Source organism: Bombina bombina, chromosome 8 (assembly GCF_027579735.1).
Source record: "Bombina bombina isolate aBomBom1 chromosome 8, aBomBom1.pri, whole genome shotgun sequence".
In the NCBI taxonomy this organism is placed as follows: domain Eukaryota; kingdom Metazoa; phylum Chordata; class Amphibia; order Anura; family Bombinatoridae; genus Bombina; species Bombina bombina.
The window spans coordinates 267,507,902-267,652,080 of NC_069506.1; the positions used below are offsets into that span (position 1 = coordinate 267,507,902).

The window sequence follows — 144,179 nt, forward strand, 5'->3', positions numbered from 1 at the left end:
TCAAAATCTGTCCCGTTAGGGATGTCTTAGGAATGTTTGAAAACCAGTGACTTAGTTCATTGTTTCTCAAACGCAGTCCTCAAGTACCCCCAACAGGCCATGTTTTCATTAATAGCGGAATCAGTGCAGGTGAAATAATCATCTTATGGGTGAGAGCAGGTTAGTAAGCAAGTTGTTACCGATCAGCTGATCACTTCACCTGTGCACTGGTTCAGTTATAGTGAAAACCTGTCCTGTTGGAGATACTTGAGGAATGCGGTTGAGAAGGCAATGCTGTATGATGCTGCTGAAAATATATAACGTGTAGCAAAACTGTAGCATTTTTATAAAGAAAAAAACAAATCCCAGAACAAAGGGGTCATGATCTAAAGATGAAGGGTAGTAGGTTTTGGAGTAACGTGCAAAAGCACTTTTTCACAATAAGCGTTGTTGGGATAAACGTCCTTTAAAAATGACAGGGATGAATGGAATGAGGGCATCACACAAACTAATTAAACTTTTATTATTAACAGGTATTTGTAGAGCGCCAACAAATTCCGCAGCGCTATAAACATAGTTGATATACAGGATAACATTTATAGGGATCAATTCGGTAGAGGGCTTACAATTTACGGAAATATGGATTTTATCTGTCATAAAAAATTGATTTTATGAGGATGCTGAATAGCTTTAAAGGGGTAGGAAAGTCAAACTTAAAGGGACAGTCTACATTCATAATAAATTTATATATTTAGAATTGTTGCCCTATATTAACTTATCTTACCTGAATGTCAGCATACTGCAAACAACGGTTTAATCAATATTTCCAAGAGATTCAATCAAGTAAAATGGTCCCTAAACTCCGCCTACCGCCATCTTCTTCATTCCCAGAAGTACATTTTTTATTTATTTTTTTAAATTAGTGCCCGCAAAATATGTGTGATGTCACCGCGTTGTGCCTTCACCTACTGCGCATGAGCAATGAATGTTGAAGACTACCGGAAGAGCTGTGGAGTGCTTTTAGTATTGCACCATTTCTCCCATACTAGTGTTCAGTATTAATGTTCCGGATTGTTCTATGCGATGACGTCACGATCGACAGAATGCACATGTGCTAAATGATTGGAACGCTGGATGTGGTTTATTTGCCATTTCATGGAACACTCAGGGAAGTGGCTTGAAGTGAGGTATGGTCAGGGCCGGCTCAACCATGCGACCAAGTGGGTCCAATGGACCCAGGCAGCACTTAAAGAGGGGCAGCACTTCAGTGACTGAGTCAGTCACTGTGTAACCCAGAACACTTCTGTCTTCATGGGAGAAATTGCAGGCTCCCAAAGACACTGTATCAGCTAGGGGCAACGTTTAAAGTAGGACAAGTGCATCTTTTCCATAACTTCCTCTCCACTTATTATGCAATTGTGCATAAGCATTGGTTGCATGCAGGTAGGCCTAGTAAGGTCAGCAGCCAGGCTAGTAGGTCGATATGCTAATCAGTAATGTTACTACTGGGGGGCGTCATTTCATTCTCAACCCAGGCAGCACAATATCTTGAGCCGGCCCTGGGTATGGTTGATGTCATTGATAGGCGGACGTTAGGGGCCATTTTAATTGTGGGACTGCCGATCTATGCGTCACACATTGAAAAACCAGAAAGTATTACTTGGGAGGAGTTGGAGAAGAAATTGTACGGTTTTTAAAAGTTCTATAAAATACAGGTAGATCTTTAAAAAAAACAAAAAAAAAAACTTAGCAACTATATTTATGGAGACACAATATGAGCCTAGCAATGTTCAAGAATAGTTAACTTTACATTCACTTTAAACTTGCATGATTCAGATAGAGCAGGTCATTTTAAGACACTTTTTAAATTCACTTCTATTTTCAAATGTGCTTTGTTCTCTTGGTATCCCTTGTTGAAAAAGAATACACACATATCCTACACTAGTGGGAGCTGCAACTGATTGGTGCCTGCACATATTTGTCTCTTGTGATTGACTAACTAGATGTGTTCATCTTGCTGCCAGTAGTATAATGCTGTTGCTGTCCTTCAGCTAAGGATAACAAGAAAACTAAGCAGATTTGATAACAGAAGTAAATTGGAAAGTTGTTTAAAATTGTATGTTCTATCCAAATAATGAAAGAAAACGTTGGGGTTTTCTGTCCCTTTAAAGGGACATAAAACCCATCATTTTTCTTTCCTGATTCAGATAGAGCATACAATTTTAAACAACTTTACAATTTACTTCTGTTATCAAATTTTCTTGTTATCCTTTGTTGAAAAGCAAGAAGGCAAGTTCAGGAGTGTGCACAAGTTTGCAGCACTATATGGTAGCATTAGCAAGAACACTAGATGGCAGCACTATTTCCTGTCATGTAGTCCTTCAGGCATGTGCACACTACCTATCTAGATTTCTCTTCAAAAAAGAATAACACAAGAATGAAGCAAATTGATTATAAAAGTAAATAGAGAATACAATTTAAGACAATAAAATTTTGGGTTTCACGTCCCTTTAAGCGGATAATTCCCTGCACTATTGAATAATTAGTACCCACACATGCATAACAAGCTGCTTTTTATTTTCATAATGATTCTAAATTAGTACATTAGTTTTATAAATGATTAAACTGTGTTGTACAACAAACTTTCTATGACAAGTGTAGTTTTAAAATATATTATTTTAGTGCTCAACATTATAAGGTTAAAAGGACAGTAAAGTCAAAACCAAAGTTTCATGATTCAGATAGAGCATTAAGTTTTAAACAGCTCTCAAATATATTTCTATTATCAAATTTTCTTTGTATCCTTTGTTGGAAAGAATAAAAAGGTAGGCTCAGGTGCAGAAATGCACTACTGGAGCTAGCTGATGATTGGTGGTTAGCTCCTTCAACAAAGGATACCAAAATAATGAAACAAATTTGATAATAGAAGTTCATTGGAAAGTTGTTTACAATTGTATGTTGTATCTAAATCATAAAAGAAAAATGTTGTGGAAGTATTTTAAGCTTTAAAGATTGGGGGGTAGTCTGACAGAGTTGCACCGGTGTACAAGAGAAGTCCTGAACTGGGAGGTGTTGATGATATAGAATGAGTGGCGCAAGTCAGACGCAGAGCAAGGGAGGCATATAGGAAGCATATAAAGATGAGGCAAAAGACACACTGGGTGTAGTATTGTGGAAGACTTTATAGTTGAGATTTAGAATTTGAACCTACCGGCTAATAAAGGCCAATGTAGGGAATGAGATAAAGGTTCAGCAGAGAAGGAACTGTCCGTGAGGTGCATAAGCTAGATGGTGGCATTGGTAGTAGATTGGAGTGGAGATAATATTTTAAGAGGTAACCAAATAGAATACTGCAATAGTCAGAAATTTTGTCTTAAGAAATGGGTACATTTTGGCAATGCTATGCAAGTGGAAGTGACAGGATATTGGGAGTGATTGGACTTGGGGGTTGAAGGTGAGGTCCAGGTTATGTACTTACTCCAAGGTAGTAGACATTAGATGCTGGTTTGATTGTGGAGTCGTCAACAATGATATAGATTACTGGTGTGGGTGGGTTCATACAAGGAGGAATCAGTAAAAGTTCAGCCTTGGACACACATTTTGAGAGAATGGAATGCCATCCAGGAAGAGATGTTCATGAGACAAACTGTGACAAAATTTTGATTGGAAGGGGATAAGTCGGAAGAGTATACTTACATTTTGGTGTCATCAGCATAGGGATATTATAAGAATCGAGACATGCTTAGGAGTTTCCCAAGTGAAGTAGTGTAGAAGGGAAAGAGCAGGGGGTCCATACCTGAGCATTAAGGGTCACCAACAGACAGTGAAAGCGGTGGAGAGGTGGTAAGAGAGTAAGAAATGTTGAAGCAGTTAGAACAATAAACATCACACATGTCAGGGTAACACAAGACAAAAAAGTGGAGGAGAACATTCACTATTCTTGGGTAATCCTTAGTAAAGAAATCAACAGAGACATACAGAAGCATTATCTGTTGGCTTTTGAAGTAAGCAAGTTATACAACTCTTTAGTGGGGTCCATTTTAGTAGATTGGTGTGGTCCAAAGCCAGATTGCAGAGAATGGACAGTAAGAAGAGAAGCTAGGTCAACGAGAAGTTTTTTCAACATAGGTTATAAGTAGTGAAAATTACAGTTTACAGAGCCCACTCCAACAACATAGGTAGTATTCTTTCTATATAGAGGGCAAGAACCCTCAATTGCCCAAAGAACACAATGCACCTATTTATTTGTATATAGTACTACATACACTACACAAACATTGTCCTATGAAAATTAAGTTTCCTGGCACATTGACTAATACACAAAGACCGCTGACAGAGCCAATAAGGATGGCATTGAGAGGGTAGGACTCTTCAAGGCTTCCTAAATCACACTGTATTCCTGAATTTCTTTGTGATAAAAACAAACATTGAAAGCTAATTCAAGAATGTCTGGGATATGCATAAGACCACCTTAAATATTAATTTAATGCATACTTCAGAAGGAAATAAGAGATTTGAGCCTTCTGTTCTCCAGACCTGTACTTTAGCTATGCACCCTTTGCAGGGATTAAATGCATAGTCTTAAAGGGTTGGTTGTGCTAAAATGACATGCTCTAATTATTTTGCACTAAATGGCCCTTTAATGGTATGTTTTTCTTTACAATTTTTTAAGGTTAAATTTTGCCATTAGGTACAACTCATCGCATGCAGTGCAGAGCCCAGGAACCCTGAACTGAGACTGGGCTCATATTTTTTCCATTGCTGAAGCACTGGTGTTGAATATTGATTATACAGACAAGGACACAGTGCTTACAAAATAACAATGTATTCTTACATGATCATTTTTTTTTTCTTGGTAGTGAGAGTCCACAAACTCATATTTTTACAAGTGGAAATTCAGCGCCTGGCCACCAGGAGGAGGCAGAGACACCCCTACCAGAGCATTCAAGTATCCCTCCCACTTCCTTTTTCCTCCCAGTAGTTCATATCAGAGTATAGGAAAAGCAAGTGAGATAAAAGGGGTAAGAAGTGCAAAATTGGAACTGCCACCCATTTATATTAAACGGGGTGGGTTTGTTGACTCTCACTACCAAGAAATCATTTTTTTTAGGTAAGGATAAATTTTGTTTTCTTTCTAATTGTAGTGAGAGTCCACAAAATCCTATTCTTACAAGTGGGAGACAATACCAAAGCTGTGGAGTCTACCAAAAAGGCAAGGCAGTTACATTAGGCACTTGACACCACAGACTGAAGGACTTTTCTGCCATAAGATGCCTCAGTAGAGGCAAACACATCAAATCTATACAATTTGGTGAAAGTATGTAAAGAAGACCAAGTGGCAGCCTTACAAATCTGTTCTACCAAAGCCTTGTGTCTGAAGGCCCAAAACGTAGATACTGAGCGAGTAGAATGAGCAGTGATACGGGCCGGAGGCTAGTGACCTGCTTCTATATAAGCCATTCGAATAAGATTCCTCAGCCAAGAAGTCAAGGAAGTAGCAGTGGCCTTCTGACCCTTGCACTTACCAGTAACAAGAACAAACAGACTTTGAGACTGTCGAAAATCCTTAGTAGCATGAAAGTAAAACTTTAATGCCCAGACCACATCCAAATTATGCAACAACTGTTCCTTAGAGGAAGAGGGATAAGGACACAAGGACGGTACCAAAATTTCCTGATTTAGGCAAGAAGCAAGGCTGAATTCTCAAAACCGCCTTATTTTGATGGAACACCAAATAAGGAGGATCACACTAAAGAGCTGACAACTCAGAATCCCTACGGGCAGAAGAGAGAGCCAGCAAAAAGAGTACTTTCCAAGAAACCAACTTTATATCCAAAGAATGCATCGGTTCAAAAGAAGCATACTGTAGAACCTTCAGAAGAAGATTAAGGCTCCATGGTGGAGCGATTGGTTTGAAAACTGGCCTGAATCTAACCAGGGCTTGAACAAAGGACTGAACATCAGGCAACCATGCCAACTTCTTATGTAACAGAAAAGATAGATCTGATATTTGACCCTTAATAGAACTAGACGAGAGACCCTCAAGTCCCTCCTGAAGAATACGCCAACTCTAACCTTGTGCCAGGAAAAACCACATTCTGCAAAGCACGAGAGATAAACTTTCTAAACCTTATGATAAATACGCCTGGTTACAGGTTTATGCTCCTGGATCAGAGTGTCAATCACAGACTTAGAGAAGCCTCTCCGAAACAAAATTAAAAGCTCAAGCTCCACGCAGTCAGCCACAGAGAAGCTAGGTTTTGATAAAAGAACAGACCCTACGTTAGCAGGTCCACTCTCAGAAGAAGATGCCATGGAGGCACAGACGTCATTAGAATGAGATCTGCATACCAAGTCCTGAGTGGCCATGCAGGAGCGATTACTATTACTGACACCCTCTCTTGTTTGTTACTCACTTTTACTCGAGAAAGCAGAACTATTGGAGGAAACAGATAAACCAGACTGTAATCGCAAGGGACCGCCAAGGCATCCACTACTTCCACCTGAGGATCCCTTGACGAGAACCGCATCTCGGAAGTTTGAAATTGAGCCAAGATGCCATAAGACAATCTGATTGAATAGCTCCTGATTTAGAAACCATTCGCCTGAGTGGAGAATTCTCCACTCCCGGAATGTGAATTGCGGAAATTATGCACTGGTAACTTTCCATCCAACTCAGAATACGAGACACCTCCTTCATTGCCAATGAACTGCGAGTGCTCTCTTGATGGTTGACATACACTACCGTTGTAATTTCCAACTGGATTTGCATAAAAGAAACAAAACCCAGTTGAGGCCATGCTAGTAGAGCATTGAAATGTTTATGGGTAGGGATGTCTCGTGGGGCGCCCACCCCCCCTAAACTCTCCTGGAGCCTGAAACTGCTCCCTAACCAAAGAGACTTGCGTCCTTAGTTATCACTTCCCAGGATGAGGGAAGGAAACTCATCCCTCAAGCTATCCACCAGGTCAGGGAATCCCTGGTAATAGGATCCAGCTGAATCACTTGAGACAAATCCGAATGATCCCCATTCCATTGTCTGAGCATGCACAACTGTAGAGGTCTCAGATGAATATAAGCATAGGGCATGGCATCTAATGCCGCCACCATTAGTCCCACTACCTCCATGCACTGAGCTACTGAAGGATGAAGTGAAGATTGCAGTTGATGACAAGCTGAATGGAGCTGGATCTTGTGCTGATCTGTAAGAAAAATCTACATAGATACAGAGTCTATGATCACTCCCAGGAATCTTACTCATGTTTAAGGAACAAGACAACTCTTTTCCAGATTTACTTTCCAGAGTAACCTCTCTGTGTGAGAGGCCGCTAACTGAAAAGATGGTGCTTGAACCAAGATATCATCCAAATACAGGGTCACATCGATGCCCTGCAGTCTAACAACCTCCAACAGAGCTCCTAGGACCTTTGTGAAAACTCTCGGAGCAATAGCCAGACTGAAAGGAAGGGCCAGAAACTGGAATTGCATGTTCCCTGCACTACTGCTTACACATATCGCAGCATAGAAAAAGCGCACTGAGGGGGGGGGGCGGAGCTAGCCAGCCAGGGAGATGGCCGCGGCTTGAGAGAGCTCCCGTGCCCAAGCTGGCTGAAAAGACATTAAATGCTAACTAGAGCAGAGACAAGCTGCGTGTCAGACTGGGGAACTATCACTGAACCGGTCCCGTTTACTTAGGAAGCAAGGACGACAGCTGACAAAGCTTACATGCGGCGTGCTGTTGCAGATGCGAGTGAGGCCCTGACATCAAGCGACCCGGCTGAAGTTTACAGCTCCCGTGCATGTCCAAAACCGCATCGCGACTCAGAGTCTCAGAACAGAGCGGAAGAGGAGGTAAGGAAAAATGCAGCCATAACACATCAAGGATAAGCCAATATACAAGGGGCCGGATCGATATTGTCCCACAGTAAGCTAAACTTTACGCAGATGATACCCACGTGGCTACAGAGTAAAACTCTAATCCGACAAGCAGGCTGATGCATGGTATGTTTCCACATAATGGGGGCTAAAAGTAAGTTCTGACTCAGTGCACATGCCGCAAATAAGAAAAGCAACACTTTTTATCATGAGAGTAAATCCGGGATCTTAACCTTCTGGCTCCAATGGATAAAACATAACGGCCAGCTTTATTAGCAGTATATCACCACAGACCCACACAAGACATAGAGAGGTGGAGGGAAAGTACAAATATAAAACCCATCCTGGTATTGATGGTCATGTGAACTGTATAAACTCCATTATAACTAAATTAGGTCACTGCTGACAATAAGGGCCTAGCTACAAACTAAAATAAAACTCTGCAACACTACGCATCTGCCTGCAAGCACTAGGTACTCTAATTGTGAGTCCTCAAACCAGGACTTAAATATGTCTCCTAAAAAAGACAAATAAAAAGGGAACCAGCCCTAAACAGAGAAACCACAAGACACCTTCAGGGAATATTTTTTTTACAACACTAGAAGCTAAAGCTGCCGCTATCAATGCTACGGAAGATCCAGACTCTGCGGCGGCCTCCTCTTCCTCTGAATCAGACACCAAAGTTTTGGCAGACACTATAACGATACCCAAAGCTCTGTTTGAATCATTGCCATCATAAAATAATTTTTCTACCCTAGTTTCTCAAGTAAAGCAATGCATTAAAGATGAAATCAGCGACCTTAAAAAGGAAATGGCGGACATTGGCCACAGAGTAGAAGCAGTGAAAAACACCCAGGATACCCACTCCTCAGCCATAGTGGAACTACATAATATCATTCATAAACAAAACTCCACGATTCAAGACTTAGAAGAGAAAATGGACGATGCAGAAAATAGAAGTAGAAGGCATAACATCAGGATCAGGGGAGTACCAGAAGCTATCCTAGCACCTGACTTGGAGCAATACCTACAAGATCTCTTTAACTTTCTTAAACAGACAGAGGTACCAACTAAAATCGACATAGACAGGGCCCATAGAGCCCTTCGCCCAAAGCCATCTGATATGCAACCTCCCAGGGATGTAATTGTCCGCATCATGAATTATCAAACCAAGAAAGAAATTATGAAGCTTCTTAGGGAAAAACAACCCATCAAGTATGAGAATGCTGACCTTCAACTATACGCAGATTTGTCGCAAAGAACCCTCATGAAAAGGAGAGAGCTTAAGCCTCTGACTACTCTTCTCCGGAAAATGAACATCCCATATAGATGGGGATTCCCCTTTCAGCTAATCATCATTTGGAGGGGAAGACGCCTTCTCTGCCCAAAGTATGTAAAGATTTAGAGATCCCGCCACCAGAAGTGGAAAAGAACCAAGATATTCATGAACATCAAGTACTGGGGACTAGTGGTGTCCATTTGCCCCAGAGGAAAGAATGGCAGCAGGTACAACAAAGGAAGACACGTAGAAACACACCGAGCAGCCAAGCCGCAGTGCCTGAGAAAGGGTGATCCGGGCCACCCAGGACGGTATCCTTAACTCACTTTTTTATTTTCCTTTTCAGGAGTTCCATATGGAGAATTTACCTATAAGATGTGTCCCACTATAAGATTTGTGGATTGTTCTCAATATTAATTAGTTGAATAGTCAAATACAGGATAAATCCCATATAACTATTATTGATGCTAAAGTTTACTAAATTAATATGTGAGTCTCAAGATTGGGGTACTGTTAAACCCCCTTTTACTATTTTTTTATGCTAGCAACTAGTTTAATATTTGACCATATATATATTCTCAGCCAGTTAGGAGAATTTTCTCTCCTTATTAGTGTTATACTGTTATTAATCCCTCCTTACGAGGGAGCAGGAAAAGGTTTGTTTTGTTTTTTTAATGTGTTTTCATGTGTTTTCAGGTATGTGAACTCAATATGTATAGCAGGGAGGTGCAGGTATATGGGAAGCTATGTAAAGGTTTATATCCTCTTCAACGACGAATAGGAGCAGTAACACTCAGCAGGAATTGGTTATCACACAAAACTCTAAGGGGTTAAACTGTCCTAGAAAACGCAGAATGGCCTTGCTAGAAACACATTTTAAATCTAAACACATTCCTAAGTTTTTCTCCTCACATTTCCCACAGCATTTTCACAGTTCCAATTCTGCTAAGAAAATCAATGGAGTTAGTATATTAATTCATAAATCCATTCCCTTTACTAAAACTCATGTGGAGCACGATAAGGAGGGGAGATTTCTGTGCCTCTCAGGGATTCTCTTTGGCAAACCTATCACTCTAGTCAACTTGTATGCCCCTAACAAGAACAAAAACAAATTTATCAATCATATCACTAACTCCATCATTGAACATACCAAAGGCCCTCTGGTAATAGCCGGTGACTTGAATGTACCTCTTAATCCCCTGATAGATTGCACTAATCCTGATACGAGAGTTAAAACTCCGCACCTGGAAAATATCTGGCAAAGCCTTAAATTGCTAGGGGTCCATGACACTTGGAGATACTTAAATACACACAAAAAATACTTTACCTTCTTCTCTAATCCCAATAAATGTTATTCTAGATTGGATTACATTTTTGTAGATCACTTAGTCTTATCATACTTAAAAGAAATAAACATAATTCACTCTACCTGGTCTGACCACTCCCTGGTTTCTTGTACAATTTCCTGGCCCTCAGCTCCCATTAGGGCCTTTCAGTGGAGGTTGGATGAGTCTCTTCTGAAGGGGAAGAAGCAGGTTAAAAAGTTGGCGAAACACATTCAATCATATTTCTTGATAAATGATACCCCTGATGTAAATATCACAACCTTGTGGGAAGCCCAAAAAAAAACCATTTGGGGGGAATTTCTCAAAATTAAGGCCCAATTAGCAAAACAAAGGAGGGAGGAACATGTTTCCCTAGCCACAGAAATTTCAAAACTGGACCTTCTCCACAAAAGCTCCCTAGGAGATGCCCAAATATTAGAAAACTTAAATTCTAAGCGAGATCAACTAAACAGGTTGCTTCAAATTATCACTCAAAAACAATTATTATCCTTTAACCAGATGTTCAACAGGGAAGGTAATAAATCTGGAAAGTGGTTAGGCTAGAGCCCTAAAAAAGAGGCAGTAGAACACTTACATTCACTCTGTCAAAAGAAGGGCAGGCAAACTTATTGAAGATACACACATAATAGCCGAAGAATTTAGAGCCTTCTATCAAAAATTGTATAACCTATTCCCGAAAAGGAACTCCCAGACACATTCCCAAAAATGTCAACATTACTTAGACCAGGTACAGATACCACAACTAACTTCAGAGCTTAAGGAAACCCTAGATCAGCCAATCTCTACCAGGGAGGTCTTGGATGCTATCAAACACTTAAAACTCAACAAAGCACCTGGCCCGGATGGCTTTACGGGCTTATATTATAAATCCTTTTCAAAATACCTTGCCCCCTACCTGACTACTCTCTTCAATTCTATATCAGACAACTTCCCTTTCCCAGACACAATGCTCGAAGCCCATATTACAGTACTAGAAAAACCAGGAAAAACCCAAGACACCCCAGCCAACTTCCAACCAATTTCCATGCTCAACACGGACCTGAAATTATACGCCAAAATCCTTGCCTCTCGAATAAATAAAATCCACCCTCAATTAATACACCAAGACCAGGCAGGCTTTGTGCCCGGTAGAGAGGCAAGGGATAACACTGTTGGAGACCCCAACCTCATCGATTATATCACTAAGACGACCACCCCAGCCATCTTTCTCTCAGCCGACGCCGAGAAGGCTTTTGACAGACTTGACAGGACTTACCTTGACATGACGCTCCAACGGTTCAACTTCCCCATCTCATTCATACGGAAAATACTGGCCTTTTATGCTAACCCAACGGCTCAGGTAAGGGTAAATGAATCCCTCTCAGATACCTTTGAAATCAGAAATGGGTCTAGACAGGGGTGCCTACTCTCCCCGCTACTATTTAACCTCTCCTTGGAACACCTTGCTATCAAGATTAGGGCTAATTCTCAAATTAAAGGTATAAGCATAGGAAATATGCTTCAAAAACTAGCTATTTTTGTGGATGACCTACTACTGACACAATGACAGAATTAACTCAATTTGGGGAGGTCTCCAATTTTTCAGTCAACATGTTAAAATCTTATTTTCTACCCGTTAATGTTTTCACAGCAGACACTAGAGGCCATCAAGACTCATTGTCCCCTTAAGGTTCAAACAAAACGCCTGAAATATTTGGGTATCTATTTGACACCTGATACACAAAACACACATAAACTCAACTATGGGGAACTGATTAATGAATTTCATTCATTAACCTCCTCTTGGCTACTAAAGAACATATCTTGGCTAGGCTGAATTCAAGCCACCAAGATGGTTCTGTTGCCTAAAGCTCTGTATCTATTACAGACCGTACCCATTCAAAACATCTCTAAGGAAATAGACATATTACAAAAGATTATGAATGATTACATCTGGCGACGTAGGCCCCCGCGTATTAATGAGTACACTATACAAGGTTCCAGCCAAGGGAGGCCTTGGGGTTCCCCACCTTAGCTCATATAAATTAGCTATCTCACTACAAAGGGTCATAGAGTGGTGCGAATTCAAAGGAGATAATTCCAAGGGGTGGGTGCAGATAGAAAGCTCCATAGCAGGTGCAAATAATCTGGGTAGTTGGTGTTGGAATTCCTCAGTACTTAAAAACCCGACCATCTCCCAACTCCCAATAACCAATGAGACCTGGAAAGACTGGTTGCTCACATTAAAATCTTACAAAAAAATCTCGACAAAATACTCCCCACTCACAAATATATTATTAAACCACGAGTTTCCTCCTGGCCTTAGAGAAGAGTCACGAGCAGGATCCACATTCCTCTCCTCGATTCCAATTTCTTCTGTCCTAAAAACAAAGCAGCAGATAGATGCTCTATCACTCCCATTCTTCTCCACCTTGGTTTAGATATCACCAAGTTAGACACTTTTCGCACAGATGCAAACGTGACTTCACACGACCTCTTACCCAGTTTGAGCAGGCATGCCTTCAGGGTCTGAAACCTCAGAAGTCAATTTATACTCTATATAAATTGGTTCTCGATAGCAGATTTCCACACCCTCCATCTTACACAAAAAGTTGGGATCGGGAAATGAATACAAATATAACACTTAAAGAGTGGAATAATAGGTTTAAAAAATTTATAAAATCCGCGCACTCTTTGGGTGCAAAAGAAACAAACATTAAAATATGCATGAGGTGGTACCTGACCCCTGCCAAAATTAAACATATATATATATATAAAAAAAGTGGAGATGTTGTGATCAGGTAGGCCACATGAGACACATTTGGTGGGATTGTGTACCCATCAATGATTTCTGGGAGAAGATTTTTATGGACATTAACTCAGTTTACACACTCAATTGAAATCAACTCCAGAGGTAATCCTACTTCAAAAATCACCTCAGATCTCGTGCAGGATCAGAAGGCAATTATTCCAAATTATGTTAAATGTAGTGAAACAAATAATACCCAGGTACTGGAAATCCACAAAGATACCATCCATTAGTGAGTGGAGATGATTAGTGGGCTCCGACTTAATTCTAGAAAGATTCCACTATCTCAAAGTTGAGGACATGCTGTTTCTTTGGGAGTCTTATAAGCACAGTAATATTTGATAGGAGAGGATTATAACAATGACGCCCGCAATATTCTACTAAATTCCCTCACATTACCAGTGCACTTTCCCCCAAGGGCCTTAAGGGAAAACGCATTATATCTCAGAGTACACATGGTTATTTTTGTTAAATTAAAATTGTTGTTATTGTTATTTATTTTGTATTTATGTTATGTTACCCATCTGAAGATGTTGTTGTGCCTTTTAATTAATTACACCAGCAATTGGCATAATTGTAGCTGAAGATTTGGTTCAAGAAGCAACGTGCCTACCATGTAGTCTGATATTTGAAGCATAGGCAACAAATCTTGCATGAACACTTAAAACCCGATAACGGGAAGGATTGCCTAGGACTCTTGCTCAAATGTGATGACTTGTCTCATAAGGACTGCCCTTTTTTTTTTTTTTTTGTTAAATGAGTTATGTTACTCTCTGGTCTAACATTGTAACCAAAAGTTGCTTTCAACGTATTGTATTGTCCCCTTGCTGGATTTTGTCATGTGATTTTGAAATAAAATAAAAAACAATATATATATATATATATATATATATAAAGGCGCTCTGAGACCCTTGATATAGTCACGCTCTGAACCACGCTGCAGTGAAGCTCTTCAAGTCACGCTATGAACAGCACTGTGAGACAGACTCGCAAAGAGTCAGATAGCAGTAATAATGTGTGTACCCACAGAGCCCCAAAGGAATAAAGGCACTAGCCATGATCCAGGGCTCTGACACGCACATACCGTATCCCCACAGTGACCCCCATGCTAGGTAACTGCCCAGGTAGAAGTATGAGTCTAATATAAATATAGCAAGTCACTGCGAATAGGCACTAATCATGTAGCAGTATTGGACATATGTATTACAGATATTAGGCAACTAGCCTGCATTAGTGGACGTTTGGAACTCACATCTACGTTGAGAACTCCAGCCATCCCAAGGTCATGTAAATAGAAAAATAAAAATAAAATTACCACTAACAAGTGTTAGTCCCCTGACCGGAATGGACAGAGCTAAGGGAGAAGAGACATCACTAGCATACAGGGGAGGCTAGGGAACTTAAAGTGATAGCTCCCAAAACTCTCTCTTCAAAGAACTATCCATTGGGGGTTAACTTGTTAAAATCCATAACATTGCATAACACTCCTATTCTCTACCTAGTTCCTAGACAAGGCAAAAAACAACTGGGAGGGAAGGGGGTGTGGGAGGGACACTTAAATGCTTTGGTAGGGTTGCCTTTGTCTCCTCCTGGTGACCATGTGCTGAATTCCCACTTGTAAGAATAGGATTTATTGAACTTTCACTACCATTAGAAAGAAATTTTACTTACTGTAACTTAGCTGCCTAATTATATTCCACAATCCCCTCACCACCAACATCTGTAGTGATCTTTTGTAACTATGCAGTGTAACACACTAATTTGTATCAGTCTCATTAGTGTAGGAAAATAGGGATGCTCTGAATAATAATAATTTCTATTCTTGCAGTAGCATATATTAAATATCTAGGCTAATCGAAGTGCACTCCTGTATTTTTTTTGTGCTTAGCGACCATGTGGGTGAGGTCTCATAAACTACAACAAAACTGTAAAGAAAATTATCAACGATTATCTCTCTGTGCTGATATTTTTACAATGATATGGCAGAGCAGCAATAGTTTGAGTTTTTCAAATTTGCATAACTTTTAAACAAAAAAAAACATAATTTATGCTTACCTGATAAATTCCTTTCTTCTGTTGTGTGATCAGTCCACGGGTCATCATTACTTCTGGGATATAACTCCTCCCCAACAGGAAATGCAAGAGGATTCACCCAGCAGAGCTGCATATAGCTCCTCCCCTCTACGTCAGTCCCAGTCATTCGACCAAGAAACAACGAGAAAGGAGTAACCAAGGGTGAAGTGGTGACTGGAGTATAATTTAAAAGATATTTACCTGCCTTAAAACAGGGCGGGCCGTGGACTGATCACACAACAGAAGAAAGGAATTTATCAGGTAAGCATAAATTATGTTTTCTTCTGTTATGTGTGATCAGTCCACGGGTCATCATTACTTCTGGGATACCAATACCAAAGCAAAAGTACACGGATGACGGGAGGGATAGGCAGGCTCATTATATAGAAGGAACCACTGCCTGAAGAACCTTTCTCCCAAAAATAGCCTCCGAAGAAGCAAAAGTGTCAAATTTGTAAAATTTGGAAAAAGTATGAAGCGAAGACCAAGTTGCAGCCTTGCAAATCTGTTCAACAGAGGCCTCATTCTTAAAGGCCCAAGTGGAAGCCACAGCTCTAGTGGAGTGAGCTGTAATTCTTTCAGGAGGCTGCTGTCCAGCAGTCTCATAGGCTAAACGTATTATGCTACGAAGCCAAAAAGAGAGAGAGGTAGCAGAAGCTTTTTGACCTCTCCTCTGTCCAGAGTAAACGACAAACAAGGAAGAAGTTTGGCGAAAATCTTTAGTTGCCTGCAAGTAGAACTTGAGGGCACGAACTACATCCAGATTGTGTAAAAGACGTTCCTTCTTTGAAGAAGGATTTGGACACAAGGATGGGACAACAATCTCTTGATTGATGTTCCTGTTAGTGACTACCTTAGGTAAGAACCCAGGTTTAGTACGCAGAACTACCTTGTCTGAGTGAAAAATCAGATAAGGGGAATCACAATGTAAGGCTGATAACTCAGAGACTCTTCGAGCCGAGGAAATAGCCATTAAAAACAGAACTTTCCAAGATAACATTTTTATATCAATGGAATGAAGGGGTTCAAACGGAACACCCTGTAAAACGTTAAGAACTAAGTTTAAACTCCATGGTGGAGCAACAGCTTTAAACACAGGCTTGATCCTAGCTAAAGCCTGACAAAAGGACTGGACGTCTGGATTTTCTGACAGACGTCTGTGTAACAAGATGGACAGAGCTGAAATCTGTCCCTTTAATGAACTAGCTGATAAACCCTTTTCTAAACCTTCTTGTAGAAAAGACAATATCCTAGCGATCCTAACCTTACTCCAGGAGTAACCTTTGGATTCGCACCAGTATAGGTATTTCCGCCATATTTTATGGTAAATCCTTCTGGTAACAGGCTTCCTAGCCTGAATCAGGGTATCAATAACCGACTCAGAAAAACCACGTTTTGATAAAATCAAGCGTTCAATTTCCAAGCAGTCAGCTTCAGAGAAGTTAGATTTTGATGTTTGAATGGACCCTGTATCAGAAGGTCCTGTCTTAGAGGTAGAGACCAAGGCGGACAGGATGACATGTCCACTAGGTCTGCATACCAAGTCCTGCGTGGCCAAGCAGGTGCTATTAGAATTACTGATGCTCTCTCCTGTTTGATTTTGGCAATCAATCGAGGAAGCAGCGGGAAGGGTGGAAACACATAAGCCATCCTGAAGTTCCAAGGTGCTGTCAAAGCATCTATCAGAACTGCTCCCGGATCCCTGGATCTGGACCCGTAGCGAGGAAGTTTGGCGTTCTGGCGAGACGCCATGAGATCTATCTCTGGTTTGCCCCAACGTCGAAGTATTTGGGCAAAGACCTCCGGATGAAGTTCCCACTCCCCCGGATGAAGAGTCTGGCGACTCAAGAAATCCGCCTCCCAGTTCTCCACTCCCGGGATGTGGATTGCTGACAGGTGGCAAGAGTGAGACTCTGCCCAGCGAATTATCTTTGATACTTCCATCATTGCTAGGGAGCTTCTTGTCCCTCCCTGATGGTTGATGTAAGCTACAGTCGTGATGTTGTCCGACTGAAACCTGATGAACCCCCGAGTTATTAACTGGGGCCAAGCCAGAAGGGCATTGAGAACTGCTCTCAATTCCAGAATGTTTATTGGAAGGAGACTCTCCTCCTGATTCCATAGTCCCTGAGCCTTCAGAGAATTCCAGACAGCGCCCCAACCTAGTAGGCTGGCGTCTGTTGTTACAATTGTCCAGTCTGGCCTGCTGAATGGCATTCCCCTGGACAGGTGTGGCCGATGAAGCCACCATAGAAGAGAATTTCTGGTCTCTTGATTCAGATTCAGAGTAGGGGACAAATCTGAGTAATCCCCATTCCACTGACTTAGCATGCATAATTGCAGCGGTCTGAGGTGTAGGCGTGCAAAAGGTACTATGTCCATTGCCGCTACCATTAAGCCGATCACCTCCATGCATTGAGCTACTGACGGGTGTTGAATGGAATGAAGGACGCGGCATGCATTTTGAAGTTTTGTTAACCTGTCTTCTGTCAGGTAAATCTTCATTTCTACAGAATCTATAAGAGTCCCCAAGAATGGAACTCTTGTGAGAGGAAAGAGAGAACTCTTCTTTTCGTTCACTTTCCATCCATGCGACCTTAGAAATGCCAGAACTAACTCTGTATGAGACTTGGCAGTTTGAAAGCTTGAAGCTTGTATTAGAATGTCGTCTAGGTACGGAGCTACCGAAATCCCTCGCGGTCTTAGTATCGCTAGAAGGGCACCCAGAACCTTTGTGAAGATTCTTGGAGCCGTAGCCAATCCGAATGGAAGAGCTACAAACTGGTAGTGCCTGTCTAAGAAGGCAAACCTTAGATACCGGTGATGATCTTTGTGGATCGGTATGTGAAGGTAAGCATCCTTTAAATCCACTGTGGTCATGTACTGACCCTCTTGGATCATGGGTAAGATTGTCCGAATAGTTTCCATTTTGAACGATGGAACTCTTAGGAATTTGTTTAGAGTCTTTAAATCTAAGATTGGCCTGAAAGTTCCCTCTTTTTTGGGAACCACAAACAGGTTTGAGTAGAACCCTTGTCCTTGTTCCGACCACGGAACCGGATGGATCACTCCCATTGTTAACAGATCTTGTACGCAGCGTAGAAACGCTTCTTTCTTTATCTGGTTTGTTGACAACCTTGACAGATGAAATCTCCCTCTTGGGGGAGATAATTTGAAGTCTAGAAGGTATCCCTGAGATATGATCTCTAGTGCCCAGGGATCCTGAACATCTCTTGCCCAGGCCTGGGCGAAGAGAGAGAGTCTGCCCCCTACTAGATCCGGTCCCGGATCGGGGGCTCTCGGTTCATGCTGTCTTTGGGGCAGCAGCAGGTTTCCTGGCCTGCTTGCTTTTGTTCCAGGACTGGTTAGGCTTCCAGCCTTGCCTGTAACGAGCAACAGCTCCTTCCTGTTTTGGTGCAGTGGAGGTTGATGCTGCTCCTGTTTTGAAATTCCGAAAGGGACGAAAATTAGACTGTCTAGCCTTAGCTTTGGCCTTGTCTTGAGGTAGGGCGTGGCCCTTACCTCCCGTAATGTCAGCGATAATTTCTTTCAAACCGGGCCCGAATAAGGACTGCCCCTTGAAAGGTATATTAAGTAATTTGGACTTAGAAGTAACATCAGCTGACCAGGATTTTAGCCACAGTGCCCTGCGTGCCTGTATGGCGAATCCTGAGTTCTTAGCCGTAAGTTTGGTTAAATGTACTACGGCCTCCGAAATGAAAGAATTAGCTAGTTTAAGGACTCTAAGCCTGTCCGTAATGTCGTCTAGCGTAGAGGAACTAAGGTTCTCTTCAAGCGACTCAATCCAAAATGCTGCCGCAGCCGTAATCGGCGCGATACATGCAAGGGGTTGTAATATAAAACCTTGTTGAACAAACATTTTCTTAAGGTAACCCTCTAATTTTTTATCCATTGGATCTGAGAAAGCACAGCTATCCTCCACCGGGATAGTGGTACGCTTAGCTAAAGTAGAAACTGCTCCCTCCACCTTGGGGACCGTTTGCCATAAGTCCCGAGTGGTGGCGTCTATTGGAAACATCTTTCTAAATATTGGAGGGGGTGAGAACGGCACACCGGGTCTATCCCACTCCTTAGTAACAATTTCAGTTAGTCTCTTAGGTATAGGAAAAACGTCAGTACTCGCCGGTACCGCAAAGTATTTATCCAACCTACACAGTTTCTCTGGTATTGCAACAGTGTTACAATCGTTGAGAGCTGCTAAGACCTCCCCTAGTAGTACACGGAGGTTCTCCAATTTAAATTTAAAATTTGAAATATCTGAGTCCAATCTGTTTGGATCAGAACCGTCACCCACAGAATGAAGCTCTCCGTCCTCATGCTCTGCGAGCTGTGACGCAGTATCAGACATGGCCCTAGCATTGTCAGCGCACTCTGTTCTCACCCCAGAGTGATCACGCTTGCCTCTTAGTTCAGGTAATTTAGACAAAACTTCAGTCATAACAGTAGCCATATCTTGTAATGTTATCTGTAATGGCCGCCCAGATGTACTAGGCGCCAAAATATCACGCACCTCCCGGGCGGGAGATGCAGGTACTGTCGCGTGAGGCGAGTTAGTCGGCATAACTCTCCCCTCGCTGTTTGGTGAAATTTGTTCACATTGTACAGATTGACTTTTATTTAAAGTAGCATCAATACAGTTAGTACATAAATTTCTATTGGGCTCCACCTTGGCATTGGAACAAATGACACAGATATCTTCCTCTGAGTCAGACATGTTTAACACACTAGCAAAAAACTTACAACTTGGTTATAATCTTTTTTAGCAAAAAACGTACTGTGCCTCAAAGAGGTACTAACGATTAAATGACAGTTGAAATAATGAACTGAAAAAACAGTTATTGCATCAAATTTTAAAACAACACAACTTTTAGCAAAGGTTTGTTCCCATTAGTAAAAAACAACACTAATTAAATTTGTACATAAGAAAACAAAACAACGTTTTTTATACACAGTCACTATAAGAATTCTCACAGCTCTGCTGAGAGAATTTACCTCCCTTCAAAGAAGTTTGAAGACCCCTGAGATCTGTCAGAGATGAACCGGATCATGCAGGAAATATAAAAGTAGCTGACTGGAATTTTTTGATGCGTAGCAAAGAGCGCCAAAAACGGCCCCTCCCTCTCCCACACAGCAGTGAAGAGAAACGAAACTGTCACAATTAAAGCAAAAAACTGCCAAGTGGAAAATAATGCCCAAACATTTATTCACACAGTACCTCAGCAATGTAAACGATTCTACATTCCAGCAAAAACGTTTAACATGAGAATAGTTATTAAAAGGATTAGTGACCTTTAACACAGTAGTTCCGGTGAAATACCATCCCCAGAATACTGAAGTGTATACATACATGTCATTTTAACGGTATGGCAGGCTTTTCTCATCAATTCCATTCAGAAAATAAAAACTGCCACATACCTCAATGCAGATTCATCTGCCCGCTGTCCCCTGATCTGAAGCCTTTACCTCCCTCAGATGGTCGAGAACAGCAATATGATCTTAACGACTCCGGTTAAAATCATAGTAAAAAATCTCTGTCAGATTCTTCCTCAAACTCTGCCAGAGAAGTAATAACACGCTCCGGTGCTATTTTAAAATAACAAACTTTTGATTGAAGTCATAAAAACTAAGTATAATCACCATAGTCCTCTCACACATCCTATCTAGTCGTTGGGTGCAAGAGAATGACTGGGACTGACGTAGAGGGGAGGAGCTATATGCAGCTCTGCTGGGTGAATCCTCTTGCATTTCCTGTTGGGGAGGAGTTATATCCCAGAAGTAATGATGACCCGTGGACTGATCACACATAACAGAAGAAATGTAGTTGTGCTGAAATATGGCAATTTAGTCAAGCTGTCAAAGTTATTTATTGTAGAAAAAATAAGTGCTGCTTTAGGGAAAATTCCATTGACTTATAAGACCATTGACCCTACACTTCTGTGTGGTTAACACCCACAAAGGTGTTAAACACACAGTAGAAGTGCTGTGCGGGACCCACAGACCACTGCTTTAAGAACTAAGTTAAAGGGACAGTCAACCATAGAATTGTTATTGTTTTAAAAGATAGATAATCCATTTATTACTCATTCCCCAGGTTTGCATAACCAACACAGTTATATTAATATACTTTTTATTACCTTTGTGATTACCTTGTATCTAGAAACCTTCTTGCAGCCCCCTGATCACATGACTGTGACTGTTTATTATCTATTGTCTTAAATTTAGCATTGTATTGTGCTAGATCTTAAATAACCCCCTGTGCCTGAACACAGTGTTATCTATATAGCCCACGTGTACTTTCTGTCTCTTTGTGTTGAAAAGAGATTTAAAAAGCATGTGATAAGAGGCAGCCCTCAAAGGCTTAGAAATTAGCATATGAGTCTGTCTAGGTTTAGTTTCAACTAAGAATACCAAGAGAAAAAGCAAATTTGATGATAAAAGTAAATTGGAAAGTCAATTAAAATTAAAAGTCCTATCTGAATAATGAAAGTTTAATTTATACTAGACTGTCCCTTTAAGCGGCTAGTGCTGCCGATTGTAGTGTAGGGTCGATAGTCTTAACATTACATGCTTTAATGAATTAGAGTATTTGATTTTGTTTTACTATTTGTGGACCTTTAAAGTCCATTTACAATAGGATGTGGCTATTAGGGAACTTTGAGGTAAAAGGTTTTCCTTGTTCACGTGATATTTTCTAGTCAGCTTTTTACAGATGTACTACATCACTTTCAAGTGATTCACCATTTGGCTTGCATGTCCTAGGCGTGTGCATTCATTTAATTCAGAAGGAAACAAATGCTGAAGAAGGAGACCGCAAGTGGCATTCAGCTATTTTCAGCTTGATTTCTTCTTGAAAAAGTGCAATACACTAATATGTGGTTTGGCTCAGATCTTAGTGTGTTGCACTTTCACAAAAATAAATCTTGTTCCCAAAACAGCTGCTTGGAGGCTGCCATCTTTGGCATTCGTTTCCTTCCAAAAGAAAGGAATGCACATGCTTAGCCTGTCCCTTCAATTCTCTAAAAAAGAACAGTCCCTGGATGTTCCAGAGAAATGAGTCCCATAGAAAGAAGTGAAGGTCTCTGGGATACAGAATCTCACAGGGGAGAGTGAAGTTAGCAGGTTAGCAACTGGTAGTGATATAAATTCTCAATTCACAGCAAATACAAATTAATCTAAAATGTTTTCACTACTAGTTTAGTAACATTACTATTCCGTAAGGTATATAAGTGAATTGTCAACTTTGAATAAACTTAACTAGCATACAGCTTCAGACATACCCCTGTCCTTCCCACATTTGTTGGTTCCTTTATGAGTTGTGGCACTCTAGTGAAGCAACTTAAGTCTGTCTTTTATTTAAAATGGCAGTTGTAATTTAATACATATTTATATATAATATATTAGTACTTCACCTTGCAGAGTAAAAAAACAAAACTTATTTGTTTAGTTTTTTCCCCCCTTTAAACAGTCTTTTGCTGAAACATATGTAATATGTATATAATATAATATAGATTATATTTGTTTTAATTTCTAGGGAAAAACAAGGAAATTAATTGACAAAAAAAGTTATGTTAAAGCCAGAGTTTAAGTTTTCCATTATATGTTCAAAAGCAAGGAAATTCCTAACTTAAACTGCCCCCACTACCCCCTTGGGGGCTTTGCATTATATCATCAATGACATTACACATGACATCATCAACATCACTAGCGATAATTTTATATATATATATATATATATATATATATATATATATATATATATGTGTGTGTGCATACAGTTAGTGCAAACATATAAAATATGTATATAAAAATAAAACACGCAGAGATAAAAGTACAGGTGATGCATTACTAGTCGCAGGACTCACAAGTCCAACTAGAGTGGCTGATTAGATGAGCAGCGGTTTCCACTGCTGAGGTTAAACACAAAGTAGTGCAGGGTCGATAGTTGTAAAATGACATTAGCTAATGAATTAGAGCATGTCATTGTTCAACTATTATGGACCTTTAAATACAAGGAGCAGATTATAATACCAAGGCAGCAGGCAGCCATCCTGAGAATCATTTTTCTCATTTGCCTATCAGCCCAATTATAGTCATAGCAACACTAGTAACTTATAGGATTTATTCATTTTCACAATATATTACAATAAGATCTCAAGACAAGACTGTCAGTGGAGACCCCGTGCTATATATATATATATATGTGAGTGTGCATATAAATATATATATATTCCCAAAGTAGTTGGCTCAGCTTTACAACATGTGGTAAACATTCATAATTCTTTAAAACTTCCGGAAATATTACCAAATTATAGCCAGATCTAGATGTATGCCAGTGAAGCAAATGTGTATGCGTGAGGGGTCACTACATCTATTGACATCCATATTGTTTAAGCAGATAAGTACTAAAAGCAAATACAGTTCTCCACAGATGCACTCACTGGTTGTTTTTTTTTGGGGGGGGGGGGTTGGATCTGGCTACTTTTCACATCTCATTGTGCACTGTAGAGGTCGGCTGACCTTCTCACCAGCTGTATGGACAGATCAGATGAGGGCAGATATGAGAAAGCTGCCTCCCGCTATTAACCACTTCCATGTTGGAATCTGTAAGTGCAGCTGCAAAATTGATCTCCGTTTTAAGAAACAGTTTTAAATTAGAGTTAAGATGTTTTTCGCTGTGTGTTTGCACTTTGTTGTTTGCGCTCGGATAGCCACTGCTGGATCCTGTCCTTAAGTTCAATGTTTGGTTTAATTTGATCCATGGTCAGAGGGCTACGATTGAATGGATCCGTCTGGTCACTGCAGGAAGAAAAGAGTTTAAAGGATCATTAAATACAATAGAATTGCTTAATTAATAAGTGTGTATTACAATGACAATGCAATAACACTTACTCTGAATTACAAATAAACAGTAGATTTTTTTCGGACAAATTAATTTTGTTTCCCATTTGCCAGCCCCTTGTATCATGTGACAGCCATTAGCCAATCACAGACAAGTATACATATACACTGTGACCTTGTGAACATGCTCAGTAGGAGCTGGTGCTTTAGAAAGTGTGTACAGGGGAGGAACTACCATTGGTGCAGCAGGTGCAGTCGCACCAGGGCCCAAGAGCTGGAGGGGGCCCATAACAGCCGATCTATACGTAGGTGTGTGCAGAATGTTTACAATCTTAATGCAGGGGAGCCTTTTATTAGTACAGGTTGTAGGTCCATCCTCTTATCTATCTGTCTGTACATCTATCCTCAAAATCATTATACAGAGCAGAAGGTATATTAATACTTTAGCTTTCCACTGAGTTACCATTGGGGGGCCCCCAAATAAATCTTGCACCAGGGCCCTCAGTTGAGTAGGTCCCCTACTGAGTGTGTATATAATGGAAGTCAAATGGAAAGTCTCTTAAAATTGCATGTTTTGCCTGAATCTTGAAAGTTTAATTCGGACTTTAGTACGCCTTTAAAAGACCCATGGACCGCTTACCCGGCATCAAAAATGACTTTAATAACATTAGTATTTGATTGCTAGGAATAAATTAAATATTTAATTACTTAGAATTAAAGAATCATAAGCTCTAAGATCGCAGACACAGCACAGAATTGATTTGAGTGATGTCATCTTTTTCTTAACTCTGCATAAAGAGCAACTGTTTTATAATGCAGTGATCTCTCTGCCCTCAAAGTGCTTACTTACTTGAATTTACAGATTGGGGGGAAAAAATACTTTTCATACACATACACAATGCTCTCTATGTCATTTCTGCTCTCTCTGTCTGCCCTTCTCCTAAAACTTACTGCATGGCCCTATAACAACAACAACCCCCACACTATCCGTATCTCACCCTCCCTTCTCTCATCCCCTATGCTGTCTTCTTATGAACTACTCTATTTCCTTAGAAACACTTCCCCCTCTAACTCTCCTGTGTCTAGTCATACACGCTCCTACAAATCTCACTGTCACTGTCACTGCTACTACCACTGGTGATGTCTCTCCTAACCCTGGCCCTGCAGCAATCACCACACTTTTACACTCTTGCTCTGTCTCCCACTGCAAAAACTCTAGGTCACGCAATACCAACAATCTCATCTCCATTAACCCACAGCGCTTATTCCTTCCCTTTTCTTGTGCCCTCTGGAATGCTCGCTCTGTCTATAACAAACTTACAACTGTTCACGACCTTGTTTGTTTCCAACGCTTTCAACCTTTAAGCAATTACCGAAACCTGGCTATCTTCCTCTGACACTGCTTCCATTGCTGCTCTCACACATGGTGGATTTCACTTTAGCCACATACCTAGGCCAGGTGATAGACACGGTGGCGGTGTTGGCATCTTACTCTACCCCTCCTACTCTTATCAGTACCTATCTCCATTTCCATCTCTCTCCTTTTCTTCCTTTGAAGTCCACTGCATTCACCTGTTCTCCCCCCCCTCTCTCAGAGTGGCAGTTATTTATCTATCGCCCCCCTGGATCAACCTCCCAATTCCTTGACAATTTTGCTGCCTGGCTTCCTTACTTTCTCTCTACAAATACACCTACTCTAATTCTGGGGGACTTCAACATCCCCATTGACAACTCATCTGCTCCTGCTGCCTCTAAACTTCTCTCGCTCACCAACTCCTTCGGCCTCGCACAATCCACCCTATTCCCTACGCACCACGATGGACACTCTATTGATCTGGCATTTTCCTATCTCTGCTCTCTCCCTGATGTTGCCTGTTGCCCATTTCCTATCTCAGACCACCATCTGCTCACCTTTAATCTTAATATACAGGCTACACCTACTTCTCCCCCTTGCCCCCGCACCTGTAGAAATCTGCACACTGTAGACCGTCCCCAACTCTCCAACCTTATTCAAATACGACTCCCCCACACTTCCACAATATCCTGCCCTGACCTTGCTATAACCCACTATAACAATACTCCCTACTCTGCACTTGACACTCTCGCTCCGCCCCAACTTCGCAAAGCCCCACGTCGTCAGCTCCAGCCCTGCCACTCCCAGCAAACACACCACCTACAAAAATGATCATGCACTGCTGAACGTGCCTGGAGGAAATCCCGCTCTGAACCTGATTTCATGCACTATAAGATCATCCTTTACTCTTACACCTCTGCCCTTCACTTAGCTAAGCAAACCTACTCCTCTTCTATTATATCCATTCACTCTTCAAACCCTAAAAGACTCTTCTCCATTTTTAACTCTCTCCTCTACCCACCTGCACCCCCCCCCCTCATCTGCGTTCAATGCTCAAGACCTGGCTGACTACTTTTTCAATAAAACACTTACCATCCGAAGAATCATCCCAACACAAGCCTACAATCTCCCAACTCCGCTCCCAGTCACCCCCTCTGCCGCTCTCTGCACCCTCCTACCAACCACTGAGAGTGAAGTGGCCTCCCTATTGTCTTTCTCACACCTCACTACCTGCCCACTTGACCCTATTCCTTCACATCTAATACCTTCTCTGTCTCCCACCCTCACTCTGGCTCTTACTCACATATTCAACCTATCCATTTCTACCGGCTCATTCCCTGCTTCCTTCAAACATGCAAAGGTCACCCCATCCTCAAAAAACCCTCCTTTGACCCTAACTCTCCGGCAAACTACCGCCCCATATCACTGCTCCCGCTAGCTTCAAAAATCCTTGAAAAAATAGCTTTCGATCGCTTAACACACTTCCTGTCCTCTAACTCACTGCTCGACCCCCTGCAATCAGGCTTCCGTCCCCAACACTCAACTGAGACTGCTCTCACCAAGGTTACTAACGATCTCCTTTCTGCTAAAAACAAAGGCTACTACTCTATACTCATCTTACTTGACCTCTCTGCTGCCTTTGACACTGTTGACCATCCCCTTCTCCAACGGACTCTCAGCTCTCTTGGGCTCTGTGACACTGCCCTCTCCTGTATTCACTCTTATCTCTCTTACAGATCCTTCTCCGTCTCTTTTGCTGGTGACTCCTCCTCTCCATTGCCTCTGTCTTTTGGAGTACCTCAAGGCTCTGTCCTGGGTCCTCTACTCTTCTTTATTTACACTTCTTCACTGGGTAAACTTATCAACAGCTATGGATTCAACTACCACCTCTATGCTGATGATATTAAGATCTACCTTTCCACCCCTGCACTATCTCCTTCTGTCAATTCTCACATCAGCGACCGCTTATCTGGCATTTCCTCCTGGATTAGCTCTCACCACCTAAAAATAAACATGTCCAAGACCGAACTACTTCTAATCCCCCCCCCCCACTAACTCTACTACAGTTTCTAATTTTTCCATCACTGTTGGTGACACCACTATCTCCCCATCACCCCAAGTCCGCTGCCTCGGAGTCACACTTGACTCAAATCTGTCCTTCATTCCCCACATCCAATTGCTCTCTTTATCCTGCAGCAACCACCTACGCAATATCTCCAAAATTCGTCTGTTTCAGAGTGATGAAACTACAAAACTGCTAATCCACTCCCTGGTAATTTCCCGACTTGACTACTGTAATAACTTACTAAATGGCCTCCCTCTCTCCCGCCTCTCTCCCCTTCAATCCATCCTAAATGCATCTGTCAGGCTAATCCACCTCTCTCGATGCTCCGTTTCTGCTGCACCTCTCTGTGAGTCCCTTCACTGGCTCCCCATTCACAGCAGAATCAAATTCAAAATTCTCACCCTGATCTACAAAGCCCTCACCAATGCTGCCCCACCTTACCTGTCCTCACTCATCAACAAATATACTCCAGCCCGCCCCCTAAGATCCAACAATGATCTGCTACTTGCGTCCTCTACCATCACCTCCTCTCATGCTAGACTACAGGACTTCTCTTGTGCGGCACCAACCCTCTGGAACGCACTTCCTTGAGATGTCAGTCTCTCCCGTAACCTCTCCTCCTTTAAACAATCCCTAAAGACCTTTTTGTTCAGGGAAGCTTATCACCCGACTCATTGACAAATGAACTTTGCCCTCATCTATCTCCTCACTAATATCATTCTCATCTTTGCAGTCACCACCTCCTGTTTCCCATCCTCCTACCCATCTAGATTGTAAGTTCCCATGGGAATAGGGCCCTCAATTTCCCCTGTATTTGTCTGTAAAATTTTGTCTTTTATTGTATTGTTTCACCGTTGTACTTTTATCCTTGTACCCATGGGCAGCGCTGCGGAATCTGTTGGCGTTTTATAAATAAAGAATAATCATGATAATAATAATAATAATAATAGTGTACCCTTAGAGTACTTTAAAGGGATATGAAACCCAAACATTTTCTTTTGTGATTCAGACAGAGCATACAATTTTAAAATTAAGTTTCCTATTTACCTCTATTATCAATATTTACTAAGTTCCCATGATAGTCTGTGTGGAGGAGATACCTAGTTAGGCGCCTGGACCACTATATGGCAGGAAATAAAGCTGCCATCTATTGCTCTTGCAAATGGATAACATTTTTGCAAAACTGCTGCCATATAGTGCTCCAGAAATAGGCTGGGTCCTAAGCGTACGTCCCTCCATTTAACAAATAATAGCAAGACAACGAAGAAGAAATGATAATAGAAGTAAATAAGAAAGCTGTTTAAAATCACATGTTCTATCAGAATCATGAAAGAAAACATTTGGGATTTCCTATCCCTTTAAGACTCTCTACCTCCATTGTATATATTTTTCTTGCCTCAATAAGAAACTCGTTCCCTTTAACCCCTTTGTTGCTAAGATGATTTTAATTTTTTATCTGCCGCAGACACATCACAAATAATATATATTTCAGCAGGCCAAGCCGATTCAGAAGATACCATTATTATATTTCATGCCATCAGATGGCTGCAACAAAACCTGTATACAAAATGTTTATTGTTCTTAAAGGGACCCATAACACCTTCTAAAAATTATTTAAACTAACTTATATTTACTAATAATAACAAAGTAATCATGAATCCCTATTCTTGCTGCTCAGTTTACCCCAAACAGTTCAATAAGAGGGTCTTTAATTAGACTGCTGATCTGCAGCTTGGTGATGCTATGTATGCCACCATATTGCCACACGGGCACAGCAGTCACGTGATTGTGCATTGCAGATAATGTTATTAAGTTTAGAGAAGGATTACCAGAATGATCTCTTACAGTGGTGCCGAGTGCTGTAATTATCTGTATAAACATTTTTTCATATGTGCCTTATATTTATATAAATAAATATTCCATTTGATAATTTCAAAGAACTGAAAACTTTTTCTAAATTAGAGCTAGAGGAACTGTTGGCAAGCTTAAGCTACACGGAGGGGGGAGAGGCATGCTCTGTGGGAAGAAGGGAACTGAATAACACTGCAAATACATTTACTAGAAGATTATGTGCATAAATCGTCTAGTAAATGTATTTGCAGTGTTATTTAGCTCCCTTCTTCCCACGCAGCATGCCACTCCCCCCTCCTTCCTCCCCGTGTCCGTGTTACTTCAGCTCCTTCCTTGAACCTCTGTGACTGTAGCTTCAGCATGCTATTCACTAAAACAAATAAACAAGAGTTTAGAACAGACGGAGCATGCCACTCCCCCCCTTCTTCCTCCCCCTCAATGTCCGTGTATCTTCAGCTCCTTCCTTTAACCTCTGTGTATCTTCAGCATGCTATTAGCTTAAATAACAGTTCAGACTGTCAGACGGAGCATGCCACTCCCCCCCTTCTTCCTCCCCCTCAATGTCCGTGTATCTTCTAGTGATGTCCAGTTCAAGAACGAATCGTTCATTTGAACTGGATCTTTTCAGTGAACTGTATGAATCAGTTCACCAGACTGAACTGATTCGTTTCAAACAGTTCACTTCCTGAGTCTGCAGCAGCACTGGTAATACGATCCTAGAGTGTGTACTGCTTCTGCTAACTCCTCCTTTCCAATGAATCAGACAGTCTCACTCTAGGATCATATTACCAGTACTGTTACTGATTCATGAAGTGAACTGTTTGCAAACGAATCAGTGTACTGTTAACTCCTCTGCAATGAATCATTCAGTTAACAGTACACTGATTCAAAGATACCCCTAAGTGCACCTAAATTAACCCTTACAAAAGTAGCAGGTCTCAACCTTATATTTATAAACCAAAACTCTGTATTGCTTATAAATAAATATAAGGTTGAAACCTGCTGCTTCTGTAAGGGTTAATTTAAGGTGCAGTTAGAGGTATATTTGAATCAGTGTACTGTTAAAGGGATAGTTAACACCAGAATTTTTGTTGTTTAAAAATATAGATAATCCCTTTATTACCCATTCCCCAGTTTTTTGCAAAACCAACATTGTTATATTAATACACTTTTTACTTCTGTGACTAACTTGTATCTAAGCATCTTCTGACCGCCCCTAATCACATGACTTTTAGTTATTTTGCATATAGTTGCATTTTAGCCAATTAGTGCAGTGTCTGCCACTAGCCACGGGCGTGATCACAATGCTATCTATATGGCCTACATGAGCTTGCTCTCCCCTGCTGTGAAAAGTAAATAAAATAGAGGTGGCCTTCAAGGGCTTAGAAATTATCATATGCACCTTCCTAGGTTTAGCTTTCAACTAGAATACCAAGAGAACAAAGCAAAATTGTTGATAAAAGTAAATTGGAAAGTTGTTTAAAATTACATGCCCTATTTGAAAAATGAAAGTTTTTTTTGGACTTGACTGTCCCTTTAACTGAACGATTCATTGCAAAGGAGTCAGTTAACAGTACACTGATTCAAATATACCCCAAACTGCACCTTAAATTAACCCTTAGAGAAGCAGCAGGTCTCACACTTATATTTATTTATAAGCTATACAGAGTACTAGTAGATATGCATATCTTAGGAAAATACATACAACACAGTACATAGAACAGAGTATACTATGCAGCATGCTCTGTTCTATGTACTGTGTTGTATGTATCTGTGAAGGAGACAACGCTGCCTGGCTGTGAGGACTCAGGAGGAGCTGAACTGTTAGACACTGAATCATGAGTCATGAACAACTCACACAGTCAGTGACTCATGATTCAGGAACGAATCTGCGGCTCTACAGTTCACCTACTGAACATGAGGTAGAGCCTCTATCTCATGTTCAGTAGGTGAACTGGTGAATCGGTTCATGAACCGGTTCAGTTAATCGAACTGTCCGAAATGAACCGATTCACCCAGAAGAACCGAACTTCACATCACTAGTATCTTCAGCTCCTTCCTTTAACCTCTGTGTATCTTCAGCATGCTATTAGCTTAAATAACAGTTCAGACTGTCAGACGGAGCATGCCACTCCCCCCCCCCCTTCTTCCTCCCCCCTCTGGTAGCTTCAGCTTGCTATTAGACGGTGCAGAGTCAGACGTATTTTTAGAAAAAGTTTTCAGTTCTTTGAAATTATCAAACGGAATATTTATTTATATAAATATGAGGCACATATGAAAAATGTTTATACAGCTAATTACAGCACTCAGCACCACTGTGACAGATCATTCTGGTAATCCTTCTTTAACTAACATTAACATTATCTGGCATGTGCATCACGTGACTGCTGTGCCTGTGACTGAGCAACGTGCGTTACAACATGGCAGCACACATAGCAGCACTGAGCTCAGTATCACCACTCTGTTTAACAACACTCTTCTTGAACACAATGGGGGTAAGCTGCACAGACTGCCAAAAATCCTTTATTACTACATTTGTAGTAGATTTATGGACTGACAGCAGAAGTTAGTTTGCAGAATCTGCATCAGGTGTTTAGTCCCTTTAAGATTTTTTGACATAACATTGCAAATAACACTGTGTGAGCTTATTAAAGTCAAAACAATTGTGGTCCTATATCCATGTAAACAAATACAAATCAAAAGGCAAATTCCTATGATGCGTTAACATTCATCACTTTGCATTTCATGTATAAATCAAGAGGTATAAAATACTTAAAGGGACAGTGTACTGTAAAATTGCTTTCTCCTCAATGTATTTCTAATAACTTGTTATAACAGCAACAGAGTATAAAATGTATAAGAACATGTTCCTTTAGGTTTAATTTTCTATATTAAATAGCTGGATTTGTTCTGTGAAACTACAGCCCATTCAAATTGGCTGTGCAGGAAAATCAGATCAGATCAAGTGCTTTTTTATTTTATCACTGTATATTAACTCCCAATTGAAAATGAACATTACTTATCACTCCTACCCCTCACTGAGAGTATAATTTCTTCAGTTGGCTATGTTTACATAGCTTTTGTATAGTTAATACCCAAGTATTGAAATTATCAGTAAAGGTGGGGATACCACAGGGAAAATCCGCTATTTTAGATGCCAAAATAAAGGAGCTATTTGTAAACATTTGAATACACTCCAGCTGGTAAAATAAGTAATTGGGAAAAATTTAAAGGGGCTTTGGGGTTATAAAATGGAATTTATTTTGAGAGAGGTGTCCCCTTGTTCCAATGTAAAAATGTAAGCACTTTTTACATATTAAAGTCAAATTTAAGAGGGGAACTAGTCCACTATAAAATAAACTTTATTTAGCAATCTATGAGAAGAAAAAACAGAAGCGCCACATGGCCCAATATTGTTTGGTCCGGAACTAGTAGATCTTAAAGTAATGAGTAAACTCACATTTAGTAGAGCACCTCAATTAGTGCTAAATATGCGGTCTGGGATCTATTCGGTCACCCAGAAGACCAACTTCCTGCACAGGAACTGATGTCTGTATAGACAGAAAGGAGACACAGGTGCCTATATAGCCTAGTATTGTTGGTACAAAGATGTAGATACAAACAAAGAGAAGAATGTTGCCTGTGATTTTATAATTTTTATTAAAGTCATTTTTAACATTTGAACACTTGCTGTATCTTTTTTGGGATATATTTTTTCCTTCTCCTGAGGAATATCTCCTTTTGGTCTACTGTGGGATCCTTCTGTACCACTGAATCCACTTGGATGTCTGGCCACAAGTCTGTTGGGTGACTGAATTGATCCCTTCATGCTCCTATAGCATCACAAGAGGTGCTTTATCCATTGTGAGTACCATTCTTCTCTTTGTTTGTATCTACATCTTTGTACCAACAATACTAGGCTATATAGGCACCTGTGTCTCCTTTCTGTCTATACAGACATCAGTTCCTGTGCAGGAAGTTGGTCTTCTGGGTGACCGAACAGATCCCAGACCGCATATTAAGCACTAATTGAGGTGCTCTACTAAATGTGAGTTTACTCATTACTTTAAGATCTACTAGTTCCGGACCAAACAATATTGGGCCATGTGGCGCTTCTGTTTTTTCTTCTCATAGATTGCTGCTCCTGGATCCTGGCCTGGATCATCACATATAGCTGCCTCCTTCCTCTATAGAGACTTTCACTTCATTCATCACTTTGTTTGCCTTTTATGATTATTTGTATTATTTTGCATCACATTGTTATTGGTTAACACTGTATATTGTATGATATATAATTTTGTATCACATTGTTATTGGTTAACACTGTATATTGTATGATATATAATTTTGTATCACATTGTTATTGGTTAACACTGGTTAACACTGTATATTGTTATGATATATCACTTTATTATTTTATTATCTGTTATTATTTAGTATTATTTTAGATTAATATACGATTATTGCCCATTATTGACCATTAGTGTCTCCTCCACATATATTTTTATCACTCCACTTAATAACAATTTGTTGGTTACATCTCCACATTCACATTTAGGGCGCCCCCTCACTTTCCTTTTTAAACTTTATTTAGGGTCTTTTTTTGTTGTCGCTTTTTTTTTTGGTTACTGAGGCCCTAAAACCCCCCCTACCCAGCAAAACCATGTTTTGTGCTTTTTACAACTTTTTTTATGGGAGCTTGTAGCTTTCCAAGACCACCAACATTTAAGAGAACAGGTTCTCTTTTAATTGAGGTGTCATGGAGTTCTGTGCCTTCTAAAGGAATTGAGGTTACGGGGTCTGAGCAACTGCGCTTCTTCCAACTCTCCAACTCTCTTCACTGCCTGCCACCACAACTGTGACATCACCACACAAGTGGTGATTTCACAAGCTTTCCCACAAAGTCTAGGGATCACTATATAGTGGAAGACAGGTGGAGAAGGGATTGTAATTCATATGATTATTTGATGTTACTCCCTTTCTCCCAATGGTGACTTATATTAACCAAAAATCATCTCCTGTTCCATGTGCTGTTACAAGGAACCAAATCAGAAATTGATATAAGTGCAAAATGCCCCAGAGAAAGTATCAACTAATCTATCATCACTTTGGTACTCACCTGAGTAGGTGCCTTGCAATGGTTGACCTGTCTACTGTAACCCGTGATGACGGCAGGATGACAGGATCTGACATGACCGTGCTCATAATAGGGTCCAAGAAATCATCAGGGGCATCAGCATAGGTCTCTTCCTCCTGTTGCTGCAGGTCTGCTAAGGACTTACACAAGCACACAACAAACTGTTAACAGAGTGACCACAGTACACCTAACTGGTGAGGACACACACAGAAGGGAGATATGGGACAGTAACACAAAAGACAAATATGGAGTATGCCCTTCCCCAGGTGACAGACAGGGGAGAGCCTTAAGACATGGATACATTACATATAATGAAGAGGATATTTTACATGAAGACTGCCCCCTCATTTAGCTAACAAGGTGAGACAGCTCTCTGCTAAGGTTGGGTGACCGTTGTCTTACCTTGATTTTTTCAGCCAGATTGCTGAATGCCACAATCATATTTCCTGGCTTGTTAATCTTTTTCAGCACTCTTACTGTCTGAGCAAAGAGCATCGGAGAATAGGAACGTCCATCCTTGGGGACAGTGGAACAGAAATTCTCTTCATCCCTGGAACGGATAAAATATATAAAAATCTCTATGTAATATCTTCTATAGTGAGACCCTAAATATCTTGTATCACACAAAAAAACACACCAGCCTACTGGGAGGCTCAGAAGTTTTTAGGTGACAGAAGATTCCAGCAGGACCTCCAGGGAAGCCCAGTACTGTACCGGTAGACAGGGCATCAAAGCAATGCTAACATCAAGAGATGATGCAGTGGAATGTTCCATTTGGGAAACATTTTCAAGGGTAGATCAATTAGTCTTAATCCTAACTGGGAAGCTCTGTGTTTACATTATTGCAGTAAAAGTATATTGATCTATATTGCTTTCAGTGTGTAGAGGCCAAATTTCAAGTGTCTAATATTATTTTCTTAGTTACAGGACATTTGTCTGAGTTGAGAAATGTGTAGTAAAAGTAAAGTGAATTGTGTAGTTATAAATATAAAATAAAAAATAATAACTACAATAGAAATCCATAGTGATATGGATTATACATTAGGAGGCTCATTCTTACTCCATAATTAAAAAAGTAGTGTTGGGAGTTTAAGCTGGGAAAATATTTATTTTAAGTTGCCTCTCGCCTAACAACAATGGTCCCTGAAGAAACACATGGACTCAATTCATGGTGATGAGTGACTGAAGATATAGAATAGTAGAACTGAAAGGGGGGAGAGAGGACAGAGAAGAGAGAGAGAGAGAAGGAAGAGAGAAAGAGGGAAGTGAAAAAGAAAGAGGGGAGTGAGAAAAAAGGGGGAGTGAGACAGAGGATAAAGGACAGAGGGCAAAGAAAATGAGGAGAAAGAGGGGAGGAGGAGAAAGAGGGGAGGAGGAGGAGAGGACAGGAGACAGAAGAAGAGAGGAGAGTGAGAATGAAGAAAAAGAAGAGAGAGAGAGAATAGGAAGAAGAGAGAGAGAATAGGAAGAAGGGAGGGCCGAGAGAGAAAAGAAAGGAGGAAAGTAAGAGGAGAAAAAGAAGAGAGGAGAGTAGAGACAGAAAACAAAGGAAGGAGAGTAAAGAGGTAGAGGGTAAGAAAGAGAAAATTGGAGAGAGGAAAGGAGAGAAGAGGAAAGGAAAGGAGAGAAGAGGAAAATGTGAGTGAAAAGGTAGAAAACAGTGAAAGTGTGGGAAGGAGAGAGGAGTAAGAGGTAAGAGGGAGCTGAGATGAGAGAGAAAACAAAGAAAGAGAAGAAGAAAGTAAAATCATGAAAAAGAAATTGGAGAGCAAGAAGAGTAGAGAGAAAAGAGTGGGAAGGAGAGAAGAGATCAAGAAGACAGATGAAAAGAGGAAAGAGGAGAGCAAGAAGAGGAGAAAAGAGGAGGGAGAAAAAGATATATAAAGGAAATGGGAGAGGAAAGATATATTCTTATTCAAAATTTTATTTTAAATTCATTTTCATGGTTTAGAACATTATAAATATATATATAATCAGCTTCCTTACAGTTTGTATACTAGATTTATTTGTTTCCAATTAATTGCTTACCTTATGATTTTATAAAAACAGAATTTATGTTTACCTGATAAATTACTTTCTCCAACGGTGTGTCCGGTCCACGGCGTCATCCTTACTTGTGGGATATTCTCTTCCCCAACAGGAAATGGCAAAGAGCCCAGCAAAGCTGGTCACATGATCCCTCCTAGGCTCCGCCTACCCCAGTCATTCGACCGACGTTAAGGAGGAATATTTGCATAGGAGAAACCATATGATACCGTGGTGACTGTAGCTAAAGAAAATAAATTATCAGACCTGATTAAAAAACCAGGGCGGGCCGTGGACCGGACACACCGTTGGAGAAAGTAATTTATCAGGTAAACATAAATTCTGTTTTCTCCAACATAGGTGTGTCCGGTCCACGGCGTCATCCTTACTTGTGGGAACCAATACCAAAGCTTTAGGACACGGATGAAGGGAGGGAGCAAATCAGGTCACCTAAATGGAAGGCACCACGGCTTGCAAAACCTTTCTCCCAAAAATAGCCTCAGAAGAAGCAAAAGTATCAAACTTGTAAAATTTGGTAAAAGTGTGCAGTGAAGACCAAGTCGCTGCCCTACATATCTGATCAACAGAAGCCTCGTTCTTGAAGGCCCATGTGGAAGCCACAGCCCTAGTGGAATGAGCTGTGATTCTTTCAGGAGGCTGCCGTCCGGCAGTCACATAAGCCAATCTGATGATGCTTTTAATCCAAAAAGAGAGAGAGGTAGAAGTTGCTTTTTGACCTCTCCTTTTACCAGAATAAACAACAAACAAGGAAGATGTTTGTCTAAAATCCTTTGTAGCATCTAAATAGAATTTTAGAGCGCGAACAACATCCAAATTGTGCAACAAACGTTCCTTCTTCGAAACTGGTTTCGGACACAAAGAAGGTACGACTATCTCCTGGTTAATGTTTTTGTTAGAAACAACTTTTGGAAGAAAACCAGGTTTAGTACGTAAAACCACCTTATCTGCATGGAACACCAGATAAGGAGGAGAACACTGCAGAGCAGATAATTCTGAAACTCTTCTAGCAGAAGAAATTGCAACCAAAAACAAAACTTTCCAAGATAATAACTTAATATCAACGGAATGTAAGGGTTCAAACGGAACCCCCTGAAGAACTGAAAGAACTAAGTTGAGACTCCAAGGAGGAGTCAAAGGTTTGTAAACAGGCTTGATTCTAACCAGAGCCTGAACAAAGGCTTGAACATCTGGCACAGCTGCCAGCTTTTTGTGAAGTAACACAGACAAGGCAGAAATCTGTCCCTTCAAGGAACTTGCAGATAATCCTTTCTCCAATCCTTCTTGAAGAAAGGATAGAATCTTAGGAATCTTTACCTTGTCCCAAGGGAATCCTTTAGATTCACACCAACAGATATATTTTTTCCATATTTTGTGGTAAATTTTTCTAGTTACAGGCTTTCTGGCCTGAACAAGAGTATCAATAACAGAATCTGAGAACCCTCGTTTTGATAAGATCAAGCGTTCAATCTCCAAGCAGTCAGCTGGAGTGAGATCAGATTCGGATGTTCGAACGGACCTTGAACAAGAAGGTCTCGTCTCAAAGGTAGCTTCCATGGTGGAGCCGATGACATATTCACCAGATCTGCATACCAAGTCCTGCGTGGCCACGCAGGAGCTATCAAGATCACCGACGCCCTCTCTTGATTGATCCTGGCTACCAGCCTGGGGATGAGAGGAAACGGCGGGAATACATAAGCTAGTTTGAAGGTCCAAGGTGCTACTAGTGCATCTACTAGAGTCGCCTTGGGATCCCTGGATCTGGACCCGTAGCAAGGAACCTTGAAGTTCTGACGAGAGGCCATCAGATCCATGTCTGGAATGCCCCACAGTTGAGTAATTTGGGCAAAGATTTCCGGATGGAGTTCCCACTCCCCCGGATGTAATGTCTGACGACTCAGAAAATCCGCTTCCCAATTTTCCACTCCTGGGATGTGGATTGCAGATAGGTGGCAGGAGTGAGTCTCCGCCCATTGAATGATTTTGGTCACTTCTTCCATCGCCAGGGAACTCCTTGTTCCCCCCTGATGGTTGATGTACGCAACAGTCGTCATGTTGTCTGATTGAAACCGTATGAACTTGGCCTTTGCTAGCTGAGGCCAAGCCTTGAGAGCATTGAATATCGCTCTCAGTTCCAGAATATTTATCGGTAGAAGAGATTCTTCCCGAGACCAAAGACCCTGAGCTTTCAGGGGTCCCCAGACCGCGCCCCAGCCCATCAGACTGGCGTCGGTCGTGACAATGACCCACTCTGGTCTGCGGAAGGTCATCCCTTGTGACAGGTTGTCCAGGGACAGCCACCAACGGAGTGAGTCTCTGGTCCTCTGAATTACTTGTATCTTCGGAGACAAGTCTGTATAGTCCCCATTCCACTGACTGAGCATGCACAGTTGTAATGGTCTTAGATGAATGCGCGCAAAAGGAACTATGTCCATTGCCGCTACCATCAAACCTATTACTTCCATGCACTGCGCTATGGAAGGAAGAGGAACGGAATGAAGTGTTTGACAAGAGCTTAGAAGTTTTGTTTTTCTGGCCTCTGTCAGAAAAATCCTCATTTCTAAGGAGTCTATTATTGTTCCCAAGAAGGGAACCCTTGTCGACGGAGATAGAGAACTCTTTTCCACGTTCACTTTCCATCCGTGAGATCTGAGAAAGGCCAGGACTATGTCCGTGTGAGCCTTTGCTTGAGGAAGGGACGACGCTTGAATCAGAATGTCGTCCAAGTAAGGAACTACTGCAATGCCCCTTGGTCTTAGTACCGCTAGAAGGGACCCTAGTACCTTTGTGAAAATCCTTGGAGCAGTGGCTAATCCGAAAGGAAGCGCCACGAACTGGTAATGCTTGTCCAGGAATGCGAACCTTAGGAACCGATGATGTTCCTTGTGGATAGGAATATGTAGATACGCATCCTTTAAATCCACCGTGGTCATGAATTGACCTTCCTGGATGGAAGGAAGAATTGTTCGAATGGTTTCCATTTTGAACGATGGAACCTTGAGAAACTTGTTTAAGATCTTGAGATCTAAGATTGGTCTGAACGTTCCCTCTTTTTTGGGAACTATGAACAGATTGGAGTAGAACCCCATCCCTTGTTCTCCTAATGGAACAGGATGAATCACTCCCATTTTTAACAGGTCTTCTACACAATGTAAGAATGCCTGTCTCTTTATATGGTCTGAAGACAATTGAGACCTGTGGAACCTCCCCCTTGGGGGAAGCCCCTTGAATTCCAGAAGATAACCTTGGGAGACTATTTCTAGTGCCCAAGGATCCAGAACATCTCTTGCCCAAGCCTGAGCAAAGAGAGAGAGTCTGCCCCCCACCAGATCCGGTCCCGGATCGGGGGCCAACATTTCATGCTGTCTTGGTAGCAGTGGCAGGTTTCTTGGCCTGCTTTCCCTTGTTCCAGCCTTGCATTGGTCTCCAGGCTGGCTTGGCTTGAGAAGTATTACCCTCTTGCTTAGAGGACGTAGCACTTGGGGCTGGTCCGTTTCTACGAAAGGGACGAAAATTAGGTTTATTTTTGGCCTTGAAAGACCTATCCTGAGGAAGGGCGTGGCCCTTACCCCCAGTGATATCAGAGATAATCTCTTTCAAGTCAGGGCCAAACAGCGTTTTCCCCTTGAAAGGAATGTTAAGTAGTTTGTTCTTGGAAGACGCATCCGCTGACCAAGATTTCAACCAAAGCGCTCTGCGCGCCACAATAGCAAACCCAGAATTTTTCGCCGCTAACCTAGCCAATTGCAAAGTGGCGTCTAGGGTGAAAGAATTGGCCAATTTGAGAGCACGGATTCTGTCCATAATCTCCTCATAAGGAGGAGAATCACTATCGATCGCCTTTACTAGCTCATCGAACCAGAAACACGCGGCTGCAGTGACAGGGACAATGCATGAAATTGGTTGTAGAAGGTAACCTTGCTGAACAAACATCTTTTTAAGCAAACCTTCTAATTTTTTATCCATAGGATCTTTGAAAGCACAACTATCTTCTATGGGTATAGTGGTGCGTTTGTTTAAAGTAGAAACCGCTCCCTCGACCTTGGGGACTGTCTGCCATAAGTCCTTTCTGGGGTCGACCATAGGAAACAATTTTTTAAATATGGGGGGAGGGACGAAAGGTATACCGGGCCTTTCCCATTCTTTATTTACAATGTCCGCCACCCGCTTGGGTATAGGAAAAGCTTCTGGGAGCCCCGGGACCTCTAGGAACTTGTCCATTTTACATAGTTTCTCTGGGATGATCAAATTCTCACAATCATCCAGAGTGGATAATACCTCCTTAAGCAGAGCGCGGAGATGTTCCAACTTAAATTTAAATGTAATCACATCGGGTTCAGCTTGTTGAGAAATTTTCCCTGAATCTGAAATTTCTCCCTCAGACAAAACCTCCCTGGCCCCCTCAGACTGGTGTAGGGGCATTTCAGAACCATTATCATCAGCGTCCCCATGCTCTTCAGTATCTAAAACAGAGCAGTCACGCTTGCGCTGATAAGTGGGCATTTTGGCTAAAATGTTTTTGATAGAATTATCCATTACAGCCGTTAATTGTTGCATAGTAAGGAGTATTGGCGCGCTAGATGTACTAGGGGCCTCCTGAGTGGGCAAGACTGGTGTAGACGAAGGAGGGAATGATGCAGTACCATGCTTACTCCCCTCACTTGAGGAATCATCTTGGGCATCATTTTCAGTGTCACATAAATCACATCTATTTAAATGAGAAGGAACCTTGGCTTCCCCACATTCAGAACACAGTCTATCTGGTAGTTCAGACATGTTAAACAGGCATAAACTTGATAACAAAGTACAAAAAACGTTTTAAAATAAAACCGTTACTGTCACTTTAAATTTTAAACTGAACACACTTTATTACTGCAATTGCGAAAAAGTATGAAGGAATTGTTCAAAATTAACCAAAATTTCACCACAGTGTCTTAAAGCCTTAAAAGTATTGCACACCAAATTTGGAAGCTTTAACCCTTAAAATAACGGAACCGGAGCCGTTTTTATCTTTAACCCCTTTACAGTCCCTGGTATCTGCTTTGCTGAGACCCAACCAAGCCCAAAGGGGAATACGATACCAAATGACGCCTTCAGAAAGTCTTTTCTATGTATCAGAGCTCCTCACACATGCGACTGCATGTCATGCTTCTCAAAAACAAGTGCGCAATACCGGCGCGAAAATGAGGCTCTGCCTATGATTAGGGAAAGCCCCTAGAGAATAAGGTGTCTAAAACAGTGCCTGCCGATATTATTTTACAAAAATACCCAGATTAAATGATTCCTCAAGGCTAAATATGTGTATATATGAATCGATTTAGCCCAGAAAATGTCTACAGTCTTAATAAGCCCTTGTGAAGCCCTTATTTACTGTCTGAATAAAAATGGCTTACCGGATCCCATAGGGAAAATGACAGCTTCCAGCATTACATCGTCTTGTTAGAATGTGTCATACCTCAAGCAGCAAAAGACTGCTCACTGTTCCCCCAACTGAAGTTAATTCCTCTCAACAGTCCTGTGTGGAACAGCCATGGATTTTAGTAACGGTTGCTAAAATCATTTTCCTCTTACAAACAGAAATCTTCATCTCTTTTCTGTTTCAGAGTAAATAGTACATACCAGCACTATTTTAAAATAACAAACTCTTGATTGAATAAAAAAAACTACAGTTAAACACTAAAAAACTCTAAGCCATCTCCGTGGAGATGTTGCCTGTACAACGGCAAAGAGAATGACTGGGGTAGGCGGAGCCTAGGAGGGATCATGTGACCAGCTTTGCTGGGCTCTTTGCCATTTCCTGTTGGGGAAGAGAATATCCCACAAGTAAGGATGACGCCGTGGACCGGACACACCTATGTTGGAGAAATGTAGGTAAAAAGCCTCAATGTATATACGTTCCCATTTTGAATCCAAGGGATTAAAACAAGATTGCAATGTCTGTCAGGCCTCACTCACCTCCGTTGGCACACATCACACACAGAAGTTGTAATAGGCATAGCAGAAGTCTGACCTAACCCTTACCCTGCACAAGCTGCATTCTCAATTGATTGCAGAGTAAAGGAGGTATCTCAACTTACTGTAGCTCTCCAGAAAACATCAAAAGGTGAAGTAACAGCTACTACAGCCGCCATCATTGCCCATCTACTACTCCTCTCTACAGAAGCCCTCATACTGTACAGGTTTATAGCGCGCCCAGGGTTAATAAAAGTTCATTTAAATACATACAGATAGCTCAAGCACTGACTTACTGTATTTGTGTCTAACACTTCCACTATAGAAAATGTATAAGACACTGTAATAAGCTCAGCAAATACCAGAGAAAAGTTTGCACCTCTTTTGAGCAATCGTTAAATACACAAAACTGAACACTAAAGACCCAAAGAATATAGCTGAGTTTTTTTACACAAAAGATGCAGGAGGTTTGTTGTCTTCTGTTCTAAATCTTGCAGTTTTTTCTTACTATCCTCTGGATACTACCTCGTCTCTCACCTTAAATTAACAGAGATTACAAACATTTGGCTAGATGGATTGGAGCGTAGGGGCCTGCTTAGAGATCACAACCAGTGTAAGAGAAGGGTGAGGATGTTTTCTTGGGGGAAGTCATCCCTTCAGTTAGTCTCTGCACACATCGAATAGTGACTACAAACACCCCAAATGTATTATTTTACAGACCCATCCCAAATTGATGACTGGGCATATCAGAGCAGTGAGCACTAAAATTGATGCTGTACGCTCTCTAAAAATAAGATGTGAATGCTCACAAGAGGACGCCTTAGATTGAACAGTGGATGAACAGGAAACTTGATTGGAAAATTGTAGAAAGCAATTAAAGGGCCATTCAACTTAAAGTTTAAAGAACACATAACATGTTTCATTATTGAAAGTATACCATTATTGCAATATACAGTACATTCATTATTTATTATACTACCTTTTTTTCTGAAGACTGCAAGTAGTGGACTTTATTAAAAAATAAAGCATTCCACATAGCTACAGCGGAGGTGCTGTAGCAATGTAGTGTCAGTAGTCTTTTCAAATGCCCTATAGAAATGAGTTATTATTACTGAAGAGGCCAAGTCAACAATAGTCCCAAATTAACCAATGTGCAACTTACAACGCTCTTCAGCTGTCATGTCATTGTAGCTGAAACCATTTTTAAATATGCAGTTGTTCCTTTATCCCAAATCCACTGTACATCTTAAAGAGAAGTGCCAAGTACGTGTTGAGGAAAGATTTCTAGGCTCTACAACCAAGTGACTGGACCAAAAGGATGCGTCATCAATCTTTTTCTAGCCAACTAGCTTTAAGAGTCTTTAGAGCTCTGTGCCAATTCATTTCACAGGGGAAGTATTGTTGGTCTGTTAAGGTCGATGGAAACAGGCTGCACATTTTCTGCCTCAATGAGCTCTTCAAAAACCTCCTTGTGTATATAAAAGAAAATGTAGCCACTTTTGTCTCTATCAGTCTACACTGTGGTCTCCTGTGTCCTAGACACTGAAAGGTCATTGTATGTAAACCAGGCTTGTTTTTTGACATCATAAACATCACTAATATAATGATCTGAAGAAGAGGAGCTTCCGATATGGCTCACAACACTGATGAGGCAATACGAATGGGGAAGGTTGCCAGTCTCAGCATTTTTCTTTAACTCTTCAGCTTCTTCCTCTGTATACTCGATATCAAAGGTATCCTCATTCCCAGAATCTTCATCAGATCCAATTCTATCAAAAAAATGTATTGTTAAATTCTTGTAAACTAAGTTCAGTTGCCTTCTTCAGATCATCAGCTTCCTTCATTTCCTGAGCCTCCTGCTTCTGGAGAGACTGGACAAGTGCCTGCTGTAACTCTTGTTCCTCCTGTTCACTCTCTAATTCATACTGAAGCCAATCTGCTTCCCTTTGGGGGCCCTCTGGGGTTTTGTTTTCTTTGTTCTCATTAAAGTAATTTGAAATGTCACTATATTGCATCACCTCTAGCTCTCTTATAACTTTTCGCTTTTCTTCTTCTATAGGATTAACGTAGTTATCGAAACTTTAATTCAGATAATCCAAGCCTGTATCTGTGTCTATGCCAGTGTCTGGGCTGCTTGTAATTTTTTTCTTCTTTCTCATTGGTTATCGACAGAGAAACTTCCTTTTTGCTCATTTGAAGTACAGCTGCCATTAAATCCTCATCACTCAAGCCATCATAGAATGAGCTTCCAGACTCTGAACATTTAGTGCCTTCCACTGATGATCTCTTGATATGATCTACTATGTGCTGTTCTCGTACTTGCACACCACAAACTCTCTGGCTGTGAGAAACATACCGCTTGAGTGGTTCATAGTCACTTTCTGAGTCAAGTCATGTGGTTAATACACTTGTAAGCTTCAATGTGTGCTTCCTAACTGAATTTAATGTTGTCACTGTGCTTGCATTCACTATTTGTGAAACTTTCAGTGGTTGTGAAATTGCAGTTTAAGCATTCCAACCCAAGTGGACAGTGGAGGACGTGTGCTTTCTGTGCAGTGAGACAAGAGTGTAGGTATCGAGGGATGACTTCTTACTGGCCCACTTTATTATTGAGAGACAGAACTACATTAAAACTTTGTTTCAAATGTAGAATAAGAATCCTGGGTAGTCTACTGAATTTATGTGTTACAGAGGAAGTCTTTCCATTGCATTTTTCACAAGAGTATTCAATTTCTTCCATCCTGGAAAAGAGGTCAATAGAATCCTGTATGGACCGTGAAGATTTCTTTCCTCGAGGAAGGTCTATAGAAAGATCCATAAACTTGTTACGCTTGGTAACTGTTTTACCACACATTTTACATGTAATTGAATGTTGCACCTCAAACTCCAAATTGCAGGTAACAGGACATGTATAAACACGTGTTGTTGTAATGTCATCAGTTGCTTTTCCTGGAGGATTATCTCCTGGATATGGCTCAGTCTTCCATGATTTGTTCAGCTTCTCCATTTCTTCTTTCAACTGATTTAAGCACTGTCTCAAGAACTCATGTGCATCATTTTGCATGTAACCTGAAAACCTCTCTGCTCTGGCAGAAATTTAACTTTTTACTCTCTTAAGTATCTCTTTCTTCTTCTCAGGGCCACAGATATCCTTCTTGGAGAGAAGCAAGGCAAAACGTAGTATTAATGCATTAACAGGAATTTTCTTCCATGGGTTTCCTTGTTTAAGTAAATCATTGGCAAATGACTGCAGGGAGAACAGGTATTGTAAGATGGCATTCATGTAACAGGTATTGCCCAAATTGTAAAAACCTTGCAATTGTTGTGGTAAAGGCTGTGTAGAGAGTGGCAATCTTGGCTTGTCCCACCCGGTGTAGTCTTGGTTGGGTTTAAGCTTCTTCACAGAATGTGGGGCTGTCTGAGAAGAAAGGATTAAGCTTCTTTTAGCAGCAGGTGGCTGATTTGTCCCTGACAACCTCTCTGTGAATATGCTGACAGCCGAGTAGTCCTTTGGCGTCATTTTACTACCATAAGAGGAGGATGACTGCAATTGTGTTAATCCTTGTTGATTCTCCTCCGACTTTGTTTCAAATTTATCTGTTTCTCATGGCTGCTGTTCAGAAATTTACGTGCTGGATCTGAAAATGCCTTGCTGGCGATTGATGAATTATTCTCTTTAAGGTAATTTTCATTTATTTCTGGGCTTGGAGTCTGCATTCATTTCCTTTTTTCATTCCTGTTTTCCATAAGACTTGATCTATGTGGTGTAGATGTTGTAGGAGAAATGTTTCGACCGGAAAATGTAATGCTTCCAGGTGAAGTTTTTACTGGTGTCCTTCCAAAATTGTTTAAAGGACTTTCAGTGGAAGCTTCATCTTTGTCAAAACGTACTCTTTTGGATGGAGTTTGATTTTTGTTACTTGTCAGTGATCTGTTTACTTCCTTCTGGGTGCTCCTATTCACCAAAACACCTCCAAAGCTGCCTGATCCTTGGACAGGTTTCTCTCTTTGAGCCTTTTCAATTTTAAATAAATCCAGGAACTGTTTTATTTCATGAGCATCTCTGCATGTGATCTGATCTATAGTGAAAAAGCTAGTATCTTTCAAATTAACCATTAGCCGACTCTGCTTCTTTCCCATGGGCCTCATAATTACCGTTTTAATATTCTGATTCAATGGAAATTTTGCCGGCGCTCCTCCAGCTTTATACTGCACAACCAAACTGAACTTGTGGTCTTTCTCAATAACTTCACAGCTGCCTTCCATCCATGGAGATGTTCTTACATTGAGACTGTGAATTCGAATTGCACTATGCAGGCACAGTGAAGTCATTTTTTTTTACACTTTTGGTGTGAATCCCACAAAATATTTCACAAGGTTGAGTCCTTCACTGTCTACCTTTAACTCCCCTGCCCAGCTGCTTAATTCAAAGCTTCTGTCCCCAGTCACACTATTCATCTTATTATACTACCTTTTAATGTAAAATGCATCTGAAAAACAAAATTTATGCTTACCTGATAAATGTATTTCTTTCCGGATATGGAGAGTCCACAACGTCATTCCAATTACTAGTGGGAATATCACTCCTGGCCAGCAGGAGTAGGCAAAGAGCACCACAGCAAAGCTGTTAAGTGTCACTCCCCTACCCATAATCCCCAGTCATTCGATCGAAGGAAAATGGAAAAAGGAATAACACAAAGGTGTAGAGGTGCCTGAGGTTTAGTCAAAAATAACTCTTAATTAAGGGTGGGGTCATGGACTCTCCATATCCGGAAAGAAATACATTTATCAGGTGAGCATACATTTTGTTTTCTTTCCTAAGATATGGAGAGTCCACGACGTCATTCCAATTACTAGTGGGAACTAATACCAAAGCTAGAGGACACAGAATGAATAGGGAGGGAGAACAAGACAGGCAGACCTAAACAGAAGGCACCACCACTTGAAGAACCTTTCTCCCAAAAGAGGCCTCAGCCGATGCAAAAGTATCAAATTTGTAAAATTTAGAAAAAGTATGCAGAGAGGACCAAGTTGCAGCCTTGCAAATCTGTGCCACAGAAACTTCATTTTTGAAAGCCCAAGAAGAGGAGACAGCCCTAGTGGAATGAGCTGTAATTCTCTCAGGAGACTACTGACCAGCTGTCTAAGCAAAACAAATTATACTTATCAACTAGTGGGAAAGAGAAGTAGCGGTAGCCTTCTGACCCTTGCACCTTCCTGAGAAACAAACAAACAGGGCAGAAGACTGGCGAAAATCCTAAGTCGCTTGTAGGTAGAATTTTAGAGCATGCACAACATCCAAGTTGTGCAACAGACGTTCCTTATGAAAAGAAGGATTGGGACAGAGAGAAGGAACAACAATTTCTTGATTAATATTTCTATCCTAAACCACTTTAAGAAGAAAACCCAATTTAGTACGAAGAACCGCCTTATCTGCATGAAAGATAAGGTAAGGCGAATCACACTGCAAGGCAGAGAGTTCCAAAACTCTCTGAGCAGAAGAGATAGCAATAAGAAACAAAACCTTCCAAGATAACTTAATATCTATAGAATGCATTGGCTGAAATGGAGCCTGCTGCAAAACTTTAAGAACAAGGTTAAGGCTCCAAGGAGGAGCAACAGGTGTAAACACAGGCCTGATTCTGACCAGGGCCTGACAAAAAGATTGAACGTCTGGCACATCTGTCAGACGCTTATGTAAAAGAATAGATAAAGCAGAAATCTGACCTTTCAGATAACAGACTGACAACCCTTTCTCCAGACCTTCCTGGAGAAAAGACAAAATCCTAGGAATCCTGACCCTACTCCAAGAGTAGACTTTGGATTCACACCAGTAAAGGTATTTATGCCATACCTTATGGTAAATTTTATGAGTAACAGGTTTGCGAGCCTGTAGCATGGTCTCAATGACCGACGCTTAGCCAGAACCAAGCGTTCTATCTCCAAGCAGTCAGCTGCAGAGAAACGAGATTTGGATGGAGGAATGGATCCTAAGTTAGAAGGTCTTCCTCAGAGGCAATCCCCAAGGTGGCAGAGATGACATCTTTACTAGGTCTGCATACCAGATCCTGCGAAGACATGCAGGAGCTATTAGAATTACTGATGCTCTCTCCTGTTTGATATGAGCAATGACTCGTGGAAGGAGCGCAAACGGAGGAAACAGGTATGCTAGAAAAGAAAAACAAGGAACCGCCAGAGCATCTATCAGAGCGGCCTGTGAATCTCTTGACCTTGAACCGTACCTTGGAAGCTTGGTGTTCTGCCGAGACACCATTAGATCCAACTCCGGCACCCCGACTTGAGGGTTAACTTGGAGAACACCTCCGGATGGAGAGCCCATTTCCCAGGATGAAATGTCTGTTTGCTCAGGAAATCCGCTTCCCAGTTGTCCACTCCTGGAATGTGGATGGCAGATAGACAACAATTGTGAGTTTCCACCCACTGAATAATCCAAGCCACCTCATCCATGGCTAAGGAACTCTGAGTTCCTCCCTGGTGGTTGATGTAAGCCACTGAGGTGATGTTGTCCGACTGGAACCTGATAAACCGGGCTAAGGACAATTGAGGCCAAGCCATCAGAGAATTGTAAATTGCTCTCAACAAGATGTTTATTGGAAGAGCAGACTCCTCCTGAGTCGATAGTCCCTGAGCCTTTAACGAGTCCCAGACTGCTCCCCAGCCTAGCAGGCTGGCGCCTGTGGTCACTATCACCCAGGAAGGTCTCCAGGAGCATGTGCCCTGAGACAAATGCTCCTGAGCAAGCCACCACGGGAGAGAGTCTCTTGTCGACTGGTCTAGATCAATCCTCTGAGACAGATCCAAATGGTCTCCATTTCATTGTCTGAGCATGCATAACTGCAGAGCTCTCAAATGGAATCAAGCAAAGGGAATGATGTCCATGGAAGCGACCATCAGATCAATTACCTCCATACATTGAGCTACTCACAGCCGAACAGTAAACTGAAGAGAGAGGCAAGAGGAAAGAATCTTGGATTTTCTGACCTCTGTCAGAAAAAATGTCATAGATAGGGAATCTATTATGGCTCCTAAGAAAACCACCCTTGTAGCTGGGACAAGGGAACTCTTTTCCAGATTCACTTTCCATTTGTGGGAACTTAGAAATGACAACAAGATCTCTGTATGAGAGTTTGCTTGTTGAAAAGATGGTGCCTGAACCAATATGTTGTCCAGATAGGGCGCCACTGCAATTCCCATAGACCTGATCACTGCCAAGAGAGCCCCTATAACCTTTTAGAAAATTCTGGGAACAGTGGCAAGGCCAAACGGAAGAGCCACAAACTGAAAGTGTTTGTCTAGAAAGGCGAATTTCAGGAACTTGTGATGATCCCTGTGGATGGGAACATGAAGATACGCATCCTTCAGGTCTATGGTCAACATGAACTGACCCTCTTGGACCAAAGGAAGAATTGAAGAATGGTTTCCATTTTGAAGGACGGTACCCTGAGAAACTTGTTGAAACACTTCAGATCTAAAATGGGTCAAAAAGTTCCCTCTTTTTTGGGAATCACAAACAGATTTGAGTAAAAACCTAGACCCTGTTCCCTTAGTGGAATTGGAACAATCACTCCCAGGGAGAAAAGGTCCTGAATACAGTTTAAGAATGCTTCTCTTTTTACCTGGTCTGTAGATAATCTTGAGAGGTAGAATCTGCCCCTGGGAGGGCAAGATTTGAATTCTATTTTGTAACCCTGAGATACTTTATCCACAGCCCAAGGATCTAGGACATCTCATATCCATGCTTGACAAAACAGGGAAATTCTGCCCCCCACTTGATCCGATCCTGGACCGGGGGCAAACCCTTCATGCTGACTTAGACTCTGCTGAGGGTTTCTTAGATTGCTTCCCTTTGTTCCAAGACTGATTGGGTTTTCAAGAAGACTTGGACTGCTCCTGCTTGGAAGAGGGAGAGGAAGACTTTTGACCTTTGAAGTTACTAAAGGAATGAAAATTACTTTGACGTCCTTTAGGTCTGTTCTTCTTGTCTTGTGGTAGAAAATACCCTTTTCCACCCATAATATCAGAAATTATTTCTGCCAGACCGGGTCCAAACAAGGTTTTACCCTTGTAAGGAAGCACCAGAAGTTTTTGGTCTTGGAAGTAACATCAGCTGACCAAGATATTAGCCACAAAGCCCTGCGGGCTAGGACGGTGAAGCCAGACATCTTGGCTCCCAGTCTAATAACTTGCATGTTAGCATCAGAAATAAAGGAATTGGCTAATTTGAGAGTCTTAATCCTATCTTGGATCTCTTCTAACGGAGTCTCAACTAGAATTGATTCAGACAAGGCATCGCATCAATAAGATGCAGCACTTGCTACAGTGGCAATACAAACTGCAGGTTGCCATTGAAGACCCTGATAAACATACATCTTTTTCATTTTTTTATTTTATTAGGGGGATTAGATTAGGTGTAATTAGTTTAAAAAACTTGTAATTATTTTATTATTTTCTGTAATTTAGTGGGGGGGGGGTTTCGTACTTTAGATAATTTGATTTAATTATAGTTAATTTAGGGAATTCATTTAATTGTAGTGTAGTGTTAGGTGTTATTGTAACTTAGGTTAGGTTTTATTTTACAGGTAAATTTGTCTTTATTTTAACTAGGTAGCTATTAAATAGTTAATAACTATTTAATAACTATTCTACCTAGTTAAAATAAATACAAAGTTGCCTGTAAAATAAAAATAAATCCTAAGATAGCTACAATGTAACTTTTAGTTATATCGTAGCTATCTTAGGGTTTATTTTACAGGTAAGTATTTATTTAGTTTTAAATAGGAAGGTTAGACTTAGGTTTAGGGGTTAAGAACGTTAATATAGTGGCAGCGACGTTGGGGGTGGCAGATTAGGGGTTAATAAGTGTAGGTAGGTGGCGGCGACATGGGGGCGGCAGAGTAGGCATTAATAAATAAAATGTAGGGTTCGGCGATGTTGGAGGCAGCAGATTAGGGGTTAATACATATAATGTAGGTGGCGGCGGTGTCCGGAGCGGCAGATTAGGGGTTAATAATATAATGCAGGTGTCAGCGATGTCAGGGGCGGCAGATTAGGGGTTAATAAGTGTAAGATTAGGGGTGTTTAGACTCGGGGTTCATGTTAGGGTGTTAGGTGTAGACATAAAAAGTATTTCCCCATAGGAATCAATGGGGCTGTGTTAGAAGCTGAACGCTGCTTTTTTGCAGGTGTTAGTTTTTTTATCAGCCGGCTCTCCCCCATTGATTCCTATGGGGAAATCGTGCACGAGCACGTTTAGCCAGCTCACCGCTACTGTAAACAGCGCTGGTATCGAGGTGAGATGTGGAGCAAAATTTTGCTCCCCGCTCACTTTTCTGCGTCTAACGCCGGGTTTGTAAAAACCCGTAATACCAGCGCTGTCTGTAGGTGAGCGGTGAGCTTAAACTGCTCGTTAGCACCGCACCCCTCCTAACGCAAAACTCGTAATCTAGGTGCAAGTTTGTGATGCTCCTGTAATTTGTAATTAAACTCGCCTGTATCAATTAACAGGTGCTGACAATATAGAAATTACACAAGCAACCAGTTAAAATGGTGAAAAATGTATTCAACCTTTCTGTTGTGTGTCTATGTGTGCCACACTGAGCATGGAGAATAGAAAGAGCAGCAAAGAATTGTCTGAGGATTTGAGAACAAAAACTGTGGAAAAGCATGGACAATATCAAGGTTACAAGTCCATATCCAGAGATCTTAATGTTCCTGTGTCCACTGTGTGCAACATTGTCAAGAAGTTTACAGCCCATGGCACTGTAGCTAATCTTCCTGGACGTGAACAAAAGAGAAAAGTTTATCAACAATTCTAATGAAGGATTGTTCGAATGGTGGATAAAAAAACCTTGATCAACTTCCAGACAAATTCAAGCTGACCTTCAGGCACAGGGTACAAATGTGTCAGCTCGCACTATGCGTCGCCATCTGTATGAAAAGGGACTCTATGGTAGGAGACCCAGGAGGATCCCACTGCTGACACAGAAACATAAAAATGTCAGATTAGAGTTTGCCAAAACTTACCTGAGGAAGCCAAAATCATTTTGGGAGAATGTGCTGTGGACAGACTAAACAAAAGTACAGTCTATCATTCTACTGGTTTCAGAAAAAGAAATGAGGCTTTTAAAGAAAAGAATACAGTCCCTACAGTCAAATATGGTGGAGGTTCACTCATGATTTCGGGTTGCTTTGCTGCTTCAGGCACTGGATGTTTTGACTGTGTGCATGGCATTATGAAATCTGAAGACTACCAAAGAATTCTGTAGTGCAATGTAGGGCCCAGTGTCAGAAAGTTGGGTCTCCCTCAGAGATCATGGGTCTTACAGCAGGACAATGACCCAAAGCACACTTCAAAAAGCACCCAGAAATGGTTTAAGACAAAGTGCTGGAGAGTACTGAACTGGCCAGCAATGAGTCCAGATCTCAATTCCATAGAGCACCTGTGGAGAGATCAAGCACCCAGAAATTGTTTAAGACAAAGCGCTGAAGAGTACTGAACTGGCCAGCAATGAGTCCAGATCTCAATTCCATAGAGCGCCTGTGGAGAGATCTCAAAACAGCAGTTGGGAAAAGGAACCCTTCCAATCTGAGAGACCTGGAGCAGTTGGCGAAAGAAGAGTGGTAACATAATTCCAGTAGAGAGGTGTAAGAAACTCATTGATGGTTACAGGAAGCAATTGGTTTCAGTTATTTTTTCCAAGGGGTGTGCTACCAAATATTAAATTGAGCGTGCCAATAATTTTGTCCAGTCCGTTTTTGGAGTTTCGAGTGGAATGTGTCAGATTTGGCTTTTTTTCTCCACCTTTTTTTGTCATACCAATACAAACAAAAGAAATAAACATGAGAATGCATAAACATTTGTAATTGCAACACATTTCTGGGCAAAGTGGTGCATTATCTGACATAAATGCAGGGGTGCCAATATTTTTGGCCATGACTGTATATATAAGGTTAACGTATCTTGGTTCTTTTGTGTTAAGTTTTAATAATGTTTTTCTTCTTTATAACTGTATAATGCAACAGATCAAATAGTCAATGCATTAAATAATAAATAAAACTATTTGGTCCTTTTCATTTATAAGTTAGGAGTCTGGATAAAGGCATTAGTTTTATTATTACACCCAAAAACATTCTGGGCATATTTCACTTTATTGCCCTTCCTCCCCAGAAAAATTTCTGCGGATGCCCACGAGTGCACCAGCTTTTTAAATACTGCAGCTGCTCAGAGAGCCACATGTCAGAAAGGTTGCAAATCAAGTCATTACCAGATGATACAAGCACCTTAGGCTCTCTAAGAAAGTGCATTGTTTAAATGCTGGTGCACGGAGCATACTTAAGTACATTCTTGAAACAGCTCTAGTTTTACTAAAAGCATTTTGCTGATACATTTATACTGCAAAAGTGCTTCTTTTCAAAACTAAATTTCACCTGTGTGCATTCCAGTTTTGATTGGATAATCAGTTAAAGTAACTTTTGTTCCTGCAATGTTCCAAGGGGATCTGCCACAACAACCAGCTGTGAAGCTTCTGATATGGATGGTTACAGAGATGTCTTGACTCAAATGTACAGTCTAGATGCAATGCATAATTTTGATTATTGTTACATACCAGAGAAGCATCCTGCAACTGGTCCCACATCAATAAGATTGTTTGAAGTATATGAAACATTTAAATATTCGTTTGTTAGGAGCTGAAAATGGCCGCCAAGCTTCGCCCACCTATTGCATGTTAAAAGGGACAGTCAAAATTAAACTGTCATGATTCAGATAGGGCATGCAAATCTAAACAACTTTCCAATTTACTTTTATTATCAAAATTTGTTGTTTTCTCTTGATAATCTTTGTTGAAAGCTAAACCTAGGTAGATTAATAAACTGATTTCCAAGCCGTTGAAGGCCGCCTCTTATCTTGGTGAATTTTGACAGTTCTATCAAACTTAGACACTGCTAGTTCACGTGTGCCATATAGATAACGTGATCACTCCCGTAGAGTTATTTATGAGTGATCACTGGCTGACTAAAATGGATGTCTGCCAAAGAACTGAGATAAGGGAGCAGTCTTCAGAGATTTAGATACAAGGTAATCAGAGGTAAAATATAACAGTGTTGGTTATGCAAAACTGGGGAATGGTTAATTTTAAAGTAGACAGTCCCTTTTAGTTTCTCCAATCACGATCAACTCTTAAATTCATTTTCCTATTCTCACATGCTGATTTGTGCATATACAATTTGAAATAGCTAACTGAAAAATATTAAATGTGCACTGCTAAACTGTCATACAAGAAAAGCTGGACCAGAAGAAAAATGTGGGCTGAGCTTAATCGCCAATTTTGGCTGCTAACAAACAATGATTATTTAAAGGTTTCATGTACTTCTTACAAGCTTATAGATGTGGAACCCGTTGCAAGATGCTAGTCTGGTATGCAGCAATAAGTAATAAAGAATAAGTATAGGGTCTAGACTGTCCCTTTAACCTTAATTACGTAAGGATCAGCTACAGATCAAGCTGAAGAATCTCCATAGACACATTGCCTCACTGTTAGGAATTATTAGCATGACCAGCGCCATCTTGTTCTTGGTGGCCATTTTGTCTCTGGCATCCATCTTGTCTAATTAACATTCATTATAGTAGTTATTATGTAGTGAGAAATATGCTGATTTTAGTAAGAATTGTATGGCCTAGATTTGGAGTTTGGCGGTAGATGGGTTGTTAACGCTCCGCGGGCTTTTTTCTGGCCGCACCATAAATTTAACTCTGGTATCGAGAGTTCAAACAAATGCTGCGTTAGGCTCCAAAAAAGGAGCGTAGAGCTTTTTTACCGCAACTGCAACTCTCGATACCAGAGTTGCTTACGGACGCGGCCAGCCTCAAAAACGTGCTCGTGCACGATTCTCCCATAGGAAACAATGGGGCTGTTTGAGCTGAAAAAAAACCTAACACCTGCAAAAAAGCTGCGTTCAGCTCCTAACGCAGCCCCATTGTTTTCTATGGGGAAACACTTCCTACGTCTGCACCTAACACTCTAACATGAACCCCGAGTCTAAACAACCCTAACCTTACACTTATTAACCTCTAATCTGTCGCCCCCGCTATTGCTGACCCCTGCATATTTTTTTTAACCCCTAATCTGCCGCTCCGTAAACCGCCGCAACCTACGTTATCCCTATGTACCCCTAATCTGCTGCCCTAACATCGCCGACCCCTATATTATATTTATTAACCCCTAATCTGCCCCCCACAACGTCGCCTCCACCTGCCTACACTTATTAACCCCTAATCTGCCGAGCGGACCTGAGCGCTACTATAATAAAGTTATTAACCCCTAATCCGCCTCACTAACCCTATCATAAATAGTATTAACCCCTAATCTGCCCTCCCTAACATCGCCGACACCTACCTTCAATTATTAACCCCTAATCTGCCGACCGGAGCTCACCGCTATTCTAATAAATGTATTAACCCCTAAAGCTAAGTCTAACCCTAACACTAACACCCCCCTAACTTAAATATAATTTACATCTAACGAAATTAATTAACTCTTATTAAATAAATGATTCCTATTTAAAGCTAAATACTTACCTGTAAAATAAATCCTAATATAGCTACAATATAAATTATAATTATATTATAGCTATTTTAGGATTAATATTTATTTTACAGGCAACTTTGTAATTATTTTAACCAGGTACAATAGCTATTAAATAGTTAAGAACTATTTAATAGTTACCTAGTTAAAAAAATTACAAATTTACCTGTAAAATAAATCCTAACCTAATATATAATTAAACCTAACACTACCCTATCAATAAATTAATTAAATAAACTACCTACAATTAACCTAACACTACACTATCAATAAATTAATTAAACACAATTCCTACAAATAAATACAATTAAATAAACTAGCTAAAGTACAAAAAATAAAAAAGAACTAAGTTACAAAAAATAAAAAAATATTTACAAACATAAGAAAAATATTACAACAATTTTAAACTAATTACACCTACTCTAAGCCCCCTAATAAAATAACAAAGCCCCCCAAAATAAAAAATTCCCTACCCTATTCTAAATTAAAAAAGTTACAAGCTCTTTTACCTTACCAGCCCTGAACAGGGCCCTTTGCGGGGCATGCCCCAAGAATTTCAGCTCTTTTGCCTGTAAAAAAAACATACAATACCCCCCCCCCCAACATTACAACCCACCACCCACATACCCCTAATCTAACCCAAACCCCCCTTAAATAAACCTAACACTAAGCCCCTGAAGATCTTCCTACCTTGTCTTCACCATCCAGGTTCACCGATCCGTCCTGAAGAGCTCCTCCGATGTCCTGATCCAAGCCCAAGCGGGGGGCTGAAGAGGTCCATGATCCGGTCAAAGTCTTCATCCAAGCGGGGCAGAAGAGGATCTTCCATCCGATTGAAGTCATCATTCAGGCGGCATCTTCTATGGTCTTCCATCCGGAGCGAAGCGGCAGGATCCTGAAGACCTCCAGCGCGGAACATCCATCCTGCCCGACGACTGAACGACGAATGACTGTTCCTTTAAGGGACGTCATCCAAGATGGCGTCCCTCGAATTCCGATTGGCTGATAGGATTCTATCAGCCAATCGGAATTAAGGTAGAAATTTTCTGATTGGCTGATGGAATCAGCCAATCAGAATCAAGTTCAATCCGATTGGCTGATCCAATCAGCCAATCAGATTGAGCTCGCATTCTATTGGCTGTTCCGATCAGCCAATAGAATGCGAGCTCAATCTGATTGGCTGATTGGATCAGCCAATCGGATTGAACTTGATTCTGATTGGCTGATTCCATCAGCCAATCAGAAAATTCCTACCTTAATTCCGATTGGCTGATAGAATCCTATCAGCCAATCGGAATTCGAGGGACGCCATCTTGGATGACGTCCCTTAAAGGAACAGTCATTCGTCGTTCAGTCGTCGGGCCGGATGGATGTTCCGCGCTGGAGGTCTTCAGGATCCTGCCGCTTCGCTCCGGATGGAAGACCATAGAAGATGACGCCTGGATGATGACTTCAATCGGATGGAAGATCCTCTTCTGCCCCGCTTGGATGAAGACTTTGACCGGATCATGGACCTCTTCAGCCCCCCGCTTGGGCTTGGATCAGGACATCGGAGGAGCTCTTCAGGACGGATCGGTGAACCTGGATGGTGAAGACAAGGTAGGAAGATCTTCAGGGGGTTAGTGTTAGGTTTATTTAAGGGGGGTTTGGGTTAGATTAGGGGTATGTGGGTGGTGGGTTGTAATGTTGGGGGGGGTGTATTGTATGTTTTTTTTACAGGCAAAAGAGCTGAAATTCTTGGGGCATGCCCCGCAAAGGGCCCTGTTCAGGGCTGGTAAGGTAAAAGAGCTTGTAACTTTTTTAATTTAGAATAGGGTAGGGAATTTTTTATTTTGGGGGGCTTTGTTATTTTATTAGGGGGCTTAGAGTAGGTGTAATTAGTTTAAAATTGTTGTAATATTTTTCTTATGTTTGTAAATATTTTTTATTTTTTGTAACTTAGTTCTTTTTTATTTTTTGTACTTTAGCTAGTTTATTTAATTGTATTTATTTGTAGGAATTGTGTTTAATTAATTTATTGATAGTGTAGTGTTAGGTTAATTGTAGGTAATTGTAGGTAGTTTATTTAATTAATTTATTGATAGGGTAGTGTTAGGTTTAATTATATCTTAGGTTAGGATTTATTTTACAGGTAAATTTGTTATTATTTTAACTAGGTAACTATTAAATAGTTCTTAACTATTTAATAGCTATTGTACCTGGTTAAAATAATTACAAAGTTGCCTGTAAAATAAATATTAATCCTAAAATAGCTATAATATAATTATAATTTATATTGTAGCTATATTAGGATTTATTTTACAGGTAAGTATTTAGCTTTAAATAGGAATCATTTATTTAATAAGAGTTAATTTATTTCGTTAGATGTAAATTATATTTAAGTTAGGGGGGTGTTAGTGTTAGGGTTAGACTTAGCTTTAGGGGTTAATACATTTATTATAGTAGCGATGAGCTCCGGTCGTCAGATTAGGGGTTAATAATTGAAGGTAGGTGTCGGCGATGTTAGGGAGGGCAGATTAGGGGTTAATAATATTTATGATAGGGTTAGTGAGGCGGGTTAGGGGTTAATAACTTTATTATAGTAGCGGTGCGGTCCGCTCGTCAGATTAGGGGTTAATAAGTGTAGGCAGGTGTCGGCGACGTTGAGGGGGGCAGATTAGGGGTTAATAAATATAATATAGGGGTCGGCGGTGTTAGGGGCAGCAGATTAGGGGTACATAGGGATAACGTAGGTGGCGGCGCTTTGCGGTCGGAAGATTAGGGGTTAATTATTTTAAGTAGCTGGCGGCGACGTTGTGGGGGGCAGGTTAGGGGTTAATAAATGTAATACAGGGGTCGGCGGGGTTAGGGGCAGCAGATTAGGGGTACATAAGTATAACGTAGGTGGCGGTCGGCAGATTAGGGGTTAAAATATTTTAATCGAGTGGCGGCGATGTGGGGGGAGCTCGGTTTAGGGGTACATAGGTAGTTTATGGGTGTTAGTGTACTTTAGGGTACAGTAGTTAAGAGCTTTATGAACCGGCGTTAGCCCAGAAAGCTCTTAACTCCTGCTATTTTCAGGCGGCTGGAGTTTTGTCGTTAGAGCTCTAACGCTCACTTCAGAAACGACTCTAAATACCGGCGTTAGGAAGATCCCATTGAAAAGATAGGATACGCAAATGGCGTAGGGGGATCTGCGGTATGGAAAAGTCGCGGCTGTAAAGTGAGCGTTAGACCCTTTAATCACTGACTCCAAATACCAGCGGGCGGCCAAAACCAGCGTTAGGAGCCTCTAACGCTGGTTTTCACGGCTACCGCAGAACTCCAAATCTAGGCCTATAAGTTTTATTGGCCTTGCAAATGTTCCTGGCAATGTGCCCGGAAGTCCGTTATCTAGGTAAGAGGCCCTAACGACCTTGCTTTGGGCTGAGCTATGGGCACAGATGCCCTTCTTATTATGACTATAGACACATTGCTTCTCAAAACTGTCTTTACCTAATTATAATAATGAGCTTGTATTTTTCCTGACAAACACTGTGTAAAATGACGCGGTCATAACGTGTCATCATGTTAACCCTGTACGCTGTAATTGTCGCCTATAAGACGTGCCTTTTATCTTTCAATAAAGGAGAATAGTTTTAGACTCATTGCTGCGTGGTCTGAAGTGCTGTTCTCTGGATATACTGATCAAATAACCCCTTCATTTCCAGCTGATATAGTATATTACAAGCCAAGCCCTGACTGACACGCTCCCCCCCTGAAAATAACACCTAACACACACCAATCCAGTAAAGCTCCCTCTGGATAGGTGGCTGGGATTCCAATACAAGATATACAAACAATGGCTTATCTGACAGATATAGCGGGGCACTTAAGGGATTCCCAATCATCCCCAATAAATGCATCTGCTATCACAGACAGGCACTTCCTGGATACCCAGTCACAAAGAAAAGAAAGGCTGCTCCCAGTGTGACACCCACTGGATACCCAAACATGCACACTCACAGAGGATGCCCTTCTGCTCCCCACTTACCCCAGATTCAGGTAGATTGTGCAGATATCAGAAACAAGCTGCTGAGGCTTGAAGTCAAATTCACTGAAATCTTTGACTTTCAGAGCACCCATCTTGGGCCCCACTAGATGCTGAAGGAAATAATTGAGCATGGAGATGATGCGCTCAGCCAGCACAGGCTGTACAAAGAGTGAGCGGATATCTGCAGAAGGAAAAGCTTACAGATGTATTATCACATCCTACAAGGTGAAATCAAGATAGTGCACTAGACTAGCTATCACGCTGACCTGTTTCAGCAGTTTACCTGAGGTTAGAAAAGCAAGCGTCCCAATCGTCTCATTTGACATGATATTGTGGAATCGAGCCAGCTGTCCAGACATAAGAAGATTGGATTCTTTTTCACGGCGACTCTCGGAACTCAGAGAGTCCCACTCCCCCCGGTCTCTTTCTATCTGCTGGATCTTAATCTTGCTCAGGTACTAACAAGGTAGTGTAAAAAGGGCAACAGTTACAGGAAGAACAAAAAGAAATGAGACAAGAACTAAAGGGATAGGACAGATAGCTAGGACAACAGGAGGCACAGGTAGAGAAAGAGTGAAAAGTACATGACAGAGAAATGAGAGAACAGAGAAAACAAGAGTGAAGCACAAACTAGAAGAAAGTTATACTGAAGCGCATAGGCAATGAGATGCTTAAAATAAAAAGAAAGCAACAGAGGCAAATATTTGGTAATGTATAGAAAAAGGGTAAAAGTACATGTAAAGTAGAGACAAAAACCAGATACAGAGAAGCCAGTAGGAAGCATAGGACAGTAAGAACGTGTAAGGGGGAGGCCCAGGCCACAGCAATAAAAGGTAGCCTCAGGCTAAAGATAGGAAGTGAAATGAGGTGCAGTTGCTATAAGAATTATGGCACAGTTGGAAGAAATGAAGTGCAGGTAAGAGTAGGAATTACAGAAAAGGCAAACATCTTTTTACTTGATGATAAATATATAGTTGTAAAAAAAAATCTGGGGTCACTGCACAATAGTCTATCGCAGCAGTGTTTGCAACTATAGTCACGTGTGCACTCATGAAGTCCTATGATCCCACCTAGGTTTACTCTTCAAGACGATACCAAGAAAATGAAGCAAATTAAATAAAAGAAGTAAATTGGAAAGTAGTTTTTAATTGCATGATCTAGCTAGACAAAAAGCAAGTAGGTAAATCTCGTATGTCCAAAGTGATAATACAGTACCTGCTACTAGAAATGTAATGTTACACTGGATGAAAGAAGTCTCAACCAACACGACACAAAATTGCCAACTAGTAAAACTTTTTAAACATACAAAGGTGACAATGTGGAAAACTTAACTCGATCTGGCAAAAATACTATTATTGAAATGAATTCATTAACTAGTTTTGGATGATGACAAATAATCCCTCAAATTCAGACAAAGATATATCTTTTCCTCATACATATGTCCATGATTGACTTTTTTTTTTAAAAGGAAAAAAAAAAAAAAAAAAAGAAGAAGAAACATGAACTCCTGCACTTTTCCAAACTACATGGACAAGACTCTGCCATATCCAGCTTCCTATATTTCAGGTGTTTTCTTTCACCAGCCATGGCTTGCATGCTAACCAAGTTATGGTAACTATTTTCTGAATGATCAAGCAGGAGTTATCAAAACGGTCATCTGCTTAAGATTTTTTAATTACCTTCAGCAGCATAATGATAAAGATTTTGTTAAGAAAATGACAGTAACAAGCCCAGACTTCTCTGGACTCACGTTTCGATTGGCTACATAAGGAAAACGTCACCTCTTAACAAAAAAATGTTTTTCCTGTGGGCTTCGTTAGCAGCTAAGAATGGCAATCGGTTGAAACAAATAAAGTAGCTTCCTACATGAAGTATCTTATACTTATATACTTATACTCATCTTATACTTCATGAATGAAAGTCCCCTTTATTTGTTTCAATAGTCAATCCTAGCGTTTCAAAAATGCTAGAATTGATTTTCACTTTAAGTATGATAGAATCACTGCAGCCTTTATTGAGGGTAACTTTCCAGAGGTATTTTACAGCAAAGGAAGGCAAAATAAATCAAGTATATCGCAATGCTGTTTTAACATTTTATTGGGAAATTAAATATTGAGTTTAAAGTGCCAGTCAATGTTCAAATTAATGTTACATAATATTGCACAATGTGCAGAATTGTGTAACATTAACCTTGCAACACCTGCAAAAGAAAAAAGGATTTTAAAGATTTAACCCCCTAAACCGTTCTTACCTTACCTTCCTTGGTAGTCTCTTCTGCTCTTCTGGTTTCTTCAACAGCGAGTCATAGGCGCGCTGTCTAATCACAACGCAATTGCTCATCCCATTGTACTAAACGTTGCACGCTCCTGTGCTGGGTAAAGCAGCCGACAGCTTTATCCAGCACAGGAGCGCGCTACATGTAGTTCAACAGCACCACCTGTTGCGCTGTGATTAGACAGCGCACCTCTGATACGCTGTTGAAGAAACCAGAAGAGCAAAAGAGGCTGGCGAGGAAGGTAAGGTAAGAACGGGTTTGGGGGTAAATCTTTGAAATTATTTTTTCTTTTGCAGGTATCACTAGGTTAATCTTACATAATTCTGCACATAGAATATGTAACATTATTTGAATGTTTACTGGCACTTTAAAATCCATTTAAAGGGACAGTAAAGTGAAAAACAAAATTTATGCTTACCTGATAAATTTATTTCCAGGGATGGAGAGTCCACGACTTCATTCCAATTACTAGTGGGATATTCAACTCCTGGCCAGTAGAAGGAGGCAAAGAGCATCCCAGCAGAGCTGTTAAGTGTCACTTCCCTTACCCATAACCCCCATTCTGCCAAAGGGAAATGGAAAAAGAAGACAACACAAGGGTATAGAGGTGCCTGAGGTTTACATAAAAAAACTGACGTCTTAAATTTAAATAAGGGTGGGGTTGTGGACTCTTCATGCCCGGAAAGAAAGAAATTTATCAGGTAAGCATACATTTTGTTTTCTTTCCTATGGCATGAAGAGTCCACTACTTCATTCCAATTACTAGTGGAAACCAATACCCAAGCTAGAGGATACAGAATGAAAAAGGAAAGGAGTACAAGACAGGCAAACCTAAACAGAAGGCACCACCGCTTAAAGAACTTTTCTCCCAAAGGAAGCCTCAGCCGAGGCAAAAGTATAAAATTTGAAGAATTTGGAAAAAGTGCGCAAGGAGGACCATGTAGCCGCCGCCTTGCAGATTTGCTCCACAGAAACTTCAATTTTGAAAGCCCAGGAAGAAGAGACAGCCCTATTGGAATAAGCCGTTATTCTTTCAGGAGGTTGTTGTCCAGCTGACTCATAAGCTAATCAGATAACGCTTCTCAACCAGAGAGAAAGGGAAGTAGAAGTAGCCTTCTGTCCCTTACGCTTATCAAAAAAAATAACAGGGCAGAAGATTGTCGTAAATCTTTAGTTGCTTGAAGGTAAAACTTTAAAAGCATGAACAACATCCAAGTTATGTAAAAGACATTCCTTCTGGGAAGAAGAATTGGGACAGAAAGAAGGAACAACAATTTCCTGATTAATATTGTGATCCGACACTACCTTAGGAAGAAAACCAAGCTTAGTATGAAGGACCGCCTTATCTGCATTAAAAATAGGATAAGGGGGATCACACTGCAGAGCCGAAAGCTCAGAGACTCTGCGAGCAGAAGAAATAGCAAGAAGGAACAAAACCTTCCAAGATAACAATTTAATATCAACAGAATGCATCGAGTCAAACGGAGCCTGTTGCAAAACTTTAAGAACAAGGTTAAGGCTCCAAGGAGGAGCAATAGATTTAAACACAGGCCTGATTCTAAACAGGGCCTGAATAAAAGATTGGACATCTAGCAAATCTTCCAGACATTTGTGCAAAAGAATAGACAGTGCATAAATCTGACCCTTCAGGTTACTGATTGACAAACCCTTCTCCAGGTCCTCCTGAAGAAAAGACAAAATTCTGGGTACCCTGACCCTACTCCAAGAAAAACCCTTTGATTCACACCAATAGAAGTATTTACGCCATACCTTATGGTAAATCTTACGAGTAACTGGTTTACGAGCTTGAAGCATGGTATCAATGACCGACTCAAAAAAACCACGCCTAGTCAAAACTAGGCGTTCAATCTCCAAGCAGTTAGCTTCAGAGAATCTAGATTTGGATGGTGGAAAGGACCCTGAGTTAGAAGGTCCTTCCTCAAAGGTAACTTCCAGGGTGGAAGAGATGATCTCTTCAACAGATCCGCAAACCAGATCCTGCGGGGCCATGCAGGAGCCATTAGAATCACAGAAGCTCTCTCCTGCTTGATACGAGCAATGGGTTGTGGAAGGAGAGCAAACAGAGAAAACAGGTACGCTAGATTGAAGATCCAAGGAACCGCCAGAGCGTCTATCAGAGTGTCTTGAGGATCTCTTGACCTTGAACCGTACCTTGGAAGCTTGGCGTTTGACTAGAGGGTTATCGTTGAGAACACCTTCGGATGGAGAGCCCACTCCCCAGGATGAAAGATCTGTCTACTCAGAAAATCCTCCTCCCAGTTGTCCACCCCTGGGATGTGGATGGCAGAGAGAAGACAATCTGGAGCTTCCGCTCACTGAAGAATGCGAGTCAACTCCTTCATAGTTAAGGAACTCAGATTTCCTCCCTGATGGTTGATGTAAGCCACAGAGGTGATGTTGTTCGACTGGAATCTGATAGACCGGACTAAATATAATTGAGACCAAGCCGTCAAGGCATTGAAGATAGCTCTCAACTCTAAGATGTTTATTGGAAGAGAAGACGCCTCCCGAGTCCACAGGCCCTCTAACCCTAACCCTGAGCTTCTAAGGAGCCCCAAACTGCTTCCCAGCCCAACAGGCTGGCGTCAGTGGTCACAATCTCCCAGGAAGATCTTAGGAAGCATGTGCCCCGAGACAGATGGTCCTGTGATATCCACCACGAAAGAGAGTCACTTGTCAGGGAATCCAGATGTATTCTCTGAGAGAGATCTGAGTGGTCTCCGTTCCATTAACTGAGCATGCATAACTGCAGAGGTCTCAGATGGAACCGGGCAAAAGGAATGATATCCATGGAAGCCACCATCAGACCAATCACCTCCATGCATTGGGCCACAGATGGATGAACAGAAGACTGGAGAGAAAGGCACGCAGCTAGAAGTTTGGATTTTCTGACATCCGTCAGAAAAATATTCATGGACAGAGAATCTATGATTGTTCCCAAGAAACACACCCTTGTGTCAGGTACTAGGAAACTCTTTTCCAGATTCACTTTCCACCAGTGGGAACTTAGAATATACAACATCTCTGTATAAGATCTTGATAGAGGAAAAGATGATGCCTGACCCAAGATGTCGTCCAAGTAAGGCGCCACCTCTATTCCTTGAGATCTGACCACTGCCAGAAGAGCCCACAGAACCTCTGTGAAGACACCGGGAGCCATAGCATGGCCGAAAGGAAGGGCAACAAACTGGAAGTGCTTGTCCAGGAAGGCAAACCTCAGAAACTGGTGATGATCCCTGTGAATGGGAACATGAATATATGCGTCCTTCAGGTCTTTGGTCGTCATGAACTAACCCTTTTGAACCAATGGAAGAATGGAACGAATGGTCTCCATTTTAAAGGACGGAACTCTGAGGAATTTGTTGCGACACTTTAGGTCTAAAATGGGACAGAAAGTTCCCTCCTTTTTTGGAACCACAAAAAGATTTGAATAGAATTCTAGGCCCTATTCCTCTACAGGAACTGGTACAATCACCACCAGGGAAGATAGGTCCTTTACGCAGTTTAAGAAGGCCTCTGTTTTCACCTGGTTTGAGGATAACCTTGATAGGATAAATATGCCCCTGGGAGGACAACTCTTGAATCCTATTCTGTAACCCTGGGATACAATGTCCACAGCCCAAGGATCTGGGACATCGCATATCCCTGACGAAAAAAAGAAAGCCTGCCCCACTTGATCAAAAATTTTGTGGGGGGGGGGGAGGACCCTTCATGCTGATTTTAAATCAGTAGAATGCTTCTTGGCTTGCTTCCACTTATTCCAAGGCTAACTGGACCTCCAGGAGGGCTTGGATTGCTCTGGCTTTCCTTTGAAGTTACAAAAGGAACGAAAATTTGAATTCTGTCGATTCTTCTTGTCCTGAGGTAAGAAAGATCCCTTTCCACCTGTAATTTCGGAAATGATCTCTGCCAGATCAGGACCAAAATAAAATCTTGCCTTTATAAGGTAAATACAGAAGCTTTGATTTGGAAGTTACATCTGCACACCAAGATTTTAACCAAAGAGCTCTGCTGGCTAAAACAGCAAAGCTAGCCATTTTGACTCCCAACCTAAGTACCTGCATGTTGGCATCACAAATAAGGGTATTATCCAATTTAAGAGCTTTGATCCTATCATGGCTCTCCTCTATAGAAGTATTTTCTGAAGGTCAGATAAGGCATCGCACCAATAAGATGCTGCCCCGGCAACCGTAGCAATACTTGCAGCTGGTTGCCACTGTAATCCCTGATGAATTTACATATCCTTTAAGTAAACCACAATCTTCTTATCCGCGGGATCCTTGAAAGAACAACTATCCCCAATAGGAATAGTAGTTCGTTTGGCTAGAGTAAAGATAGTTCCTTCTACCTTAGGCACAGTGCGCCACGAGTCAGGTATAGAGTCAGCAACAAGAAACATTTTCTTAAATACAGGGGAAGGGGAAAAAGGAATCCCTGGCTTATACCATTCCTGAGCTATAATTTCCGACATACAGTCTGGGACTGGAAAAACATCCACAGATGAAGGAACATCATAAACTCTATTAAGTTTACTAGAATATTTAGGAGTGACAGCGACAGATGAGTCAGAGTCATCCAAGGTAGCAAGTACCTCCTTCAGAGTTTAAATCTAAAATTAACCTTTTCTAAATCAGTAGTATTTTCCATTATAGATTCAGAGTCTGAGATCTCACCTTCAGAAGCCACTGAAGTATCTTCATCATCAGATAACTGAACTAGACTAACGCCTTTGCGGAGTCAGAACCCTTACTGAGAGAAATATTTTTAGACTTTTTCTTCCTCTTACCAGAAGCAGAAAAAGCTGACAAAACTGCAGAAACTGCATTAGTTATTTGCGCAGCGAAATCCCCCGGTAAATAAACACCCCATGGAGGATGTTGAGAGGAACCGCAGGGCACAGCATGTGAAACTGGTAAAGGTTGTGACTTTGAGGGGAAAGCTGAGGCATAGGTAGTACAACACTATCCTGAGAGACAGAAGGCTCTGAGAGATGAATCTTATCTTTTAATAATAACGTTTTATTTAGGCAAAGGGATCAAAAGTACACAGGAGGAATCACATTTACCTCCAAACAAAACAAAGATTTTTCAAAGGACCCACTATGTTCATTAGTGTCCATCACTATGAATTAATTGGCCCCCACAAGAGAAAAGCAAAATAAAAAAACATAATTTATGCTTACCAGATAAATTCCTTTCCTTCCTGGCAGGGAGAGTCCACAACTTCATTCCTTACTGTTGGGAAATACAACACCTGTTCACCAGGAGGAAGCAAAGACACAGCAGCCAAAGGCTTAAATATCCCTCCCACTTCTCCTATCCCCCAGTCATTCTGCCGAGGGAACAAGGAAAAGTAAGAGAAACATCAGGGTATAAAGGTGCCAAAAGAGATAATATAAAAAGGGAGCCGGCCAACAAAAATAAATTACGGGCGGGGTCGTGGACTCTCCCTGCCAGGAAGGAAAGGAATTTATCTGGTAAACATAAATTATGTTTTCCTTCAATACGGCAGGGAGAGTTCACGACTTCATTCCTTACTGTTGGGAAAACTATACCTAAGCTCCAGAGGACAACGAAAGAATAACGGGATAGAACAAAAAAGAGGTGGACCCTATTCTGAGGGCACCACAGCCTGCAAAACTTTTCTCCCGAAAGCTGCTTCAGCCTAAACAAATACATCAAAACCTGTAAAATTTAGAAAAAGTGTGCAAGGAGGACCAGGTAGCCGCCTTACAAATCTCATCCATAGAGACATCTTTCTTAAAAGCCCAGGTGGAAGCGACTGCTCTAGTACAATGAGCCATTATCCTCTCAGGAGGCTGTCACCTTGCTGTCTTATAGGCTAAACGGATGACACTCCTCAAGCAGAAAGATAAGGAAGTCGTAGTAGTTCTGCCCCTTACGCTTCCCTGTATAGATGACAAAGAGGAAGCTTTTCTGAATTTTTTAGTAGCCTGAAGATAGAACTTCAAGGCATGAACCACATCTAGATTGTGAAGCGTTCCTTCGCTGAAGAAGGATTAGGACACAAAGAAGGAACAACAAATTCTTGATTAATGTTACGATCCGACACCACCTTAGGAAGGGAACCCTAATTTAGTATGTAAAACTGCCTTTTCAGCATATAAAACAAGATAAGGGGGGGGTCACATTGCAAAGCAGAAATCTCCGAAACACTGAACGCAGAGGCAATAGCCACAAAAAAAGTACCTTCCAAGATAACAATTTAATGTCACAAGTATGCATAGGCTCAAACGGAGCCTGCTGCAAAACACAAAAAACAAGATTAGTAAGTCCTCCACACTTTATGGTAGATACGATGAGTAACTGGCTTATGAGCTTGAACCAGAGTGTCGATAATACTCTCAGAGAACCCTCTTTTGGCTAAGACTAAGCGTTCAATCTCCACGCAGTCAGTCTCAGAGAATCTAGATTTTGATGAACGAAGGGACCCTGTAACAGCAGATCTCTGTGACAAGGTAACTTCCACTGAGGAGATGAGGACATCCTACCAGATCCGCAAATCACGTCCTTCGCGGCCACAATGGAGCAATCAGAATCACTGATGCTCACTCCTGCTTGATGCCAGCCACTACACAAGGGAGAAGCGGTAATGGGGGAAAAAGATATATGAGTCTGAACCTCCATGGTACTGATAGGGCATCTATCAGTTCCGCCTGAGGATCCCTCAACCTCGACCCGTACCTGGGTAGCTTGGTATTGAGGCGGGATGCCATGAGATCTATCTCCGGCATTCCCCACTCGTGTCATATCTCTGCAAACACCTCGGGGTGGAGAGATCATTCCCCTGGGTGAAAGGATTGCCTGCTGAGGAAGTCATCTTCCCAGTTGTCCACACCCGGAATGTGGATCGCTGACAGCGTACATCTGTGAGTTTCCGCCCACTCTAGTATCTGAGATATTTCTCTCATCGCCAAGAGACTTTTCGTTCCCCCCTGATGGTTGATGTAGGCAACCGAGGTAATATTGTTTGATTGGAATCTGTACTCCTCCTGAGTCCACAGCCCTTGTGCCTTCTTGGCACCCCAAATGGCTCCCCAGTCGAAAAGGCTTGCGTCTGTAGTCACAATCTCCAAAGACGGTCTCAAGAAGCATGTGCCTTGGGACAGATGATCTGGACAGAGCCACCAAGAGAGCGAGTCTCTCGACAGGTTGTCCAGCATTATTTGTTGAGACAGATCTGAATGATTGCCGTTCTATTGTCTCAGCATGCATAGTTGTAAGGGTCTGAGATGGAATCTGACAAAGGGAATGATGTCCATACATGACACCATGAGTCCGATCACCTCCATACACTGGGCCACTGAGGGTCTCAAGGAGGCCTGGAGGGCAAGACAAGCAGTAGTTAGCTTGCAACATCTCTGATCTGTGAGAAATATTCTCATGGATATGGAGTCTATTATCATCCTCAAGAAATTCACCCTTGTACTTGGAGTAAGAGAACTCTTTTCCAAGTTTATCTTCCATCCATGTGATCTAAGAAGACTGAGAGGGGACTCCGAATGTTCTTCCGCTAGACGAAAAGATGGTGCCTGTACCAAGATATTGTCCAGGTAAGGCGCTACTGCAATACCTCGTGTTCTGGCAATGGCTAGAAGAGCCACCAGAACCTTCAAAAATATCCTTGTACAGTAGCTAGACCAAATGGAAGAGCTATGAACTGGTAGTGATGGTCCAGAAAGGCAAACCTCAGGAACTAACAATGTTCCCTGTGTATCGGAACGTGAACGTATGCATCCTTCAGGTCTATGGTGGTCATAAACTGTCCTTCCTGAACCAGAGGAAGGATTGACAGTATAGTCTCCATCTTGAAATAGGGAACACCCAGAAACTTGTTTAGGCACTTTAAGTCCAGAATTGGATGAAAAGTTCCCTCCTTTTTTGGAACCACGAAAAGGTTAGAATAAAACCCCAGACCTCTTTCTGCTGTAGGTACCAGGACAATTACTCCTACAGAGGAGAGATCCCGTACGCAACCTAAAAAGGCAGTCCTCTTTTCTGGTCTTGTAGACAGTCTGGAGAGTAGGAATCTGCCCCTGGGCAGATGAGATTTGAATCCTATCCAGTATCCCTGATATACAACCTCCAGGACCCAAGTATCCTGTTAATCCTGGAACCAAGCATCTGAAAAAAGAGACAGTCTACCCCTTACTCGATCCAATCCCGGATCGGGGACCACCCCTTCATTCCGATTTGTTCTCGGCGGGCTTCTTAGTCTGTTTGGACTTATTCCAGGACTGAGCTTCCAAGTACTCTTGGGCTGCTCGAACTTGGATGAGGATTGCTGTCGTTGTGATTTGTCAGAATGAAAATTAGACAATTGCCGTCCCTTAGACCTATTCTTCTTATCTTGCGGTAGGAAGGCACCCTTCCCTCCGGTAACTGTAGAAATAATGGAGTCAAGCCCTGGACCGAATAAAATCTTCCCCTTGAAAGGAAGAGAAAGGAGTCTGGATTTAGAAGTCATATCCGCAGACCAAGACTTCAACCAGAGAGCCCGGCAGGCTAGGAGTGCAAAGGCAAAAGTTTTTTCAATTAGGCGAATAATCTGCATATTCACGTCACAGATGAATGAGTCAGCAATTCTCAGAGCTTTAATTCTCTCCTGAATGTCCTCGAGAGGAGTCTACACCTCAATGAGCTCTGAGAGAGTGTTGCACCAGTAGGTAGCTTCTCCAGCAACCGCGGCTACAGCTGCCGCCGGTTGAAATAAAAACCCTGTATGTTGAAACATCTTCCTCAGAAAAGTTTCCAATTTCTTATCCATAGCCTCTCTAAAAGAAGAACTATCCTCCAGAGGGATAGTAGTAGTAGCCAGCATAGAAATAGCGCCAACCACCTTAGGGATGGATCCCCACAAATCTAATTGAGAGCCAGGGACTGGGAATAATTTTTTTAAAGTAGACGAGGGGGAAAAAGAAGTTCCTATTCTTTCCCATTCGTTACTAATAATGTTCACCATCTTAACTGGCACAGGAAAAGTCAGAGGGACCTTCCTGTCTTCATAAACCCTGTCTAATTTAGGGATCTTAGGTTCCTCATGAAGTTTAGCCTCTAGAACCTCTAGCATAGACAGAACCTCCTTTAATAAAAAACGCAGATGCTCAATTTTAAATCTAAAGGAGGGTTCCTCCGCTGAAGGAGGTTTAGAAACTGAAGTTTCTGACTCAGAAAGTTCACCCTCTGAAGCTACAGAGGTTAACTCATCCTCGGATAGCTGGTACATAGTAGCTAAATCCGACAAATATTTAGATGACTCTAGTTTAGGAGAACTATGTTTAACCTTTCTCTTAAGTTTGCTAGAGGGAGGTAAGGCACTCAGGGCCGCAGACACCGCCGATTGTAACTGCACGGTAAAGTCCACAGGAAAAAAAAAAAAACTCTGGATGGAGGATTAGTTGAGTCGCGGGGAACTGCATGTGGAGCGGGTAGTGTAGAAAGGGTAGTAATCTCTCGGGACACAGATTCCTGAGAGGAAGACGGCTCAGAGGGGCTAATAGCGCTATGAGTATTAGCAGGCTTGTCTCCCTTCTTATACTTTAGAACAGTGCTTAGGCAAAAGGAACAAAATTCAACAGGCAGGCAAACCACGGCCTCCTCACAATATAAACAGGAATTATTAATCAGTACAGAAGGAGCGGAACCTTCTAATGTAGTATCAGAGTTCTCCATAGCTAAGATATCCACAGAAGGAGAGACAAAAAAAAAACGCTTTTATTAAAAAAAATCCCAATGGCTGAGGCACTCACCACCTCCTAGACCCAGACAGCTAACAGTGCAAACGCTCTCCTTAGGAGTGATGTCCGCAGCAGGATCGTAGGAAAATAAAGAGACAGCACCTGGTCACGTGGTGCGTACGACAGGACTTCTCCTGCTATAAAAAAGGTCATAAGCTATTATGAGCTGTGCAACACTCAAAAATTAAAGTGAAACCTGTTTGTTCCAAGCCAAAAGCACACAGTCTATGAGCCCAAAAACTTTCACATTAAAGTAGTTATAAATAATCCCTAGCTGCTCAAATAATTTCCCTGAAGGAGGTATTAACCCTTGATCCTATTGAGGCATATATAAAACGGTCTTACCCTCCAGGATCCATGCTGTGGAACAGGCACAGCCTCGCAAGTGTGACAGTCTTGCAGCAACGCTCTGACATGGACTTGAGTGTGTAACCGCAAGCAGTGAAACTCCTCAACACTGATTGCTCAGGAGCTGTTAGGCGACAGTCTAGATGGGTTCACAGAAAAACTTTCCCTGCATCTCCAAACTCTAATTTTCATCAATACTCTCACTGAGAGGTTGACATGATTACTTAAAACTGCAGTCCTTTCTTGAAGGGAACATACCCATTACAGGACTATCGACATCTTCTGACACTTCTCTGCCACCTCCTATAGTGACGAAAGGCAAAGAGTGACTGGGGAATAGGAGAAGTGGGAGGGATACTTAAGCCATTGGCTGGGGTGTCTTTGCCTCCTCCTGGTGGCTAAGTGTTGTATTTCCCAACAGTAAGGAATCAAGTCATTGACTCTCCCTGCCTTATGGAAGGAAATAAGCCCAAAAGCAAAAAGAGTACTCTGATAAGAATACACAGTATGTACTCCGTCTGCTGAGGGCTTACCACCTCCTGAAATAGAAGATCTATCCCACTAGTATCCTGGATCCCCTATCGTTTGAAGTTACGTGTCAAGAGCAGGACCGGAGACAAGATCTTCAAAGCGGGAGCTGAAACAAACCTCATACAAACCGCTACCAACTCCGAGATCCGTAAGCGGAAGAACGGTCATGTGACCGCAACTAAAATCAACTGCGCCACAAGTACAAAGGAAATATAACTGATGCGTTTTAAAATAAAAATGAACTGTCCCCTTCCATAATAAAGAATAAAATGTCCACAATAAAAAGAAAATCTCTCAAGGAGTCCAGAAAATAAATATATGAACTCTGATGACTCTTAAGTTGAAATAAAAGTTCTAAGCCTTTATCCTGTCAGCCAAAAAACACCTCCAACTGAATGCAGTGCCCTTATACCTCCATATTCCTAATTAAGAATAAAGGAAGTCCCAATTTTTAATATCTAAGTATTAAAATCCACAGGAGATTTAACTCTAAGAGTTCTGGTACCTCTCACCTAGAAGGAAAGCACTTATCTGTGGATCCTGCCATCAGGGAATGGCTTCTAAGGTGTGGCAGATTCCTTCACGTCTACCAGGGACCTGTAGCAAAAGAAAGGACAGAGTAGCCAACTCTGGTTTTCTATAACAGGGGTAGCAATAATGTTAGAAGTTAAGCAAAGACAACCTCGCCACCTTCTAACTGCTAAAAGCCACCACTACTCTTACTAAAGAAATTGACATGGAAACAGCTAGACCCCAATCCTTGTTTACAGGGAAAAATACCCATAAAAAGGATTAAATCTTCTCAGACACTCATCTTCGCCATCCTCCCGATCACAGAGGCAAAGAATGACTGGGGGTTATGGGTAAGGGAAGTGACACTTAACAGCTCTGCTGGGGTGCTCTTTGCCTCCTCCTGCTGGCCAGGAGTTAAATATCCCACTAGTAATTGGAATGAAGTCGTGGACTCCCCATGCTATAGGAATGAAATTAAATTTTAACGATTCTGATAGAGCATTTAGTTTGCCACAATGTTTGGTTCAATATTAAACATTGTAGCACAAACATTGCTGCTATAGAGTACTTAAACATGTGCACACTCCTGAGCCCCTATGAGACCTAGATTTGCTCTTGAACAAAGGATACCAAATGAACAAAGCAATTTTGCTAACTGAAGTAATTTGGAAAGCTGTTTAAATTACACATTGTATCTAAACCAAATTGATTTACTTGTAGTTACAATATAGTAAGATAAAGAGGAGAAATTATAATATTTATAAAATTGCATTATTTCCAACAAAGGTTAAGAAAAAAAATCACTGAGCTCAGACATTCATATAGAGATTTGAGACTGCAATTAAAACCTTCCATATACATAGTAACACGAAAGCCCCGTTGCCCTCATACATTACCTGAATGGCCTCATCAAGGAGGAATACGGCATCATTCATCAACAGGTTGACGAAACGAAGAAAGAGGGGAGCATTTACAGCCTCAAGATTCTGAGAAGCATAATCTGCCAAGCTCTGTGGGCCATAAATAGAAGGAAACCATTATTTTAAATAAAAACATATTGGGTCCAGTGCAAAAAAGACCACAGAGCAAAATCTCCAACCTTGATGCTCTTACGGTAGTTGTCCTTTCCCCACATGTACTTCAAGATTGGGTACATTGGACGTCGATAATTAAATTTTTGTTCAAACTGGTGGGGATCACCTGCAAAAATAAATATTCTTTCACTTCACATGACTCCAGGTCACCAACACAGTGTTTAATGATGATAAATGTGTGCATGCAGCAGGTGGCAGTACCTGAACTTGCTAACCCCGTGAATGTTCAGTGGTTTGCATTGTCTTGCCTCAATGACTGGTGCATACTGTGGATTGCAGTGTCTGGTCTTCATGACTAGTGTATGGGTGTCAGTGTCTGCCCTGATAGTTTTGTGTGTGTGTAGTGAATAGCAGTGTTATTCCTTGATGACTGTTGCATACATTGGGCGGTAGTGCCTGGCCTTCATTGTGGGTGGGTGTAGTGGATCACAGTGTTTAGCTCTGTTAATGTCATAATGTATATATGTGTGAATAGTAGTATAAGTCTATGATTACAGCAAGGTGAGCTGAAACGCTCCCTGTTGTTCTATGGAGATGTGTTTTTTGCTTCTGTAATTTTCTGGAGATGGTTTTAATCTCCACAATAAAGATATCCTTGTTTTAGAGAGAGCGGATCCTCTTTTTTTCTATTTTCTATAATAGTAGTATAAGGCCTCGATTAATAGTGCATACAGATGTTGGTACTGTGTGTGGTGACATTTTATCACTGGAATAATAAAATATAGCTCACAGATTTTATACCTGGCAATTCACATAGCTGGTTTTAAAATTGAATATACAAGTAGTTCTTTGGCTTAGTGTCTAAGTAGGACACTCCCAATAGCCTTTGAGTGGCATTTAAAGGATTACTTTCTGTTATAATTTTTAAGCTAAACAACTAACATATTAAAGTTAATAAACATTAATTAAAACCTACTGACCTATATTTTTTCCAAAACGAAGTTTCATAACGTTCTAAAAGTTATATCTTTTATTCGCTGATGATGTCACGTTATCCTGCCCACTATTTTCAGCACTGAGTGTTCAAAATACTTAAACCAATAACTTTGTGTTTAAAGCGCCATTTTGAAACCTAGGTATTGTAAGCGGATTGGTACAGAGCAAAGGATACCCACAGAGTGGGTTTGGAAAACAATTAAATTTGCAGACAAGATTTCTGATATACGGTAGAGATATGTTAATGAAATGCTATTGATAAAAAGCGTATTTGGGGTAGTTAGTAACAGGCATAGAAAATATTTACTTACAGTGGCCCTTTAATAAACCACTCCCTATTGAATTGGGATATAAAAACTGGAACACTCTCTATCTCTCTCTCTCTTCTTATCTTGCTCCTGCTGAAAAGATGAATGATGTTGGACACAGAGAATCTGGCTAAGTATTTCTGGGATAATATTCTGTGTAGCAGTATTGCACAAATTGGGGTTGTAGTAGAGTTGCCCTGTCTTAAATATGTGGACTGTTTTGCTGTAAAATAGATGTGTGTATATATATATATATATATATATATATATATATATATATATATATATATATATATATATATACCTGTAAATATTTCTCTTATTATTAACATATATTGATTCCAAATAAACTGTTTGGAAATAATGGAGACCCTCTCATAGTTTATTTCACAACTTGTATTGGTTTAGTGGTTAACTAAATTAGACTTCTATTTTACATTAATAAATAACCACACTGTGTGGCCTTCATTTTGGGTGGGTGCAGTGGGTCACAGTGTTTGTCTCAGTGGTGCGTGTGCAGTAGATGGCAATTTCAATACTTTTTGGAGTGAGCAAGGGTGGATGACAATGCATAGATATTATGGTGTGTGTATTTGTGGGTGGAATTGTCTGGCCTTTATTGTTGGTACTTGCAGTTTGTTGTAATGTCACAGTTATATGGTGTGTGCATTTTGTATAAGAAATTATCTCCCCTCCATACTCACCAGTAAACTCAATGTCCACAAAAACGTTTATAAGGGCTTCTGCCAGGTGTTGAGCGTGTCGGTAAGAGCAAAAGATGCGTTGTCTGTGAAAGACGCTAGAGATGAGAGGATTTGATGTCTGCTCCATATGAGGCATTACAGCCTCCAGCACCTCTGCCAGCTTAGCACGCAGATGAGGATTCTTCATCCTAAAACACAAATTAACCACCACTTCAAAAACCAGACATTTACTACTATTGTAGTATTGATGAAGTCTAACAAACATTTACATTCTAAAATGTATTTTTCTCTGCTGTTTAACATGGCAGTTGTTCGGATGTAGACATGTTAACCCCGGCATGAAAAGGTTAGAATTCTTAATCATGAAAGAAAATGTTTGGGTTTGTGTCCCTTTAACAACTGATATAAGGAAACATGCACAAGATATCAAAATTAAACATTTGAATGTTAATTCTCATAAACTTACAGCACGCGAGGCATTAGAAAATGAAGACATTCAACAATTCTTTAGAACAGAGACAAGCAACCAAATTCATTGTGGGGACTATGCATGCTGCAAAAGAGGAGACGTGGATGCTGTCTTGTAAAACGCCATTTTATGACCTGTTGCAGAGTCTTGACCCTTAATTGCTAGGACCCTGATTTAAAATATTATGAGGTGGGTGATTTTTAATAAAGTTTTTTCTATTTAACATAATGATGAGGTCTTACATGCTGTCTTATCAAGAGGATGGAGACTGGAATAACGTAAAGGTGAAAGGTTAATAAAACATTTTTCTCCATTATTACATCCAAAAGAAAACTACATCATCAGTCAATAAGGAAAAAAATGTTTAATGTATTATTAGGATTTAAAAATCTTGTAAATATGTTGTATTGTCTAATTTACTTAGGTCTTCGGCCACTCACAAAAGAATTACTATTACAATTATTATTTATTTACTAATTACACGTAAGGGATTTTAGAAACAGTATGTTCGGCTCATCTCAAATATGAATTACACTACAACTTTCTTTATGGCGGGGAATTCTGGAAGAGGGTTTCACAAAGGCAAATGCAGTATGAAAGACATCCTGGACACACTGCAGTACTGCCTAGTAGACTCTCATCCCTACAGTTTTCCTCCCATACACCTTCACAAGATGCACTCCCTTCTCCTACTCCATGTTGTGGCCTACTTAACGCATCTTCTGACCTTTATTCTCTCTCACTATACAGTTCGGGCTCTCTTTGACCTTCATCCTTTTTATCTTTTTTACAAAAATCTTTGCCTCTACCTTTCAATGCTCCCTGTGAACACAGTGATGAAGTCCAGGACCTGTTCCAGAGAATCTGCTGCAGTTTCCAAAACTTCATCAGCAAAACGCCTCAGGAAGATGAAGAAATCACCCAGGTTATCTGCAAAGAATTCTGTGGATTTTTTTTTTTTTTAAATAAAAAAAAAAAGATTTTTGTTAGAGTAGGAAGTAGGTGCGTTGGTGTATTTAGAATTTTCACCGATACCTGTGCTTAAAGCGTCACAGGACAGGTTAACAGTCTGCTACTATACCATAAACCATTTTTGTAGCTAGTCTTTATAATATTGTTGCTTTAGCGTCATAATTTGCATGAGTATAACGTATGATATTTTCAAACTATACTAAAATTAAACACAATATTTTCATTTTATTTTGACTTTCTGTGATGAGAAAAAGTTTATAATAAGCACCTGTGCCAAATATAATGGCATCATTGATCAATTGCTTATTTTCAAATTCTTTTGTAAAATCATCTTTTGAAAAAAACATATTTTGAAAAATGTATAGCTATTGAAAATGTTACAGTAGTACATCTCTCAGAACTCAGGTGTGCTCTGTGACTGGGCAATAAAGCTTTTGATTTGCTCCACATGCAGAAATAAAAATCTGTAAAGACAAAGTGATAATGAAGGGGCCATCTTGGAGTCTTGAGAAATACAACAGTACAACATAAAATATCTATGCACTACTGAACTGGAAGTTTAAAAGGGACAGGAAACCCAAATCTTCTCTTTCCCAATTCATACAGAATATATAGTTTTACAAAAAAGTTTGCAATTTACACCTATTATCAAATTCACTTTGTTCTTGTGGTATTCTTTGTTGAAGAGATACCTAGGTAGATAGGGGAATAATATTTGCTATTAGAGGACAGAAATAGAAGTAAAGGAAGACTTGATTTATGAAGAATATACTCGCTCTCCCAAGACGTTTATAATAAATACCCATTCCTCAATAACTAATTTCTCACACAATTGACAATACTCATAAGACATAATTTGGAAACAATTACAGAAAAATCTGCATATTTAAACTAATAGGTTATATACTGGCAACTTGTGTTGTTTTAGACACTGTAATCCACTCATATGGAATCCAGAAGGCATGCTTTTCCCGACTTTAGATTCCTACTGTTTAAAGTGATAAAAGGTAAATAAATGAGCTGAAGTAAAAAGGTACAATACCTGGTATGTAAGCCAAAGAGCTGTGCTGCACATTAGACATCGGAAAGATGAGCTCCGCAGGCTCTGTGCCTCGATTGTCCAGGGCAATCTGCACCAAAAGTAGCGCAGTGGAAACCTGCAGGTGAAGACAATTCTGCAGTGTTTGGGGCTCACTCAGAGCAGTCTTTAAGCACAAGTAGATGGTCATGAGCCTCTCAAACTGCTCTCTCAGGTTCTCTGCACTAGGGTTGGCACTCTGCTGTGCCTCTCGCCATGCTCCTTGCAGCCGATGCAGACTCTGATTCACTTTCACCATCTGCTCATGTAACCTGGACAAACAGCAAGATGAAATGCGCGGGCAATGGGAGACACACTTAATATCTGTGTGATTTCATAATCTCACTTTGTTTTAGTGAACACTCCTTCTCTATTACCTTTTCTAAGAGCAGTTTTCTACTCACTGTTCCTCCCCCTCTTACCCATACTTGTTTAAAACTTTATGTCTCTCACAGCAGCTTACCAGTAGACCCTCAGTTCACCAAGCCTTATTCTATTAGACACAGTTATGCAATATTTTAGGATAGGACATTACCTGTGGAAACCCAGGTGCAGTGTGTATTGTGTTAACACCAAGTTCTCTGTCACCAAGTTGAAGACCTGGGGAAAATCTGGCTGCTGATCCTCAGCTGCTGGAATGAGGCAGGTCTCTTTGTCCAGTCCTTAAAGCACAAGGAAGAGGTACCATAAATGCATTGAAACAAGAGCGGAGGAAACTTGGCTACATGACAGTCTAAAATCCTTCAATGTTTCAGCAGAGGAATGAAAAATAGAAGATGTAATTAAAGAAATTTGAGCCTATGATAACAGAGATAAAAAAAAACCATGTACTCATTCAGGAATATCTGCAAACCTTTCATATGCACATTTCGGCTCCGTTGTTCTTCCTCATTGACTTCACGCAGAGCACAGTAGGTGGGATTAAAGGTCAGAAGACGAGCAGATCCTGGTTTACAAAATGGCTGACAAAGGCGTAGTAAAGCCGCTCCCAAATTCAAGAAGAAACTGTCTGAAGCATAGGTCTGCATAAAGATCTCAGGCACTTGATTTGCCCAGATTTTGCCTCGGCCAGCATTGGCATGTAGGCAGTTTCCCAGCCAAGACAGGATTCGATGTTTGGTATCGGGAGACAGCTGGAGCAGATTCTTCAGGAGCTGGTAAATTTTCTCATGGAACTGAGCCATAAACTAGAGAAGATACAGAGAGCATGAAGATATTAAAGCAAGCAGTGTTAATGAATGAGAAATAATGGCAGGATGCTCTGACTTTTAAGAATAACCACAGAACATTGTCCTGTCCAATGTAAATTTGGTGTATTTTTTATACTAGATTGTTTGGACTTCCTGAAAGGGTGTTTCAGCCTAGGAATAAATTGGACACAACTAGACTGTGCTCAAAATTGTGTGAGTGTCATTCCTTCTAAAAAAATTTTTTTTTGGAATGTATATCATGGGATATTGTCTTATTAAAAGGGACAGTCTACTCCAGAATTGTTATTATTTAAAAAGATAGATAATCCTTTTATTACCCATTCCACAGTTTGGCATAACCAACAGTTATATTAATATACTTTTAACCTCTGTGATTACCTTGCATCTAAGCCTCTGAAGACTGCCACCTTATTTCAGTTCATTTGACAGACTTGCATTGTAGCCAATGAGTGCACAAGCTAGTATTGTACCTAGTGGTAATGTCTGCACGTGACAAGCTAGTATTGTACCTAGTGGTAATGTCTGCACAAGCTAGTTTTGTACCTAGTGGTAATGTCTGCACAAGCTAGTATTGTAACTAGTGGTAATGTCTGCACGAGCTAGTATTGAACCTAGTGGTAATGTCTGCACAAGGTAGTATTGTACCAGGTGGTAATGTCTGCATAAGCTAGTACTGTACCTAGGGGTAATGTCTGCACAAGCTAGTTTTGTACCTAGTGGTAATGTCTGCATAAGCTAGTACTGTACCTAGGGGTAATGTCTGCACAAGCTAGTTTTGTACCTAGTGGTAATGTCTGCATAAGCTAGTACTGTACCTAGGGGTAATGTTTGCACAAGCTAGTATTGTACCAGGTGGTAATGTCTGCATAAGCTAGTATTGTACCTAGCGGTAAAGTCTGCACAAGCTAGTATTGTACCTAGTGGTAATGCCTGCACAAGCTAGTATTGTACCTAGTGGTAATGTCTGCACAAGCTAGTATTGTACCTAGTGATAATGTCTGCACAAGCTAGTATTGTACCTAGCGGTAAAGTCTGCACAAGCTAGTATTGTACCTAGTGGTAATGCCTGCACAAGCTAGTATTGTACCTAGTGGTAATGCCTGCACAAGCTAGTATTGTACCTAGTGGTAATGTCTGCACAAGCTAGTATTGTACCTAGTGGTAATGTCTGCACAAGTTAGTATTGTACCTAGTGATAATGTCTGCACAAGCTAGTATTGTACCTAGTGGTAATGTCTGCACAAGCTAGTATTGTACCTAGTGGTAATGTCTGCACAAGCTAGTATTGTACCTAGTGGTAATGTCTGCACAAGTTAGTATTGTACCTAGTGATAATGTCTGCACAAGCTAGTATTGTACCAGGTGGTAATGTCTGCACAAGCTAGTATTGTACCAGGTGGTAATGTCTGCATAAGCTAGTACTGTACCTAGGGGTAATGTCTGCACAAGCTAGTATTGTACCTAGCAGTAATGTCTGCACAAGTTAGTATTGTACCTAGTGATAATGTCTGCACAAGTTAGTATTGTACCTAGTGATAATGTCTGCACAAGTTAGTATTGTACCTAGTGATAATGTCTGCACAAGCTAGTATTGTACCTAGTGGTAATGTCTGCACAAGTTAGTATTGTACCTAGTGATAATGTCTGCACAAGTTAGTATTGTACCTAGTGATAATGTCTGCACAAGTTAGTATTGTACCTAGTGATAATGTCTGCACAAGCTAGTATTGTACCAGGTGGTAATGTCTGCATAAGCTAGTACTGTACCTAGGGGTAATGTCTGCACAAGCTAGTATTGTACCTAGCGGTAATGTCTGCACAAGCTAGTATTGTACCTAGTGGTAATGTCTGCACGAGCTAGTATTGTACCTAGCGGTAATGTCTGCACAAGCTAGTATTGTACCTAGTGGTAATGTCTGCACAAGCTAGTATTGTACCTAGCGGTAATGTCTGCACAAGCTAGTATTGTACCTAGGGGTAATGTCTGCACAAGCTAGTATTGTACCTAGTGGTAATGTCTGCACAAGTTAGTATTGTACCTAGTGGTAATGTCTGCACAAGCTAGTATTGTACCTAGCGGTAATGTCTGCACAAGCTAGTATTGTACCTAGTGGTAATGTCTGCACAAGCTAGTATTGAACCTAGCGGTAATGTCTGCACAAGCTAGTATTGTACCTAGCGGTAATGTCTGCACAAGCTAGTATTGTACCTAGCGGTAATGTCTGCACAAGTTAGTATTGTACCTAGTGATAATGTCTGCACAAGCTAGTATTGTACCTAGTGGTAATGTCTGCATAAGCTAGTACTGTACCTAGGGGTAATGTCTGCACAAGCTAGTATTGTACCTAGCAGTAATGTCTGCACAAGCTAGTATTGTACCTAGTGGTAATGTCTGCACAACTCTGAGCATTCTGACTGCTGGGAAATGTATGCAGTCTGATTAATGGGGTATTTCCGAGTAAAATCAGTCATATGAGGAGAATAACTGAATAAATTCCCATTGGAGTGGAATTCATATATGGTGCATTGTTGGGCTGAAATGATGGCATACCAGCCAATGAGGAATGTTCATATTAGAAATACAACGTGATGATCTAAAGCTCTCCACCCTGGTGATTTTAGTTAAGCTGCTTATCTCGCTATGTAGGGTCCTGGATGTGAAGGAGGGACACATATATTGCAATATAATGCTCAAAACAAGCCCCCAAAGATTTGTCTCCAGGCCAGTGATTTTTTGATCATGAGGCCCATAGTCTTCTGTTGCTCATTTCTACCAGACAATCTTACCTGATGAATGTTAGATTCTTGCACTTTGATTTCCTGGGGGCTAGATCGAGAAGGATTCAGGAAGTAGTTGTGATTTTCCACCACCCCTGGGATACGCAGCAGACATGAGATATTAAGTATGGATCCAAGCAGGGTCTTCTGGTATTGGTGTCCATTGTTAGGGTCCTGAGGCTGAATATATTCAACAAAAACCTGAACAAAAAGCGTACGAATAGTTACCACTATACACTGTTTAAACAGAGCCAGACATACTAAAACTACTACCATCCTTGTTTACTTATAGGAAAACTAAATAAGAATATATATATATATATATATATATATATATATATATATATATATATATATATATATATATATATATATACTTTTAATTCGTGACGTTTCGGGGTTGCCCCCGTCCTCAGACAACAATTACAGGTACATACATTTACTCACCCTATATAGCCAACAAACCCGCTCCCAAGTGCAATCCCGCCGGTGGCGTACCGGAAGTCAGCTGCCGTGCGCAGAACACTACGTCACCAGTTGCCATAGCAACCAGGACGCCTCCCGGCGGAATCCCTATAATGTTAAAATTTAAAACATAAATTGACAGTGCATTATTTACAGAACGCTACACAAACATTATATGCTGGGAGAACAACTTTTCTACATAATGGGCTTAAACATCCAGGTAATAATAAATACCAAAGCGGGGATAAATTATATCCTAACACCGTAACAGACAAAATGAGCTAAATGAGCCACTTTAAATGTACTGCATATTAAGTCTCTAGCCATATAACCTTAGAGATAGCAAAGTATCATAATCCATGTATCCAGGTTCAGAGTTATAACCTAGAAAAATAAAATAAAATGAATAAAAGATACAAAAAGAACGAAGAAAGGAGTCACCATGTGAAAAAAGAAAAGAAAAGAGAATAAAATAGAAAAATTAAAACAAAAATATGAATAAAAAGTGAGTGAGAGCAAAAAAGAAGAAGAAAGCTAAAATAAAAATAAAAATAAGAAAAAGAAAAAGAATCAAAAATAAAATAAAAATAAAATAAAAAGAATAAAAAGAATAAAGATAAAAAGAAAGAAAAAGAAGAGCCAAGAAACATGCAAATTAATGATATAAGAAATTGAAGGAGGTATTTTACAGAAAACAATGCCAATCTAAGTTGACATTCAGGCCCCGTGGAGCCATAGTGCCCAGATTAAAAATCCATTTAGATTCTCGCTGTATTAATATTCTTCCTCTGTCTCCCCCTCTTGTGAGTGGGGGCACATGATCAATAATGATATATTTAAGATCAGCAACTGAATGTTTCAATAAGGCAAAGTGCCTGGCCACTGGTTGCTCAGAGTCACCACGATCAATAGCTGTTCTTATCGCTGATCTGTGGTTGGCCATTCTTGTACGGAGGTCGTCCACAGTTTTCCCCACATAAAACAAACCGCATACACAAGGTAACAAGTACATTATGTATTTGGTCGTACATGTGACCCGATGTCTGATGCTGTAAGTCCTATTCTTGTAGGGATGTCTAAACACTTTACCAGTTGTTAATCCATTACATGTCGTACATCCTAAGCAGCGGTAACAACCAGGTTTAGATTGCAGCCAGGTCTCCTTCATATAGCAACCCCTGGGGTCCGTCTTGACAAGCTGATCTCTTAAGGACTTAGCTCTCCGATATCCCATTCTAGGAGGTGCTGTTCCCTCAAATGGTAGATCCGGGTCTGAAGAAATTAGAGACCAGTGTTTGCGTATGTTCTCAGCAATAGCTGGTTTGTCAACATCGAAAGTTGTGGAGAACGTCATTCTATTGTCTCCCAAAACTGTTGCATTGTAGGTTAGTAGATCCTCCTGCTGTAGCTTCAATGTATCCATCTTCTGTAGTGCTAAATCTTGTTTATTGTACCCCCTCTGAATGAAACGTGATTCCATAGCATGCATTTGTTGTTCCCGAAGATCAGCTATAGTATTGTTCCTTGCTGTTCTCTTGAATTGTCATACAGGTAGAGCACGTTTGAGGGCTGGGGGGTGGCAGCTGTGGGCATGTAGAAGAGAATTTCGGTCTGTTTCTTTTGTGTATAGTGTCGTGCACAATCGACCTTCTTTTTTAAAAATTCTCAGGTCCAAAAAATCCACACTCGAGCTGTTATACGTCAGTTTGAATTTAATAGTTGGATGTGCTGCATTGACACATGCAAACCATAATAGTAAATCCTCCTCTGTGCCTCGCCATACCAAGAAGAGGTCATCTATGTACCTTTTGTAATGGGAGACTCTGTCATCCTGGAACAATGCCGTCCCTCTCGTTTCGAATTCTGCCATGAATAAGTTGGCATATGTGGGTGCCACATTTGACCCCATGGCAGTCCCCGCAATTTGCAGGTAAAATTCTTTCTCGAACCTAAAGTAATTCATCTCCAAGCATGCTGTTAGAAGTTCCTGGATAACATCAACAGGTGGACCCACATACGGGTATCTGGCCAATTGCCTGCATACTGCAGCTATCCCCTCATTGTGAGGTATTATTGTATACAAGCTGGTCACGTCCATAGTGACCAGCAGGGTATCCTCTTGTATATCATTGATGGTACTGAGTATTCTTATCATAGTGCTTGAATCCAAGAGGAAAGAATCCATACTCCTAACTAATGGTTGGAGTATGTTGTCCAAATAGATAGCAATTGGCTGAAGCAATGAACCTATAGCCGAGACTATAGGTCTCCCCGGGGGGGTTACCATATCCTTGTGGATCTTAGGTAGCGTATAGATCACAGGAACTCTTGGATGCTGTACTGACATGAAGCCCAAGGAGTCACTATCTATGCAACCAGTCTCATGCAAATGTTGAAGCATGTTGTCAAGTTTCTTCTTGTATACGCTGGTAGGATCACCCCTTAGTTTTTTGTAGGTATCCTTATCCATCAATTGTCGCATTATTTCAGCCCTGTAATCAGTATAATTTTGAATGACAATGGCACCCCCTTTGTCCGCTTCCCTTAGAACTATGGAAGTATTCTTTTGTAAGTCAATGAGAGCGCTTCTTTCATCTTTGGTCAGATTATGTCTATACTGACCCTTCCTTTGATGTGGATTTAAAGTATCTTGTTGTACCATCCTGGAAAAGGTTCTTATAGATGGGTTATAGCTTGTAGGGTCAAACTTACTCTTCTCCTTGAAGATCTTTCTTGGTTGTTCTTGATAATCCCTGAAGTATTCTTTCAGTCTCAAATTCCTAGAGAACTTCTGGATATCTACAAACAGTTCAAAATCATCACACTTGACAGTTGGTATGAATGACAAGCCCTTATTTAAAACCTCTCTCTCATTCTCAGTTAATACATGATTACTTAAGTTGACAACTAGGTCCTCCTCGGCCGACCTCTCCTGGGGGGTCTGGGTGGTAGGCTTGAACCCCCCCCGCCTTGTGTGGTTCCTCGCCCTTCCCCGTTTTTTGATCTTGTTGTCATACCACTTCTATAATCATTATGCATCTGTGCATGGGTAGCGGTTGTCGTATTACCATCAGAGTTAGTGCTATTGCCCGAGCTGTCCACTGTATCCATAGGTCTTCTTCTATTATATCTGTAGCGCCATTGTCTATTTGTACGATATTGTGCTCTTTCTTCAGGGCCCAATTGCCATCTATAGACACTTTTATTTTTATAGTCGTTGGTCACGTCTTCTAGTTTGCGATTTTTGAATGTAATTAACTCATCTTCATACTTTTTTATATCCTCTTTTAATTTGCCACGCCAATTCTGCTCCTTCTCAGCTTCCAGTGCCGGCAGGTATTGGCCCTCATATTTAGATATTTCCACTTTGCTTAATTCCATAAGCCTGGAGACCTCCTGTATTACAAGTAATATCAGGTCCAGGGAGCATTTGTTGAGTATATTACACCACTTAAGGCAAAATTCAGGATTGTTCCTGCCTATCGTGGGGACATTCCTGATACGAAAGCCCCTAGGAATGAATTTTTTGCGGTGATACTCAGATAAATATGCTCCATGTAATGCATAGTCAATATCTTTTTTCTTCATTTTAGCCAATTTCTCATAAATACTTTTTGTTTGTTCAATAATAGCCCTCTTCGGTAAAAAAGAATTCTTCTGCACCTTTTATTTCATCCCCCAGATCCAGTTCCTGTGTTCCTTCAATCCCCTCAGCCATAGTGTAACAGAAAGTTTTGATTATTGTTCAGTGCACAGTGTCAATAAAAACAATGAAGAAAATAAGAGTCCTCAGGAGTCACAGTCTGTATATCAATTTCAGCCGGGTGCTAGTACAATAACAATACAATATCCCAAGAGGTAGAAGCACTCACGGTAACACAGTCCATGTTTAGCCTGCCCGGGGTGCTTAAAATGACAATATAAGCATCCAGAAAGAAAAGCACTCACCGGGTCTTATTTAAGCAAGAAATACTTTTAATTCGTGACGTTTCGGGGTTGCCCCCGTCCTCAGACAACAATTACATGTACATACATTTACTCACCCTATATAGCCAACAAACCCGCTCCCAAGTGCAATCCCGCCGGTGGCGTACCGGACGTAGTGTTCTGCGCACGGCAGCTGACTTCCGGTACGCCACCGGCGCGATTGCACTTGGGAGCGGGTTTGTTGGCTATATAGGGTGAGTAAATGTATGTAACTGTAATTGTTGTCTGAGGACGGGGGCAACCCCGAAACGTCATGAATTAAAAGTATTTCTTGCTTAAATAAGACCCGGTGAGTGCTTTTCTTTCTGGATGCTTATATTGTCATTTTAAGCACCCCGGGCAGGCTAAACATGGACTGTGTTACCGTGAGTGCTTCTACCTCTTGGGATATTGTATTGTTATTGTACTAGCACCCGGCTGAAATTGATATACAGACTGTGACTCCTGAGGACTCTTATTTTCTTCATTGTTTTTATTGACACTGTGCACTGAACAATAATCAAAACTTTCTGTTACACTATGGCTGAGGGGATTGAAGGAACACAGGAACTGGATCTGGGGGATGAAATAAAAGGTGCAGAAGAATTCTTTTTTACCGAAGAAGATGCATCTCGCATACGTTTTGCAGCAATACCCCAGAGGGCTATTATTGAACAAACAAAAAGTATTTATGAGAAATTGGCTAAAATGAAGAAAAAAGATATTGACTATGCATTACATGGAGCATATTTATCTGAGTATCACCGCAAAAAATTCATTCCTAGGGGCTTTCGTATCAGGAATGTCCCCACGATAGGCAGGAACAATCCTGAATTTTGCCTTAAGTGGTGTAATATACTCAACAAATGCTCCCTGGACCTGATATTACTTGTAATACAGGAGGTCTCCAGGCTTATGGAATTAAGCAAAGTGGAAATATCTAAATATGAGGGCCAATACCTGCCGGCACTGGAAGCTGAGAAGGAGCAGAATTGGCTTGGCAAATTAAAAGAGGATATAAAAAAGTATGAAGATGAGTTAATTACATTCAAAAATCGCAAACTAGAAGACGTGACCAACGACTATAAAAATAAAAGTGTCTATAGATGGCAATTGGGCCCTGAAGAAAGAGCACAATATCGTACAAATAGACAATGGCGCTACAGATATAATAGAAGAAGACCTATGGATACAGTGGACAGCTCGGGCAATAGCACTGACTCTGATGGTAATACGACAACCGCTACCCCTGCACAGATGCATAATGATTATAGAAGTGGTATGACAACAAGATCAAAAAACGGGGAAGGGCGAGGAACCACACAAGGCGGGGGGGGGTTCAAGCCTACCACCCAGACCCCCCAGGAGAGGTCGGCCGAGGAGGACCTAGTTGTCAACTTAAGTAATCATGTATTAACTGAGAATGAGAGAAAGGTTTTAAATAAGGGCTTGTCATTCATACCAACTGTCAAGTGTGATGATTTTGAACTGTTTGTAGATATCCAGAAGTTCTCTAGGAATTTGAGACTGAAAGAATACTTCAGGGATTATCAAGAACAACCAAGAAAGATCTTCAAGGAGAAGAGTAAGTTTGACCCTACAAGCTATAACCCATCTATAAGAACCTTTTCCAGGATGGTACAACAAGATACTTTAAATCCACATCAAAGGAAGGGTCAGTATAGACATAATCTGACCAAAGATGAAAGAAGCGCTCTCATTGACTTACAAAAGAATACTTCCATAGTTCTAAGGGAAGCGGACAAAGGGGGTGCCATTGTCATTCAAAATTATACTGATTACAGGGCTGAAATAATGCGACAATTGATGGATAAGGATACCTACAAAAAACTAAGGGGTGATCCTACCAGCGTATACAAGAAGAAACTTGACAACATGCTTCAACATTTGCATGAGACTGGTTGCATAGATAGTGACTCCTTGGGCTTCATGTCAGTACAGCATCCAAGAGTTCCTGTGATCTATACGCTACCTAAGATCCACAAGGATATGGTAACCCCCCGGGGAGACCTATAGTCTCGGCTATAGGTTCATTGCTTCAGCCAATTGCTATCTATTTGGACAACATACTCCAACCATTAGTTAGGAGTATGGATTCTTTCATCTTGGATTCAAGCACTATGATAAGAATACTCAGTACCATCAATGATATACAAGAGGATACCCTGCTGGTCACTATGGACGTGACCAGCTTGTATACAATAACACCTCACAATGAGGGGATAGCTGCAGTATGCAGGCAATTGGCCAGATACCCGTATGTGGGTCTACCTGTTGATGTTATCCAGGAACTTCTAACAGCATGCTTGGAGATGAATTACTTTAGGTTCGAGAAAGAATTTTACCTGCAAATTGCGGGGACTGCCATGGGGTCAAATGTGGCACCCACATATGCCAACTTATTCATGGCAGAATTCGAAACGAGAGGGACGGCATTGTTCCAGGATGACAGAGTCTCCCATTACAAAAGGTACATAGATGACCTCTTCTTGGTATGGCGAGGCACAGAGGAGGATTTACTATTATGGTTTGCATGTGTCAATGCAGCACATCCAACTATTAAATTCAAACTGACGTATAACAGCTCGAGTGTGGATTTTTTGGACCTGAGAATTTTTAAAAAAGAAGGTCGATTGTGCACGACACTATACACAAAAGAAACAGACCGAAATTCTCTTCTACATGCCCACAGCTGCCACCCCCCAGCCCTCAAACGTGCTCTACCTGTATCACAATTCAAGAGAACAGCAAGGAACAATACTATAGTTGATCTTCGGGAACAACAAATGCATGCTATGGAATCACGTTTCATTCAGAGGGGGTACAATAAACAAGATTTAGCACTACAGAAGATAGATACATTGAAGCTACAGCAGGAGGATCTACTAACCTACAATGCAACAGTTTTGGGAGACAATAGAATGACGTTCTCCACAACTTTCGATGTTGACAAACCAGCTATTGCTGAGAACATACGCAAACACTGGTCTCTAATTTCTTCAGACCCGGATCTACCATTTGAGGGAACAGCACCTCCTAGAATGGGATATCGGAGAGCTAAGTCCTTAAGAGATCAGCTTGTCAAGACGGACCCCAGGGGTTGCTATATGAAGGAGACCTGGCTGCAATCTAAACCTGGTTGTTACCGCTGCTTAGGATGTACGACATGTAATGGATTAACAACTGGTAAAGTGTTTAGACATCCCTACAAGAATAGGACTTACAGCATCAGACATCGGGTCACATGTACGACCAAATACATAGTGTACTTGTTACATTGTGTATGCGGTTTGTTTTATGTGGGGAAAACTGTGGACGACCTCCGTACAAGAATGGCCAACCACAGATCAGCGATAAGAACAGCTATTGATCGTGGTGACTCTGAGCAACCAGTGGCCAGGCACTTTGCCTTATTGAAACATTCAGTTGCTGATCTTAAATATATCATTATTGATCATGTGCCCCCACTCACAAGAGGGGGAGACAGAGGAAGAATATTAATACAGCGAGAATCTAAATGGATTTTTAATCTGGGCACTATGGCTCCACGGGGCCTGAATGTCAACTTAGATTGGCATTGTTTTCTGTAAAATACCTCCTTCGATTTCTTATATCATTAATTTGCATGTTTCTTGGCTCTTCTTTTTCTTTCTTTTTATCTTTATTCTTTTTATTCTTTTTATTTTATTTTTATTTTATTTTTGATTCTTTTTCTTTTTCTTATTTTTATTTTAGCTTTCTTCTTCTTTTTTGCTCTCACTCACTTTTTATTCATATTTTTGTTTTAATTTTTCTATTTTATTCTCTTTTCTTTTCTTTTTTCACATGGTGACTCCTTTCTTCGTTCTTTTTGTATCTTTTATTCATTTTATTTTATTTTTCTAGGTTATAACTCTGAACCTGGATACATGGATTATGATACTTTGCTATCTCTAAGGTTATTTGGCTAGAGACTTAATATGCAGTACATTTAAAGTGGCTCATTTAGCTCATTTTGTCTGTTACGGTGTTAGGATATAATTTATCCCCGCTTTGGTATTTATTATTACCTGGATGTTTAAGCCCATTATGTAGAAAAGTTGTTCTTCCAGCATATAATGTTTGTGTAGCGTTCTGTAAATAATGCACTGTCAATTTATGTTTTAAATTTTAACATTATAGGGATTCCGCCAGGAGGCGTCCTGGTTGCTATGGCAACCGGTGACGTAGTGTTCTGCGCACGGCAGCTGACTTCCGGTACGCCACCGGCGGGATTGCACTTGGGATCGGGTTTGTTGGCTATATAGGGTGAGTAAATGTATGTACCTGTAATTGTTGTCTGAGGACGGGGGCAACCCCGAAACGTCACGAATTAAAAGTATTTCTTGCTTAAATAAGACCCGGTGAGTGCTTTTCTTTCTGGATGCTTATATTGTCATTTTAAGCACCCCGGGCAGGCTAAACATGGACTGTGTTGCCGTGAGTGCTTCTACCTCTTGGGATATTATATATATATATATATATATATATATATATAAATAAAAAAAAGGAAAAGCAGTTTCAAAGTGTCAGCTTCCCAACAAGCAATACATAAATTAAATTTGTTATTTTTAAATGCAACTGACCTTTGCAATATCCTTTTGTTTGCTACAGTATAGAAGGAGGTCCAGGTATGTGTACAGCAATGTCTGACAAAGGTCCAAATCCTTCACCCTCTCCAGAAGAACATCTAACATAGGGTTGAAGACCTCTCTGAATGAGCGCACCTCCTCATCCGCCAGCAAAGCTTCGATAATCTCTTCAAGGAATTCTGTAACTTCTTCAAAATCTTTAAAAAGTAAAAACAAAAAACAAACAAACATTGAGTTGTCTCCCCAAAGACGTTGAAATAGACAGGTGTGTGGTAACCCTCCCCTACAAAATAAGCTATGGGACATAGTCTGTTCCTCCCCTGTGTGAATGCACAGTTTTACAAAGGAGTGAAGGGACATGAAATCTGTCCAATCCCTAAGCATAATATAGTGAGAGAGAAGAGGGACCAATGGGACACAGACGTCGTTCCTCACCTGTGACACAATAGGCATTTATGGAATATGAAGCCTGTCTCTTTCCCTAAGAACAGGATGGAACTCATAAAGTGTCAGAATTGCTGTCATTAAAGTCACATACATGCGGCCGTATTTTATCATTGCTGTTGCCATTGCCACATTGGATTTCTGAACCACCAAAGAATCTTTCAAGAAAAAAAACTTGACACATTTTCGTGGTAAGTGCTTATGAGACACCAAAATATTAAAGGGACACTAAAGTCATTTTTTTTTTCTTATTAAAGGGACACTGAACCCAATTTTTTTCTTTTGTGATTCAGATAAAGCATGCAATTTTAAGCAACTTTCTAATTTACTCCTGTTATCAATTTTTCTACATTCTTTTGCTATCTTTATTTGAAAAAGAAGGCATCTAAGCTTTTTTTGGTTCAGACCTCTGGACAGCACTTTTTTTATTGGTGGATGAATTTATGCACTAATCAGCAAGGACAACCCAGGTTGTTCAACAAAAATAGGCCGGCATCTAAACTTACATTCTTGCATTTCAAATAAAGATACCAAGAGAATGAAGAAAATGTGATAATAGGAATAAATTAGAAAGTTGCTTAAAATTGCATGCTCTATCTGAATCATGAAAGAAACAAAATTGGGTTCAGTGTCCCTTTAAGATTCAGATAGAGCACACAGTGTTTTGTTTTTTTAAATTACAATTTACATCTATGATCAGATTGTGCACAGTCTTTTTATATGCACAATTTCTGAGGCACCAGCTCCTATTGAGTATGTGCAAGAGTTCATATGATATATCTGAGTCTGTGATTTATTGATGGATGTCACATGATATAGGGGGTAGGGAAATGGAAGAAATGTATCAGAAAAATAAAATCTATTGTTTATTTGAAATTCAGAGTAAGTTTGTTTTGGCTTATGAGGTGCATGCTGTACAATCTCCATTTTTATTGCTATCTCCTGCATCATAAAGTGGCACTCAATGCCTAATTTGAAAAAAGGGAAACTCTAAACTGTCACAGCTTCCCACCCAGTGATGCAAAGGCTAAAAAATCAGCCTTGTATAAGAGCTCATCCTTAGCTTACTAAGTACTTTCCCATTGCATAGCTATGCATGGCTGCTCCCACTTATTATGCCCCTAATTACGGATGTGCAGATGGCGACTAGAAGATGCCTCCCTTTTCACTCTGAAGAAGTGTGAAAAACACAATGTTATTAAACCTCTTACTGCATCACCAATACATTTCCGCCAAATCGTTGTGTTGGAAAAAGCAAAAGCACTAGATGAAGTTTTATAACCATGTGTTAAAGCCAGTGTAATAAAAGGACCAGTGAATAATCAACAAACGCAAAATAAAAAGTCAATGCAATAGCACTGAATTTCAAATTAGCAGTAAATTTGTTTGTTGACGAATTTCAAAGTTAGTTCTATTTTCTCTGCCACTGTATCCTGTGACAGCCATCAGCCAATCAGAATACATACGTATATACTGTGAACTCTTGCACATGCTCAGTAGCAGCTGGTACTTCTAAAAGTGTACATATAAAAAGATTGGGCACATTAAGATAATGGAAGTAAACTGGAATGTTTTTTGTTTTTTTTAACTGCATGCTCTGAACCATGAAAGTTTCATTTTAAATTAGCTTCCCTTTAAATGATCGTATTATTCGTACTGACGAAACACACCACTTATGAAATTTTTTTTCTCTAAGTTTTCAGCTGAAACAAAACACAAACATAAAAATAGAAAGCTTTAGCGAGTTGGGAGTTCTATTTATGCTAAACATGTCTGTATTGTTCGTATGAGGCAGTGTTTAATATTGATATACAAAAAGCTATTTAAGGAACACTTTACTTAATATACACGTTATCCATATGAAAAAGCAGCCTATAAACCAGATTTTATATTTTATTCATAAAAAAAAGAAAAGTAAAATCTTTTAAATTGATACTGTGTGACTTTATATGCAGTCAGTCTATAACCATATTTTATCATATCCATTGAATTAAGGAATGTAACAAACCTTACTGTAACTTGTAAAGGTCCAATTATTAATGTTAAATTATATGTTCAAACTGGAAAACTTCAATAAAAATATTTCAACTAAATTGATACTTTGTGTACTTCCTACTAATTTTCAATGGCTGATAGACGCTGCCTTCTAATGCTTATTGGCTGACAGGTATTTCCTTTTAATTCTGACTGGCTAATAGTTACTTCCTGCTAATGCGCACTAAGTATTAGTAGAAATACCAATTAGCCAATTACTATTAGTAGGAAATGCACAATTGATATTAGTTAGCTAGATATTAGTTTAAAATTAAACACATTTTACTCTAAATTTTGCAGGGGGAAATGCCTACATGTTTAAATAATGCTAATGTGGATGACAGAAAATGTTTGAGTACAGTGTCCCTTTAAACTCAAAAAGTACCCACTCTTGATTAGACAGGGCAACAAAAACCAAGTTGGCAGGAATCTGCCCTTCCTTGAACAGTGAAAATGACAGACAGGAGGAAGCTGAGAGTTAGATTCTGTGTTTCCTGTTGTCTTTTTCACTATCACCCTGAAAGGGGTAAATATTAGGGATGCACCAAAATGAAAATTCTGGACCGAAACCTATACTGAAAATTCAGGATGCCCCTGGCCGAAAACCGAAACCGATTTGTAAAAAATTTTTTGTAACTACAGTGCGTGTGTGTAGCTGAGAGTGCTTGTAGGCGGGAAAGCTCCAACAAATGGGCATGGTCACTTGTACCGTAGGGCGTGATCTGCAGTGAAACTGGTGCAGCTCTACAAGGGAGAGCGTGATTATAGCCAGACAACAATACGAGGTGTACATGTGTTTTGTTTTGTTTTTGGGTGTAGTTATCGTTGCGATGGGCGTGGCTGCACCTGATCGTCTCTCATCGTATCTCCGCCTAGTTCCTGGATCGGGTCTCACACTGACCCGTCAGATTATATGTCCGGAGCCCCAAATGGAGTCTGCCTGTCACCTATCACCAGGTCCACCAGACTTGGCTACGGCCTTACAAGCAAAGTGGTTATAGAAAGTTACTGTGCTTTTTTGTATACACTGTCTGGTGGGTGCTAATTTGTACCAACTGTGTGCAAGCTTGGGGCTTATGCATATATAGTGTGCACGCATATTTGCCTCAGGCGAATAGAATGTCTACGCACAAGAGGCTGATGTATGAGCACTGTATATAAGGCTTATACATATTCACTGTGTGTGCCTAGGGCTGTGTCTGATAATATCAAGTATTTATAAACATGTTACTTATCCTCCTTTGAATACTGTATTCAGAACTTTGGTTTCCTTCTAAAAAAAAAAGGGCACTGCTGGTTTCAAATATCATCATGTCATGGTACTTATGTGTGTGCTCTGTGTACCATGCCAGTGCTGTGCTGCTCCCCTTATGCTAAGGATAGACATGTAACTCAATAGAACAGGATGTCATGGTACTTATGTGTGTGCTCTGTGTACCAGTGCTGTGTTGCTCACCTTATGCTAAGTATAGACATGTAACTCAATAGAACAGGGGAGGGCTGTGCATTTTTAGCCATTTTGGTCCTCTTTGGGTCGAAATTGGAATTGCACATTTTTGGCGGCCCAAATTTTGGTGCATAGCTAGTATTATTCTTTATTTAGTTCTGTGTAACAGAATCAGATTTAACCGTTTTTTTTTTTTTACCAATTATCAAAATAAAGTATAGTCCTAAAAAACTATTATTATATGCAAAACAGTAAGTCAAGTAATGAACTCAAACAGCAGCTCTAGGCTGGCATCAAATTTAAAATATACTACACAATAATTTTACCGAAAATAAAAGGCAAAAAAACCCCAAAACAGAAATAACCAAAAATGCCATTTTCGTCCAAAACTTTCTGTGGCCGAAATTTCTGTATATCCCTAGTAAATACGATTTATACCATCTGTTCCTCCCAGCAAGATGGCAGAAACAGGTTGGAGCACCCCTGCAGGGTGTCAAAGACCAGATGGTGCTTTGCGTTACAAGGTTTGGCCTTCCCATGCAGAGTGGAAAAGTGACATAGGCAGCAGGGGAGCTTTGAAACACCAAATCTATGCCTTATTGTGCAGGATGCTGAGATATTATGAGACGAATTTGGACTTTCATTTCACTCACATGCTCCCCGCAATGCCTCCAGCATTAGGTCCACAAGTTGCGCTGGGACATCCTGTCCTACGTAAATCTCTGGAGTAAGCAGGACAGTGCGGGTGTTTGAGATTGTTAATGCTTTACAGCGCACAGCGTATGGCAGCAGGTTCTCAGGCACTTTGGTGACCTGAAAACCAAGAAAATAGAGGGCTCAGGTTTGTTTAAAAACTGGTTCAGCGTTATAAAAATTAAACCAATACTAGAGAGTGTGTGACTGGTTAGTCACACGTGTGTTTCATTTCTCACCTCTTTTTTTGATCTCTGGAAACTAGAAAACAGGAAAGGCATGATGTGTTTCTCTCCAGCATCTCTGTCTGCAGACAGATTGGGGGCTGTTGAGGAAGTCATGGAGATCAGATACTTCTCTGGCTCTGAAAGCAGCAGCCGTGTGAAAATAGCCTGAGGGTAGAGTTGGAACAGATACAGTAACACAAAACAATATCAAATCCCCAGGGATCCTGCCTCACTCCTATTGCATCCTAGTGTACCACTCCCATGTCTCCCCACATAAACCAGCTCTACACTCCAACCTATGGCTTCCCAGTAAGCCTGCTCTGCCTTACTCTCCCTGTTCTTTTCCAGAGTAAACCTGCATCCCTCCCCTCTGTCTCCCCTCATAGACCTGTTCTGCATCCCTCCCTAGTGTAAGCTTGATCTGTACTCCTTCTCCTGTGTCTCCCCAATGTAAGCCTGTTCTGCACCTCTCCCTGTGCCTCCCTAGTGTAAGCTTGATCTGTACCCCTCCTCCTGTGTCTCCCCAATGTAAGCCTGCTCTGCACCTTTCCCTGTGCCTCCCTAATGTAAGCCTGTTCTGCACCTCTCCCTGTGCATCCCTAGCATAAGCATATTCTGCACCTCTCTGTGTGCCTCTCCATTGTAAGCCTGTTCTGCACCTCTCCCTGTGGCTCCCCAACTTAAGCCTGCTCTGCACTTCTCTGTGTGCCTCCCCAGTGTAAGCCTGATCTGCACCCTTCCCTGTTCCCTGTCCCTCCTCAGTGAAAGCCTGCTTCACACCCCTCTCTGTACCTCCTTAGCGTAAGCCTGCTCCATATACCTCCCTGTCTCTCCTCAGCGTAAGCCTGCTCCACACCCCTCCCTGTCCCTTCTCAGCGTAAGCCTGCTCCGCACCCCTCCCTGTCCCTCCCCAGCGTAAGCCTGCTCCACACCCCTTGCTGTCCATCCGCAGCATAAGCCTGCTCCACACACCCCTTCCTGTCCCTCCTCAGCGTAAGCCTGCTCCGCACCCCCCTCCTTCCTGTCCCTACCCAGCGTAAACCTGCCAGCACCCCTTCCTGTCCCTCCCAAGTATAAGCCTGCTCTGCAATCCTCCCTGTGCCTCCCCAGCATAAGCCTGCTCCGCATTCCTCCATGTCCCTCCCTAGCATACGCTTGCTCTGCACTCCTTCCTGCTGTGCCTCCCTAGCATAAGTCTGCTCTGCACCCATCCCTGTACCTCCCTAGCATAAGCCTGCTCTGCACCCCTCCCTGTCCTTCCCAGCATAAGCTTGCTCCGCACCCCTCCCTGTCCCTCACTAGCATAAGCCTACTCTGTACCCCTCCCTGTCCCTCCCTAGCATAAGCCTGCTCTACACTCCCCCTGGTTTCTCCCTAGTAAAGCTGCTCTACACTCCCCCTGGTTTCTCCCTAGTAAGCCTGCTCTACACTCCCCCTGGTTTCTCCCTAGTGAAGCTGCTCTGCAGCCCTTCCCTTGTGTTCCTAACATAAGCCTGCTCTACACTCCACCTGGTTCCTCCCTTGTAAAGCTGCTCTACACTCCCCCTGTTTTTTCCCTAGTAAAGCTGCTCTGCACCCCTTACCATGTGTCCCTAACGTAAGCCTGCTCTACACTCCCCCCTGGTTTCTACATAGTAAGCCTGCTCTACACTCCCCCTGGTTTCTCCCTAGTAAAGCTGCTCTGCAGCCCTTCCCATGTGTTCCTAACGTAAGCCTGCTCTACACTCCCCCCTGGTTTCTACATAGTAAGCCTGCTCTACACTCCCCCTGGTTTCTCCCTAGTAAAGCTGCTCTGCAGCCCTTCCCATGTGTTCCTAACGTAAGTCTGCTCTACACTCCCCCTGGTTTCTCTGCACCCCCTGGTGTCTCCCTCATAAAGCTGCTCTGCAGCCCTTCCCGTGTCTCCCTAATATAAGCCTACTCTACACTCCTCCTGGTTTCTCCCTAGTAAGCCGGCTCTACACTCCCCCTGGTTTCTCCCTAGTAAAGCTGCTCTGCAGCCCTTCCCTTGTGTTCCTAACATAAGCCTGCTCTACACTCCACCTGGTTCCTCCCTTGTAAAGCTGCTCTACACTCCCCCTGTTTTTTCCCTAGTAAAGCTGCTCTGCAACCCTTACCTTGTGTCCCTAACGTAAGCCTGCTCTACACTCCCCCCTGGTTTCTACATAGTAAGCCTGCTCTACACTCCCCCTGGTTTCTCCCTAGTAAAGCTGCTCTGCAGCCCTTCCCATGTGTTCCTAACGTAAGCCTGCTCTACACTCCCCCCTGGTTTCTACATAGTAAGCCTGCTCTACACTCCCCCTGGTTTCTCCCTAGTAAAGCTGCTCTGCAGCCCTTCCCATGTGTCCCTAACGTAAGTCTGCTCTACACTCCCCCTGGTTTCTCTGCACCCCCTGGTGTCTCCCTCATAAAGCTGCTCTGCAGCCCTTCCCGTGTCTCCCTAATATAAGCCTACTCTACACTCCCCCTAGTTTCTCCCTAGTAAGCCTGCTCTACACTCCCCCTGGTTTCTCCCTAGTAAGCCTGCTCTACACTCCCCCTGGTTTCTCCCTAGTAAGCCTGCTCTACACTCTCCCTGGTTTCTTCCTACTAACCCTGTTCTGCACTCCCCCTAGTTTCTCCCTAGTAAGCCTACTCTACACTCCCTGGTTTCTCCCTAGTAAGCCTGCTCTACACTCCCCCTGGTTTCTCCCTAGTAAGCCTGCTCTACACTCCCCCTGGTTTCTCCCTAGTAAGCCTGCTCTACACTCCCCCTGGTTTCTCCCTAGTAAGCCTGCTCTACACTCTCCCTGGTTTCTCCCTAGTAAGTCTGCTCTACACTCCCCCTGGTTTCTCCCTAGTAAGCCTGCTCTACACTCCCCCTGGTTTCTCCCTAGTAAGCCTGCTCTACACTCCCCCTGGTTTCTCCCTAGTAAGCCTGCTCTACACTCCCCTTGGTTTCTCCCTAGTAAAGCTGCTCTACACTCCTTCCCATGTGTCCCTAACATAAGCCTGCTCTACATTCCCTCTGGTTTCTCCCTAGTAAAGCTGCTCTGCACCCCTTCCCATGTGTCCCTAACATAAGCCTGCTCTACACTCCCCCTGGTTTCTCCCTAGTAAGCCTGCTCTACACGCCCCCTGGTTTCTCCTTATTAACCCTGCTCTACACGCCCCCTGGTTTCTCCTTATTAACCCTGCTCTACACTCCCCCTGGTTTCTCCCTAGTAAAGCTGCTCTGCACCCCTTACCATATGTCTCTAACGTAAGCCTGCTCTACACTCCCCCTGGTTTCTCCCTAGTAAAGCTGCTCTAAACCCCTTCCCATGTCTCCCTAACATAAGCCTGCTCTGCACCCCCCTGGTGTCTCCCTCATAAAGTTGCTCTGCACTCCTACATGAGTGTAATGTTTCTCCTGCCCACCACCCTAATATGAGACTGCTCTAAAGTGAGTAAGCACCTGTTCCACATTATTCATATCCAGCCAGTCTTGCCCATCCAGCTCAGCTCCAAGTTCCTCCAGGTAGACACAGCGCAGAGGAATGCCATTCCCACTCTTCAGACTTGGGTCACCTAGAACAATACACAACAATCCCATTTCAGAGAAAAATGCTGGTGGAGGAGGAAAGTGACATGGAATGACTCAGCAGGCAGAAAACAACTTATAGGAACACTGTTAACAATTTTATTTCCCTTTATTGTTTTCCAAATGACTTGTTACACCTACTGCAGAGGCAATTGTTTCAATGTGTTTATTTCTGTATTTGAAATAGCAATCTTTTTCTCATTAAAACCATCACCTAGGATGTGCCCATAACAATAAGCTGAGTCTGCAAGTACAGCAGACCTGCCAACGTTATTTATGTTAGGTACTGAAATGCTAATTATGGCTGGGGGTTCAATAAGCACAAGCAGCTATTTCCCATACAAAATCTCTCTCTTCCTGATACACCCACTAGTGCTATTGTTTTCTCTTTACATAGCTTCTCAACAGAAAAATGTTTGTTACTCAGATTTTTATTATGAGCAGGGATACAACAGGCAGTTCCCATGCAATAGTAATAAGATAATGGTATTTTTTAAGCTTTTTCCAACAGCAGAAAAGTAAATGTGTCTGTCTTAATTTGTTCATAAATAAATTTAACAACTCCACTCTCTGACATAAACCAAGGAGGTTGCAGGAATTCCATTGAAATTCCGTAAGAGGCATTTCAGCAAAGCCAAAGTTTTTGTTTGAAATGCCCAGTCCTTAAGGGGTTAAAATGTTTTCAAAACAAATTAATATTCTTTTTACTGCAATTATTTTTCAATTGTCAAACTCCACTCACCATTTGCCTTATTTGGAGAAGCCAATATGGACTTTAATCCACAGACAACAAGGCTAGGCACTGTCATAAAGTTAGTATAAAATATATTGTTTAGCTGTTGTTATCTGATAAAGCCAATTAGGGACATATATGTAGCAGAGTTAGCCTTGATATGTCAGCAGGGTGCATTTCAGGTTCTGGCAACTAGAGATTGCTCAATTTTCAGAGCTAAATCATATAAGGGGGGGTGGACACCTCTAAGACCCACTGTCCAAGGGGCGGGGCACAGGTAAAGCAAAAATTACCACTTTGGTGATATTACAAGGGCATTAGCAGTATGCGAGTATAGAGGACTGATATCAGGCAGATACTAGGTCACAAGACACATGCATACTCCAGGAACAATGCGATTTCACTATGAGCCGCAATAATCCATGCACACTACTAAACTACCCAGGTGTGAGACTGTCTGAAGCTGTCATAGATCAATCCTGCACTGAATGCAAATACATCAGAGAGGACAGCTCTGCTGGGAGTCATTTAGCAGCATTCAGAGCCAGCTATTGTGAGGAAGAAAATGTTACCTATATTTTGACAGTAGATGTAATACTGGGGGTTGTGACCTGACCCTGAGCCAGCTAAAAGCCACCATTACTCTTACTAAAGAGATTTACATGGATACAGCAAAAGTACCCATTGAAGGATTAAATATCTTCAGACACCATCTTCGCACATCCTCCCGATAATAGAGGCAAAGAATGACTGGGGATTATGGGTAATGGGAGTGACACTTAAAGGGACAGTAAAGTTAAAAAAAATCATTTATGATTTAAATAGGGCATGTAATTTTAAACAACTTTCCAATTTACTTTTATTACCAATTTTGCTTTGTTCTCTTGGTATTCTTAGTTGAAAGCTAAATCTAGGAGGTTCATGTGCTAATTTCTTAGACCTTGAAGACTGCCTCTAATTTGAAAGCATTTTGACAGTTTTTCACTAGAGGGTGTTAGTTCATGTGTTTCATATAGATAACATTGAGCTCAGGCACGTGAAGCTCCTAGGAGCCAGCACTGATTGGCTAAAAATGCAAGTCTGTTAAAAGAACTGAAATAAGGGGGCAGTTTGCAGAGGCTTAGATACAAGGTAATCACAGAGGTAAAAAGTATATTATTATAACTATGTTGGTTATGCAAAATTGGGGAATGGGTAATAAAGGGATTATCTACCTTTTTAAACAACACAAATTCTGGTGTTTACTGTCCCTTTAACAGCTCTGCTGGGGTGTTCTTTGCCTCCTCCTGCTGGCTAGGAGTTGAATTACCACTAGTAATTGGAATGGATTTGTGGACTCTCCATGCCATTGGAAAGAAATATATTGTAAGTTGTTTCATTTTGCTTAAAGGGACATGAAACCCCAAAAATTTATTTCATGATTAAGATATTACATACCATTTTAAACAGTTTTCAAATTTACTTTTATTATCCCACTTGCTTCATTGCCTTTTTATCCTTTATTGAAGGAGCAGCAATGCATCAGTGGGAGAAAGCTGAAGACAGCGGTGAGCCAATGACAACAGACATTTATATGCATCCACCAATCAGCAGATAGTTCCCAGCTCCTGAAATATGCTTTTCAACAAAGGATACCAAAAGAACGAAACAAATTTAATAATAGAAGTGCGTATGAAAGTTGTTTAAAATTGTACGGTCTATTTGAATCTTGAAACAAAAATGTTGTGTTTTATGCCCTTTAACTCAATCTCAATGTGTTTACTGTCCCAATTGCTTTAATACTCCCAAAATTATTAGACTGACATGCTATTAAGCTATTGTTCGTTCCCAGGTTGAGCGCTTCTCTCTTTTTGTTTATGCAAATTATGACACTTAGGGAAATCTCCCTAAGTGTAATGCGGGAATCCAGACGTGGACCCGTTGCTCAGTGTGCCTAGAGGGATATGGCTGCACCTCACTGACGAGGCCCACAAAAGGCCGAAACGTACGTCTGGGGTTTTGCTGTTTCTCTCGTTGAGAGAGGGATTACCTGGTATTTCGGGGCTGGACTGTACTGTGAAATCAGGATCAGACTGATATGCTTCAGGAAAGTTCTTCTCTGTGAAAGGCACATGTTGAGCAAAAAGAGGCTGCTTCTAGGGTGGTAACTAACCATAGAACAAGTTATGCTATTGTTCGTTCCCAGGTTGAGCGAGGTAAAAAGTATATTATTATAACTATGTTGGTTATGTAAAATTGGGGAATCGGTAATAAAGGGATTGTCTACCTTTTTAAACAACAAAAATTCTGGTGTTTACTGTCCCTTTAACAGCTCTGCTGGGGTGTTCTATGCCTCCTCCTGCTGGCTAGGAGTTGAATTCCCACTAGTAATTGGAATGGATTTGTGGACTCTCCATGCCATTGGAAAGAAATATATTGTAAATTGTTTCATTGTGCTTTAAGGGACATGAAACCCCAAAAATGTATTTCCTGATTAAGATAGAACATACCATTTTAAACAGTTTTCAATTTTACTTTTATTATCCCACATGCTTCATTGCCTTTTTATCCTTTATTGAACGAGCAGCAATGTATCAGTGGGAGAAAGCTGAAGACAGCGGTGAGCCAATGACAATAGACATTTATATGCATCCACCAATCAGCAGCTAGTTCCCAGCTCCTGAGCCTATCTAAATATGCTTTTTAACAAAGGATACCAAAAGAACGAAACAAATTTGATACTAGAAGTGCATTTGAAAGTTGTTTAAAATTGTACGGTCTATTTAAATCGTGAAACAAAAATGTTGTGTTTTATGTCCCTTTAATGCCCATTTAACTCAATCTCAATGTGTTTACTGTCCCAATAGCTTTAATACTCTCAAAATGATTAGACTGACATGGTGACTCTCTGCTTCCCTAGCAGTACTGGACTGACAGTGTTACTCCTTGGAGAATCAAACTATAAATGATAATCTGCCAACTCCACTAACAACAACTTTCTAATTTATTTCTATTACAAATTTTTCTTCATTCTTGTATCTTTTGTTGAAAAGCAGGGACGCATGCTTAGGAGCCAGCCCATTTCTGGAGCACTATAAGGCAGCAGTTTTGCAAGCATATTATACATTTGAAAGAGCACTAGTATGCAGCACTATTTATTGCCATGTAAAATTCCAGATTCCTACCTAGGTATCTCTTCAACCCATAATACCATGGGAACCAAGCAAATTTGATAATAGAACTAAATTACAAACTTTTTTAAATGGTTTGCACCGTCTGAATCTCAAGAGAACATGTTTGGGTTTCATATCCCTTTAATTATGATACATGTGGAAAAGTCATATATGCACTGTTAGTAAATTGTAAACATACCAGATTCCCACTGCTACACTGTATACAACACTGGATCAGATTCAGACATTTGTTTGTACTCACTATTATCCAGTGTGATAAGGAATATTCTCTGGATCATGTGGTTGATGTTGAGTTGTTCACAAATCTCCTGCTGGGACCAGAAAGAACGATTGATTTCTGCCACTGAGTCATCACACTCTTCCAGGCTTTCTGATACACTGTTGTCCGACTCATCCTGGCTCTCGCCTGCCTCATCTGAGAAGGGAAAGCTGGCTGTTACTAATAATATCAAGAGAAATTATACGGAAATACTTTTAGGACATATAACAATCAGGAGACTGTTGGGCATTGGATGAATTATCCAGAAGGTAAATGATGAGACAATACAAGTTCCTGTAACAAATACGGACATCTCGTTTACTGATACAAGACCATATTCACACTGTCATTTAAAGGACCAGTCAACACAGTTGATTTGCATAATCAACAAATGCAAGATAACAAGACAATGCAATAGCACTTAGTCTGAACTTCAAATGAGTAGTAGATTTTTTTCTGACAATTTTAAAAGTTATGTCTATTTCCACTCCCCCTGTACCATGTGACAGCCATCAGCCAATCACAAATGCATACACGTACCATGTAACAGCCATCAGCCATTCACAAATGCATACACACTTATTCTTGCACATGCTCAGTAGGAGCTGGTTACTCAAAAAGTTTAAATATAAAAAGACTGTGCACATTTAGTTAATGGAAGTAAATTGGAAAGTTGTTTAAAATTGCATGCTCTATCTGAATAACTAAAGTTTAATATTGATTGAGTGTCCCTTTAAGAAGAAGGGCAAACAGAATTCTAAATTCAAGAGAGGAGACCATTGGCTGAGGGACAGGTAAAGCATATCCTACATATGGAGAAAAGAGAGCAATTCCCCATTTGCAAAGTAAGAGGAAAAAGAATGAGTTCTATCTGGGTAAAAATGTATTTTACAAGGGTCATAATAGTCAAAATAATAATTGCATAGCATTTTAGTTTTGAATAGACACGTGTAGTCCAAAAAATGCTTCTAATAAAAACTGTTTTGTGCAAATGTTTCCATCTTGTTACTGTTTAAAATTTAACAACATAGTTAAAACTTGACAAAATATATATTAATGAGGCATATACTACAGATACTCCATGCACCCCACCTGCTCAGAGATCCAGATGCAACGTATATGAAGCAATCAGAGCCATCACTGATAAAAACCCTCTGCTGATGTGCACTTGTGTACATTTCAGTTTTGACCATTTTTGTCCCTTTAAAGATTTCGCACCTGTCTTACTTAGCGCCTGAGATGACACAGACAAACGTCCGGGGGGTATTGTTACTGCAATGCTTTGGTGAGGTATTATTACTACAACTGGAGTTGCTTCATGAACAATGGTAGAGAAATATGACAATGATACAATACGGTAACCAGGGCCGGACTGGGAGGTAAAAAAGGCCTGGGCATTTTAAGGCCTTTCTGTTTTATTTATTTCTATTTAACTATACTACAAAACTGGCAAGTATAATGTATGAGTTTGTTTTACAAAAAGTATTTAAAGTTTATAACAACCTTCTGGATTTTGTAAAGTGGTTGTCAATAAATAGTAAAAAAAAAAAGAATGAAATAAAAAAACAGAAGCTATTGAAGTTCATATTTAAATAATAATAATAAAGAACACTTACTGCTCATCAGCCAGCACCATTACAGTCACTCAAAATAGCAGGCAGCGGAGCATTTGTCATCACACGTAAGTAGCGCTATCAGAGAGAAATAACAGACACCCACAAGCACCACACAAATCCACAATTACACAAAAACAGGCAATATCAAGAGGAGCTGCTACGCTGTGACTGTCACCTTTCCCAGTTAATTAGTCCTCTCCAGAGAAGATGCACTTATGCAGACCTCCCACATAAATTTGATGACAGGTTTGTATGTACAATAACACTATGGTGGCCATCTTAGAAACAGACCATAAAGGCAAAATCATATGTTTTCTGTATACCTTAAGCCCTTTTTAGCAGTGGGCACACAGAGGGGTCAGACAAGAATCAGGTGGAGCCCAGGAATGCTACTAAAAAGGCCAGAAAGGGCCCCCTGATATGCTGACTGGTCTCAATAGAGACCTCTGAGACCCACTGCCCAAGGGGCGGGGCACAGGTAAAGCAAAAATTACCGTTTTGGTTATATTACAAGGGCATTAGTAGTATGCGAGTATAGAGGACTGATATCAGGCAGATACTAGGTCACAAGACACATGCATACTCGAGGAACAATGCAATTTCACAATGAGCCGCAATAATCCATGCACACTACTAAACTACCCAGGTGTGAGACTGTCTGAAGCTGTCATAGATCAATCCTGCACTGAATGCAAATACATCAGAGAGGACAGCTCTGCAGGGAGTCATTTAGAAGCATTCAGAGCCAGCTATTGTGAGGAGGAGAATTTTACCTACATTTTAAAAGTAGATGTAATACTGGGGGCTGTGACCTGACCCTGAGCCAGCTCATAGAAATGAAGCGGTGACTGGGGCCAGACCTGAAACCAGTAGCTGACAGCAAGAGGCAGGGCAGGCCTGACCCCAGTAGCTGACAGCAAGAGGCAGGGCAGGCCTGACCCCAGCAGCTGACAGCAAGAGGCAGGGCAGTCCTGACCCCAGCAGCTGACAGCAAGAGGCAGGGCAGTCCTGACCCCAGCAGCTGACAGCAAGAGGCAGGGCAGTCCTGACCCCAGTAGCTGACAGCAAGAGGCAGGGCAGTCCTGACCCCAGTAGCTGACAGCAAGAGGCAGGGCAGTCCTGACCCCAGCAGCTGACAGCAAGAGGCAGGGCAGTCCTGACCCCAGAAGCTGACAGCAAGAGGCAGGGCAGTCCTGACCCCAGTAGCTGACAGCAAGAGGCAGGGCAGGACTGACCCCAGTAGCTGACAGCAAGAGGCAGGGCAGGACTGACCCCAGTAGCTGACAGCAAGAGGCAGGGCAGGCCTGACCCCAGTAGCTGACAGCAAGAGGCAGGGCAGGCCTGACCCCAGTAGCTGACAGCAAGAGGCAGGGCAGGCCTGACCCCAGTAGCTGACAGCAAGAGGCAGGGCAGGCCTGACCCCAGTAGCTGACAGCAAGAGGCAGGCCTCTGTTACACATGTTTGAAGACAAAACTCCAGTACACACCAGAAGATTACTAATTTACATTCTGCCGGCAACTAAACTCTGCATAGCGAGAGCATGGAAACAGCCTTCATCTCCTAATCTTAATACACTTTGCAAAAATGGAAAGATATGTTGCTAAAGAACAGGATAGGATGGACACTTATTGGGAGAATTGGACTGACTGGATAGATATTCAATAATAGTGACAGACCCCAATGGACAGAGGAAGTTGATAACTTCCCATAGAATAGCATAGAATCCCAGGGCAGAATTTAATTTATATATCTGGGTTTTATTTTATTGTTTTTTTATCTGCTCCTCTTCTCTGACCCTTCCTACACCCCCCCCCCCCCCCCCTCTTCTCCTTCCTCTAACCTTTTCCCATTTACACCCTCTTTCCTGGACGACAGTTTTTTGGCAAATTCACAACATGCCTGATGAGGTATACCTTGACAAAGTAGCTCCATAAACTACCTCCCACTTCAACGGAGCTCAAATAGAACTCATACTCATAGTTGGTTATTACACTTACCTATCTAAGGCTATTATTAGCCTTTCCCATTTCCCCCTTTACCAAGTTTATATATACGATTATAAACCTGTTCTTTCTATGTACCCCATATAAACAGAAAACCGAATTGAGGTCTCACTCTTACTCCACCATGTGGGCTACATCACGGAATGTAACAACTCAAAGGGTGTTTCAAATTAGATATACTACAACTGCATTAGGTGAACGGAATATGTTAGCCTTCAATTGATGACTGTATTTTCTAACAAATATGAGTTGTATTTCTTTTGTTTTGGGATTCCTCAATAAAATAAAAGTTAAATTTAAAATAAAATAAAAAAACGCAGGGCAGGCCTGACCCCAATAGCTGGCTCTTTATGCTACTAAATGACTCCCTGCAGAGCTAGGAGAAATAATAATGCTGGTGACTGGACAGGACTAAGACAACAGACCTTGACCTGATACTGGTTCAAGCCCACTGGGCACATACCCTGTATTCCCTATTTACAGTCTGGACCTGATGGTAAACCATATGCATAATACAGAAAATATAGAGAAAGTAAATAATAATGAAATAACAATATGCAACAAGATGGAAACAGTATCATGTTTTGAAAGAAAATGTCAGGTCAGTAAACGGATTTGTGTATTGTTATGTTTTGTAGCACACCCCCTGCTGGAAAAGCATTACACAGCATATAGCAGGGTACGTAAACTGAGGCTGGCATATCTGCCCACATTTAGGCCGCGTTCGGGCAGCACTCCAAGCGAACTGGGACTCGCTTGCAGCGTTTTCTGCACACTTGCAAGTGAGAGGCTGGGAGTTTTTTGAGCGCTCTGCTGACGTAAGTCCCAGCGCTTCCAGCGTGCTGGAAAAGCTGGGACTTTTCAGAGCAAGCTCAGATGCTTGGCAACATGGCAGCCTCCACACACGTGTTGCTGTGGAGGCTGCCATGTTTTTATAAGCAGCAGAGGGACAGGTGAGGCGGATAAGTTTGACAGCAGCATTTAGTACAGGGCAAAGTGGAGATAGGTTACTTAACCTATCTCCACTTTGCCCTGTATTAAATGCTGCTGTCAGGCTTATCCGGTGTTATGCCGACAATGGTTTCCCCAGTGAATATGTGTAGAAAACAGACGACATTAAATGTGCCATGTTGATCACAATTATACATTAGCGCTGCCCTTTCTAACGCATTTGGTGCAATGTAATGTACAGACACAATAACCCCCTTTGGCAATTAAACTTCCGGGTTTAATTATTAGAGCAAAATGTTTCCCCAGTGTTTCTCGGCAAACATCGGAACTCCATTCAGCTGCTCTCAGCTCAGCCCCTGTAGCTTAACCTGCCTCATGTGAATGATGGGAGCTGCAGCCCTTATATCTTTATTTATTATTAGCTGAATTCGGCAGGATAAGCTACAGGGGCTGAGCTGAGAGCAGCTGAATGGAGGTGGGTCAGAGTTCCGATGTTTGCCGAGAGGCAGGGGAAACCAGATACACTGGGGAAATCATTCTCGGCGTAACAACGGTGTTGTGTAACAGCTACAAGGGAGCTTAGTAAAAACGTTTGCATGCGCAAAGTCCATTATTGTGCAGCAGATCCCTTGCTTGTGACGTCACCTAGCGCCACGTCATCGATGGAAGTGAAGCGCCTCCACTAGCTCCTGAGCGCTGCCCGAACGCGGCCTTAGACAGCCCCTTAGGTATAATTGTAGAACACCCAGTTCTCTCTGTTCATCTACCACTATCTCTCAGTTAAAGGGACATGAAACCCAAAATATTTCTTTCATTATTCAGATAGAGAATTTTTTTTAAGAATTTTAACAAAGTTTCCAATATACTTCTATTATTAAATTTGCTTTGTTCTCATGTTATTCTTTATTAAAGAGATACCTAGGTAGGTAAGTAGGGTGCACATGCCTGAAGCACTGATAGTGTCGCCATCTAGTGCTCCTGCTAATCTATAATATTGTTGCAAAATTGCTACAATATAGTGTTGCAGACGTGCACTCTCCTGAGCTTACATCCCTGTTTTTCAACAAACGATAACAAAAAAAAGTATAATAGAAATAAATTGGAAACAATCACATGCTCTATCTAAATCATTTTGGGTTTTATGTCCCTTTAAAGGGACATTGTATTGAAACATTTTCTCCCCTTTAATGCTGGGTTTAAATGATAGCTTCTTTACAGTTATTTTTTAAATCATTGCATTAGTCTGTAATAACAGCGTACATGACACTCTAAAGTCTTTAGAGGCCCATAGACAAATAATTAAAGGGATAGTAAACACCAAATATGTTATTGTTTAAAAAGATAGATAATCCCTTTATTTACCATTTCCTAGTTTTGCATAACCAACACTGTTATAGAAATATAGTTTTTACCTCTGTAATTACCTTTTATCTAAACCTCTGCAGACTACCTCCTTATCTCGGATCTTTTGACAGACTTGCATTTCAGGCAATTAGTGCCAACTCTTAAATAACTTCACGTGCGTGAGCACAGTATTATCTGTATAAAACACATGAACTAACGCCCTCTAGCTGTGAAAAACTGTCAAATGCATTCAGCTGAGAGACGGCCTTCAAGGGCTTAGAAATTAGCATATAAGCCTACCTAGGTTTAGCTTTCAACTAAGAATACAAAGATAAAGAGAATTTGATGATAAAAGTAAACTAGAAAGTTGTTTAAAATTACACGCCCTATCTGAATCATGAAAGTCTAATTTTGACTTTACTATCCCTTTAAGCCTGGTGTCCATCATTTAACTTACCGTCACCTGCTCGCTGCTGCTGTGACAGTACCTTTCTTCCTGCCACAAACTGTCGAGCCTCAGCCAAAGAACCAAAAAGGGCAGCGAAAGGGTTGGCTGAGATGCTGTTGTTATTTTCTTGGTCAGTCATTTTACTGTGAGTTGGGTTCCCTGCATTGACCCAAAAGAAGCACCTTACCCTGTACGAAACAAGATGTGGGTTTATAAGCAGCAAAAGTCATAGCGTGAAATTAATAAAAGCAGTGAGCAAACCTCTGAATTTGATCAAACTCATAAAATAAAACAAAGAAAAAAAATAATTTGGTGTAAACACATAAAGTATTACAATTATCAATCTAATGTCCTCACACATGTTCTCATTTCTCTTAACCTAGGCATTAGAATTTGTGTGCGTTTTAAACACACAAAAAGTTCACTTTGTTTCATACATTTAAAATAACATTGTTTTCGTGTGTGGTTAAACTATACCAGAATTTAGAAACTGTGTCAACCAAGACAAGTTAGAAAAAATAAACGCTTAGTGTATTCAGAAACCAAGGCAGGATATTAGTAAAACACTAGATATCAAATGTCTGTGCCCTATGCAGCCAGATATGACACCAGCACAAGCTGAATATAACAAAAAAATATCTCCTAACGTTTGGCGTTGACTACATACACTCTTATATTAAACTGCTTGGTGGCACTTCAGAATTGCAAAGGGCTAATTTGTCAACACCTGGATTAAGAGGTGATGAAACGTAACATTAAAGGGACATAATACCCCAGATTGTTCTTTCATGATTTAGATAGAACATAGTTTTAAACAACTTTCCACTGTATTTCTATGATTAAATTTGCTTAATTCTCTTGGTATCCTTTGTTGAAGGGTAAAATCATGAACAGCAAAGCACTACTGAAATCCAGCTAAACACATCATGTAAGCCACCAATCAGCACCTAGCTCCCAGTAATGCATTGCTACACCTGACAAACAATACAGATACTCAGTTCCCACTGTGAACAGTGATAGTGAGGATCACAGAGGCACCACACAAAAGGCTGATGATAATTCCAACAGATCAACCAAAGGGCAGCTCTTCAAAAAGGTAGATGATAACTGGATAACAAAGGAAGAGAAAAGAATGTGCTCCAATGGTGTATTATCTCTGGCGTATGTTCCCCTAAATAGCACTAGATAGCCCCTCAGGGCTATAATACACCATTGGAGCGCCTTCTTTTCTCTTCCATTGCTACCCCTGAGCCTAACTAGGCATGATTTTCAACAAAGGATATCAAGAGAACAAAGCAATTAGATAAGATCAGAAAATTGAAAAGTTGTTTAAAATTAAATTTTTAATCTGATTCACAAAAGAAAAAATTGGGGTTATGTCACTTTGATGATAATATGCAAAGCACATGGTCAGCATATCATGCAGTGTAAGTAATTCTCAATGCAAGAGCAGTTACATGTTAACACAGAAAAAATAATGACCAAGAAAGAAAGGACAAGGAAAGCTTATGTTTCTCTGAGGCATGCAATGGAAACATTTTAATGGTTCAATAAAAACAAAGATAAAAATGAGAAAAAAAAATGCATTTTTACATCAACAATTTATTTTTCTAGATCCAGACGTTGACGCTCAGTAACCCACAATAAAAAATATTTCAGACTCAAACCCAGAGAGTTTTCTACAGCTATCTGTGTAACAAGGATCACAGTCTATACAAATCACCCATCCACTTGCCCTTACACTCAGAATATACACACTATTTATTTGTATTTATACATCAAAAGTCTGCATCCAGAAATAGGACTGCATATGAGCAACTTTCCTTCTACATTATATACACGTGTGTGTGTGTGTGTGTATATGTATGTATGTATATATATATATATACACGCACACACACATATATATATATATATATATATATACACACACACATATATATACACACACACATATATATATATATATATATATATATATATATATATATTTCACACACACGCTCAGAGATAACCACGTCAGCATTAGATGATCCGAAGTTACTTGGTTAAAATGATGCTACTAGCTATTTTCCTCCTGCAACAGCATTCTAATTTGTATGTCAGGCAGATAGTGTGTAATCAGCATAAGGGAAGATGAAGAAGGCTACTTCTAAAAGGATCTATCTGCAGGCTATGCCAAGTATAAGATGCAGTAATGAAATAACAGCATAACAGAATGCCACAAGCCAAGTATTAAAGTCATTTTTACTTGTTTGAGGAATTAGTAGACATGACATACATGGAGAATGGGTACCAACTCAAAGACAGTTACTATACTTAGTATGTGGCACTGCATTATGCAAATACAATCATATAGACTATGCTGTGACAAGTTAAATGTCAGAGTGCTACCATACTGGAATTCTGGGAGTGATGTCATTATATGATGATATAGGCACTGTGATATAGTATAGCAATAAATATATACAAACACACAGCATGATTGGCAAACACAAAACATACATTTAAGAAGTTGGATCATACAAGAGGGACTTGAAGATTTACTATGTGTTCAAAATCATTTAGATGCTCAGGAACCATGTTTGTGTATGTACATAAAAACACAAAAGGCTTGAAGATAAAATATGTATTTTTTTTTTTAAATGGTCTGTTTGAATTACAGCTCAGGATGAACACCATTGAAGTAGTTCTGTCCTAAATTAAAAAGATTGGTGAACTGTAAGGTTTAAAAGCCATGTTCTTCTAACAGGTTATCCCCAGGCAGCGAGTTTTTGGGAAGGATACAGCTTTTAAGCCCAACAGAATTGCTCACAGTTCTGAACTGAACCACCATAGAAATTTTGAAATTAAAATGTATGACCCCCCAAAAAATGTAAAATAATATAATATGGTTTTACCAACCACAGAGGAACGGATGGAAAAAAAATAACCCATCAAGAGTCCGAATAATCATTTCAGAGGCTTTATGCATAAAAAACCCATTACATGTTAGATTGTCTGATGTGAAATTTGTATCTAGAATGTGTAAATATGAACAGGCAAACTGTCAGACACCAAACATTAGACATACATATAAACAGGACCATCATAAAACCGTATGATGTTCTAGAGACGTGTTCATACACTCTACACACATAATATAACAATGTCTACAAACAAGTAATACACATCACAGATTGTACATACACACTACCTCGCACAGACTGTCACACTATTTATGCACACTGTCACATACACTTCCTCTGCATTCTCTGACTCACCATTTCCGGTATCTTTAGAAGTTCCGCTATTGCTCAGTTCTGCACACAGGCTGTCTCAGGAAGTGGGCGTGTGTTAGTGTCATGTGATAAGTGCTTCGTGAGCGAGCGGTCGTGTTGTTTATTCATTAATCATTTATTCTGTATACGCAATTAGTACATCAACTGAGGTTTGTGCTGTACATATAGCGATTTGTAGGCGATTGAAACACGTGTTACGTCCTGTCCAACTGTGGTGTTTGTGTTGTTTTTGACCACTGGAGTGACCTTAGCTAAAACAACCACAGGCCGCTTGCCAAGTGTCTAAACATTGTTCGTGGTGTCCAGTGTTTTGTGGGCTGCCACATTAATCGTATTGGTCTCACACACACTGACCGCCTGACAACTGCTGATGGTCATAGGGGATGCTTTACATAGTTCTTGAAAAAGTGGTGGTGCTAAGAATCACTATTACACTGCACTACAGAAAGGGATGTACTAAAAGGGTAAATGACAAAATGGGATGTAAAATTAAAAAGTGTTGAAACAACAAAACTGAGACATATCAGCTAGATATTTACCAGATATGTTCTCCAGGTACAGTAGCATATTCTGAAAGTGAGATTACGTCAGATTATAGCTGTTTTCTATGGAATGACAAGGGTGAATGGCAAAATGGAATGCCCATAGAATAGACTATAATTAGATTACATTTAAAAGTGCTATAGCAACGAAAATATGACACATATCAAATAGATATTTACCAGATATGTTCCCCAGGTACATTAGCATATTCTGAAAGAGAGACTACTTCAGATTAAAGCTGCTTTCTATGGAATGACAAGGGTGAATGACAAAATGGAATGCCCATAGACTATAATGGGATTACATTTAAAAGTGCTACAGCAGGGGCGGAGTTCGTCCGCACTGGAAGATGGCCTCATTTTAGGAAGGCTCATAATCCCCATGTCCGGAAAATAAGCACAAATGGCATAAAAACTCCTTTCCCTTCCCCAACCTAAGGGCCACAAATATTGGGAATCCTACCCGATCAATAAGAACTGCGGACCATCTCAAAAACTTGCAGGAGAGTACCGGACATCACTTGCGGCCTGCAGATCCTGGAGCGCAACCTCACTTTAGCTGAGGACGAGTTGGAGAGCGTGAGACCACGAGGTTGCCGCAGCAGAATAGATTGCCAGCACTCACACCCTGCAAGGAAGCAAAGGCACAGAACACCTCAGCGTGACTCCTGAACGAAGCTAACTGCAACAAAACACCAAAAGACCTCCACCAGATTAGAGCGGAACACACCAAAGCTCGGCGCAGAGCCGGAATAAAGGGGTAACATACTGCTCCTTGACACAGATCGGGAGGGCATTAAGTCTACAAAAGCACCAAATATACTGATTGCCATCACCTCCAGCAGGGATATTTCAAACGGCAACCATCTGTAATTGTATGTGCTGTTGCAAGGCAGACATCAGCACAGATACATGCTGCAGACACAGCGCAACACAGCAGTTGATACAGGTTCAAAACTGCCATAAAATTGAAAAAAAAAGAGGACAAAAGGAAAAATAATAGAAAAGAAAAAAAGGGCCTTATTGACTATAATATAAAGCATACCAGCCTTAAAATGACAGGCCTGTATACCAGTAACATATACATAAACTCATGAGAAGAGTAAAGAAGCACACATCTATCAGCCTAATCCATTTAGGCACCCAGGAAAATAACTGGACAACCTGCATAGGTATTATACACTCATCAGTGTTACTACAGCCCAACTGCTAGGAAAAGATATAAGGATATTTAACTGAATATAAGCTAGAACCAGGTGATGCCTAATAAAAGACAGGCCAAGATAGATAAGAACTCTTCATCCAAACTGCTAAATCAATATCTGAAGCCGATTGAACATATTCAGAAGTTTACAGCAAGGAAATGGCAAATAGATCTCATAATACAACTGCACAGGTTCACAATATGGAACCTCCAACACCACAATATGTAACCAAAAATGATTTACAGTCTTTGTCATCCAAAGAGGACATAAATAATGTTTTACAGGAAATGCGCAGTCTTTTTGGAGATCTACGCAAGGACCTAAGCGCACTTGATACCAGAATGTCTAAAGTAGAAAGCACCCAAGAATCCAACATGACAGTCCTGCAGAACACTAACCACTAACGCGGAACTAAAGAGTCAAGCAGAGAAAATACAGCTCCTTAATAACAGGATTGAAGATTTAGACAACAGAGGACGGAGAAACAATATAAGAATTCAAGGAGTTACAGAAACTGTCCATCCTCCAGCGATAGAAGGATATCTTCAAGCCCTATTTACGGTAATAAAAGGCAATCCATCATCGCCAGATGTCCTCATAGAAATAGCCCACAGGGCACTCAGACTCAAGCCCCCACCGAAAGCTCCACCTAGGGACATCATTGTGAAGCTCCTAAACTATAAAGACAGAGAAGAATTGCTCCAGTGTGCCAGAAACAAGCATCCCATTTACCACGCAGGAGAAGAAATACAATATTTCACTGATCTTTTACCCACTACACTAATGAAAAGAAGAGAGCTAACACATAACACTTCAACCCTGCAAGCAAATTAAGTTCAATACAGATGGGGTTTTCCGGTCGCTATAATAGCAACCAACAAGACGGCCATCTATAGACCAGGAATGGAGGTTCAAGATTTCTACACTGAACTTTCAATACAGGACAAATCCGCAACAGTGCCTGGGCTCAATGGAGATACAGCCCAGGTCCAGCCAATATCACTACAAAATTAAAACGCAGAACTCAGATGAAGAACTCATGAACATTTAGGTTCCGCTACTCATACAATAACCTACTCGAATATATTAATCATAGTCTGTTAAGAGGAAAAATGCCATTTGGTCATCCCTCGGTCCGAGCGAGCTTGTTATGCGAATTGCAATAAACCTTATAATATAACCTAAATATAAATGTTATTATAGAATATATGTTTGGAGTTATATAGTTTATAGATTCTCATTAATTAATGTACGACTGGGATAGACGGAAGGTGGTGCAAAGTGGTGACGTTGTAGCGTCACGTAAGGAGGTGTGCGACTGCAGAGAAGGGATGTGAAGAGAACAGGTGACGATGCAACAGGCAGTGCTCAGCGTGAAGTAATCTTTGCAGGGCTGCAGTATCATCAAAGCTACGTGGAATATGTAGGTCGGCAGGTGACGCTAGGAAGACGGGCTGGATGCTTCAGCTTATTACCGCGACAATAGAAGGAGGGCATAGGCTCTGACAAGCTAAGGAGTCGGCCCCAAAAATCCCGGCATTGGGTTTCTGTAAAGCTCATCAGGTACAGCAGGTGAGACCCATCCCCTTCTGTAAAGAGGATTAAGAATCACATTTAAAGTGACACTACATTGGAAGCATACAAGTAATGACGGAAATAAGGCAGTGCTTGACAAATCTGTTAAAAAATTAGTAGCCAGTAAGGATATTTAGGAGCCAGGCATATTTTTAGGAGCCAGCCAGTTGGATTTGTATATAGATATATGGAAAATAACCTAAAAACTTAGGAGCCAGGGGTAAAATTCTAGGAGCCAGTGGCTCCCAGGCTCCTGGGTTTGTTGAGCCCTGAAATAAGGTATTGTCTTCCCTTTTTCCTGATTAAAGTATCAGTGTGTGGTGCAAGGGGGCCAAAGGAAGGATTGCTGTGTTAAAGGTCTACAGGACTTTTTTGTAAAAATAAATCCCCAAAGTATCAAAGGAGCAGATACGTGGGTAATGGCATGGGTGAAGGAAGTGAAGAGCCATAGTAAAAACACTGCCGTTTTAACAGGTTCAATGATTAATAGCCTGGGAAAAGGAATAGCTTGACAGACAACCCTGGGATATCGGGGGTAGGGTCTCTTGGCCTTTTTATAAAAAAAAAAAGAGGAAAACAAACTCTAAGGAGAGGAACTTTTTTTTTTTTAACATCATTTTTATTGTTTTATACTCATTTACAATCACAAGTAGTGAGCTTGACATATCAGTGCATCCTTGTTCAATACAGAGTATCACACTTCAGCTCACCTCCTCTATCATATATCCATTACATAATACATACATAGCAACAAAAGAAAAGGAAAAACATACATAAATATAAATTGGGAGAACATATTACAAAGCTTTTAGCATAGCTTCCCCCTAGATCATAACAGCAATCATCTTCCTTGAATTACATATAGGCCTATATACCTGCTGGTTAAATCTAATCTGGTGCAAGGCCATTCTGGGGCTTGCTCATCATTAAACCGTCCTTCACTATATTCCAGGGGGAAAACATAATCCATTCCCTACTGGTGTGCCGGGGGGGTGGGGTACACATCTGTAGTCGTCCCCCTTTATATTATACTATTCCAGAAAGATGGTAGTTCATTATTAATAATCCAGTATTTAACTAGATTAGATTTTACTAGGGGCCTGATAATTTGCAGCTGCATATTTGTTGTCTGTGCCAGTATTACTTTTAGCCATTTAAGGAAAAACCTTCTTAGGTCTTTCTCAGAATCTGGGAATATGTTGTACTGTTCCACTATCATTTGATTTATCAACCCAGTTGTGAATTGTGCCATGGTAGGTGCTTGGGTCGCTTTCCATTTAGCCAATATTAACATCCGACCCTGAAGAATCGCTGTGTTAATTAGTTTTGGATTATCCCGTCCGTCCATAGTCTGGAATAAAAAGAGAATCATCCTACTATTAAGTTGGAGGTTATAGTCTAACATACAATTTAACCTAAATTGGATTTTTAACCAGAATTGTCTAATTTTTGGACATGACCAAAAACAGTGTTCTGAATCTGCTTCTCTAAATCCACACTTATAACATACTATCACCTAGATTTAGAGTTTGGCGTTAGCCGTCAAAACCAGCATTAGAGGCTCCTAACGCTGGTTTTGGGCTACCGCTGGTATTTAGAGTCGTGTAGGTAAAGGTCTAACGCTCACTTTGCAGCCGCGACTTTTCCATACCGCAGATCCCCCTACGCCATTTGCGTATCCTATCTTTTCAATGGGATCTTTCTAACGCCGGTATTTAGAGTCTTGGCGGAAGTGAGCGTTAGAAATCTAACGACAAAACTCCAGCCGCAGAGAAAAGTCAGTAGTTAAGAGCTTTCTGGGCTAACGCCGGTTCATAAAGCTCTTAACTACTGTGCTCTAAAGTACACTAACACCCATAAACTACCTATGTACCCCTATACCAAGGTCCCCCTACATCGCCGCCACTCTATTAAATTTTTTTAACCCCTAATCTGCCGGCCGCACACCGCCGCAACCTACGTTATCCCTATGTACCCCTAATCTGCTGCCCCTAACACCGCCGACCCCTACATAATATTTATTAACCCCTAATCTGCCGCCCCCAATGTCGCTGCTACCTTACCTACAATAATTAACCCCTAATCTGCCGACCGGACCTTACCGATACTATAATAAAGTTATTAACCCTTAATCTGCCTCACTAACCTGATAATAAATAGTATTAACCCCTAATCTGCCCTCCCTAACATCGCTGACACCTAACTTCAAGTATTAACCCCTAATCTGCCGACCAGACCTCACCGCTACTCTATTAAATTTATTAACCCCTAAAGCTAAATCTAACCCTAACACCCCCCTAAATTAAATATAATTTTTATCTTACGAAATAAATTAACTCTTATTAAATAAATTAATCCTAATTAAAGCTATATACTTACCTGTAAAATAAACCCTAATATAGCTACAATATAAATTATAATTATATTGTAGCTATTTTAGGATTTATATTTATTTTACAGGTAACTTTGTATTTATTTTAACCAGGTACAATAGCTATTAAATAGTTAAGAACTATTTAATAGCTACCTAGTTAAAATAATTACTAAATTACCTGTAAAATAAATCCTAACCTAAGTTACAATTAAACCTAACACTACACTATCAATAAATAAATTAAATAAAATACCTACAAATAAATACAATTAAATAAACTAAAGTACAAAAAATAAAAAAAGCTAAGTTACAAAAAATAAAAAAAATATTTACAAACAGAAAAATATTACAACAATTTTAAGCTAATTACACCTACTCTAAGCCCCCTAATAAAATAACAAAGCCCCCCAAAATAAAAAAATGCCCTACCCTATTCTAAAATTAAAATAGAAAAGCTCTTTTACCTTACCAGCCCTTAAAAGGGCCTTTTGCGGGGCATGCCCCAAAGAAAACAGCTCTTTTGCCTGTAAAAAATAACATACAATTCCCCCCAACATTACAACCCACCACCCACATACCCCTAATCTAACCCAAACCCCCCTTAAATAAACCTAACACTAAGCCCCTGAAGATCATCCTACCTTATCTTCACCACACCGGGTATCACCGATCGGTCCAGGCTCCAACGTCTTCATCCAAGCCCAAGCGGGGGCTGAAGAGGTCCATGATCCGGCTGAAGTCTTCTATCAAGCGGCATCTTCAATCTTCTTTCTTCCGGATCCATCTTCATCCCGCTGACGCGGAACATCCATCTTCACCGACAACTTCCCGACGAATGACAGTTCCTTTAAGGGACGTCATCCAAGATGGCGTCCCTCGAATTCCGATTGGCTGATAGGAATTAAGGTAGGAAAATTCTGATTGGCTGATGGAATCAGCCAATCAGATTCAAGTTCAATCCGATTGGCTGATCCGATCAGCCAATCAGAATGAGCTCGCATTCTATTGGCTGTTCTGATCAGCCAATAGAATGCAAGCTCAATCTGATTGGCTGATCCAATCAGCCAATCGGATTGCACTTGAATCTGATTGGCTGATTCCATCAGCCAATCAGAATTTTCCTACCTTAATTCCGATTGGCTGATAGGATCCTATCAGCCAATCGGAATTCGAGGGACGCCATCTTGGATGACGTCCCTTAAAGGAACCGTCATTCGTCGGGAAGTCGTCGGTGAAGATGGATGTTCCGCGTCGGCGGGATGAAGATGGATCCGGAAGAAAGAAGATTGAAGATGCCGCTTGATAGAAGACTTCAGCCGGATCGTGGACCTCTTCAGCTCCCGCTTGGATGAAGACTTCAGCCGGATCATGGACCTCTTTAGCTCCCGCTTGGATGAAGACTTCAGCCGGATCATGGACCTCTTCAGCCCCCGCTTGGGCCAAGACTTCAGCCGGATCATGGACCTCTTCAGCCCCCGCTTGGGGTTGGATTCTAAAATTAAAATAGAAAAGCTCTTTTACCTTACCAGCCCTTAAAAGGGCCTTTTGCGGGGCATGCCCCAAAGAAAACAGCTCTTTTGCCTGTAAAAAATAACATACAATTCCCCCCAACATTACAACCCACCACCCACATACCCCTAATCTAACCCAAACCCCCCTTAAATAAACCTAACACTAAGCCCCTGAAGATCATCCTACCTTATCTTCACCACACCGGGTATCACCGATCGGTCCAGGCTCCAACGTCTTCATCCAAGCCCAAGCGGGGGCTGAAGAGGTCCATGATCCGGCTGAAGTCTTCTATCAAGCGGCATCTTCAATCTTCTTTCTTCCGGATCCATCTTCATCCCGCTGACGCGGAACATCCATCTTCACCGACCACTTCCCGACGAATGACAGTTCCTTTAAGGGACGTCATCCAAGATGGCGTCCCTCGAATTCCGATTGGCTGATAGGAATTAAGGTAGGAAAATTCTGATTGGCTGATGGAATCAGCCAATCAGATTCAAGTTCAATCCGATTGGCTGATCCGATCAGCCAATCAGAATGAGCTCGCATTCTATTGGCTGTTCTGATCAGCCAATAGAATGCAAGCTCAATCTGATTGGCTGATCCAATCAGCCAATCGGATTGCACTTGAATCTGATTGGCTGATTCCATCAGCCAATCAGAATGTTCCTACCTTAATTCCGATTGGCTGATAGGATCCTATCAGCCAATCGGTATTCGAGGGACGCCATCTTGGATGACGTCCCTTAAAGGAACCGTCATTCGTCGGGAAGTCGTCGGTGAAGATGGATGTTCCGCGTCAGCGGGATGAAGATGGATCCGGAAGAAAGAAGATTGAAGATGCCGCTTGATAGAAGACTTCAGCCGGATCGTGGACTTCTTCAGCTCCCGCTTGGATGAAGACTTCAGCCGGATCATGGACCTCTTCAGCTCCCGCTTGGATGAAGACTTCAGCCGGATCATGGACCTCTTCAGCCCCCGCTTGGGCCAAGACTTCAGCCGGATCATGGACCTCTTTAGCCCCCGCTTGGGCTTGGATGAAGACGTCGGAGCCTGGACCGATCGGTGATACCCGGTGTAGTGAAGATAAGGTAGGATGATCTTCAGGGGCTTAGTGTTAGGTTTATTTAAGGGGGGTTTGGGTTAGATTAGGGGTATGTGGGTGGTGGGTTGTAATGTTGGGGGGTATTGTATATTATTTTTACAGGCAAAAGAGCTGTTTTCATTGGGTCATGCCCCGCAAAAGGCCCTTTTAAAGGCTGGTAAGATAAAAGAGCTTTTCTATTTTAATTTTAGAATAGGGTAGGGCATTTTTTTATTTTGGGGGGCTTTGTTATTTTATTAGGGGGCTTAGAGTAGGTGTAATTAGCTTAAAATTGTTGTAATATTTTTCTAATGTTTGTAAATATTTTTTTTATTTTTTGTAACTTAGCTTTTTTTATTTTTTTGTACTTTAGTTAGTTTATTTAATTGTATTTATTTGTAGGTATTTTATTTAATGATAGTGTAGTGTTAGGTTTAATTGTAACTTAGGTTAGGATTTATTTTACAGGTAATTTAGTAATTATTTTAACTAGGTAGCTATTAAATAGTTCTTAACTATTTAATAGCTATTGTACCTGGTTAAAATAAATACAAAGTTGCCTGTAAAATAAATATAAATCCTAAAATAGCTACAATATAATTATAATTTATATTGTAGCTATATTAGGGTTTATTTTACAGGTATTTAGCTTTAATTAGGATTAATTTATTTAATAAGAGTTAATTTATTTCGTAAGATAAAAATTATATTTAACTTAGGGGGGTGTTAGTGTTAGGGTTAGACTTAGCTTTAGGGGTTAATAAATTTAATAGAGTAGCGGTGAGGTCCGGTCGGCAGATTAGGATTTAATACTTGAAGTTAGGTGTCAGCAATGTTAGGGAGGGCAGATTAGGGGTTAATACTATTTATTATAGGGTTAGTGAGGCGGATTAGGGGTTAATACATTTATTATAGTAGTTGTGAGGTCCGGTCGGCAGATTAGGGGTTAATTATTGTAGGTAGCTGGCGGTGACGTTGTGGGGGGCAGATTAGGGGTTAATAAATATAATATAGGGGTCGGCGGTGTTAGGGGCAGCAGATTAGGGGTACATAGGTATAATGTAGGTTGCGGCGGTGTGCGGAGCGGCAGATTAGGGGTTAAAAAAAATATGCAGGTGTCAGCGATAGCGGGGGCGGCAGATTAGGGGTTAATAAGTGTAAGGTTAGGGGTGTTTAGACTCGGGGTACATGTTAGGGTGTTCGGTGCAGACTTAGGAAGTGTTTCCCCATAGGAAACAATGGGGCTGCGTTAGGAGCTGAACGCTGCTTTTTTGCAGGTGTTAGTTTTTTTTTCAGCTCAAAATGCCCCATTGTTTTCTATGGGGGAATCGTGCACGAGCACGTTTTTTAAGCTGGCCGCGTCCGTAAGCACAGCTGGTATTTAGAGTTGCAGTGGCGGTAAATTATGCTCTACTCTACTTTTTTGGAGCCTAACGCAGCCCTTCTGTGAACTCTAAATACCAGCGGTATTTAAAAGGTGCGGGGGGAAAAAAAGCCAGCGTTAGCTACGCGGGTCGTTACCGACAAAACTCTAAATCTAGCCGTATGTCTTTATTCTTATACCATCTTGCTAGTTTATTGGGTGTGATATATAATTGATTTATTATTTTGAAGTGTGATTCCCTCCAAGCAGTTATATTAGTCGTCTTAACTAATGTAAGCAGACTGTCGGTTATCTCTTGTGGTGATATTCTATTATAAATTCCCAGCCATTTATTCTGGATTATCTGTAAATGTGCTTCTGCTTTTTCCACCATCTGAAAGTTATATATCATACCACTTGTATAATTCTTTTGTTGGGAAACTCTGATAATTTTTTCTAGGCCTCCTAATTCCCAATTTTTCCCATATCTTTCCTGTAATTCATTAAAGAGATGCCTAATTTGCAGATATGCAAAAAAGTCTGTATTAGTAATTGGAATTCCCTTCTTAACATTTCAAACGATTTGATAGAATGGGATATATCATCTTGCAATTGTATCATGTTACTAAGGACCTTATTGTGCCATCTATAGAATATCCCTTTCTTACTACACCCTGGTTGGAAGTTAGGGTTACCCAGGATTGGTAATAGTCTGGATACACATAGGTTCAATCCTGCCCCCTTGCCAATCTTCTGCCATGCTGTAATCACATTATTAAACACCGTATATTGGGAGATAGCTTTGGGTACCTTCTTTATCTCACAATGTAAAAGCGCTTTTAAATCAAAAGGAGCACATATATCCGATTCTAACTTCCCGTAAGTAACATAATCCCCTTCTATAATCCAATCTATAGCGTATTTAGCTAATGCAGCAAAATTATATAGCTTTATGTTAGGTAATGCTAAGCCTCCTTCTTTCCATGGGAGTGATAAAGTTTCTGCTCTACATCTTATTTTTTTCCCAGCCCATACAAACCTCGCGCAGATTCGATTAAATTTATTATATTCTTTTTGTTTTAAGATTAAGGGGGTATTTTGTAGAATATATAATAAACGTGGGAAAATAATCGTTTTAACTAGCATCACTCTTGCTAACGTAGAGATAGGCAAAGCTATACACCTCTTGCATTCTGCTTCACATTTGTCCAAACACACTGTAAGATTTTTGGCATACCATTGTTTAGGATTTTTCATAATAATAAGTCCTAAATATTTAATCCATTCTACCTTTCTGAATGGGCATCCTCTGTGCTCTACGCTTGGACCACAAAGCCACATAATCTCTGATTTATCTTCATTGATCTTATAACCTGAAAATGCACTAAATTGCTTAGTTATAGTGAGGAATTGTTTAATACTCTGCAATGTATTAGTTAGAAATATCAGTAGATCATCGGCAAAAAGGGAGAGTACCACTTTATGCTGTTTTACTTTAATACCTGGTAATACCTTCCTCAACATGATCGCTAACGGTTCTATTGAGAGGTTAAAAAGCAGGGGTGAAAGTGGACAGACTTGCCTTGTGCCCTTCTTAAGCTGTATATTGGGTGTAGTTTCATTGTTTATAATTAGATTAGAGATCGCGTCTCTATACATTAACTTTATAAAAGCATTTATATTCCCTTGTATACCAAACTTGTCCATAGCTGTAAATAAATGATCTCATGTTATGGAATCAAATGCTTTTTCCGCATCTACCGCCAGCACTACTAAGTCTGGGCTATAGTGACTAGAACCTTGTTTAGTGTGCTGCCAGCAGTAATCTAATTTTGTGAATACTTTGCGGGTATTCCTAGCCGGATTACGTCCAGTCATAAAACCCATTTGATCTGGGTGAATTACTTTATTTAGGATCTTTTTCAATCTGTTGTCTATAATAGTTGTTAATATCTTGTAGTCATTGTTTAACAATGATATTGGTCTATAGGACCCTGAGTCTTCTGCATCTCTACCTTTTTTCAGGATTAGTGTTATGGAGGATGCCGCAAAGTATTTTGAATACATTTCTCCCTTGACAAAATACCCATTAAATAAACTTATAAGGGTAGGAGTAGTTTTGTTAACTAGCATCTTATAAAATTCTGCAGGCAGCATATCGGGTCCAGGAACTTTATTAACTTTTAACTGGCTTATAGTTTGGATTACCTCTTCTTTGGTTATATTTTGATTTAGCGAGACCAGGTCTCCTTCTTCAAATTTCTTAACCTCTATTTTATCCCAAAAATGTGTCTTACTCTGATGGTCCACCATCGGTTTAGTATATAAATCCGATAAGTATTCGAACATTGCTTGGGTGGGTGGACTTCCGGGGCGGAGACTGCAGCACACACGCTGTTTGAGCATCTGAGCGTGTACAACGAACGCTGTGCCGAAAGCCCTTGTCTGAGAGAGGTGTATCCCAGACCGGACACGCAAACACGACCAGTAGTGTTCGCAGGCATAGGAAGTCTACGGCAGGCATAGGGCCGACTTGCCACGGCCTCAGTTTGCGGCATCTGAGCACTTGGAACAAGAGGAAGGCGGTGACAAGCCACCTAGAGCACAAAATTGGATCTGCACGGAGCAGGAGAGACCAGAGTCGGATAGTGCCAACACGGCCACAGTTGGAGGATGAACCAGCCCTCTGGTGTGGCATGGGAAGGAACTCCAGCTAGAGGACAAGAGAAAGACCGGAACCAGATACACGAGCAGTTCGACAAAGGGCTGCAGAGAGCGGCCCAATACTCTGTGAAACAGGAGGAGTCTACATAGGAAAGGATAACGCAAGTACTTAAATTTAATAACATTGTGGAATCTCCCTGTACCAGTAATACTCATGCTGTCTAAACATAGCTAAGGGTGGGCCTTACTGAATGTTTAAAAGTTAAGGTTCGAGCTATGGGACTGTGACAAGGGGAGAAAAGGCCAAAATCCACTGTGTGCATCTTTACTGGGAACATGGTGTGGAGGCAGTGGTAGCTTTTTTCCCCCCAGCAACTACTAGTCTGGGACAAAAGAGAGACCTAGGTGAACTGGGTGCTTGAGCAATCTGACATAACTACCGAGGTGAGAGGGTAATATCGGCTAAGACAAAAGGCCAAGGAATAAAAGCAGTGGAACTACAACAGTCTCTATTTTTGTACAAGGGTCTTAATACTAGACCAAGGGAAGAGACGATAAAGTGTGTGCGTTCTGGACTAGAGACTGGTTAAACACCTTGAATATTGCTGTATAAGTATTGCTGTATAAGGTCAATAGTTATATGCTGAAAAAGTTTTGATCACAGAGTTAGGGCCTGTTGTTCTTTTCCTGTTGTAGCAATAAGGCAGGTCTATAATGCTACCCTAATTTTAAATATTTTGCTATTACTCAGCTACAGCTACAAAGGGAACGATCAGTATAAGGTAGATACGAGGGGAAGGGGAATATAATACCCATGAAAGGGGCATGTATGTATTGAGGGTGAACATTAAACTATACAAGTAGAAAGGCAACGTTAACAAGCCCAAAATATTGCTGACCAAAACACTTCTACTACTTTTAGAGGGCAGACACATTGAAGACAGGACAGGTAATATTGATTTGACCCAGTCAAGGAAACTAAATCAACTAGGGGGTCAAGTGGGATCTTCTAGTAAATACAATAAGAGATATATAGAAGTACGAGGGGAACCACTCCCTTCAGTTAAAGTAAACAGTTTGAGGTGGTAAGGCTAATATACTGAAAAAGGTACTAGTCCACAAAGGTTTTTTTTTCTTTTTTCTTTGTGTTTTTTAATAATACATCACTCACAAATAACACATGCACCCCTGCAGCATTCTCGCTGCCCACTTGGTTTAGGTCACTTTTTTTTTCTTTTGTGAATACTGGCTTTTGATTTCTTGTATCACCTGTTAGTTTGATATACACATATAAGTGCACAGATGGTATCTCCAGTTGGGCAGTGCTAGGGTCACTCCTACAACTGAAAAACCAGAACACTCTTTCTATATAATAAACCTTCACTGGGTCTTCCTGTTATCTTTAGTGGTCCATTGGGGCCAAATACACTTAAAATACAAGTCACTACCCCCCACAAGACACTCGGCACAAGGAGGCATTTTATATGGAAAAATGTATTCAAACCAGATCACCTGCCATGCTGCCCAAAACGAAAGACAAAAAAATTGCGAGTAAAGGTTCTGATTTGACTACAGGAATTAGTCTAGATGAGTCACATATAGGTATAACGGACCCACAGTTACTGTTACAACAGATTTCAGACTTAATAATGCCACAGTTTAATAATATCAAACAAGATATAGCAGTATTATCAAATGAGATAAGACAATATGCTAACGGGTTAACTGAAGCTGAGTTAAGGATATCCAATGTAGAAGATCAGGTCTACAATATAGATCAAGTAGTAATAACACAGAATAAACAGCTATTAGCAATACAAAACAAAGTAGAAGATCTTGAAGATAGGGCTCGAAGGAACAATATTAAGGTGATAGGGCTCCCTGAGTCCAGTGAGTATAAAGACTTGATGGCCTTCGCCTCTGAGATACTACCACAATACTTAGGGATCCCCCAAGAGGAGTTACCGATCAAAATTGAAAGAGTCCATAGAATAAGTAATAAGAGACCAGAACAAGAACTTATAAAAGCTAGACCAATCATGATTAAAGTGCTTAATTTTCAGGATAAAGTAAAAATGCTTAGGCAGTATCGTAAACAACAGGAATTTAGGATAGAGAAAAGCAGGATTTTTCTATTCCAAGATTTCTCCGCAGAGACAAGTAGCAAAAGGAGAGAGATGGCACCTTATTGCACCAAACTCATTGAAGCCAAATGGTCAGCTTGGATGGTTTATCCAGCAAAAATCTTTGTTGAGGTTAATGGTGCAATAAGGAACCTTCTCACGATCTCAGAGGCTAAGGATTTCTGTAAGGAGCATGAAGTACTGTAACCAATAGGGTACTAAGTCGGAGCCAAGTGCATTAAGATGAACAAACTGATCTATGTTATGTTGTTTTTTTTAATTTTGCATGCAGGATGTGCCGGGGAGTGAGGGAATGGTGCGGGGCGGGGAATTTAGAGAGGAGCTTTGCCCATATGTATTTGAAGTTGGAAAGAGGCCTAATAATGATAACAAGTTAAGTGAGCATGGATAAGGGATTTAAGGTCCTATCCTGGAATGTGGGAAGGATCACTTCCCCCATAAAGAGAAAATTAATCTTAAAACAATTAGGATCGTATAAACCAAGCATTGTGCTGCTACAAGAGACACATCTTAACCAAACGGAGGCTGAGAAACTGAAAAGGAAATGGGTTGGGGAGGTATTGAATACATCGTACTGTGGTAGGAAAAAGGGGATGGCAATACTCTTTAACAAGAATTTAACCTATAATATACTAGCACAGGAAGTGGACAAGCAGGCCAGATATATAATTTTAGAACTCCAAATACATAACTTGAATTTGGTCCTGTGTAATGTTTATGGCCCTAACAAGATTGACCAGGAATTTTAGGAAGAGCTAAATAATAAACTCATAAAATATATGGGGATAAATATAATAGTGGGAGGGTATTTCAATCTGACGCCAGCCCCTTTATTAGATAGATTCAAATACTGTCAGTCTAGAGATATTAAAAAAGAAGGTAAAATCTTGAGGACATCCGCTAGAGGATTAAAGCTACAAGATATATGGAGAAACCAAAACCTGGATACACGGGCATTTACATGTATGTCCAAAACATACAACACATTTTCACGTATTGATTTCTTCTTAATCTCAGAGAACTTATTGGGTCTAGACGCGAAGGCAGATATTAAAGACATCTGTATCTCAGACCACGCCATTATCCTACTAGAAATACAGAACACATCACAAGTTAGGGGGGCTGGTGCCAGATTTAGATTCCCTAGACATTTAACAGGTAATATACATTTTAAAAACCACATGAATGAAAAGTGGAAGGAATATAAGCACTTCAATAAAGAATACGTAGGGAAACGCGAGATATATTGGGAAGCAGCGAAAGCATTCTTCAGAGGTATTGTCAAAGCCTATGTGTGTAAATGGAAAAAGACAAATAGCCAGAGAGAGTGCCAATTATCCAATCAATTGAAAAATGCATATAGTGCTTATATTAACAAATCTAACCCCCAGACATGGACTAAATATCGTAGTAGTAAGCAATTGAGAGACTTCTTTTTTAAACAAATCAATATCCAACAAGATAAAAAAGATAGTGCTCTATTTAGAGGGTATTATGGGAGATCGGCCAAATATTTAGCCAGGCTCACCAAAAATAAGATGCAAAGGAATTATATAGCAACAATTAAAATAGGCGGCAAGAGAGTAGATACCACCAAAGAAGTCAAACAAGTTTTTTTTGTCGCTTAGGTCTCTGCTCTTTTAGTGTCCATGCTGGAGCCGAGGCTCGTAATCTAGATCGGGTCACTTCTTGGTTTTCCGGTTCAGTTTGGAGACCCCAGTTAGCGAAGAGAGTGCTGCCCATGGAGGGGGAGGATACTACATGAGTCATATTGTCCCTTGTCATGATGAGTTTAGTGGGGAATCCCCATCTATATTTCATATTAGCCTTCCTGAGTTGGGTTGTGATAGGAGCGAAGAGCCTTCGTTGCTGTAACGTGTGGGAGGAGAGGTCTGGAAGAAGTTGTATGTCCTTAAAGGTGTCTGGAAGGGTGGGTTTGCTGAAGGCCGCTTGCATCAAGCGGGCTTTGAAGGTGAAGTGATGGAAAAATACCACCACATCCCTCGGCTTGTCAGAAGATATCGACCTTGGCCTAAGAGCCCTATGGGCCCGTTCCGTAGTATGCATGTTGCCCTCCAGGGGACCCAAGAGTGCGGTGAATAATGACATGAGGAATTCTTGCAGCTCACCTGTAGCTATGGTCTCAGGGATGCCTCTGAACCGGACGTTGTTTCTCCTGGCTCTATCCTCCACATCAGCCAGTTTTAATTCAAACTGGCAGATTTGCTCAGCCAGGTTTTCAGCATATGATAGTAGGTTTGAGTGATCAGTGGCCAAGTCATCTTGTTGCCTCTCAAGAGTATCTACCCTATCTCCAATTTCCGCTATATCCCTCCTGAGTTCCGCTGGATCTCTGCAGTGATAGATTTGGTCTGTGCCGCAAGCATTTTTTGTAGTGTGCTTTCCGTTATGTAATGATTCAGATGGGCAACAGACTGGGAGCTCGATTGAGAGCCCTCATCCTGCGACTCAGGGTCACTAGCTTCTTTCCTCAGGGGGTTAGACGCCTTGTGTGACTGAGAGAAATGATCGAGGACAGTCTTCTTAATTGCTTCTGTGGTCCTGGGGGTTTTTTTCTGGAGGAGTGTGGCATAATTAGACCTGCTAGATAGCTTTATGCAAACTTTTAAAACTTCAGTATGGCCCATCCTGACCACTGTGAGTTACCTGTGGGATTGTTAGACGAACAAACCTTATACCTAATTTATAACCTTCATCTAAAACATTAGAAGCTAGTGATATACTGTGAGAGCGGGGCCAAACACGACCCACCTATACAGGTTGCACCTAAAACATGTTAGTTTATTACACAACAAATAATTCAGGAGAATCTAGTATGCAGGCCAACCCGTACGACTGAAGGAGGTCCCTAGGGGCCCTCGCGTACCTCAGGGAAGGGGATACAACCTGAAGGAAGGGAAAAAGGAAAGGGGCCGTGACCAGCCCAGAGAAGCTGGGCCGGAAAGGGGGAGGTGCGAGGGGGACCAGAGCAACCAGTCCCTCCCTGCAGGACTTACAATCTACACCAACAGGATCACAATGTTAACAGGAGAAATAATAGTTAAACAAAATGCACAATAGCAGAGATTGTGGTGTAACAATAGGCGTGGGGTAAACCTCAGTGTAGTGTTAAAGACCCAAAGATGCTTACAATTTCAGGGGGAGAAAAATCACACTGAAGATACTGTGAGGACGTTGTAATTGTGATTTAAACGCCCTCCTGGGTTAATCTCTTAGAGGACAAATATAATGGGTGGGTACTATAGGGAAGTAAGGGATCCACTAGGTTAAGTAAGGAAAATGCAATACGTGTGGTGGGGCACTAGGCTTTAGATGCTTATGTGTTGTCTGGGGTAGGGAGTATAAAGCGAGATTTGGGAGGGGAAGACTATGAGTGTATAATAACACTCCACTCTGAGCCAAGGCCACAGAGATACATATGCTTACGCAGCAGCCAAAACGCAATGTAATAGATTATTTTAGAATTGTCCAGGTGAATACCCTGATATGGGGTTGTATAGAACTAAGGCTCAAGAAGCTTGCAAAGTGATGTGAAGAATTTACTTTGGGGGCAAACACCAGTTGGGGCAGCCACCTCCACTCGGGTCCCAGGCTTGGTGCTTGCAATGAGAGAATGGTATGAGCAGATTAAGGATCTGGGTAAACAGTTCTGATAAAATGAGGCGGGGTGTGACCCCTGTATTCAATGCTACACCCCACTTAATTATGTGCTGGATCTAGCTCTCTTTCTGCAGCTGTGGTGTCTTAAAGCTTAAAGGCCTCCTCTACACGTTACTCCCCAGGGACTGTGCCCTCACAGGATGATAACGGAACAGGGGATGCTGGATATGAACCGCTGTCACTGTGGGCAGCAGGAAAAGGAGGGGGAGAGTGTGTAATCAAGTGCTGTAAAGTGGTGGACTTAAGGACTTATTGCTTGAAATGGTGAGGTAGTCTGCAGGATGGAGGAGAGAATCTATGCAAATTTGTCTCAGTGGAAAGCTGACCGCCAGTGGCTGTGTGTCCCTTTGTTCCTTTTAAACCACAGTGCGTTTGGGAAAATTTTATAGGTGACCCGCTACCAGTCAGAAAGTTGGTACCCCGGTTGTTGTCTATTAGACGGGAGGGTAGGAGGCACCCAACAGGGCTTGGTGAAGGTGTTTTGAGGTACAAGAGCACCACTTGTGATTCCAGCAGGAGGGTGGCCGTATCTCACTGGCCAGTTCTAATGCACAGGCCTGATGTGGGGTCTTATTGTCGCTCCAGTGTGGGGGAGGGTAAGCTGTAGCCAGCTGAATACTTAATATATGTATGTGGACCTACCCAGTGAATGTTAGGGGAGTCTCTATCCCTATATACAGCCCAGAAATACTGAAATGTTGGGCCTCTGTCATGTGGATCTGCTCTCAATTAAATGAGGGGGAGCCTCTATAGTTGCCCAAGCCCAAGGTGTAGTGGCTGGGATGGTAAGAAGTTAGTCCGGGTCTTTCCCTTAAACTCCAATGCGGTTACCTTAAGTGGCTACGCCACACGTGTTTGATGCGACCTCCCAGCACACGGAGTCTCTCTGTACTTTTTTTTCTTCCCTTTCTCTACCAGGAGATCTGGTCTCCAATGGCTGTGTCTTAGTGCCTGGTTCTTCTTCCTGCCTTACTGCAATGGAGCGCTCCCTGTAGATGCCTCAGACAATATGGCGGCCATTCGCGCCACTTCACTTGGCGCTGGAAACTTTCGGACCTCACAGCTGGCTAATTTCTTTGGAGTACCGGTGTCCTTAAATTGTACTCTGGTAAGGGCACAGTGTGGATCTCAGGGCATTCCTGTCAGCTGTCAAGACCTGGTCGCCTGTGTCTCTGGCCACTATTTTGCAGCCCCGGTTGTTAAGGGGCATTACACTACCCTCTCTGGTCTCTGAGGTATTGGCCACTGCTCCGGAACGGAGCCCCGACCCTCCGGAGCCGCAGGTGACCACCAAGGATTCTTTTTCTTTCTTTTTCTTTTTCCCTTCTCAATGTCAGTCAGGTTAGGTGTGTGTGCCCAGCAAGGGTCCCGGGTTAACTTGGTCCGGTGCACCAGGATGTTAAAATATGGATGTTAGCTCTAGGAGCTCTGGTGTAGAATAGCAGATTATTCTTTTTAGCTTTTTAGCCCCTTAATCCACAGAAAAAAAGACTCTTTTAGAGCAGAGCTCCTTCACTGTGCTGACATTCTCATCAGCGGTTAACTCCGCCCCCCCCTGTTTAAATGATTTTATTAAAGGATAACAAATTATTCACTATTTAGTTTTATTTAAAAGCACATAGGCATATATGAAAATGTTGATTTATAAGGTATTAGACTGCCCAATTGCTTTTTTTTTTCTTAAAGGGTAACAATTTACTCACAATTTTGCATTAAGGGATCTGATACTGTTTAGGAATTATTTGTATATAAGTACTGAGGAAAAGGTTGCTATTTAAGTTATTGAGTTGCCTAGGTGTTTTTCTAAATTGAGACAAAGGTAACACTTATTTTACCATTTTGTACTAAGTGATATTATTCCTTTTGCAGACTGGGCAGTCAATAGCAGTATAGTTAGAGGTATTTGCTGAAAAGGCACATAGGCTATTAACCTTGGAAGATAAATACGTTTACTGAGGAAATAAATGTTATTAGCTATGAGCAGAAGACTTAGAGGTTCTAGTTAAAAAGTATATAGGAACACATGGAAATATTGATTTATAAAGCATCAAGTTGTTTAAACATTTTTTTCAATTGACTAAATGGTAATAATTTAACTAACACTTTGCACTTAGAGTGATGATATTGCTTAGAAATGGTTTATTTGTAAATATAGAGGCAAAGGTTGTTCTATAATGTATGTATTTACTTACAATTGGAAATACTCTTTGTTTACTGTTGTATTGCTATGGGGTGCGTTAAGTGGTTTGGAAAATTATAAGAATAGTCTTAGGTGGAAAATATCATTAGTAAACTACTTTGCATTAGATAAGTTTGCTCTAGGAAATATATGTTAAGGAAAGAGGGCAAGAGGAAACAAGAAAGGTAGGTTAATTATAGAATCTATAGTGAGTAACTTAATTTCTCAATAGTATTTTTTTTTTTCTTTCCCCTTGCCTCACTAAAGGGACAGTCTGGTATAAATTAAACTTTCATTATTCAGATAGGACTTTTAATTTTAATCAGTTTTCCAATTTACTTTTATCATCAAATTTGCTTTTTTCTCTTGGTATTCTTAGTTTAAACTAAACATAGGTAGGCTCATATGCTAATTTCTAAGCCTTTAAGGGTTGCCTCTTATCACATGCTTTTCAACACAAAGAGACAGAAAGTACACGCGGGCCATATAGATAACACTGTGTTCAGGCACAGGGGGTTATTTAAGATTTAGCACAAAACAATGCTAAATTTAAGACAATAGATAATAAACAGTCACAGTCATGTGATCAGGGGGCTGGAAGAAGGTTCCTAGATACAAGGTAATCACAGAGGTAAAAAGTAAAGTAATATAACTGTGTTGGTTATGCAAGACTGGGGAATGGGTAATAAAGGGATTATCTATCTTTTAAAACAATAACAATTTTATGGTAGACTGTCCCTTTAAGTTAGTGAGAGGACATCCAGGATGAGATATGAGAAAAACAGTTAGTGACACACAAGGAAGGGGATAGGTCTGGTGCAGAGAGGTAGATTTGGGTGTCATCAGCATACAAATGATATTGAAACTCAAGGGACTTTAGTAAGGAACCTAATGATGGTGTATAGATTGAGAAGCGAAGGGGACCAAGGACAGAGCCTTGTGGTACCCCAACAGAAAGTGGTAAAGGGGAAGAGGATGCACCAGAGAAGGATACACGAAAGGTACAGTAAGACAGGTAGGAAGAGAACCATAAGAGGGCTATGTCGCAAATGCTGAAGGATTGAAGGGTTTGGAGCAATAGAGGGTGGTCAAAAGCAAAATCTTGAGCTAAGAGAGAAGTTGTAATGGGAGGTGGGGTGGGCAGAGAAGAGAATTCAAAGTGGAGAGCGCAGATTTTGTGTATGAACAAAGATTAGAGATAAAAGTAGAGAAGTAATCTTGCTTAGTGAGATTAACGGCAGAATAATAGGAGTTCAAGACGAACTTGTAGTGAAGAAAGTCAGCTGAACACCAAGATTTTCTCCAGTGTCGCTCAGTAGTGCGGGAACAAAGTCCATAATAGAGTTAGGTATAAGGATGACATCTGCTTTGAAGATGTATACCATGCAGTGGCACTATTGGTGCAAACATTTACTTCTTAGGGTTGTGGTATGTCAAAGTCATGTCATAAAAAAGATAGAAGGGCCCACTCAAGCTTTACATATTTTAAGCAGATGCCCATTTATATTGACATGAAACCCAAAATCTTTTGTTCACAATTCAGTTAGATCATACAATTTTAAACAAATTTCCAATTTACTTCTGATAACAACTTTGATTCATTCTCTTGCTATCCTTTTTTAAAGGAGCAGCATTGCAATACTGGGAGCTACCTGAACACATTCGGTAAGCTAATGACATGAGGCATATATGTGCAGCCACCAATCAGCAGCTAGCTCCCAGTAGTGCATTGTTGTTTCTGAGCCTACCTAGGTATACATTTCTGCAAAGGCGCCAAGATAAAAGAAATTTGAAAAATAAAAGTAAATTGGAAATTTGTTTAAAAATGTATGCTCTGAAGTATGAAACAAAAATTTTGAATTTCATATCCCTATTATTTAGAGCTTTGGCACCATCTTTTCACCAACAAAAAAAATCCAAGGTTTTATTAGTATAGGGCTTTAACCTACCAGATTTTCATCAATAGTATCTTTTTTGTACCACCAGGTTCTAAAGTTCTTAGCTGTCTCATCAGCTGGGCCCTCATTTATAATGATCATTCAAAGATTTTTGAACTAAAATCTAGAAAATATAAGAAGCGCTCACATGGGCTAAAGACAAATTAAATTTATTGATTACAAATTTATATTAAAACTAAACATGAAATAAAACTTTAGAGTGCGCACTCTTAAAATACAATTTTAAACCTTACAACAATTCATTGATTCTAAAACCTTATCATTAGCCAACTTTTCTTAACTTTGTTATTTAAAAGTGGTGCTGTTAACAGATATTGAATATAAAAACAAACTATCCCAAGTCTCTTAATTAATTCTGTGCAAAAATGTCTGTAGCAGAGATTAGGAGGTCGACCATTGACCAATCAGATTTCTCTATTTGCGTTGTTTTGATATTTAAAATTATAACCGTTATAACAGTGATTGTATCAAAACTTCTTTTATCCAAAGTTCTTTGTTTTTAATAAAACACTTTTTACCTTAGTATTGCAGTTCCTTATGTAACAAAAAAGTATCTGTTTGGACTTCCAACAGTGGGTTTTTAGCGAGGTAACAGAAACGGCTTACCGAGATTCTGCTACCGCTGATCTTTACTTGTTTGAACCAATTCTCCCCGCCTTCCGATGACAATGGGCAGTCGGCCTCTATTGCCTCCAGACTAAAAGGGAACTTTTTTCACTTGCTTCTGGATGCGGGTTTTTGTTAGTCTCACCCGGTTGTATATTTGCGGTCTCCTCCTTATAGGAAAGCTGTCAGATCATTGTAGTTTTTCAGATGTCCAAGCCTGACTTTAATGGCTGTATATCTGATTCTGTGATATCCTTTGTGTCCTATGTATCATCAACGCGTTTCCGCTCGCAATGAGCCTTTTTCAAGATGATATCCTCACTATATTGACATTTATACACATACACAACTATTAGGGGCCCATTTATCAAAGGGCTTGCGGACCTGATCCGACACTGCGGATCAGGTCCGCAAGACCTCGCTAAATGCGGAGAGCAATACGCTCTCCGCATTTAACATTGCACCAGCAGCTCACAAGAGCTGCTGGTGCAACGCCGCCCCCTGCTGACTCGCGGCCAATCGGCCGCCAGCAGGGGGGTGTCAATCAACCCGATCGTATTCGATCGGGTTGATTTCCGGCGATTCCTGTCCGCCTGCTCAGAGCAGGCGGACAGGGTTATGAAGCAGCGGTCTTTAGACCGCTGCTTCATAACTTGTGTTTCTGGCGAGTCTGAAGACTCGCCAGAAACACGGCCCTTCAAGCTCCGTACGGAGCTTGATAAATGGGCCTGCTTGTTTAACATGAAAATGTATAATAAACAGTTTGTTGTAATAAATTAGCACTTAGAATTTATTACAACAAACTGTTTATTATACATTTTCATGTTAAACTAATAGTTGTGTATGTGTATAAATGTCAATATAGTGAGGACAGTTTTTTAAATTTAAGGAGTATATATGTTAGAAAATATGACATGTAATATTCCTTTAAAGAACGTTTAAGCAGATAATCATGAAAGCTATAAAAAGGTGGATCACACCTGAGGATATCATCTTGAAAAAGGCTCATTGCGAGCGGAAACGCATTGATGATACATAGGACACAAAGGATATCACAGAATCAGATATACAGCCATTAAAGTCAGGCTTGGACATCTGGAAAAACTACAATGATCTGACAGCTTTCCTATAAGCTGTGCATACTTATCGAGGAGACCGCAAATATACAACCGGGTGAGACTAACAAAAACCCGCATCCAGAAGCAAGTGAAAAAAGTTCCCTTTTAGCCTGGAGGCAATAGAGGCCGACTGCCCATTGTCATCGGAAGGCAGGGAGAATTGGTTCAAACAAGTAAAGATCAGCGGTAGCAGAATCTCGGTAAGCCGTTTCTGTTACCTCGCTAAAAACCCACTGTTGGAAGTCCAAACAGATGCTTTTTTGTTACATAAGGAACTGCAATACTAAGGTAAAAAGTATCTTATTAAAAACAAAGAACTTTGGATAAAAGAAGTTTTGATACAATCACTGTTATAGCGGTTATAATTTTAAATATCAAAACAACGCAAATAGAGAAATCTGATTGGTCAGTGGTCGATCTCCTAATCTCTGCTACAGACATTTTTGCACAGAATTAATTAAGAGACTTGGGATAGTTTGTTTTTATATTCAATATCTGTTAACAGCACCACTTTTAAATAACAAAGTTAAGAAAAGTTGGCTAATGATAAGGTTTTAGAATCAATGAATTGTTGTAAGGTTTAAAATTGTATTTTAAGAGTGCGCACTCTAAAGTTTTATTTCATGTTTAGTTTTAATATAAATTTGTAATCAATAAATTTAATTTGTCTTTAGCCCACGTGAGCGCTTCTTATATTTTCTAGATTTTAACACATATTCATTTAACTGCATACAGGTCAGTTTTTTATAAGAAGTTTGACAATAGAAGCTATTTTAAACGTTTATACATATATTTATTTACCAAAGATTTTTGAAGTCCCTACAGTATCTCTCTGTTAGCAAATGATGTTGCTGGTGTTGGTGGTGTTGACCTCTGTCATAAATTAGCTATGGACAGGACACACACTGCTGCATCGAAAAATGTTCAATCATTTTTAAAATCAATAAAACTATTCTCTGTCATGTCTTATTGGTTTATGTGTAGAAAATAATGGAGGACAGATTCTTCCCCAACCAAGGTGGTAGCTGGATGGCACATTCCTCTCTCTTAATTTATTATCAAGCAAAGGTCACCCAAGGTCTACAACATCAGAGGATTGCTGCTTTCCTCTATTACTTAAAAAGCTAGCTAACTTCATTTATTGCCTATACAGAATATATTACTGTGGATATTATTCTCAGCTGCAGTTGTTTAAGCGATGTATAGAAAGTTCTGCATCTAGAAGAGTTCACAAGTCTATCCAAATCCTTACTCAGTGCAATGATTGCCCATGATAGTGCCCAAAACAGATGTGAATTTAAAATGCTCAATAGAAAAAAACTGAAAACCAAATGACAAGACAAGATCAAGTAGATCTATATATTGAAGTTTATATTGCATACTAATTTGTCCATACAAATGACTAACTAACACCTAACGCATGCGCAATGTCTATCTACCTGTCAACCGCAATTTCCCACCGCAATAACTAATAAAGTATTAACCCCAATCCGCCGTAGCCCACATAGCCTAATACATGTATTAACCCCTAATCTGCCGCCGCCAATGTCGCCTAAACCTAAGTCTAACTCTAACACCCCCCTAACTTAATTATTATTTTAATAAATCTAAATAATATTGCTACTATTAACTAAATTATTCCTATTTAAAACTAAATACTTACCTATAAAATAAACCCTAAGATGATAGCTACAATATAATTAATAATTACATTGTAGCTATTTTAGGATTTATTTTTATTTTACAGGCAACTTTGTATTTATTTTAACTAGGTAGCTATTTTAATAACTATTTAATAGCTACCTAGTTAAAATAATTACAAATATACCTGTAAAATAAAACCTAACCTAAGTTACAATTACACCTAACACTACACTATTATTAAATTAATTAAATAAATTAACTACAATTACCTAAAATTAAATACAATTAAATTAAATAAACTATGGTACAAAAAAAACAAAACACTAAATTACAGAAAATAAAAAAAAATTACAAGAAGTTTAAACTAATTACACCTAATCTAAGCCCCCCAAAATAATAAAATGCCCTATCCTATACTAAATTACAAATAGCCCTTAAAAGGGCTTTTTGCTGGGCATTGCCCAAAGTAATCAGCTCTTTTACCTGTAAAAAAAGAAATTCACCCCCCAACATTACAACCCACCACCCACACACCCCTACTCTAAAACCCACCCAATCCCCCCTTAATAAAACCTAACACTACCCCCTTGAAGATCACCCTACCTTGAGCCGTCTTCACCCAGCCGGCAACAAGTGGTCATCCGATCCGGGCAGAAGTCTTCATCTGATCGGGGCAGAAGAGAACATCCAGACCGGCAGAAGTCTTCATCCTATCCGGGCAGAAGAGGACATCCGGACCGGCAGAAGTCTTCATCCAAGTGGCATCTTCTATCTTCTTCCATCCGACGAGGAGCGGCTCCATCTTGAAGACTTCCGACGCGGAGCATCCTTCCAGCACGACGACTACTCGACGAATGACAGTTCCTTTAAATGACGTCATCCAAGATGGCGTCCCTCGAATTCCGATTGGCTGATAGGATTCTATCAGCCAATCGAAATTAAGGTAAGAAAAATCTGATTGGCTGATTTAATCAGCCAATCGGATTGAACTTCAATTCGATTCGCTGATTAAATAGCACATACAAACAACTTTACTAACGGTAAAATGGATTAAGCTGTTTGCGCTCCCTTTTCTTTATAATTTATTTTACATGCTTCAGATAGAGAGTTTGGAAGCAGAATTTCATCACATCCTTTATACAGAGATATCTTATCAGCTTGGAGAGTAGCAATGAAATCGATGGGCTACAGTTTTCTGATATCTAAAAAATTGCCCCTTTTAGATAACCCCAGATTTACCCCCAGCCTAAATTATAAGGTGTTCCAGCGATGAAAAGACCTTAAAAGGACACAGATTTTTTCTTTCTTTCGCGATTCAGATAGAGCATGACATTTTAAGCAACTTTCTAATTTACTCCTATTATCAAATTTTCTTTATTCTCTTGTTATCTTTATTTAAAATGCAAGAATGTAAGTTTAGATGCCAGCCCATTTTTGGTGAACAACATGGGTTGTCCTTGCTGATTGGTGGATAAAGTCATCCACCAATAAAAAAGTGCTTTCCAGAGTCCTGAACCAAAAAAAGCTTAGATGCCTTCTTTTTCAAATAAAGATAGCAAGAGAACGAAGAAAAATTGATAATAGGAGTAAATTAGAAAGTTGCTTAAAATGTCATGCTCTATCAGAATCACGAAAGAAAAAAATTGGGTTCAGTGTCCCTTTAAGATTGCTTACATTTATCATCTGATGGACCCTTTGACTTTGCTTCCGTACAATTTTAAGGAATTCCAGAAAAGATCTGGATATTCAAAAGAACTTTTTAACGGTTAAAAAGTTACCAAGTCGGCTAAAATTAGAGAATCACATTTTAGACTGGTTCATCATGATTATATTACCCCAAGGAGAGCTATTAAATGGAATATTCAGATAGAAAATAAATGTAAGAAATGTAGAGAGGAGGACCCTAGTATTTTCCACATTATATTTCTATGTCCTAAGATTAGGCAGCTCTGGGGTAAAATCGATTATTTAATTTTTCTAATTACAGGGAAAAGGATCAAAATTTCAGGGGAAAACTCTATTTTCTTAAACAGAATGGAAGAAATGGGGATCGAAATACAGATTCATTCAGTGGATTATTATCCTTACAAGATCTTTTATTTTTAAGAATTGGATTAGTAACAGAATTCCCTCCATTGGGGCAATTAAAAGTTTATTGGCAAGACAGGCAATCCTGGAGGCCTATGACACAACATTTTTCAAAACAGATGGGATGGATACTTATAGCAAAATATGGGAGGATTTTATTATATTCATGGGGAAGGATTTTTGGTCGAAAATCAATCAGATTATCCCTCTAGTCAGAGGGGAAGAAGAGTTTTAACTAAGTGCTTAAGGGATTTCCACTATTCCATTCCCCGCTCCCTTTTTTTTAATGGTCTTTCTGTCTTGTGTCTGTGTTGTTATATGGATGTGCTCCCTTTTTTTTTCTTTTCTTGTCGGTGTTAGGGAGCAATGTAGGGATAAAACCTAGATATAAGTTCTTTATCTATAGAGGCAGTTGAGTAATTTTTGTTTTATCCATTTGATCTTTTCCCCCTCGACAAGGGGATAGCTAGTTAAAGATTGCAGGGTATGTATTTGAATTTTCAATTGTCTTTCTTTTTAAGAAATTTGTATGGAAATAAAAAAAAAATATGTAATAATAAATATTTAATAATAAAATGTAAAAAAAAATAATTAATGTACGACTAACACCTACACTTTCCTACACATACATCAAAATTGCAGGCATGTCCGCCACAACAAGCATCAATTATAACACCCAACTAAACACAATCTGGATATAAACAAAGTTTAATATCCCACACAAGCCCAAAGGACAACAAACCCTGTAAGCATTAGGCTCCTTCCCATAGCTAAGTGCTGCATATAACCCAAGATACTACACCCTATTAAAATAAGTACACTGATCCTTATAAGGCCTATGACACCCCCTGACCCTTACCCCTACCCCGTCCCCTTTATGCCAAACATATAGCACATAGCCACTGTGCTCAGTGACTTTATCACACAAAGAATACTAAATAATACACCTGACATGGGGATACTTTCCCCCGCTGATACACAAACTAACCAACTCAGTTTGATTTTATGTTTAATTGTTGTTTACTATTGTGAATACTGTGACTATTTGTATGATACTTCTGAATTATACAGGTACAAAAGCATTTCTCTTAAAACCTCCCAGAATTTAATTTCATAACCCAATTGCACTATCCCTATACGTTTAACCCTACCTATTTACATCTCATTAAACCTACTAACCCTTCTATTTCTTTCACCTCCCCCCTTTTTTTTTCTTTCTCTACCCCGCACTCATCCTATTTAGATCATGTGTCCCAAACATAGTAGATTCCAGGATCACTCTCTGAACCTTACTACCATAAACGCTAAAGGGTTAAATAACCCAGGCAAAAGATCCATAGCATTCCGAGACCTTGCTAAATTAAATAGTCATGTCATAATGATACAAGAAACGCACTACCGAAAAGGCAAAGAGCCTAAATGGCATAACACCCAATACCCTATGGCTTACTTTGCATCAGGCTCACACAAAAAGAATGGAGTGGGAATTTTATTACATAGATCACTCCCTTTCCAAGTGACTCATACCGAAAAAGATCCATAAGGGAGATATCTTTTGTTAGTAGGTCTTCTATATGGACATTATATCACGCTGTTAACAATTTAAGCCCCTAATCAGGCCCAAAACATATTTCTCAAAAAAGTAGCTAACCTAATTCTTGATCACGCAAAGGGAACAGTATATCTAGCGGGAGATTTCAATATTTCTTTAGAACCTCTCTGGATTCCTCCAGGGGTACTGCAAGCACCCGATCATCCCTGCTAAAATCAACCAAATCCATTATATCTGGTCTGGCTCTGCATGACGTGTGGAGAACTATACATCCACTAGACCAAGACTACACTTTCTACTCTGCCCCCCACAATAGCTATTCTAGGATTGATTACATTTTCACAGATTCCTCTGGACTCACGATCACCAATAACTGTGACATTGACACAATAACTTGGTCTGA

General features: G+C 40.7%; 1 protein-coding gene and 1 pseudogene across 2 annotated transcripts; both read right to left on the bottom strand.

Annotated features, from left to right (window-relative positions):
- Positions 1-23,466: 23,466 nt before the first annotated feature.
- On the bottom strand, positions 23,467-114,460 carry UBE4A (ubiquitination factor E4A). Of its 2 annotated transcripts, none has more exons than XM_053691291.1 (20): positions 114,448-114,460; positions 111,219-111,397; positions 104,829-105,002; positions 100,556-100,668; positions 97,132-97,284; positions 96,853-97,012; positions 92,269-92,471; positions 83,222-83,413; positions 80,077-80,410; positions 79,759-79,885; positions 79,188-79,495; positions 77,983-78,115; positions 76,705-76,892; positions 74,762-74,862; positions 74,559-74,672; positions 60,501-60,675; positions 60,218-60,398; positions 35,009-35,156; positions 34,589-34,746; positions 23,467-24,157 (listed from the first exon to the last, which is right to left on the bottom strand). In XM_053691291.1, the coding sequence occupies exons 2-20, from the start codon at positions 111,346-111,348 to the stop codon at positions 24,019-24,021; spliced, it is 3,231 nt and encodes a 1,076-aa protein (XP_053547266.1). In that variant the 5' UTR covers positions 111,349-111,397; positions 114,448-114,460; the 3' UTR covers positions 23,467-24,018. The 2 variants fall into 2 exon arrangements, with proteins under 2 accessions (XP_053547266.1, XP_053547265.1); XM_053691290.1 differs by lacking the exon at positions 114,448-114,460 and adding an exon at positions 114,406-114,431.
- Positions 42,543-47,617, bottom strand: LOC128639123 (ubiquitin carboxyl-terminal hydrolase 37-like; annotated as a pseudogene).
- Positions 114,461-144,179: the final 29,719 nt, after the last annotated feature.

Coding starts and splice junctions, on each gene's coding strand:
- UBE4A (XM_053691291.1), bottom strand. CDS start 111,348: ATGACTGACCAAGAAAATAACAACAGCATCTCAGCCAACCCTTTCGCT. Junction 100,669..104,828: donor CCTTATCACACTGGATAATA/GTGAGTACAAAC, acceptor GTATTGTTCTAG/GTGACCCAAGTCTGAAGAGT. Junction 76,893..77,982: donor TTCACAGGGAGCATTGAAAG/GTAGAGGCAAAG, acceptor TTTGTGTTTTAG/GATGAAGAATCCTCATCTGC.